The following is a 121,896-nucleotide window of genomic DNA, read 5'->3' as shown; positions in this document are numbered from 1 at the left end:
GAAGAGGTTGTAGAAAAAATGCTTTTAAAAGTAAAAAAAAAAAAAAAAAGCCTCTGATGATTGTGCGGCTCAGCTGGGCATGGGGGGAGAGGGCAGGGTTTTTTGCTACCGGTTCTCCAAATCACCCGCCTCCATCGCTACCGGATTGGGCGATCCGGTCCAAAGCGGGAGCATTTCACCCCTGGTTTAGATGCTTTTGTAATGTCCCCTCTCTTCCTGTAGAGGGCAGATGCAGCCCAACGAGGATGCTGAGACTATTGGCAGGGAAGATAAATTCAGCATTCAACAGTTCTCTTGCCCAAATAGTCTGAATCTTCCTCCTGTCAGATCGGGGAGGGGGGGGCTGGCTGGATCCTCACAAATGAGAGGCCTCCTGTAGCATTTCTGCTTTGAGAAGGTGGGGACAGCACAAGAAACTTTCTTTCCCTCTTCCTGGACCATCCAAGGAACGAAGACATCGAGCAGGTGAATTTGTCTCCCGAGCTTTAAATCTAACCTTTTAAGGTTGTGCCTTGCTTGACTAGCATTTTCATAAAATCCTCCTAACCTAGTTAGACAAAGATCATTTTTATTTATGGGTTTACTAGCTCGCACGGTACTTTATTTTAAGCCACTGTAGCAAAAAATTCTTCTAATAACATTTTTTTCCTCCTTGCTGTCTTTGGGTCAATTTGCTCGCTGCCTCCCAACTATGTGAGTTTGCAAGAAATGGATCTTGAGACCCCTTAAAAATGGACCCCATTTAATTTTCAGTAAAATTAATTTTGTTCTGGCTGTGAGAAACAGACAAGATATTCTGTCTCCTTTTTTCCCCTTTTTTTTTTTTGAGAAAATGTTCTTTGGGAACAAATTCTGGTCTCTCTCCTGGGGGGAAACGCTGCCAGCGTTTGAAACAAGAAAGAAAAATATTGATTTATGCATTTATTTGTTATTTATGCACGTGTCCCACATTTTGTAGAGATTTTGCAAAGCTTGTGCTGTTTTGTAAACACCAGCTAATATGCCCTTGGATGTGGGAGGCGGCCAAGCTCATGATGGGGTTGGCTTCTCTGTGGGTTGTTTGAGCCAAACCCCTGGGGTTTATCCTGTAAATCATGGCTCCTTAACCCTGGATTGGTACATTTCGTGAATACAGCTGATTACATCGCAAAACAATTTTTTTTTTAAAATTTGATTTATATGCCGCCCTTCTCCAGAGACTCAGGGCGGCTTACAATGCGCTAAGCAATAGCCTTCATCCTTTTGTATATTTATACAAAGTCAGCTTATTGCCCCCACAATCCGGGTCCTCATTTTACCTACCTTTGAAAGGATGGAAGGCTGAGTCAACCTTGAGCCTGGTGAGATTCGAACTTACAGTAATTGCAGGCAGCTGGATGTTAAATGCTGCCTTAGTAGGAGGCATTAGCCTCCTACGCCACTCAGGCTCCTTTTAAAACAGATGCTATATTTTCACTGTACAGATATTATATTTCCCCGAAAATAAGTCCCTGTCTTATATTTTTTTGAACCTGGAAATAAGTGTTTGGCCTTATTTTCGGGGAGGTCTTATTTTGGGGCACATGGCGCAAGATGGGGCTCCTCTTGCCATCTTACCTGATTCCCAGCTCTGTCTCCCTAACCCTAACCAGAGGAAATGGCAGGGACCGGCTGCACATGTGATTAAATACTTTTGGGAAGGGCTTATTTTTGGGAAGGGCTTATTTTCGGGAAGGGGCTACTTTTTGGGAGGGCTTACTTTAACACATGCGCTCAAAAGCCCGATTAGGCTTATTATCAGGGAATGTCTTATTTTAGGGGAAACAGGGTAGTCCTCGACTTACAACCCCAGTTAGCAGCCAAATTTCCATTGCTAAGCAAAGCAGTTCAGTGAATCGTGCCTGATTCTTCGACCTTTTTGCCATGGCTGTTAAGTGAATTGCACAATCCTTAAACGAATCTGGCTTCCCACGTTGCCTATGTTTGTCAGAAGCCAAGTGGAAAGGTCGCAAAAGGTCATCACATGACCCATGATGCTAAGGCAAAGGTAACAGTTCCCCTCGCACATATATACCTGTTGGCTCCCGTTAGATGGCTGTATTTAAGCTTGGTAAGGTAAAAGTTCCCCTTGCACATATGTGCTAGTTGTTCCCGACTCTAGGGGGCGGTGCTCATCTCCGTTTTAAAGCCGAAGAGCCAGTGCTGTCCGAAGACGTCTCTGTGGTCATGTGGCCAGCATGACTCAACGCCAAAGGCGCACGGAACGCTGTTCCCTTCCCACCAAAGGTGGACCCTATTTTTCTACTTGCATTGTTTACGTGCTTTCAAACTGCTAGGTTGGCAGAAGCTGGGACAAGTAATGGGAGCTCACCCCGTTACACGGCGCTGGGATTGGAACCGCTGAACTGCCGACCTTTTCAATCGACAAACACTAGCATCTTAGCCACTGAGATGGGTTATATGTCCCTTATGTATTTATGTATCATAAATAATGCCAATTTCCAAAACACCTGAATTTTGGGGATGCTGTGATGGTTTTAAGTGTGAGTACCTGTTGTAAGTCACTTTTTCCAGTGCTTGAACAGTTGCTAGACAAAAGATGGTGAGTTAAGGACTACCTGCAGTATAGTGGTGACAAGAGGCAGAGGAACATTCTGATGAGCTTGGAAGCCTGGAAGATCTCCAGATGTTCCATGAGAGTCTATTTCTTTTCCCCTGGCTCTGTTCCTCGGCTCCAATCAGTTTATTTAAGCTGATTGGCTGATTTGTGGGTGGTACCAGACTAGAATAGTATCTACCACACCCACGTTAGCCAACTTTGGCTTTTTTTTTTTTTTTAACCGTAAAGGTTCCTGACAGTTGAATATGGTTCCCATCCTTCTCCTGCAATCCTCTCATTTTAAAAAGAAGAAGTTTGGAAGAAGCACGATAGAAACGGTTGCCAGGTGTCCACTATTTGAGCAGATAGTCCACTTTTTTCACATTATGTTCACTATTTTTTTTCACAAAATAGTGGTCATTTTTTTTTATTCAAAAGCTTTATGATGAAATGGTACGTAATCTAAAGCTGTACAGTCTAAGAGAATAAGGATAGGAGAATTGCGTTTTGTCTTTTTTTTCATAAGTTAGAATGAGACAAAGATCGAATGCTCATTGCAATAATCACATTTTATACAACAGCACAAAAAATGCATTAAAGCAGTTATCTTTTGATATCGAAAATGTAGTGCTGAAGGTTTTTGCCGAATTTTCGAATTCTGCGAAGAAACGAGAAGAGTTGAAATCATTTTTTGAGTTTTGCGAGTCAGAATTCCATGAAGTTTTGCGCCATGTTCCAACATGTTGGTTAAGTTTGTTTAAAGCGGTCGAAAGACTTCTTTTAAACTGGATACCTCTAAAATCGTATTTTATTTCTCTTGGATCTGATGAGTGCCATAAGGTTATCTGGAACCTTATTTCGGATCAGGAAAATGAACTCGCAAAGGACGATGAACCAACAATTTCAGAATTGTATTTATATTTCACTCACTTCTTCATGTCAATAATGCAAGACACCCTACTGAAGCTGGAAAGCAAGAAAATTCTTGCATGTGATCTTCACATTATCATGTGTAAGCTGCGTGATTCTTTGCAAAAAAAATACAATGAGTAGTTTTTTGGAATGAAAGTTTTATTTGCCTTACGTAAAAAACATTTGCCTGAGAATGCCGTGCAAAAGTTCAAGAAAGAAGCCATCAACGTGTATCAAAGAGCCATTGCGTACCTAGAAAAGTGGTATAATTTCACCGATTCAGTATATGAGACGCTAAGTTGTTTCAATCTAATTGATCATAATAATCCTCCAACTTTAGAAGAAATGACGAACATCTGGTTATTATCACCATGGCAAGAAGAACTTCCACCCAACACTCTCTTCAATGAAATTTCTGCCTTAGAAGAAGTTTATGTTCATCTGCAGGGCGATTCATCCCTTGATAAGTGGACGTACTTTTTCAAGAAAGAGCCAGCTCCGAGTTTACTGAAACTGTTCCAGTATTGTGCATCAATTCCGGTATCAAATGCAAACGTTGAACAAATTTTCAGCGTCATGGGAAATTTGTGGACTGACGAACGTAACCGACTGCTTGTACCATCAGTTTGAAGTGAACTTTGTATATTTTTTAATATTTCTCAACGTTGTACTGAAATTAAAGAATTATTCCTTAAACACAAAGAATTGATCAAAGCTGCACAGTCAAATAAAAAATACACACGACAGCAAAGTAAAATGTAATTTAATATTTTACATATTATTATATTTGATGTTTTGAATTTTAAGTAAAGTTTTGAAGTGATTATTTTAATACGTGTTAAAATGTTTGTAAGAAAATATATAATTTAATTGTAAATTTATTTATTTTTTTACTACTTAACCCCCCCCCCCCACCTCCGCTTGTCTGTTATTTTTTGGAAGCAGATCTGGCAACCCTAGAAACAGACCGATACAACTGACCTTTAGTGTTGGAGCTCTTGAGAGGAACATGAATAACTACCCTGTTCCCCCAAAATAAGACATCCCCTGATAATAAGACCAATCGGGCTTTTGAGCACATGGCAAATAAGGCCAAGTGCTTATTTCAGGGTTCAAAAAAATATAAGAAGGGTCTAATTTTTGGGGAAACACAGTATCTATCTATCTATCTATCTATCTATCTATCTATCTATCTATCTATCTATCATCTCCCTATCATCTATCATATATATATGGTCTTTGGTTATTTGGGTTTTCTCCCGTGTAAAATTGGAAGTGTCTTGGCGACGTTTCGATGAAGTCTCATTCGTCATCTTCAGGCTGGTGTTTTCAGCTTCATGCTTCTAGGAGCAAGTCTTACGTGGGAGAAAACCTGAATAACCAAAAACCTACATACAAACACCCACGAAAACCTCAGAAAACATCTATCTATCTATCTATCTATCTATCTATCTATCTATCTATCTATCATCTATCATCTCTCTCTCTCTCTCTCTCTCCTCTCTCCTCTCTCTCTATCATCTCTATCATCTATCTATCTATCTATCTATCTATCTATCTATCTATCTATCTATCATCTATCTATCTATCTATCTATCTATCTATTTCATCTCTCTTCGTCTATCTCTATCATCTATCTATCTATCTATCTATCTATCTATCTATCTATATCATATCTCTCTCTCTCTCTCTCTATCTATCTACCCTGTTTCCCCCAAAATAAGACATCCCCTGATAATAAACCCAATCGGGCTTTTGAGCGCATGGCAATAAGGCCAAGCACTTATTTAAGGGTTGAAAAAATTATAAGACAGTATCTCTCTCTCTCTCTCTCTCTCTCTCTCTCTCTCTCTCTCTCTCTCTCTCTCTCTCTCTCTCTCTCTCATTTCTCTCTCATCTATCATACCTCTCTCTCCTCTCTCCTCTATCATCTCTCTCTTTCTCTCTCTCTATCATCTCTCTATCATCTCTCTTTCATCTCTATCTCTCTTTCATCTATCTATCTATCATCTATCTATCTATCTATCTATCTATCTATCTATCTATCTATCTATCTCATCTATCTATCTATCTATCTATCTATCTATCTATCTATCTATTTATCTATCTATCCTATTTCCCCCAAATAAGACATCCCCTGATAATAAGCCCAACCAGGCTTTTGAGTGCATGTCAATAACGCCAAGCACTTATTTAAGGGTTGAAAAAAATATAAGACAGGGTCTTATTTTCGGGGAAACACGGTAAGAAAACAGTCACATGGATCCTCCTTTCTCCAAAGCACCTGAAGGCAGGACAAGAAGTAACAGCTGGAAACTTATCAAGGAGAGAAGCAACCTAGAACTACGGAGAAATTTCCTGTCAGTGAAATCAGTGGAACAGCTTGGCTTCAGAAGTTGTGGCTGCTTCAATCACTGGAGTTTCTCAAGAAGCAACTGGACAGCTCTTCTTTGTCTGGAATGGTATAGGGCCGTGATGGCAAACCTATGGCATGCGTGCCACAGCTGGCATGCAGAGCCCTCTCTGCGGGCACGCGAGCTGTTGCCCAGCTCATGTCCACTGTGCATGTGTAGAAGGCTTTGTGAGTGCACGCGTAGCGTGCTCCCGTTCCTGAACTGGTAGCGAAGGCGAGTGGATTTCACCACTGCTCTCAAGCCACAGATTTCAAAGCCACCAAGCCTTGGCACAGTAGAACCTCTGAAACCGGAGGAAAGGGAATATCTTTTCCTGTTTGACTTTAGCTCTAATCTAAAGACGTCTAAAAATAGAGCCAAGTCTGGAAGTGTCACAAGTCGGATGGGATATCACTTGTTGAAGTCTGCAGCTGGGAAGAGGGCTTAGAAAAATTCTCACAGCTGAGCTCCAACGAGGAACATCCCTGCCCATCACTCCGCCATGGCTAATTGGATATTAATTGAAAGAATTTCGCTCTATGCGCGGGATAAACAGAGACATTCCAGGCACCCTGTGCCATTTTGCACCGCTAACAAGCACTGGCATACTTAATCGACAGTCTCAGTTTCTCTCTCTCTCTCTCTCTCTCTCCGTCTCTGTTGACGGAAAGCAAGCGTTTTGCATTCTGATGACTTCTGCAGAGTGACAGACCTCAAAGCTCGGCGTTAAGCCTGGGAATCGCCTGGTTAATGGATCTCCTGAAATTCCGCTGGTTCTTTCATGAAGCAAAGCGTTTCCCCCTCCCCAAATTCACTTAAAACAAATCTCTCGGCATTTCCACCTGCTTTATCGCATGCCCCGCAAAATAGAGATTTTGGTGGGGGTGTTTCTTTTCGTGGTTTGGCCACAAACAAAGGGCTTAAAGGATTTCATGACTGTAAATGAAGACACGTGCTTAGCACTTGAGCCTTGAAGATTTACAAGTAATCCTTGACATACGACTGTAATGGAGGCTGCCCATTGCAGTCATTAGTTGCGACGATCGTAAATCAGGTTGTTCATATGACTGATTTGATTTCTCTCTCTCTCTCTCTCTCTCTCTCTCTCTCTCTCTCTCTCTCTCTCTCACACACACACACACACACACACACACACACACACACACATACACACACACACACACAGCCTAGCTAGGTGGCTCAGTGGCTAAGATACATATGGAGCTGAAAGGTGAAAAGGAAGCAGAATGCTCCCTCCCACATGTTGGGGTAGACCAGGTGTCTCGATAGAAAAACACTCAATCTCCCCTGTCTGAAGCTGATGAAGGGAAGAGAACTTGTGGCTCAGAGGTTAATACAACTGCCTAACATGCAGGCAGCCGAAGTTCGAATCCGAGTAAGGGTATGGCTAGCTGATGAGAGCTAAATAGCTTGAAATAGATCTATACTAGACTCCCTTTATTTCTTTATCAGCGGAATATAAATTTGGTATAAAAATGGTTTGTCGTGAGTGCGACTGCTTGAGGGCTCCTGGATTGGAGCTGAAAGGCGAAAGGGAAGCAGAATGCCCCCTCCCACATGTTGGGGTAGACCAGGTGCCTCGATAGAAAAACACTTTGTATGTATATATATGGTCATTAGATGAACATGGTGGTTGTAAGGTGAATTGGCAAATCCGTTGCAAATTGCTGTTTTGTAAGTCGAGGACAGCCTTTATAGGGATTTGCCATCAAATGCAATTTTCCACTCTTTGCAAGGATGTCGAAGAAGGAGGGGCAGCCTCTCGCTGAGTCCTCCAACCCATTTTTGCAGGGTTTCTAAACAGCATAACGAATGTTCAGTGGCAAAATGCTACCCCATCTTTAAAAAAAAGAAAAACCCCAACAAAGATCTGAAATGGTACCTTAAACCTCTGGAAGGCTTAGTCAATCTATTTTCTGTATAGTCTCCCATGCAAACCTAGTGAGGGAGAAACCAGATATTTCTGCCCCATGCTTGTCCAAATGTCACATCTTCAGTCATCTTGGTGCCATTCCTCTCCTGAAAATATAGTGCTCTGGGCTGTTGGTTTGAACTCCGAGCTTGGCCCTTTCGGTTTCAAACGTTTCATCATCATTCGAGGTGACATCATCAGTGCACTCTGAATAGATGGGCAATAAATCTGTGTGTGTACGTGACGGGAAAAGGGAAGGGAGGGGATGGCAAGTATTAAAGAGCAGAGAAGCTCAGAACCAGTTTATACCAGCATCCAAGGCCAGGCATCCTAAGTAAGTATGTGGATTACCCCAAAACATCTCAGCATTCTCAAAACACTTCGGGAAATTCCAATTGGCTGAAGACGAACTGGTCACGGAGAGAAGGTTGGGATGAGAGGAAACCTTTGTGTATCTTTTGAGTATAGGAAACCCAGAGCTCACTTGACTTTACTTTAGTCAACATCCAGTGGTGGGTTGCTCCCGGTTCAGTCCGGTTCTATAGAACCGATAGTAAAATCAGCGGGATGCTCCGCCCACCCACCATGACATCATCATGGGTGATCTGTGCATGTGCAGAAGCTTCACAGAAGCGCATGCTCCCATTGCGAACCGGTAGTAAAGGTAAGTAGAACCCAACCCTGTCAACATCTCTTCGTAAAAGAATCTTTCGCTCCAACCGAATGGAGTCGAGGGTCTTTCTTTCCTAAGGGATTAGATCAGGACAGGCCTGACACTCCAAACAACCGCTTTGGAAATTCAGGTCCCAATTCTGGCTATAAGTCAAGGACTCCCTGTATTTACATGGGTTGCATGTTCCAAAAATGAACACAGGCCCCAACATGAATTCTACGGCCGGGCTTAGGCTGGGGCTGTCAGTCCGACTCAGACTGGGGCTGTTAGCCGAGAGCGTCTTGCAAAACAAGCTGACAGATCTTTGGCACCAGAGCTGCTTGGACAGGCACGCTGTCAAATGAAGATTGGCTGCGCTGTCTTCGGCTGGCAGCCAGCCATAGACCTTATCGTAGGCCCATCGTCTCTCTCCTAGGAAGGATTGATTTAAGGGAGCAGGTGCAAGGCAAGGGAGATGATGAAGGCTGTTAGCCGGGAGAAAAATTGGATGAGGATCCTGGAACTGCAAATAGATTCGCTGTGACAAGAGCAATCCAACAGGCAGAAGGGAAGGGAAGAGTTTTCATTAAGGGTGCTACAGGCAGTCCTCGACTTATGACCACAATTGGAACCAGAATCTCTGTTTGCCAAGCAAGGCGTTTGTTACGTAACTCAGGCTCAATTTTACGACCTTTCTTGTTGGGGTTCTTTAGCGGATTGCTTGCAGTTGTTAAGCGAATCATGAAGTTGTGGATGCTCCAACACTGGAAGTTTTTTAAGAAGAGGTTGGATAACCATTTGTCTGAAGTGGTGTAGGGTTTCCTGCCTAAGCAGGGGGTTGGACTAGAAGACCTCCAAGGTCCCTTCCAACTCTGTGATTCTAAATGAAGTTGCTCAATCTCAGGTTAAAATGAAACCTTGTCAAGAACATTTTACCTTTCCCTGTTGAGCACCTTATTCCTTTCCTGACTGCCCATCCCATCTCTTCTCAAGGTGCCCCACTTGCAAGTCTAATGTATAATATTAAATTAACACAGGTAATTCTCAATTTACAGCCGTTCGTTTAGTGACTATTCAAAGTTGCGGCAGCACAGAAGCAACGTGACAATTTTTCACACTTATGACATTGCAGCATCCCCATGGCATTTATTTATCCCAATCCTGTATTAGAATCAAAATTCAGATGCTTGGCAACGGACTCATATTTATGATAGTTGTATGTCCCGGGGTCATGTGATCCCCTTTTGCGACCTTCGATCAAGCAAAGTCCATGGGGAAAACCAGGTTCACTTAACAACCGTGTTATTAACTTAACAACTGCAGTGATTCACTGAACAACTGTGGCAAGAAAGGTTGTAAAATGGGGCAAAGCTCACACTTTGGGGTGTGTGTTCTGTTAAGATACAGCCTGTTGTGCTTTAAAATGGCTTCTACCGTACTGCCTTAAAATGGCTTCTACTGTACAGCACAGTGGAGTTGCCATGGTAATGGCTTCACAGTACTCCACAAGGGGGCTCCCTCTGTTTACAGGAAAAATCCAACATAAACAATTACGTTTGGTCCGGACATTTTCAACAAGGCTTTGATTATGAGGCACCAGAAAATCAGCCCCGGGATGTTTCTCCATCTCCTTCTAAATCAAGATCAGAAAAAAGCATACCAAATGATCAGGGATCAACTAGCAAAACAACAAGGTGGTATCATTTTACTTGACGCTTCTGGGGGCACAGGGAAAACATTTTTAACTAATTTAATTCTCGCCGAAATCAGAGCTCAGGATGAAGTTGCTCTTCCTGTCTAATACAGGATTGGGATAAATAAATAGCCAGGCAATGCCGGATTATCAGCTAATATTAAATATAATCTAATGTCATGTTTACCCAACAAATTTATTCCATTCATGAAAGCCTATAGTAAGATCTACCACATCTCAAGGTGAAGGAGGTTGGAAACAATATTGGCTGCTTCCTCTTTTGATAGGTGGATTCCACTCTAGATCTTCCCAATCTGTTAAAGATGTCTCAGCGGAACAAAAAAAAGACTTCCAAAAGTAGACATTCTAAGAACAACTCAACAAAGGGCCCAGTTCTCACCGGGGCGAAAATGGATTCGTTGGGTTTCCAAGCGATGGAGAGTAACATTCCTGGGTTGTCCCAAGTTATCCTTCAGAAACTCAACATGAAGAATTACGATGAATATAGGTGAGCTGGATTAGCACACAGATTGAGGGAAATATTGGTGTGAGGAGTTGGGGTTAGGGTTAGACAGAAGGTCTAAAATGGCCAATGTTTGACTTGCTAGTAAACCATCAGCTCCAGTGATGGATCCTTCTGGTTTAACAACTGGTTTGGTGATTGCACACGGTTCGCCCGAACCAGTAGAATCCCAACCCTGATCAGCTCCATTATGTAGACCGGGCCAGGCGGTTCTACAAGAAGGCTAAACTGCATCCAGTTTTGGTCACCACATTATAAAAAAGATGTTGAGACTCTAGAAAAAGTGCAGAGAAGAGCAACCAGGATGATGAGGGGACTGGAGGCCCAAAACATACGATGAACGGTTGCAGGAACTGGGCCTGGCTAGTCTAGTGAAGAGAAGGACCAGGGGAGACAGGATAGCAGTCTTCCAATATTTGAGGGGCTGCCACAGAGAGGAAGGGGTAAAGCTATTTTCCAAAGCACCCGAAGGCCAGACAAGGAATAATGGGTGGGAACTGAACAAGGAGAGATTCAACCTGTAAATAAGGACAGTGAGAGCAATCAACCGATGGAACAGAAGTTGCCTTCGGAAGTTGTGAGAGCTTCATCATTGGAAGCTTTCAAGAAGAGACTGGACTGCCATATGTCAGAAATGGTGTAGGGTCTCCTGCTTGGGTGCGGGGTTGGACTAGATGACCTACAAGATCCCTTCCAATTCTGTTAATCTGGTTATAAAATAATCTTCCAAATCTGATTGTCCTAGTCCTTCTCCTTCTTCTTATACTTCAGTGAATCAGGGCAGTGTTTACGTGATTCACTTCCAATGTGAAGTGAATTGGGAATGGTCTTTTGACTTAGCATAGGATCGTTTCTTCCTCTTCCTTCCAGATCTGCGCTGGAGGGCAAAACCCCCTGCACGGATTTTGGCATCCGATCCTACTTTGAGATGTTTCAGAAAATGGAAGACACGTTCAAATTTTGCGTCGAGTGCAAGAAACTTCCCGATTCGCTACCTGACCCAAGAAGCCTACGGCGTTGCAAAAGGTAAAAATTAAACCTCCCCCTCCTTCAATACCTCAGAAAGGGTTAATTTTTTTTCTTCCTCCAGCAGAATCATTAATTAAATTAATTTATGCAAAATTGCAGCAAGGGCTTTGAAAGAAACAAAGAATGCCAGTTTGGATTTTAGGCATTGCTATCGAGATGCGATAAGGGTGGTACGGTGGCTCAGCGGTTAAGACGCTGGGCTTGTTGGCTGGAAAGCCGGCAGCCCAGGTTCAAGACCCAGGTGTCTTGTGTTGGGGTGAGCTCCCTTCCTTGCCTCAGTGTAGGGGTGAAATCTACTTACCTTACCTACTGGTTCGGAAGTGCACGTGCTATGACCCTCTGCGCATGCGCAAACCCTTGTGTGCATGCACAGAGGGTAAAAAACAGGTTTCTTCCTGGTTAAAACCAGGAAGTAATGACAACCGGGCGGGTGGGTGGAGCCTTGTGCCACCAGCGCTACCAGTTTTCCAAACCACCCGCTGCCAGCGCTACCGGTTAGGCTGAACTGGTCCGAACTGGTAGCATTTCAACCCTGCCTCAGTGTCAGGGTTCCAAGTAATAGATCCATAGCAAGCAAAACTCCGAGGCAGGCAGATTCCTCAAAGAATAGCTTTATTGGAAATATCATATTGGCACATATCTGGTGAAAACCAACTCTGAGGGGCCCCTCGATTTTCATCTACCGTATTTTTCGGAGTATAAGACGCACTGGAGTATAAGATGCACCTATTTTTTTTGGCGAGGAAAAGAAGAAAAAGAAATCTCCCTCTGCCTCTGCCTCTGAGCAATTTTGCCTCGTTGCTGCAAACAGCAAGCACCCTGCTTTACTTTCATTTTCGTTTTCAGCATAGCTTGATTAGCACAAGGGGGAAAAAATATTTGCTCCAGCAATTTATCTCTTTGCAGCAAGCAGAAGAGCCCTGCGCAAAAGAGCTGAGAGCAAATCAGCTGAGAGTCGGGAGGCCGATCCAATCAATTTATGCTAATTAGGCTGTGCTGAAGCTGAAACGAGCTGTTTCTTCTTGCTGTTCACTTGCAAGGAGGTAACTGCTGCGAAGCAGAGGCCAAAGGCTGGGAGCCAGTGGGTGGTGGGGCTACATTCAGTGTATAAGGTGCACCTAAATTTTCATCCCCTTTTAGGGGGGAAAAAGGTGCATACTCTGAAAAACATGGTAATTAACAGTAAAAGTTTTCCCCTCAATCCCAAACAATCAGTCACATGGCCCAATCAAAGCAGTGTCCACTTGTCTGGTGACATCACTCCTTCCTCCGGCCAGGTGTGAGAACGTCCTTGGTGCCTAAGAGAAAGTATTTTATTTTGACTACACAACTCCAGCTATCTCTAATCCCCCCTCCCTATCCCTCAGCTCCAGTGTGGCAGCACTGAAACTCCAAGATGGCTTTGGCCAGGTCAGCTTCAGGGTTGACACACAGCTCCTGCCAACCTTGCAGTTTGAAAGCATGCAAATGTGAATAGATAAATAGGTACCACTTTGGTGGGAAGGAAACAGCGCTCCGTGACGTCATGCAGGTCACATGACCGCGGAAATATCTTCGGACAGCACTGGCTCAATGGCCTTGAAACAGCAACGAGCATTGGAGTAAAATACATAGAGACTCCTTTTACTATCAAGATACTAGTGCAGAAAGGAAGGCATTCAATCCATCTGTGATATGGGTGATATCCTGGTTTTTTTCCAGGACTTTGAGACCACCTACATGGTTCCACCAATTTTTCCCACAACAACCCCTTGAAGTAGGCTGCGTTTGTTTATACTGGACGCCTAAGCTTAATACGCTTAGGGATTAAGGGACGCAGTGGCTCAGTGGCTAAGAGGCTGAGCTTGTCAATCAGAAGGTCGGCAGTTCAGCGGTTTGAAACCCTGGTGCTGCGTAATGGAGTGAGCTCCCGTTATTTGTCCCAGCTTCTACCAACCTAGCAGTTCGAAAGCAGGTAAAAATTGCAAGTAGAAAAATAGGGACCACCTTTGGTGGGAAGGGAACAGCGTTCCGTGCGCCTTTGGCATTTAATCATGCTGGCACATGACCACAGAGACATCTTCGGACAGCTCTGGCTCTTCGGCTTAGAAACGGAGATGAGCACCGCCCCCTAGAGTCGGGAACGACAAGCACGTATGTGCGAGGGGAAGCTTTACCTTACCAAGCTTAAATGCAGCCATCTAACAGGAGCCAACAGGTAACCGCAGCCTTTTCTTTGCAAATTAGGGATAAGGATTAAATTTCAAGAAGGCAAACAACCACATCGAGAGGGTCAACACAAAACAGGTGGTCAGAATAATAAACCATAGCGAAGATAAACACAAGATGCATATTTCAAGCCTCCCGTGTCTATTGCTAAGCAACTGTGTCTTGCTGCTGAAAACAAAGATGTCTGTCAGGTGTCGCTGCTATCTTAAATAAACTTCATTCTCAAACGCAAGGTCTCTAATGAATCTTTTTTTTATTTAAGAATAGAAAGAACGACATCCCTGAACTCTTTGTGCAGCCAAAACTGGCACCTCCTTCCAAACCCCTCCCTTTCCGTTCTTCAACCCCAATGTCTCATTGGCCATCGTGCAGATCCATCTCTTCGTCCCAAGCACTTTCTTTTCACAGGAATTCCCCCCTCCCTCTATCACCCAGGTAACACTATCTACTAAAGAGCAGGAAACTAGGTAAAAGTTCATCTCAGCATTAAAGCAAAGCTTCTCCCTCTCTCATTCATGTCAGCGCTGGAGGAGATCATAATTTGGAACGCTGACATCCTCTTAGAAAAGAAGGAGGAAAGTTGACAGCATCGGTGTGGTCCTTGGCCCAAGATGTGGTTGGAAATAACGCTTTCCTATTCCAGGAACATTGGTCTCAGTTGATTTCCCGGCAATGAGGGAACATGTATTCCAGGGTTGGGTTCTACTTACCTTTACTACTGGTCCGCAACAGGATCGCGCATGCGCAGATCGCTGATGATGAAATCTGGGGTGGTGGGCGGGACCCGCTGCCGGTTTTACTACCGGTTCTTGCGAACCGGTTTGAACCGGGGGCAACCCACCACTGATCTATTCGTAAAGTTTGGTGGCACTTTTCTTTCTGGTTTCCTTTTGTCCCAAGTAGAACTCTTGGGTTTGGAAAATCCATGCAGTCCTCGACTTACAACGTTTCATTTAGTGACCGTTCAAAGTTAAGACGGTGCTGAAAAAAGGACCGTTTCCCACGCCGACATCCGTTGCAGCATCCCCATGGTCATGTGATTAAAATTTCAGGCCGTCATCAACTATTCTGTATTTATGACAATTGTACTGACCTGGTGTCTTGTCATCACCATTTTTAACCTTCCTAGCTGGCTTCCGACAAGCAGAGTCAATGAGGGGAGCCAGATTCACTTAACAACGTCATGATTCAGTTAACAACAGCAGTGATTCGCTTAACAATTGTGGCAAAAAAAGTTGAAAATGGGGCAACAATTGTCTTGCTTAGCAGTGGAAGTCTTGGTTTCCATTGGGATCGTAAGCCAAGGTCTACCTGCACTGTTTTTTAAATCAAAATAGCAGTCAGACTTCAAGTAGCCTGATGGATTCTTTGGAGTGTCCCCCATAATTTGAAGACACTTTTTGACCAGCAAGCAAAAACTCCACTGATACTAGACTTGAATCAGGTGGAGCCCCCATAAAACTCCTCTGAGATGAAAGAAAGTCTTAGAACCATAATTTGAAGACAACTCTTGTCCAGCAAGCAAAAACTCCACAGATACTAGGCGTGAATCGTGTGGAGCAGAGGTGGTATTCAACAGGTTCTGACCAGTCCTGGAGAACCAGTAGCGGAAATTTTGAGTAGTTCGGAGAACCGGTAAATACCACCTCTGACTGGCCCCACCCCCATCTATTCTCTCCCTCCCGAGTCCCAGCTGACCGGGAGGAAATGGGGATTTTGCAGTATTCTTCCCCTGCCGCGTCCACCAAGCCACGCCCACAGAACTGGTAGTAAAAAAAATTTGAATCCCACCACTAATGTGGAGACCCCATAAAACTCCCTTGAGCAGTGGTGAAATTCAATTTTTTTTTACTACCGGTTCTGTGGGCGTGGCTTGGTGGGCGTGGCAGGGGAAGGATACTGCAAAATCTCGATTTCCACCCCACTCCAGGGGAATGATCCTGCAAAATCCCCATTCCCTCCCCACTCCTGGGGGAAGGATATTGCAAAATCTCCATTCCCACCCCACTCTGCCACCCCAGTCTGCCAGCCAGAAGGTGGTATTTGCCGGTTCTCCGAACTACTCAAAATTTCTGCTACTAGTTCTCCAGAACCTGTCAGAACCTGCTGGATTTCACCCCTGCATTTGAGGTTTTTGTTGTGACCTAGGCTCACTTAGTCATTACAGGACACAATTATTCTCAAACAAAACTATTTTATTATAACAGCTGAGAATTACTTCATTCCCAGTTTAGTCCAAATTAATTCCAAAACAAAGTCCTTCAGAAAAAGTCCTTTGGGCTTATCACAAAGCCTGGAGGACTTTATCTTCTTTGGCACCCTGCCAAAGGCCTTTCTTGGCAAAGCCCCACAAAGTTCAGAAACAAGAGACGTAGACTGGAAAACAGATTTAGCAACGTTGCTTTCCTATAAAGAGCCCAAGAGCCTTTGCTGCTCTTTTAAGCCTTATGGGAGGGTCCAATCATCTCCTGGCCTCACTCCCGAGTCGTCCTTTTTGCTTTAGCTGCTCTTGCCTTCTGGCAGCTCTGCGCATGCGTGCACTAGGAACAGGCTCCTCCTGTTCCTCTGCCTCTCTGCTGTCCGACTCTGGAGGCTCCGGAGTCCGCATATCACTCCCAGATGGCCCTGGCCCCATCTCTGTCTCCAACGCAGAGCCCTTGTCCCGTCCTTCCCCTGACTCCAAGACTGGCCCATTGTCCTCCCCAGCCTCCTCACTGTCCAACTCTGTGGGCTGCTGGTGGACCACAACAGTTTCCAGCAAGATTAAGTAGTAGAAAGGCAATGGATAAAGGAGATGGGTGCAATCAAAGAGATTGGCAAGATGTCCTTGGAAGATTGGAAAACCACAATAGCCCGTGTTCATGACTATTTAGGTCACTGGAAGCGAAATAATGCACCTAATTCACAAATCTGGGATTGATAAATTGCTGTCCTTTTCTTTCTAGATGTCAGAATGTCTATTATTGTGGCTCCGATTGTCAGCGGTTGAACTGGCCCAGCCACAAAAAATTCTGCAAGAAACTGAAGCTGGCAGCCCTCGACCGACTTGTAGAATGGCTTGTATTCACAGGTAGCCTGATATTCAGTTGGCTGTTGTCCATCAGAGGAGGTTTAGGACATAGAACAATAGGGATGGATGCCATTAAAGTGGATTGCGCCAATCCAACCAATTGTGGTTTAGTTAAAAAATGATGGTTAGACACACAAGAGACTTAGTGTGTTAGTTGGGAATATTTCAAAGACTATAGAATAATAGGGCTGGGAGGGAGGCCTTGGAGGCCTTCTAGTTCAACCCCATGCTCAAGTAGGAGACCCTATACCCATGATGGTGAACCTATGGCACGTGTGCCATAGATGGCACGTGTAGCCATATCAGCGGTCAACTGATTTTTGGGCCTTCTAGGCCCACCAGAAGTAGGGAAATAGGCTGTTTCCTGCCTCCGAAGGACCTCGGGGGTGGGGGGGGAGGCCCGTTTTTCTCTCTCCCCAGCCTCCAGAGCCTTTCTAGGAGTCTGGGGAGGGCAAAAACAGCCTTCCCCGCTCCCTGAAGGCCCTCCAGAGGCTGAAAACAGCCAACTTTGCAAACGGGACTTCCGGTCCCACCGAAAATTGGCAAATGGGCTGTTTTTGGCCTCCAGAGAGCCTCCCGGGGGGGGGGGAGGCTGTTTCCGCCCTCCCCAGACTCCTAGAAAGGCTCTGGAGGCTGGGGACAGCAAAAAACGGGCCTACCATACCATCACGTGCCAGGAGCGGGGGGAGGTTGGGGGGGGTCCCATGCACATGCACGAGGGTAGGGTGCATAGAATTATGGGTGTGGGCATGCACGCGCGTGACACCCCCCCCCGCTCCTGGCATGCGATAGCAAAAAGGTTAGCCATCACTGCCATTCCGAGCAAATGGCTGTCCAGTCTCTTCTTGAAAACCTCCACACTTGGAATATTGCATTTAGTTCTGGTCACCACAATATAAAAAAGATGTTGAAATCCTAGAATGAGTGTAGAGAAGAGCCACAAAGATGATTAGGGGACTGGAGGCTAAAACATATGAAGAACGGTTGCAGGAACTGGGTATGTCTAGTTTAATTAAAAGAAAGACTAGGCGAGACATGATAGCAGTCTTCCAATATGTCAGAGGCTGCCCCAAAGAAGAGGGAGTCAAGCTATTCTCCAAAGCACCTGAGGGCAGGACAAGAAGCAATGGGTGGAAACTAATCAAGGAGAGAAGCAACTTGAAACTTCTTGACAGTGAGAACAATTAATCAGTGGAATGGTTTAGCCTCAAAAAATGTTCTATTTGAAGGCCTTCTTTATTATTTTATTTATTCAATTTATATTCAATTTATATTAGAAAGGGCAACCAGCAGAATCCTTGGAGATGGGGGGAAGTGAATAATAATAATAATAATAATAATAATAATAATAATAATAATAATAATAATAATAATAATAATAATAATAATAATAATAATAATTTTATTTCTATACCGCCCTTCTCCCGAAGGACTCAGGGCGGTGTAAGCCTATTTAAAAACACAGACAAAACAATGATATAAAATTTAAAATAATTAAATAAATGGCTCAAATTTAAAACCCCAATAAATTTAAATACCCCAATTTAAAACTATTGTATTGATAGTCCGGCCTGGTGGAACAACAGGGTCTTCAATGCGCAGCGAAACACCCGGAGGTCAGATATCTTACGAATTTCTGGGGGCAGTTCATTCCACAGGGCTGGGGCTCCCACAGAGAAGGCCTTCCCCCTGGGCGTCGCCAGCCGACATAACTTGGCTGATGGCACCCTGAGGAGACCCTCTCTGTGGGAACGAACTGGTGAAGTGAAGGTGGTGGCCATAACCTTGTGGTTGAAATTCTAGCCAGGCCTTCACATCACGTGGTTGTAGTCACTTTTTTTAGCCTCCCTATAGATGCTTCGTGCACTGATCTAGAGATTTGGATATTTATGGTCGCAATGACCGTATTAGGAGTCTAAGATTCTTCTAAATCCTCATTGTCTCCCTGTAGGTGACATCCCTTTCCACACAAGTACATGGACAAAAAATATCCAGGAGCTGCAAGGCTGGGAAGACTGGTTCTTGATGCAGGAACATCTGGATGAAAAGCTTAGCGCTATCAAAGCCGGACATTATATGAACATTCTCTGGGCCAATGCGGGCAAACCACAACCTGATGAGGTGGAGCTGATGGAGTCAATCAAGAGGGTGACCACAGATTTTTTCTCCAGGCCGGTCACCATTGGCCTCGGGCTGAGCATGTTCCATCTGGATCCTTATGCCAAGCCCATCACAGTGCATGTGGTTGGAGCGTCTCATGTGGAGACCCTCAACGCTCGGGTGACGGATTACGATGAGCTCTCCCAGATGTTTCCGAAGCATCAAGGCATAGAGGTGGTCATGGTGGGGATGGATGTGGTCGATGGACCCATCATGAGACCTCCGCTGGTGGCCTTTGGACCTCGGCAAAGGGTCTACCTCAGCAGCTACAAGGACCTTTATCACAACTTCTGGGAATCGCAGGTGGAAACTCAGCAAGCGGCGCGACCAGATCTTGTGGTCGCCTTCCATGCAGGTATGAAGGTTTATGGCATTCTTCTTGTGTTCCTGGATTATCTCGCCCCATGAGATTCAATGCAATGTAATGTTGGACTAGAACCAGGGAAGACCAAGAGCTCAGCATAACTAGAGGACAAAATGATGGAAAGAGCTGGTTTAGGCAAGATCTCAGATCAGGTAGAGCCAGTCCTTCTCTGTTTCCAGGGCAGCCCGGTGAGCCAGATCTAAGCATCCTGTGGCCGGATCCAGCCCCCACGCCTTGCGTTTGACACCCATGTTCTAACCCAAATCCAGTTGAGAGATGAAATTAAAATTCACACCGGGCACATATTAATTCCAATAGGATTTGTGTTTATGGAGGGAAATCCAGGTCTGGCAGGGACTTTCTCACCATTCAGAGAGTCCTCGTATGAAATCTGCCTCCGTGCATGTCTGTCCAAAGATGGCACCTGATATTTGCACACCCAAGAAAAAGGAGGTGGGTTCAAGAAACACCGGGTGCTGCTACTCAGATCTGTTCTAAATCCGTCTCTGAGCTACGAACAATGGAATTCCAGAAGTGATTAGCAGTTTATCTGTGTAAGGGAAGAATTCCAACAGATAGAAAGGCTTAAATCACAACGGGTTATAGAACTGTGTTCTCTTGAAAAGGGTTTGTCTATGCCCAGAGCAAAAGGAAAAGGAGAATTTTCACCCGTTTCTGCATTAGGGCGCATTTTTCTGTCCTTGTTGGGATGGTTGGAAACCGTCAGGTTCAAAGGATCAGGACCAGGGGTGAAAGGCTCCCGGTTTGGACCGGATCGCCTGATCTGGTAGCGATGACGGTGGATGGTTCGGAGAACCAGTAGCAAAAATCCCTGTGCCCGCCCCCCATGCCCAGCTGAGCCGCACGATCATCAGAGGCTTTTTTTTTTACTTTTAAAAGCATTTTTTCTACAACCTCTTCTGACGAAAAAATGCTTTTAAAAGTAAAAAAAAAAAAAGCCTCCGATGATCGCATGGCTCAGCTGGGATCGTCAGAGGCTTTTCAAAGCATTTTTTTCTGCAACCTCTTGGCGGAAGAGGTGGTAAAAAAAATGCTTTGAAAAGTCTCTGACGATCCCAGCTGAGTTGCCTGATCGTCAGAGAGACTTTTCAAAGCATTAGAAAAAATGCTTTGAAAAGTTAAAAAAAAAAAAAAAGTTGGCCACGCCCACCCAGTCACATTACCCCCGACCCCACCAAGCCACGCCCACAGAACCGGTAGTAACAAATTTTACATTTCACTCGTGATCAGGACTGTATGTTAAGTTGCAGTTCACAAGATTTATTGCTCAAGATAAATAAGAATCTGGTCAATTAAAATTGAATGCTAACTTGGCGCCAGATAAGGGTCAATGGAATTCAAGAGGGACTATTGGATTTCGACCATTTGGGGTGACATAACGATTCTAGGCTGATGACGTGCTTAACTCCACCCCACCCCGACTTTGCCTACTTTTCTGCAGAAACTGCTCAAACACATGTTTTGATCCTTTCCAGTCTGAAATGCATTGTAAGAGGAGAGCTGGGTTAGTCGATGGCAGTGTTTCTCAACCTTGGCAACTTTAAGATGTGTGGGCTTCAACTCCCATAATTCCACAGCCAGCCATGCCAGACTGCCAAAGTTGAGAAACACTGGTCTGCAGTAACACAGAATCCAGAGGAGTTTATAGGTAGTCCTCAAGTTATGACCATAATGGAACCTTTCCATCATGGTCAGAAGTCACGATGATTGTAAAACGGGTCCATCATGTGACTGATGTGATTTTAGGACCTTTCTTATGGCGGTCATTAAGCGAATGCTGCGGTCATTAAGCAAGTCAATGGTTTGCTGTGAATGTGGTTTTGCTGAAAACAGAGTGGTGCAGTGGTCTAGAGGTGGAGCTCTCACCATCAGGAGGCTGTGAGTTTGATCCTAGGTAGTGGCAGATATTTCTCTCTCTGGGCACAATGAGAATATATCTGCTGCGAACTCCGCATTGGCAACAGGAAGGGCATCCGGCCAGTAAACACTCAGCTCCATTCAGTTGCCCAGACTCCACCCCGATGCAAGGGATTAGCGGGTCATTAAAAGAAGAGGCTGTGGTTTTGCTGAAAACCAGAAATAAATGCCAGTTTTTGGCAAAAAAAAAAAAAAAAAGTAATGTGACTGCAGAATGCTCTAAATGGCCATAAAAGCCACTGTGTTGCCAAGCGCCTTAAGTTCAGGGGGTGGGAAGCAAGGGGCGTCCCGACCATTGGAGCTTCAAATCAAGGTCATAAGTAGCCCCAAGGTAGGTCTGTTGTAACTTCAAAATGGTTGCTAAGCAACCAGTTGTAAGTCAAGGACTACCTGTAGTGGCAGGTTTCTTTTCCAACTAACAAATTTAATAAATTTGTTGTCGCATCCCCACCCTTAATAAACTTTGTTAGTTGGGAAAGCTGCCACCAGATGCCTCCTGATTTCCCCCCCTCCCGAAAAGCATCCTTAAAGAACACAGAACAAAAGGCAAAGATTACGCATGAGAGAGATTGAGAGAAAAGGAAGGAAACTTAATACATCAGACACCAGTTCTTCAACATTCCTGAGCTGGGGCATATATGGGTCATGTCAGCAGTTGTTATTTTGACTGGCAACAGGTTGAAGTTGGAACCAGCTCCACCTAACTTTCTAATGAGAGCCAGTTTGGACTACTGTGTTTCCCCGAAAATAAGATCCTGTCTTATATTTTTTTTTGAACCCCAAAATAAGCACTTGGCCTTATTTTTGGGGAGATCTTATTATTTTGGGATGCATGGAGGAAACCAGAGGAAATGGCAGGGACTGGCTACACATGTGTTTAAATATTTTCGGGGAGGGCTTATTTTCAGGGGGGGCTTATTTTAGCACATGCACTCAAAAGCCCAATTAGGCTTATTATCAGAGGATGTCTTATTTTTGGGGAAACAGGGTAGTACGTAAGACAGCAGGCCAGCAAGTGAGAGACTGTGAGTTCAAGACCCACCTTAGCCATGAAAGGCAGCTGGGTGATTTTGGGCCAATCACCAGGAGACTGGGAGTTCTAGTCCTACCTGACTAGCAGCAGAGTGACTTTGTGCCAATCGACGGGGAATTCTAGTTCTACCTGAGGCACGAATGCTGGCTGGTTGAGCCAATCACTTTCTTTAGTCCAACCCATTTCGCAGCATTGTTGGCGTGGGGTAAACAGGAGGTGTATTGGCGCAATCACAATGTCTGGAAGCAAGTTGTTTCACGGATTGTTCTCACCGTCAGGAAATCTGCCTGCTCCAGGTCCTTGGGAAGGACTCAATGGGTGAACAAAAATGTCAGATCCAATCTAACGCCTGGCTGAATGTGTGAGTAATAATAATAATAGTGTAACCAAGGAATGACTTCACAAGAGTCTACACCAAAGGTTTCTCTCCTTCCTAAACCTCAATGGGAAACGGAAAGCTACCCAGAAGTGGATACCACCTTTTGAGGGAATAAAGCATGCACAGATCGCTGATGATGACATCTGGGGCGGTGGGCGGGGCCTCCCACCGGTTTTACTACCGGTTCTTGCGAACCAGTCCGAACCGGGGGCAACCCACCACTGGAATAAAGGTAAAGGTAAAGGTTCCCCTCGCACATATGTGCCAGTCGTTCCCGACTCTACGGGGTGGTGCTCATCTCTGTTTTAAAGCCGACGAGCCAGCGCTCTCCGAAGACGTCTCTGTGGTCATTTGGCCGGCATGACTCAATGCCAAAGGTGCATGGAACGCTGTTCCCTTCCCACCAAAGGTGGTCCCTATTTTTCTATTTGCATTTTTTTAATGTGCTTTCCAACTGCTTGGTTGGCAGAAGCTGGGACAAGTCACGGGAACTCACCCCGTGACGCGCCGCTAGGGATTCGAACCGCTGAACTGCCCACCTTTCGATCGACAAACTCACTGTCTTAGCCACTGAGCCACCGTGTCCCTTTGAGGGAACACCAGCTCTTAAAGGGCAGGATGCAAGGCTTCATCTGCCAAGCATCAATCACCCAGCCCCGGGGGATAAAATGACCCTTGAACAGCCTGGGAAGCCAGCTACTGAAAGATATATTGGCCACATTCACACATCTTCCAAAGCCTTATTATTGAGCTTGTGTTTGATTTGGGCTTAGTGCAAGAGATGAGCCAAGCCAGTCACAGCTTAGCTATTCGGGGTGAAGCAAGCCATGGTTTAACAGAAGGTACAAACTTAGGCAATATGCTTAACTGGGATTTGCAGCCCTTTGCAGCGAGACCATCCATTAATTGGTCTGAATATTCCCTTTCCAAAGTAGCTAAGCTCACAGATATATTTAACCAGCCACCAGTCTGGAATTTCTCATAAGGTTGTTGTGATGCCTCTGATTTTAGGCACTGACAAGACACCTAGAAGGAGATGCAGCTTGGCAGCAACATTTCCCACGAGGTGGCCTCTGGGCCTTTTGCAAAAAACACGCGAGAGATCCTTAAGTCCCAGCCAATAATGTGAAAGAGGCCACCGGTGCTCTCACCAAGAGGAGCTCCTGATTCCAGAATAGCAATAGCACTTAGACCAGGAGTTGGCAATTTTAAACACTCAAAGAGCCACAAAGGTCCTAACTAGAAGCCCCCTGTTTAATTTTGGAGCTGACTGGAAGTCCGGTTCCCCCACCATAGAGTCTCCTCCTAGCACGGCATCTTTTTTTCCTCTGCAACTGGAAGTTTGGTTCCCCCATCATAGAGTCTCCCCCCAGCATGGCATCCTTTTTCCTCTTCCTGTCCTAACTGAAAGCCCTATCAATTGTGGAGCCGACTGGTGACAGGGAGCCACAACAGAGGGAGGAAAGAGCCACATGCGGCTCCAGAGCCACAGGTTGCTGACCCCTGACTCAGATGTATATACTGCCCCGTCGTGCTTTACAATGCTCTCTGGACGGTTTACAGAGTCAGTCTACTGCCCCCCCCCAACAATAATCTGGGTCCTCATTTTACCGAGCTTGGAAGGATGGAAGGATGAGTCAACCTCAGTCAGGATCAAACTCCAGACTAAGGAGTTCCCCACCATCCAGTCAGAGCTGAAGAAGCTTCTTGGATGAGAAGCAAAACCTCTTCGAAGAAAAACCAGAAAGTCCAGTTGCCTCCTGAGAAAAAAGCACCTTTGGGACAACCATGACCTGGATGACGGAGAATCTCCATAGACATCCAGACTATGGACAGAGTTTATTTATTTATTTATTTATTGGTTCGATTTATATGCCACCCTTCTCCGGAGACTCAGGGCGGCTTACAATGCGTTAAGCAATAGCTTTCATTCTTTTGTATATACCTGCTTAGTAGGGCTTTCGCCCCCCCCCCCCGCGGTGTTCTTTTTTAAACAAAGTCAGCTTATTGCCCCCACAGTCCGGGTCCTCATTTTACCTACCTCGAAAGGATGGAAGGCTGAGTCAACCTTGAGCCTGGTGAGATTCGAACTCGCAGTAATTGCAGGCAGCTGGTGTTACTTAACAGCACTTTAATTAGGCTGCAATGCTGCATTCTAACCAGGGGTGCTATTCAGCAGGTTCTGACAGGTTCTGGAGAACCGGTAGCGGAAATTTTGAGTAGTTTGGAGAACTGGCAAATACTACCTCTGGCTGGCCCCAGAGTTGAGTGGGAATGGAGATTTTACAGTATCCTTCCCCTGCGAAGGCGACCAAGCCACACCACGCTCACTAAGCCACGCCCACAGAACAAAATTTGAATTCCACCCACTGATTCTAACCACGGTGCCACCACGGCTCTTGTATCGAATATTTCAGCAGAATATCTGGTGGACCTCAACTCAACCTGAAGGGAGAAATTTGCCCTCCCCTCCCCCTGGTTTATTGGAAGCCGAGCTCTTTGCCTGCCAGCTGTTTGCTGTCCATCAGCATGGTAGGATTAAGGCCCAAAGGGTCAGGATTAAGAGGGATGCTATAAATCGTTTTACACATGGATGAGGCTAATCAGCTTGCTAACAGAGTAGTCACTAACTACTGAAGGCAGAGGCAGCTGCAAGGTAGTATCAAGCACTTGACGCTCAGGTGGAACTCTGTTGTCTCAAGTAACGGGGACAGCCCTTTTCATACAAATATACAAATTTTTTTTTAATCAGTATAAAGCTGGAAGGGACCTTGGAGACCTTTTAGTCCAGCCCTTTGCTCAAGAAGGAGATCCTATACCATTTCAGACAAGTGACTGTCCAGCCTCTTCTTAAAAGCCTCCAGTGATGGAGCACCCACAGCTTGTGATGGCAAGCTGTTCTACAGTCCACACTGTTCCCCTTAGTTCTAGGTTGCTTGTCTCCTTGTTTAGTTTCCATCCATTGTTTCTTGACCTTGTCTTGTTCCTAGTTGCTTCCAAGCTCTTCAGCCAGACTCCATTCCATGAAGGGTGCTTGGCTGGTTGGTTGGGGATCAGGGGTGAAATGCTCCCGGTTCGGACTGAATCGTCCGATCCGGTAGCGATGGAGGCGGATGGTTCGGAGAACCGGTAGCAAAAATTCCTGCCAATGCCCAGTTGAGCCGCACGATCATCAGAGGCTTTTTAAAATTATTTTTAAAAGCATTTTTTTCTATAACCTCTTCGGCTGAAAAAATGCTTTTAAAAGTAAAAAAAAAAAGCCTCTGATGATTGCGCAACTCAGCTGGGATCGTCAGAGGCTTTTAAAAGCATTTTGAGATTGTAGGAAAAATGCTTTTAAAAGCCTCTGACGATCCCAGCTGAGTTGCCTGATCATCAGAGGCTTTTTTTTCATTTAAAAGCCTCTGCTGATCAGGCAACTAAGCTGGGATCGTCAGAGGCTTTTAAAAACATTTTTTTTACAACCGAGGTTGTAGAAAAAATGGTTTTAAAAGTAAAAAAAGAAAAAAAGTTGGCCACGCCCACCCAGTCACATTAATCCCCCCCATCAAACCACACCCACAGAACTGGTGGTAAGAAATTTTAGAAATTTCACCACTGGTGGGGATGCTGTTACAACTGTTAGTTGCAGAGTTGCTTTTTCAACCTTAGTGCTCTGTAAAGTAGGGATATTTCATCGGTTGTAGGCATCAGGTAGAATTGCCCAAGGATGTCTGATAGAAACCATTATGATGCTCAGGTGCAACCACTGCTTAGGTGATGATATCACAATGCGCATGACATCACTTCTCCTTACAGATGTCCATAGTCAAAGTCCAGACATCTGCAAAGGATTAGATGAGGGGAAGCTGGTCCTGGCAGCTTGACCCAGCTTGCATCACCAATGTGTTGAGTTACAACTCTTGGCATCCTCAGGTACAATGGCTATGCTAATTGAGGATAATCATAATTGCCCAGAATCATGATAGGCAACTATATGAATGAAGGATTGGGTGGAGAGTAGGTGGGCACATCTAGAGATAGGATTCTTATTCTAATCCCTGCCCACCCATTAGGAGCAAAGAAATGGGATAGCTGGCTGGTTATAAGATTGGAAAAGGATGATAGAATTAGAATAACAGAGTTGGAAGGGACCTTGGAGGTATTCTAGTCCAACCCTCTGCTCAAGCAGGAGACCCTGGCCTGTACCATTTCAGACAAATGGCTGCCCAGTCTCTTCTTAAAAACATCCAACGATGGAGTGCCCATAATTTCTGGAGGGAAGCTGTTCCACTGGTTAATTGTCCTCATTGGTAGGAAGTTTCTCCTTCATTCCAGGTTGCTTCTCTTCTTGATTAGTTTCCATCCATGGCTTCTTGTCTTGCCTTCTGGTGCTTTGGAAAATAAGTTGACCCCCCCCCCCCTCTTCTTTATGGCAGCCCCTCAAATATTGAAAGACTAGATGGTGTGACAAAGATGGCTTTATGGGAACACCACACCTCTACAGAACAGAAGCAGGGGAGATGATGATATGTATTTAACTGATGCTGGAACTTGGGGACCTTCATGCTTTGTAGCAGGGGTCTCCAAACTTGGCAACTTTAAGACTTGTGGACTTCAACTCCCAGAATTCCTCAGTTTGGAGACCCCTGCCTTGTAGAGTTGTGTTGTGCCTGTGTGACCCAGGAGGCTTTGGTAGGGTTCACAATGAGTGTGAAGGAAAGTTCCGTTTCCATACTTCAGTGGTTCAAAAACATGAATTTGAACCCAGGGATCCAAGTCAGGCTATATATATATATAAAAAATCAGGAAAACTGATCAGGAATGACTCTCTCCTTTTAAGAAATTCTCTTTTGGAGGGTTGGTTTCTCAGGGATGATGGTGACTCATTCTCTGAGCCTCTCCTTGCTCCATCCGCCCATCGAGAACACCATAAATCATCGCTAAGAGACCCTTTCCCAACCCTTGAAAGACAACCTGTGCAATTTCAGTTCTTTAGTCATTCTGCAGAGTGTCTCGTCTCTCTCTTAAATTCTCTGGCACAGCAAAGTGGTTTCTTTCCAGGAACAAGGTGTACTTTTGATCGTCTCTTTCTGTAACATTCCATTGCCGTGAAGCCCTCCAGGCAACAGGAGGCCTTTCTAAATATACAACTGCCGCATTGCATCCCTCAAACTTCCAGAATGCCAGAGAAGCTTTAGGAAACTGGGCCCAGGTTTCCTATTGTTTGCCTAGCCTAGTGGTGTCTAAACCCAGAGATCAGAACCAGGGGTGAAATGCTACCGGTTCGTTCCGGTTCGAGCAAATCGGTAGTGATAAAAGCTACCGATCGGGTGAACTGGAAATAAAAAAAAGCTACCAGTTTGGGCGAAATTAAAAAAAGCTACCAGTTCAGGTGAACCTTTAGTTAAAAAAAGCTACCAGTTCGGGTGAATTGGTAGTTTAAAAAAGCTACTGGTTCCTCCGAACCGGTATTTCCGATGATCAGCTGTGCCACGCGGTTTAGCTTTGCTAGAAAGCAGGAAACTTATTTATCAATAAGTTGATAAAAGCTTTCATGTCACACAATATTCCTCGATCATGGCAACCTTAAAAGGGATAGACTCCAGCTCCCAGAATTCCCTTACCAGCATGTGTCCAGGCTGTCTGGGGAATTCTGGGAGCTGAAGTCCAAATTGGCTGGAGAATAATTCTGAGAGTTCAACTCCACCCATGTTAAAGTTGACAAGTTTGAAAAACACTGGTCTATTTGAACATTTTCCGACAGAACCAATTCCTCACAGACAATGTGTATCTTAGGAAGAACCATTTTCCTAAAATACGTTTTAGTATTTTAGACGAAAGGCAGACATTTTCTGCATCGATTTAAGGGGATTAGTCGACTGGGTATATTTCTCTTCTGATCAAGCCAGCCTGGGATGATTCGGCTGCTTGACACACTGAGAAAATATGTTGCCTTTATAAGCGTGCCAAGACCTTGTTCTCGCCATGCCACAGAATGTGGTTGCAGGGGATGGGAAGGCAAAGCTGAGCTGATAGAAAGGATAACCTGGTCTCCCCCTGAGGTGTGGAAGTAGAGAAGGAGAGCTTGTCATGCCTTAATTGGACGAGGAAAAGGGAAGAGGTTTTTATAAACATTGTATAAACTGCACTGGGAGGATATTTGGAAGGATCGAAAAAGAAATCCTGAATTTCTTGAGTTGTAGAAGAGTAAGGAAGGAGTAGGTATGTAAAAGAGTAAGGATAAAAATAAAGTAGCAGTAAGGGTAAGGAAGCAAGGAAAAGAGTAAGGAAGGAGTAGGGTTCGTAAAAAGTAAGGTAAGAGAAAATGTAAATAAAAATAAGGACTTAGTAAGCAAGTAAAAGAGTAAGGGTAAGAATGAGAGTAAAAGAATAAGAATAAGCAAGGAGTAAGTGTAGAAAGCTAGCACCCACCCCTCTCCTAGAAGGATGAAATATTTTAGGAAAGGCAGAATATTATACTGTATTTCCCTGGATGAGAAATGGAGAAACATGGTTTTTTTAAGAGGCAGGAAGCAGACTCACTCTTAATAGCCCATAGCAGATGTCAGCACTTAAGAGATAAAGAGATAGATAGCTCTATTCATAAGCAAATTCCCTGCAGCAAGGTCTGAACAAAGGTAGGGTTTGCCCTCAGCCACAATAGGAATTGCCCAACAAGCCCCTTCTTTGCATCAGCCCAAACTTCAACCAAACGTAGCTCAGACAAACTCCCAGGATTTGTACATGGCACCATGGGAGACAGACAACAGCCAATAGAATACATGTTCTCGCACTGGAACAGGAAGCTCAAGTGCAAAGCCCAAGAGAAGGTATAAATACCCCTTACTCTCAGCTCCATGTGGTGAGCTGCACCAGAACTACAAACACGTGCTTCTGTTCATCAATTACTGGACCCTCTTTCCAATCAGACTCCAGCATCCATTTTGTCTACAGTGCCTTTCTCCCACCTTGGAACTGGATATTTCTTCCAACCAGTGCTGGGTTTCAAAATTTTTGAAAAATTGAAAAAAAATTTTTTTACTACCAGTTCTGGGGGTGTGGCTTGGTGGGCATGGCAGGGGAAGGTTACTGCAAAATTCCCATTTCCTCCTGATCAGCTGGGACTTGGGAGGCAGAGAATAGATGGGGGCGGGGCCAGTCAGCATTTTTATTACCGGTTCTCCGAACTACTCAAAATTTCCGCTACCGGTTCTCCAGAACTGGTCAGAACCTGCTGAAACCCACCTCTGCTTCCAACATAAGTAAGTAAAAGAGTGAGGACAACTTTGGTGGAGATAAGTGATAGCCATTATCATAGCGAACAGAGAATAAGTACACAAATCCAGAAACCATAAGCAGAAACTTTTCCTGACCTGGCATCCTTTAGGGGTGTAGGAACTCAGTCCCCATAATTCTGAGCCAGCCTAGCTCATCATCATCATTAAGATGATGGACATCAAGATCAAGGGAGGTACTAATACCACTCTATAAAGCCTTAGTAGGACCACACCTAGAATACTGCATCCGGTTTTGGTTACCACACTATAAAAAAGACGTTGAGACTCTAGAAAGAGTGCAGAGAAGAGCAACCAAGATGATTAGGGGACTGGAGGCTAAAACATACAATGAACGGTTACAGGAATTGGGTATGTCTAGTTTAAAGAACAGAAGGACCAGGGGAGACATGATAGCAGTCTTCCAATATTTGAGGGGCTGCCACAGAGAGGAAGTGGGTTGCCTTCAGAAGTTGTGGGAGCATCATCACTGGAGACTTTCAAGAACAGACTGGAATTCCATCTGTCGGAAACAGTGTAGGGTCTCCTGCTTGGGCAGGGGGTTTGACTAGATGACCTACAACTCTGTTAATCTAAGATCCATCCAGAGAATGGCTTTACAGAAGAAGCCCATGCTTTGTCTCCTCTTATTTTTCAGGGTTCCATGCCTGTCCTGATCTAATGGCAAGTTGGCTTCCCACGTTGCTGCTTCTGCGAGATTACAAGATCCCTTCTTTGTTCACTATGTACAGGTAAAGCTCCCCTTCCAGATTGTGATCGGTGGTGAGCTGCACCACGATTTAACCAGAAGAAACTCAGACCGTGATCCATCGTAGGAGAAATGCGGAACAGCTTCCTGCTTTGCTTAAGCCGCACCTGCAGAATCCATGAGCTTCTGAAGCCAGCGGTTAGAAGAGTGTAGGGTTCATCTAAGAAAAGTGTGTCCAATCTTGTCAACTTTAAGACTTGTGGACTTCAACTCCCAGAAATCTCCATCCCAGTTGGAATTCCTGGCATTGAAGTACACAGGCTGGACATTCCTGAGATGTCTTCCCAGACTGCCATGAAATCTGTGGGGCACAGGGTCTTGGTCTTCATCTGCTCCCTGGTTGTGGTTGTTTGGTCCCACCAGAGGTTCATCCTGGACCTTCTTGCCTGATGATGTTCTGGGTTGTAGGATTGTGGGCAGAGGGACAACAATGACTGTAGAGCAGGGGTGTCAAACTCAATTTCATTGAGGGCCGCATCAGCGTTGTGTTTGACCTTGGGGGGGCAGGGTGGGCATGGCCAGATTGATGTCACTTGTGTCGGGGTCACCTGTGGTGGCCCAAGCGCTCTGCCAGTGAAAACAGGCTCCCGAGGGCTGCCCGCGGCTCTCCCGAGCTCCATTTTCACTGGCAGAGGCACTGTGAGATGGTCCTGCACAGTTTCCGGAGCGTCCCTGTGGGCCAGATCAGAGGTGGGTTCCTGGTGGTTAGGCAGGGTTCAGGCGATCCTCTAGCCAAGGATTGCCGGGTTCAGCAAACCCCCAAAAGCCATCCCTGGCTGGCCATGACCACCCCTCCCCTCCCCCCCCGGAGTCTCCACACAGTCCGTTCATTATTCCAGGTAAGTGCAGGGGCCATGTGGAGGGTCTGGGAGGGCAAAAAACAGGCCTACCGGAGATTTCGGAAGGCCTGTTTCTGACCTCCGGAAAGCCTCCAGAGCTCGGGGGAAGCAGTGGAGGCTCAAGGAAAGCCTCCAGAGCCTGGGGATGGTGAAAACGCCACCCCCTGCCATGGTGCAGGTGGCCGACAAGGCCACGTCCACCATGGCCACGCCCACCCAGCAACGGGGCAGTGAACCTATTGCTAAAGGATCTGAAGCCCACTCCTCGGCCAGATGTAAGCACCTCACAGGCTGGATGCGGCCCGCGGGCCTTGAGTTCTGACACCCCTGTTGTAGAGTAATAACTAATGAAGAAACAACCGATAGTGACCTTGGATTGTGCTATAAGGCCACACCAGAGGTGGGTTTTAGCAGGTTCTGACCAGTTCTGGAGAACCGGTAGTGGAAATTTTGAGTAGTTCCGAGAACCGGTAAATACCACCTCTGACTGGCCCCACCCCCATCCATTCTTTCCCTGAGTCCCAGCTGATCGGGAGGAAATGGGGATTTTGCAGTAACCTTCCCCTGGAGTAGGGAGGAAATGGGGATTTTGCAGTATCTTTCCCCATGCCTACCAAGCCACGTCCACCAAGCCATGCCATGCCCACCAAGCCACACCCACAGAACTGGTAGTAAAAAAATTTGAAACCCACCACTGGGCCACACCCTAATTTCCAGTGTAACTGGAGCAATTTTTGTTTGCCAGGCCGGTAACTAATCCTTCCCTTGTTTCCTTCTTTTAGTGAACAGGAGCTGAAACAGTCCCTCAGGATCTTGATGGAGCTGGAGACCCAGATCATAAGCTGTGGGGCCAACCCCTTCGCCTCCCTCAAACCGGAGCAGGCCCATTCAAACCCTAACAAGCCACCCGTCTACGCCAACTCCCACTACCTCCTGTTCCATGGTCTAGGTGGCCCTTCAGAAGAACATGACTTAGGAGAACTTGAGAGGGAAGAGGAAGAGAGATCTCAGCAAGCTTCGAATTCTAGGACCTAGCTAGCAGTGGTACCTTCATATCTCTCAAGTTTGTCACGCAACAAGCTAAGATCTCAGGAATGCAAGCATCGGGGCGATAGTGAAGGCTGCCTTTTTCTGCTTGCAGCCAAGATCCAAGGCTATTATTAGCAGCTGTCTAGTCTAGTCCTATCAGTCTGTAGACAAAGCACGTTGACTCCCATTATCTTCTGTGCAAAGGTCTCCCAATGTAGTGAATGTGTAAATCAGCTAACTTGGGACCTTCCAGATGTGTTGATGCTAGGATTTCCAAAATTCCCAGGCACAGGCAATGCCAGCTTGGAGTTCTGGGAGCTGTTATATCCAACATAGTTGGAGGACTCCAGATAGTTGGAGAATTTATAGTAATGGACACCCACAACTTCTGGAGGCAAGTTGTTCTTTTGGTTTATTGTCCTCACTGTTAGGAAATTTCACCTTAGTTCTAGGTTGGTTCTCTACTTGATCAGTTTCCATCCATTGCTTCTTGTCTTACCCTCAGGACAGTGGTGAAATGTAAAATTCGTTACTACCGGTTCTGTGGGCATGGCTTGGTGGTGGGGGTAATGTGACTGGGTGGGCGTGGCCAACTTTTTTTTTTCCTTTTAAAACCATTTTTTCTACAACCTCTTTGGCCGAAGAGGTTGTAAAAAATTGCTTTTAAAAGCTTCTGCCATTTTTTCTACAACCTCTTCAGCCGAAAAAATGCTTTTAAAAGTAAAAAAAAAAAAAAAAGCCTCTGATGATTGCACGGCTCAGCTGGGATCGTCAGAGGCTTTTAAAAGCATTTTTTCCCTACAACCTCTTGAGCCGAAGAGGTTGTAGAAAAAAAATGCTTTTAAAAGCCTCTGACGATCCCAGCTGAATTGCCTGATCGGCAGAGGCTTTTTTTTTTTAACTTTTAAAAGTATTTTTTCTGTGGAAGAGATTGTAGAAAAACCTCTTTTAAAAATAATAAAAAAAAGCCTCTGATGATTGCGCGACTCAGCTGGGGATGGGGGGGGCAGGGATGTTTACTACCGGTTCTCCAAACCACCCACCGCCATTGCTACCAGATAGGGTGATCCGGTCCGAACCGGGAGCATTTTACCCCTGCCTCAGGTGCTTTGGAGAATAGGTTGACACCTCACCTTCTTTGTGGTAACCTCTCAAAGTCAACATTTTGGGCCAGGTGTTCTTATCAACCCCCAGAAAGGATTGAATGGCAAACCTGGGCAATGTAAAAAAATAAAATAAAATAAAAAAGCACATCCGAAAATTGTTAATTTTGTTATTCCTGCTCAGAGTCCTCTGCTTCATGGGTGGCCGTATGAATCGACATACAAGATGATCTCATTGAAAAAGGAAACAACAAGGGAGTGGAAAAGGGGAGAGGAATAAAGAGGGGCAGGGAGGAGAGTTGGGAGGTGAGAAGAAAAGAAAAGAAGAACGGATAAAGGAGGGGAAGAAAGAAGGGGGAAAGAGGAGGAGAGAGGGTAAGAAAAGGAGGAAGAAGAGAGGAGAGGGGAAAGAGGAGAGGAAGTAGAAAAGGGAAGGAGAGGAGGAGGAATGAGGAAAGTAGAAAGAAACAAAAGAGGAGAGAGAAGGGAAGAAAAGGAAAGGTTGTATTAAAATAAAGGAAGGAGATGGTAGAAGAGCAGACCCGAACAACTAATCAGCAAGTGAAATTAAAGAATAAAATGAATGAATAATGATGGACAAAAGACTTTACATTTGAATATGTTGATAAAAAATAAAAATAAAAAAACTTTAGGAAAAAAAAAGATATTCTCATTTACTGGATTCCTGTCCGTCTTTGTTTGGGGACGCAATTGCCTGTGGTTTTCTCTCCAAAATGGCTGCATGTCTAAGAAAGAAATGGGCAAAATGTTAAACTAAGCATCTGACTACGTACTCCCACTTTTCGTTTTCTGTGAATGGCTAAAGGACCCGGAGGAGTCGGGCAGCAATTTTGTAAAGTGGATGCTAAAGGTCAATGCTATGCTGGACTCACTCTCTACTTAATGAATTAAATTCCCATTTTATTAAATCCTAATTAAAATGATCCTTAGAAGAATTCCCGGAGAGCATATTTGTGCATGTGCTGGAGCTCACGATCTCTATATTCCTTACCCCCCCCCAAATTAAAAAAAATAACTACATAGCTAGAGAAGATACGTTCTTCTCAATAGCTAGCAGAGGGAGGCAAACAGTTCTACAAACTCCAGAATTAATTAACTAGAATTTTTAACTAGAATTAAAATCTATTATTCAAACAGAAGATAATTCTATTCTATCCTATATTTTACATTCTATTCCTATTCTATTCCATTCTACTCTCTATTCTATTCTATTCTATTCTATTCTATTCTATTCTATTCTATTCTATTCTATTCTATTCTATTCTATTCATTCTATTCTATTCTATTCTATTCTTTACATTCTATTCCTATTCTATTCCATTCCATCCTATCCTATATTTTACATTCTATTCTATTCTATTCTATTCTATTCTATTCTATTCTATTCTATTCTATTCTATATTTTACATTCTATTCCTATTCTATTCCATTCCATTCTACTCTCTATTCTATTCTATTCTATTCTATTCTATTCTATTCATTCTATTCTATTCTATTCTATTCTTTACATTCTATTCCTATTCTATTCCTATTCTATTCCATTCCATCCTATCCTATATTTTACATTCTATTCTATTCTATTCTATTCTATTCTATTCTATTCTATTCTATATTTTACATTCTATTCCTATTCTATTCCATTCCATTCTACTCTCTATTCTATTCTATTCTATTCTATTCTATTCTATTCTATTCTATTCTTTACATTCTATTCCTATTCTATTCCTATTCTATTCCATTCCATCCTATCCTATATTTTACATTCTATTCTATTCTATTCTATTCTATTCTATTCTATTCTATTCTATTCTATTCTATTCTATTCTATATTTTACATTCTATTCCTATTCTATTCCATTCCATTCCATTCCATTCCATTCCAGTCCATTCCAGTCCATTCCAGTCCATTCCAGTCCAGTCCAGTCCATTCCATTCCATTCCATTCCATTCCATTCCATTCCATTCTATTCTATTCTATTCTATTCTATTCTATTCTATATGAAGGGAGAGAGAGACCAGTCAACTGGTTGTTTGCTAATGCCACGTGCCTTCCACAAGTGTGTCAAAACAATTCAGCAATCACATGACAGCTTTCTGTCAGAAGCGGTCTTTATCACCCCAGTGGGGAAAAAAAACCCAAAAGCAAAACCATACAGTACAATTTCCACACAAATCACAAAATATTTACAGGGTTTTCCTACTTCTCTCCTTGCAAGGAGAAAATACAAGTTCATTCTTAGCCACGTCTTACAGAGTAGAGGCTACCAATGGTTGTTAAGAACAGTCTCTGATTCTTCTGGGTTGATATTTGGGGTTCTTCAAAACTTGGAAGTGTAGAGTTTTGAAAGGACTGAACATTTACTCCCCCAAAACTGCAGTTAAGGGGATTGAGATGCGGTTGATGGTGTAGCACAGGGGTCTGCAACCTTAAACATTCAAAGAGCCATTTGGGCCCGTTTCGCACAGAAAAGAAAACACCGGGAGTCACAAAAACCCTTCCCGTGCCTGACTATTGAGCGGCCACAAAACTAGCATATGTAGTTGAATTAAACGTTCTGTTTTCTTCTGAAACTTTCCTTTTCTTGGATTTATCTATGGTTGGCCTACTGGGGGGTTGAAAAGCTCAATAAATCGCATGCCAGCGGGTGTCGCACATTGGCGGTTGTGACGCAAATTTTGAGTGACAGGGAGCCACAGCAGAGGGGTTAAAGAGCCACATGCGGCTCCAGAGCCGCAGGTTGCTGACGCCTGGTGTAGCATCTACCAGAAGGTCAACAGAATAGATACCCACAAAGCCTCCAACAGATGTTACAGCAGATGCAGTCTCCGTATCTATTCCAACTTTGCTTTCTTCCGGGATGGACAATGGAATCCAGAAACGTACATGAGAACTTCAGACACCAAGTTCTTGCTTCTCAATTGTAGATTAATCAACTGTGCCAACTTTTGTCTGAATGTTTTATTGTCCTGCTTGCCCCTAGAATCCTTCCCTATTTTTGTGGTCTAAAGATACAACTTACAGGGGAGAGAAGAAGAAGAGAATGCAAACCCACCAACATAAACATTGAATCAATGCTGAAGCAGAAGAAAAAGGAGGCAGGATTATCCCTGCACAACAGTGCAAATACAAATTGTGCTTGTACAAAGACTAGAAAGGCCAATGGTCCATGGAATTGGGGACAGCAGAGGCCCCATTCCCAGTAAGGGCAGTTAGCGATGGTGGGAAAGTTGGCCGCAAGGCATTATGCTTTGGTCCTATGGATGGACCTCCAGAAGGTACCTTTGCTGTGAAGAGATCCCGAGCCATAGAGAAAAGAGGCCATCAGTTGCCATGGGAATATAAACCTGATGATTCAAATTGCCGAAGACTCGAGAGGATGCTTTTATAGGCCTGTATGGTGTTGGAGAAGTCTCCAAGAGACCCAAGAGAATCCCAAAAATTTAAGACACCTTAGTTGAAGATCTGGCTGTTGGGATTCTCATCCACCTGAGAACTGCTAGTTAGCAAGGAACGACTTGAGTTCAGGCTGCAGAACGATCGGGAGGAATCCTTCCTGCATCGTTTTGGGACTAGACCCAAACGTTTCATGTCCAGTTGCATTTTTCTGCCATCTATGGAAGTTCTTCAGATTGGTTTTTCTGGATTCTCTCTGGAGGTGCTAGGCCACACATGAAAAGAGGCACTTCCCAGGTCTTCTCAAATACCTACCAAGACCCAACTTCCAAAGCAAGGGACAGGATGACACCTGCAGACGTCTGGGCTTTCAACTCCCATCAACTTCAGCCAATGTCAACAAATTGTTCGCTGTAGTCCAAAATATCTGGAGAACCTCGCTTGCCTATTCCTGCTCTGAAATAACCCAGCGATATGGCTAATATCGCTTTGCAATCTCTGCTCGCACAAGAACCAGAAATGTGTCATTATGCAACCCAGATTGGTGAATGGGTTCTAGATCATCATCATCATCGTTCTAGCTATTGTCTGCAGGATGAAGGCCTCTTCTGCACGTTTCCAACCAACATGGTCTTGAGTTATTCTTTGCCGGCTGAGCCTGCAATACTTACTTGGGTTTCAGATGTTTGATTGGCAAATTCTTGACTTGTGACTGTTATTGTCAAATAGCAATAGCACTTAGACTTATAGCACTTAGAGCCCTCTCTAAGCAGTTTTACAGAGTCAGATTATTGCCACCAACAATCTGGGTCCTCATTTTACCAACCTCAGAAGGATGGAAGGCTGAGTCAACCTCGCGTCGGTCAGAATCGAACTCCTGGCAGCGGGCAGAGTCAGCCTGCAATTCTGCAGTCTTACCACTGCACCACCATGACTCTTAATGGTAACATGCAGCTGACCAGCATGCAAAAGGAACGAAACTACGTTTTTGACTGCTTGAAACAGCAGGAAAGCATTTAGCCAAGTGGCTTAACTGTGTACAATTAGCAAAGAAAGGTGAACATGCCTTTCCCCTTGGCTTTGCTTTAAATTGGGGTGGGGGGAGGAGGCAAATCAAAGGTAAATTGTTGGGGCCCACAAAAACGGCCACCCTGAAGAAGTGATGGTTGGGGCTGCCCATCTTCCTTTGATGTCCTCTTTCTCTTTGACAATTTCCTCTTGTCTGGCAAACAATAAAAGGTAAAAGTTCCCCTCGCACATATATGCTAGTTGTTCCCGACTCTAGGGGGCGGTGCTCATCTCCATTTCAAAGCCAAAGAGCCAGCGCTGTCCAAAGACGTCTCCGTGGTCATGTGGCCAGCATGACTCAACGCCAAAGGTGCACGGAACGCTGTTACCTTCCCTATTTTTCTACTTGCATTTTTTTACCTGCTTTCGAACTGCTAGGTTGGCAGAAGCTGGGACAAGGAACGGGAGCTCGCCCAGTTACGCGGCGCTAGTGATTCGAACCGCTGAACTGCTGACATTTTGATTGACAAGCTCAGCGTCTTAGCCACTGAGCCACCGGGTCCCTGTCAAAGGAGGCTAGAAAATGCAATTTAATGAGGTTACAGATCTATTTCTAGGATGGATTTTTTTGGCATGGAATTTATGTTGACCAGTTTTCCATCTGCAACAGAGCCATGCCCAATGCTTTTCCCACACACACACACAGAAGGGGGGGAGACCCCAATTTATGTTGATTGAGCCATGTAGACTAGAAGACCAAGCAATGGTCCAATGGTATTGCCCCCCCCCCAAAAAAAACCCCTTTTGACCCAAGGCAGCAAAGACATGGCCAGGAATGTGATGTTGAAGGACCTGGGAACAGATCAGAAGGCTTAGAGATGCTTCCAAGATCTGGGGGAACCTCCCAAGTTCTCCCAAGGCACCCACACAATTTAACAATGGCTTCCATCAACTGGAGTTCTCTCTCTTGCCAGACACGAGGCCAAGCCTGGAATTAAAGAGCAATTTAGGGGAAAAAAACAAAGACATCAAGGACACCGGATCCTCTTCTGTGGAAATGAATTAAGGAGCTCCTCTGCAAGGTTGGGAAGAGGGACTTGAGATAGTTGTTACTCCAGGTTGGAACGTTCCCGCAGCACTGGCAGCGAGAGCATTTCTGGGGCGGATTTTTTCCGCTGGCGGTCCTTGGGCACATGGAGGAAATCGGGGGCTTCTCCGCTGAGCGGTGTGGAGGGGGCACTGGAGGGGGCGCTCTGAGTGCTGTGGGGCAGGTGGACTTCGCTAATGGAGATGGTGGGTGTCATGACACCCACAATGTCATTGGTGGCCTGCTGGGTCTCCTTCTCGTATAAGCGGACTTCATCCATGGTCATGCCTGTGAGGAGGGAGCACAGAAGAGGAAACAGTGTAAGGACAGATGCACCACTGGAGGCCTAGAAAAGATGACCCAGCTAGGGTCAGCTCCGAAATTGGAGGAGAAACAAAATGGCCCCCGCTCTACCCTCTTCCATGTATACGTATACATCCAAAATAGACTGTGTTGTTTCTCCGTGTCATTTAACATAGGTGGGTATATACATAATTTTGTATTTATTTATTTATTTTGTCATGTTCACATAGTGCATATTGGAGGTGGTATTCTATTCTATTCTATTCTATTCTATTCTATTCTATTCTATTCTACTCTACTCTACTCTACTCTACTCTACTCTACTCTACTCTACTCTAGTCTAGTCTAGTCTAGTCTAGTCTAGTCTAATCTATTCTATTCCTTTTCTCTTCTCTTCCATATTCCGTATTCTGTATTCCGTATTCCACTTCTATTCTATTCTATTCTATTCTATTCTATTCTATTCTATTCTATTCTATTCTATTCTATTCTATTCTATTCTATTCTATTCTATTTTATTCTACTCTACTCTACTCTACTCTACTCTATTCTATTCTATTCTACTCTATTCTACTCCTTTTCTCTTCTCTTCCATATTCCGTATTCCGTATTCCACTTCTAGTCTAGTCTAGTCTAGTCTAGTCTATTCCTATTCAAGACAGACACAGACTTCAGAGGATAATTAGAACTGCAGAAAAAACAATGGCTACCAACCTGCCTTACATTGAGGACCCGTATACTGCACGAGTCAAAAAGAGGACTGTGAAAGTATTTACAGACCCCTCGCATCCTGGACATAAACTGTTTCAACTCCTACCCTCAAAACGACACTAGAGAGCACTGCACACCAGAACAACTAGACACAAGAGCAGTTTTTTCCCGAATGCCATCACTCTGCTAAACAAATCATTCCCTCAACACTGTCAAACTACTCACCAAGTCTGCACTACTATTAATCTTCTCATCGTTCCTATCACCCATCTCCTCCCACTTATGACTGCATGACTGTAACATTGTTGCTGGTATCCTTACGATTTATATTTATAATTATTGTTTCCTGATTGCTTATTTGTACCCTATGACTATCATTAAGTGTTGTACCTTATGATCCTTGACGAATGTATCTTTTATTTTATGTACACTGAGAGCATATGCACCAAAGACAAATTCCTTGTGTGTGCAAACACACTTGGCAAATAAAGAATTCTATTTTATTCTATTCTATGCCATGCCATGCCATGCCAGTCCACTCCTTCTATTCTATTCTATTCTATTCTATTCTATTCTATTCTATTCTATTCTATTCTATTCTATTCTATTCTATTCTATTCTATTCTATTCTATTCTATTCCTATTCCTATTCCTATTCCATTCTATTCCTATTCAACCTTTCAAAAACCAGAAGCGGATCAGATCTATTAGAACCTGGAAGTCAGAAGTGGAGATACAAGAATATAAATCTGGATTTGACTATCAATAGAGTATTTGAATAACACCTCATTAAAATTCTTTTTTCCATCCGTCCTCTGATGTTATTAATGTTGCCAGGAAGCCCTGACATCTAATCAGTTGACAGAGACAAAGCTTAATATTGTTTGAGATCTGTGTTCTCTCAAATTACATACCTATTATGTGGAAACTGATGGCTGGAGGACAGAAATAAATTTTCCACGCCCTTCATATCGTTAAGAGCCTTTGGCATGGGGAAAAAAAAATAAATTTATGGGCCCCGTTGCTCGGCGGATTAAAATTTTGGAATTATAAGTGACTTAAAAGCAAATTGCTCACAAAAGTAAGAGGATGTAGAATTACAATGAGAGGCGATAATCCTCCGTTGAAACTCATTTACTTTCCCTGAAGGGGTTTACGCTGAAAATGCTCATTTTATGTTGCTGCCTTTTCGAAGACAGTTTTGCATTTTATGCTGTAAGCAATCTGCAGAATAACCTTGCTAAGGTTGCTTAATGTAACACATAAAATCTCATGTGTAACCAGGTAGATTAAATATATTTATTCGGCACATGCTGTACAATTACATAATGATTTGAGGAGGAGGAAGCTGTTTGGGGACTGGAGACTAAAACATACGATGGACGGTTGCAGGAACTGGGTATGGCTAGTCTAGTGAAGAGAAGGACCAGGGGAGACAGGATAGCAGTCTTCCAATATCTGAGGGGCTGCCATAGAGAGGAGGGGGGTCAAGCTAGTTTCCAAAGCACCTGAAGGCCAGACAAGGAATAATGGCTGGAAACAGGTTGAATCTGGAAATAAGGAGGAATTTTCCGACAGTGAGAACAATCAACCGATGGAACAGAAGTTGCCTTCAGAAGTTGTGGGAACTTCATCACTGGAGGCTTTCAAGAAGTGACTGGACTGCCATCTGTCAGAAATGGTGTAGGGTCTCTTGCTTGGGTGGAGGGTCGGACTAGATGACCTACAAGGTCCCTTCCAACTCTGTTAATCTGTTTCACCCATCTTGTGCCACCATTCTTTGTAATTTTTAGCAGTGAAAATATGGGAGGCAACTCTTCTCAACAGAAATAATAATGCATCTACAAAAAGGAGATGATGTCTAAAGATGGGCCTGGTGGCTCAGCAGACTGATAGCATTGTGATTAACACCAGCTGTCTGCAATTATTGTAAGTTCGAATCTCACCAGGCTCAAGGTTGACTCAGCCTTCCATCCTTTCTAAGGTAGGTAAATTGAGGACCCGGTTTGTGGGGGCAATAAGCTGACTTTGTATAAATATACAAAAGGATGAAGGCTATTGCTTAATGCATTGTAAGCCGCCCTGAGTCTCCAGAGAAGGGCGGCATATAAATCAAATAAAAAAAAAAAGATATCGAAGTGAAACCTTCAGGTCAAAATCCTGCAACTAGGGATGTGCAAAATAGTTCTTGAACTACCCGTTTCATTCAGGTTTATTGCTTTGAGTCAAAAGATGCATATTTGGACCAAGGAATAAAACATTGGGTGTTTAAGGATAAGGACTCAAAGAAGGTTGTTCCAGAAATATGTGTTTTGGGGGAAGGGGAGGGGAGAGGGGGCAAATGAAAGCAAGCCAAGGACATTTGCTTTGTTGCTTTAGATAGTGGAATGGGTGGCATATAAATTTAATTATAAAGCTAGGAAGCAGGAGACAGGGAGTTCTAGTTCTGCCTTAGCGCTAAAAGCCAGCTGGGTGACTTTGGGCAAATCACCAGGAGATGGTGAGTTCTAGTTTCGCCTTAGCCATGAAAATCAGCTGGGTAACTTTGGGCTAAATCACCAGGAGACTTTTTTTTTTTTTTATTTGATTTATATGCCGCCCTTCTCCGGAGACTCAGGGCGGCTTACAGTGCGTTAAGCAATAGCCTTCATACTTTTGTATATTTATACAAAGTCAGCTTATTGCCCCCACAAACTGGGTCCTCAATTTACCTACCTTAGAAAGGATGGAACTTTAAGTTCTAGTCCCGCCTTAGGCATGAAAATCAGCTGGGTGACTTTGGGCTAAATCACCAGGAGACTTTAAGTTCTAGTCCCGCCTTAGGCATGAAAATCAGCTGGGTAACTTTGGGCTAAATCACCAGGAGACTTTAAGTTCTAGTCCCGCCTTAGGCATGAAAATCAGCTGGGTGACTTTGGGCCAATCACCAGGAGATTGTGAGTTCTAATCCTGCCTTACAGGGGTGAAATTCAGCTGGATCTATCCAGATTACATGATCCGGTAGCGCCAGCGGGAGGCTCCGCCCACCCACCCGGATGTCATCACATCCCGTTTTTGACCCTCTGCGCATGCGCAGAAGGCTCTGCACAGGCATGGAGGAGGTGCGCACGCTCATTTTTGCAAGCTGGTAGGGAAAGGTAAGTGAATTTCACCCCTGCCGCCTTAGCCATGAAAATCAGCCGGGTGACTTTGGGCCAATCTCTTTCTCTCTCTCTCTCTTTCTGACCAACCCACCTTACAGAGTTGTTGTTGTGGAGAAAATAGGAGGAAGAAGGTGTGTCGGATATGTTTGTCACCTTGTGTTATTTGTAACATAGTAAAGGAATACAAATAAAAATAAACAAACATTGGCAGAGGCCAAATGAACTGGGGAGGAAGAGGATGACACCCACTAACCATGCCGTACTCACCCCTTAAAATTACTCTTCTGATCCCTGCGAGTTTTGTTTCAGCTGAAATCAAGAATAACAATGTTCTAGGTCCGTGATGGCGAACCTGTGGCATGTGTGCCACAGGTGGCACGTGGAGCCATATCCATGGGCACGCGATCTGAACTTCAGGTCCTACCAGAAGTTGCTAAACGGGCTGTTTCAGGCCTCTGGAGGGCCTCCAGGCGGGGGGAGGCCATTTTCGCACTCCCCAAGCTCCTAGAAAGTCTCTGGAGCCTGGGGAGGGCAAAAAAACAGACCCACTGTGCCATCATATGCAAAAAGTGGGGGAAGGGGGGTCACACGTGCATGCGTGGGGGCAGGGCACATAGAATTATGGCTGCGGGCACGCACGCGCGCAACCCTTCTCGGGCTCCCCTCGCTTTTGGCACACGATGGCAAAAAGGTTAGCCATCACTGTTCTAGGTTTTGTTTTGGGTAAACCAGAGCCCATCCATCTCTTTGTTTGGGGTATCAAAAAAAAACCAAAAAAAACCAACAACATTTACCATGCCTTGAGTAGCACTTCTTAACCCAAACAACAGTTTCTCCCGTTCAACCAAAGAGTTTGAGAAGGTTAGCAAGTCACCTGAATGTAGAGTGCAGAGAAGAGCAACAAAGATGATTAGGGAGCTGAAGGCTAAAACATACGAAGAAAGAAAATTTGCAAGAATTGGGTATGTTTAGTCTAGTGCAGGGGTCTGCAACCTTAAACACTCAAAGAGCCATTTTGACCCATTTTCCACAGAAAAGAAAACACCGGGAGCCACAAAACCTGGGTGGGCATGGCCAACTCGATGTCACTTCCACCAGTCACATGATTCCCTAGCCACGCCTACCTATCCGGTCATTAGGGCAGATAACTGGTTGTTTAAAAACACTGGGAACCACAAAACCCTTTTGACATCTCTCTCTTCCCCCTCCCTCCCTCCCCTTCTCTCTGTATCTCTCTGTCTCTACCCTGGCCACTTCTCCATCCCCTGCCGTTGCCCTTACCTTCTCAGGTCAGGCAAGGAGTGACTGGGAGGGGAGGGCAAGGCCAGCCAGTGGTGGGATCACCTGACAGAGAGCCACAGCAGAGAGTCCAAAGAGCCACATGCGGCTCTGGAGCCACAGGTTGCTGACACCCGGTCTAGTGAAAAGAAGAACTGGGGCGACATGATAGCAGCCTTCCAATACTTGAGGGGCTATCACAGAGAAGAGGGACTCAAGCTATTCTCCAAAGCACCTGAGGGCAGGACAAGAAGCAATGGGTGGAAACTAATCAAGGACAGAAGCAACTTAGAACTAAGGAGAAATTTCCTGACAGTGAGAACAGTTAATCAGTGGAACAACTTGCCTCCAGAAGTCATGAATAATCCAACATTGGACGTTTTTAAGATGTTGGATAACCATTTTTCTAAAGTGGTGGAGGGTTTCCTGCCTAAGCAGAGGGTTGGACTAGAAGACCTCCAAGCTCCCTTCCAACTCTGCTATTCTGAGAATCAGAATAATGAGCATTCAGGAATGAAGTATTTCTGTATTATAGAAATTGAGAAGATGATGGGTCTGTACTGAGGAGGTACAGTTTACCTTCAGAAATTGTGAGTGCTCCAAACCTGGAAGCTTTTAAGGAGGGACTGAACAACCATTTGTCAAAAATGGTAGGGGGGTCTCCTGCTTGAGTAGGAGATTGGACTAGACGACCTCCAAGGTCCCTTCCAACTTTTGTTATTCCATATTCTGGATCTGCTTGGCCTTTTCCCACTTCGATGAAGTATGATTTATGAAGCCAGCCAATATGAAGGCTGGGTTAATGATTTTTCCTCGGCCTGATCGTGCTGTTTTATCTTGGGAGAAGCGACGTATGAATCGGGCCTGGGAGTTATTCCAGATCTATCCACTCCAAGGCTTCAAAACTTAATCCAAGCTTTCTCCTGCGTGACGAAACTCCACCAACCACCATGAAGTGTCAACTTGAAGCAAACTGAGGAGAAAAAAAATCTGTTGAGAAGGGAGAACCATCTGGAGCTTCAGTGGCTCGTTAGACCTCTGAGAAGACTCTGTTTCATTCTTTCAAAAAGTTGGGACACCTGCTGCTTGGCAACCCTCCCACTCGCCTTATTGCTTCTTATTAAGGGGGTGGGGGTGGAGGGAGGAGGATCACAACTCCCCAAAAGTCAAAGATTTCTTGGAGGTGCATCTGTGGACATTTATGGAGAGAAAAACCCACCGTTGTTTTAAAGCTATGTGTGTCTTCTATTACTGGTTGTACAATTGGGCGTTTGGAAATGCCTGGGTGTGTGAAAAAGAAAATTGCATAAGCATTTATGGCTGTCTACCGCTTACAACTTCAATAGGAACCAGAATTTCCGTCGCTAAGAAAGGCGGGGTTGTTAAGCCAGTTGTGCCCAGTTTTACAACCTTTGAGCTATGGTTGTTAAGTGAATCTTGAGGTCTTTAGGCGAATCTGGCTGCCTTGGTTGTTGGAAGATGGCTGGTAAAGTTGCAAATGGTGATTATTTTGATCCCAGGATGCTACGACTGTTTTTTTTAATAATAATAATAATAATAATAATAATAATAATAATAATAATAATAATAATAATAATTATTATTATTATTATTATTATTATTATTATTATTATTATTATTATTTATTGGTTAATCTTTAGTGAGATTCACAGCCTTTGAGGCTGGTTAATAGCTCAGCAGCTCGAGTCCTAACCAAGGACCTAGGAACTGTTAAGGTATCATCGGAGGATGTAAGCTGTTCCGAGTAAGGTGGTTTTTTGTAGAGTCAAAATGTTCAAGTCCGGCAAATTTAGGATTTCTAAATAGCGGGGTAGCCCTTTGGGTATTGCTCCAAGGGCTCCAATTACAATCGGGACAACACACGATTTCTTTTTCCACAGTCGCTCAACTTCAATTTGTAAGTCCCGGTACTTTGTGATTTTTTCTTGCTGCTTATCTTCAATTCGTGCATCACCAGGTATTGCAATGTCAATGAACCATACTTTTTTCTTTTCAACTATTGTTATGTCAGGTGTGTTGTGGACCAAGTGCCTGTCAGTCTGAATCCTAAAGTCCCACAAGATCTTGAGTTTCTCATTCTCTAAAACTTTCTCAACCTGATATTCCCAGTGGTTTTTGCTGTACTCAAATCCAAACTTCTGGCACAATTTCCAGTGAATGATTTTAGCAACACGGTCATGGCGTTGTAGGTAGTCAGTTTGTGAAATTTTGCTGCACCTACTGATCAGGTGGTCGACTGTCTCATCTTTCTCATTGCAGAGAAATGCAATTAATTTGATTTATATGCCGCCCTTCTCCGGAGACTCAGGGCGGCTTACAATTTGCTAAGCAGTAGCCTTCATTCTTTTGTATATTTATACAAAGTCAGCTTATTGTCCCCATAAACTGGGTCCTCAATTTACCCACCTTAGAAAGGATGGAAGGCTGAGTCAACCTTGAGCCTTGGCGAGATTCGAACCTGCAGTAATTGCAGGCATCTGGTCTTAATAACCAGCTTAATAACAGGGTGTCTTAGACCACTGTACTACCAAGGCTCTATATTCATCCTGCGCAACTGTGGGCCTCCCCAACTTCAACTTGGCCAAACCAGCTGAGAAAGACACCAGATCTTCCTCCCATCACTGCTACCAGCATTCTTGATGAAAAAGAGACGCTGTTTCATTGGGAACTTTATATGTATTCCGACAAACGTTAACTTCGGTATAAAATTTGGATTCATTCGGATGCAATAAACAGCACACCCAGTCTGCCTTTCCTTCTCATGATGGTATTCCTGTGTGTATTCTCCCCCCAAGGATAGGAGCTAAAGATTTATCGTGGACCAAAGACAGCTAAACTCCAGGAATGGTTATAGGAATTGAGGTTGTCTCATCTAGTGAAAAGAAGAACTAGAGGTGACATGATAGCAGTGTTCCAATAATTAACAGAATGAGAGAGTTGGAAGAAGAAGGGATCAACCTATTTTCCAAAGCACCAGAAAGCAATGGATGGAAATTAACCAAGAAGAGAAGCAAGCTAAAAATGAGGAGAAACTTCCTAAGTGAGGACAATTAACCAGCTTGCCCTTCAGAAGTTTAAGTTTAAGTTTAATGCGATTTATATGCCGCCCTATCTTCAATGGACTCAGGGAGGCTCACAACAATAAAATGCACAATTGCACATTAAAACAATATGAAATTAAAAGTCCACAGTTTAAAATCAATTTAAAACTATTAAGAAACCCCTCCCCCCCATCAGTCCAGGCTACGAAACAATCAGGTCTTCAAATCACAGTGGAACGAGCGAAGGTCAGGAGCCATCCAGAGCTGCAAAGGAAGTTGGTTCCAAAGGGTGGGTGCACCCACAGAGAAAGCTCTCCCTCTGGGGGTCGCCAGGCGACATTGTCTGGCCGACGTCACCCTGAGGAGGCCCTCTCTGTGGGAACGCACCGGGCGATTGGAGATTGTTGCTGGCTGCAGGGGGTCCGACAAGTATCCCGGACCTAGGCCATGAAGGGCTTTATAGGTGATAACCAGCACCTTGAACCTCACCCGAAGGGCAACCAGTAGCCAATGCAGGTTGCACAGGAGGGGTGTAACATGGGAGTGTCGGGACACTCCCATCACAATCCGCGTGGCCACATTCTGCACCAATTGAAGCCTTCGAGTGGTTTTCAAGGGCAGCCCTAGGTAGAGAGTGTTGCAGTAGTCAAGACGGGAGGTGACCAGCGCATGAGTAACGGTGCGTAGGGCATCTTGGTCCAAGTAAGGGCGCAGCTGATGCACAAGGCGGACCTGGGCAAATGCCTCCCTGGTCACGGTCGCTACGTGATCTTCCAGAGACAACCGTGAATCCAGAAGGACACCCAAGTTGCGGGCCCTATCCACAGGAGGTAACACCTCACCCCCGATGGTCAATGATGGAAGATCTCGATCGGACCAAGATGCCGGTACCCACAGCCACGCGGTCTTGGTGGGGTTGAGTTGGAGCCTGATGCAGCTGATGCACAAGGCGGACCTGGGCAAATGCCTCCCTGGTCACGGTCGCTACGTGATCTTCCAGAGACAACCGTGAATCCAGAAGGACACCCAAGTTGCGGGCCCTATCCACAGGAGGTAACACCTCACCCCCGATGGTCAATGATGGAAGATCTCGATCGGACCAAGATGCCGGTACCCACAGCCACGCGGTCTTGGTGGGGTTGAGTTGGAGCCTGTTCCTCCCCATCCAGGTCCGTACCGCTTCCACGCACGAAGTGGTGGGTGCTCCAACATTGCAGGTTTTTAAGAAGAGACTGGACAGCCATATGTCTGAAATGGTATAGGACAGTGATGGCTAACCTTTTACGTCACCGCGTGCCAGTCTGCGTGCCGGAAATGGCACGCAAACCCATCCCGCCTGGACCGCACGGCCTCGCGCATGGGAGTGCTGAAACCCGGAAGAGCAGCGTTCCATCACGCGTGCACGAGCCGGCACCCAAATTTCAGATTTCCGACACAGATGTGCATCCGACAAACAGCTGGCCATTGCACATGCGGACGATGTAAGCCCAGAAGTTCAGGTGCCGGCTCATGCATGCACGATGGAATGTTGACGTTCCAGGTTTTGGCGATCCCATGAGCACGAAGGCCAGCTGATCAGTGCATGTGTGTGCACAGGAACACGGAAGAGGAGCCAGTGAGGACGTGCATCCCTCAAGGGATGGTTCTGTTTGCTGCTTCCCACACACGTTCCATAGGTTCGCCAGCATGGGTATAGGGTCTCCTGCTTGAGCAAGAGGCTGGACTAGAAGACTTCCAAGATCCCTTCCAACTCTGTTATTCTGTTAAATTATCTTTTAAGTGCAGCGATGTAAACGTATTTATATATAAATATATTTTGATGCTAGGCAATAGATATCTAGTTCAAACCGAGACTCTCTCTTCTCCATCCCATCCCCATTAAATAAATAGAAGCTCTCAGGGGAAATGTCTTTTTTTCAAATAGCCTTTGCAACCTGCCAAATTAATACGGTGTACTTTAATTGAAAAGGGGATGATCTAAGCATTCATCAAGTAATGTATTAACTCAAGTGCTTTCGGAAAGTGGAACGCCAGAATGAGCTCACTGAAAGACTGACTCCGAGTCGGCCTGTTCTCCATTCAAGGGCCATTTTAAATGTGAATCACTGGTCCTGTATCAAACTCCCCCTCATTTTAACATTGAACCTACTTTCCTGGAAATGCTCTTGTTTTCAATATATATATATATGTATATAGTCATGCTGGCCACATGACCACGGAGACGTCCTCAGACAGCGCTGGCTCTTCGGCTTTGAAACAGAGATGAGCACCGACCCCTAGAGTCAGGAACAACTAAAAGTAAAGGTTCCCCTCGCACATATGTGCTAGTCGTTCCTGACTCTAGGGGGCGGTGCTCATCTTCGTTTCAAAGCCAAAGAGCCAGCGCTGTCCGAAGACGTCTCCGTGGTCATGTGGTCGGCATGACTAAACTCCAAAGACGCATGGAACACCGTTACCTTCCCACCAAAGGTGGTCCCTATTTTTCTACTTGCATTTTTTACCTGCTTTCGAACTGCTAGATTGGCAGAAGCTGGGATAAGGAACAGGAGCTCACCCCGTTACGCGGCGCTAGGGATTTGAACCTCTGAACTCAGACCTTTCAATTGACAAGCTCAGCACCTTAGCCACTGAGCACATCATCTAAACCAGGAGGTAAAATGGATAAGAATTGAAGCGCTTAAAGAGGACAAGAGATGACGGATGAATGGCCTCTTAAACATTAAGGTAGCTTGTTGTGAGCCGATAGATGCAGAAATAAAATTAGAGAGGGGAAATAATAGAACGTACATTTTTATAGAATAAACAAAAATACCGTATTTTTCAGAGTATAAAATGCACCGGACTATAAGACGCACCTACTTTTTTGGGTGAGGAAAAGAAGAAAAAGAAATCTCCCTCTGCCTCTCAGCAATTTTGCCTCGTTGCAGCAAACAGCAAATAGCCTGCTTTACTTTCATTTTCGTTTTCAGCATAGCTTGATTAGCACAACGGAAAAAAAAAATCTGCTCCGGCAATTTACCTCTTTGCAGCAAGCAGCAGAGCCTTGCGCAGAACAGTTGAGAGCAAATCAACTGAGAGTCAGGTGGCCGATCCAATCAACTTCTGCTAATTATCCTCTGCTGAAGCTGAAAGGAGCTGTTTTTTCTTGCTGCTTGCTGCAAGGAGGTAAATTGCTGGGAGGCAGAAGCCAAAGGGTGGGGACCAGTGGATGGGTGGGGCTACATTCGGTGTATAAAATGCACTTAAATTTTCACCCCCTTTTAGGAGGGAAAAAGGGGCGTCTTATACTCGGAAAAATACAGTAATAGATAGAAAAATTAGAGGTTTACAGGCGGTCTGCTAGGCATTTTTTGGTTGTTGTTTAAATAATATTATGAGGATTACCTGAGTTTGATAAATGTGATAAAGATTACCAATATTGTTATTGTAATATGAATAGAATAAATAAAAATAATAGATAGAAAGATTAGAAGTTTGTAGATGCTAGGCATTTCTTTTCATGTTTGTTTATACAATAGAATGAAGATTACTCAAATTTGATAAATACGATAGAGATCATTAATATGGTTACTGTGAATTGGATTAATATGATACCCAGAACCAACTCTGTTCACCCACAATATGGATGTATATTCCTTGTGTGTCCAATCACACTTGGCCGATAAAAATTCTATTCTATTCTGTTCTGTTCTGTTCTGTTCTGTTCTGTTCTGTTCTGTTCTGTTCTGTTCTGTTCTGTTCTGTTCTATTCTATTCTATTCTATTTTTTAAAAAAAATAATAAAAAATATATTAAAAATAAATAAATAAACCAGGAGTTTGAGAATTAACCAGTGGAACGGTTTGTCTTCAGAAGTTGTGGGTGCTCATTGCTGGAGGCTGTTAAGAAGACATTAGACATCCATTTGTCTGGAACGGTAGAGGGTCTCCTGCTCGCGCAGGGAGCTGGACTAGATGAACTCCAAGGTCCCTTCCAACTCTGCTATTCTATGTTTACCCTTCCTTAGAGCCTCCTTCTCTCTTTCCTCCTATCGGCAGGGCTTCTTGGGAGAAACAGCAAATAAATATGAAAAGGATTTGATAGACGTATTTGATGGGAATGCCTTACTACCAGCTTGATCCCAAGAACATGGTTTAGAAATAAACCCAGTTTCTGTGCTTTCCTTTGATCTCCTGCCACCAGAGGGCAGCCAAGCCAAGCCCACACGTGTCCGTTACCCCTAGACAAAATTCAAAATTCCTTATGAAATCCCATAATGTAAGGACAGTCCAGGGAATGCTGGAAATTTTAAAAGATGGTGTGGTGTGGCAGCTATGGGACCTTCCCGGGTGGCGTCTTACAACGAGTCTAGGATTCGGTTGTAGAAGGTGGCGTGCTGAGGAACCACAAGAGCCAGGAAGTAGTGGGAACATCGTGATATGAGAGACCTCCTAGCACAGGGGTGTCAAACTCGATTTCATTGAGGGCCGCATGAGGATTGTGTTTGAACTCGAGGGAGCGGGGGCAGGGCTGGATGGAGTGGGCGTGGCCAGGGGCATGGCCATCTTGAGGTCACTCATCGAGGCCCCATTTTCAGCCGCGACGGCCTCCTGCAGCCGTCTGTCAGCTAAAACGGAGCCCAGGGAGCTATGTGCAAGAGAAGGAACATGTAAATCAGGGGTGTCATACTCAAGGCCCGTGAGAGGCAAGATCCAGTCGACGGGCTGCTTATATCTGTCTCACGGGCCCACCTTAGAAACAGCGGACCAGCCTGCAGTGCCTCTGCCACCAAAAACAGAGCCCAGGCAGGCCCGTGGCCTCCCCAAGCTCCGTTTTTGCTTCCAGAGGGCTGCAGAAGGCCATCACGGCCGAAAACGGGGCCTGGGAAGGCTACACGTGGCCCACCCAAACTCTGTTTTCGCTGGCAGAGGCACCGCGGGCTGGTCCTTCGCTGTTTCCAGGGCGGTCCCGTGGATCAGTTCTAAGCACCCTGCAGGCCGGATTTGGCCCGTGGGCCTTGGGTTTGACACCCCTATCCTAGCATGTCAAATAACGGATTTGGGAATGACAGAAAAACTCAAGAAAATAACAGACTTGAGAGGGAAGGTTAATGTCAACTCGCAAAGCATCCCTGGCCTGCTCTCGAGTTGCCATAGGCCAGGTGGGGATGGGAAACTGGCAAAACGGCACGGCAGTCAAAGACAGATGCACATTCCAGACTCATCTCTCTCAAGGCTATATCCCAGGGTTACTCACAGCAGCCGGAGGGGAGTGACCTCTACAACCCTGTGAAATTGCTCCATTGGCAAATGTGATTGATGACACATCCTCAGGGGAGGGGGGGGGGGAAACAGGGTCAGAGCCGGGGCATGAATTAAGTGAGGTCAGAGTTGGCTTCACTTGGCAGATGCTGACATGAAGCTTCTAATAAATAACTGGATTTCTTTTGAAGCTTGGCTCGAGGCTCATGATTTAATTAGGGCATCCATCAGAACCCTGACAGCTAGCCTGTTAGGAAAGAAAAAGAGGAAACTTTGTTCCAAACAAATGTGGTGAGGGGGCCTAATCGTTTTTCTGCAATCTGCTTGCCCTCAGGAGTCCAACAACTTCCAAAGAAATTGAGGAAGGACATTCATTATTCAGCTCCGAGGAACAGGTTGAGGCACAGCTACGATCTCAAGAAGCTCAGAGCGATGAAAAATGTTTTGAATGAATCACAAGTTTATGCCATGAACCCAAAACCACAAGCAGGTTTCCCGCTGAAACATCCTGCAAGACTCGGTAGCTCCAATTTGTTCCAGCAGACGAATCCCACGCTTATTAACTTTTTTTCCTCCCAACCTTAATTGTGATCTTTGGTTGAATCCCATTGGGTTTTTAATGGAAAAGTACTGATGCCTTGCTTGCTCTTTAAGCACGATTGTAAGCCTGCTTAGAACTCTTTAAAATCCAAAGAAAGGAAAGCTCTAAATATTTCAGATAGGGATACAGTGGCTCAGTGGCTAAGATGCTGAGCTTGTCGATCGAAAGGTCGGCAGTTCAGCGGTTCGAATCCCTAGCGCTGTGTAACGGGATGAGCTCCCGGGACTTGTCCCAGCTTCTGCCAACCTAGCAGTTTGAAAGCACATAAAAAAATGCAAGTAGAAAAATAAGGACCGCCTTTGGTGGGAAGGGAACAGCGTTCCGTGCGCCTTTGGCGTTGAGTCATGCCGGCCACATGACCACAGAGATGCCTTCGGACAGAGCTGGCTCTTCGGCTTTGAAACAGAGATGAGCACTGCCCTCTAGAGCCGGGAATGACTAGCATGTATGTATGAGGGGAACCTTTACTTAAATATTTCAGGAGCAAATGAGCTGTGCCGGAGATTCTTCTGAATGCTTGAAATAGATTTCCTTGGCATCATTTATTTATTTATGTATTTATTAAATTTATAGGCCGCCCATCTCACAATTAAAAAGCAACTCTATGCTTTGCTACGGGGAGGGGCAAGAAACACCGGCTATGCCAATGTCATACTCAGAACCTGACTAAGGTGGCTCAGTGGCTAAGACACTGACCTTGTCGATCAGAAAGGTCGGCAATTTGGTGGTTCGAATCCCTAGTACAGGTCTCCTGTGTGAGCAGGGGGTTGGGCTAGATGACCTCCAAGGTCCCTTTCAACTCTGTTACTGTTCCATTTCAAAGTGTTGATCAATGGCTTTCAGCCATCTCATTGCATACGCAGAAATGGGGAATCTAATGCATAACTAGTGACCCACAATTTCTGCCATGGATTAATGGGACAATGAACAAAAATGAAACAAACTCACATTCTGGATTATGCATCAAGAAACAGAGGATGATCAATGGGTTGTATTGAAGAATAGAGTAGAGTAGAGTAGAGTAGAGTAGAGTAGAGTAGAGTAGAGTAGAGTAGAATAGAATAGAATAGAATAGAATAGAATAGAATAGAATAGAATAGAATAGAATAGAATAGAATAGAATAGAACAGGGATGAGATGGGATGGGTTGGGATGGGATAAGATGCAGAGTAGAGTAGAGTAGAGTAGAGTAGAGTAGAGTAGAGTAGAGTAGAGTAGAGTAGAGTAGAGTAGAGTAGAATAGAATAGAATAGGGGATGAGATGGAATGGGTTGGGATGGGATAATATGCAGAATAGAGTAGAGTAGAGTAGAGTAGAGTAGAGTAGAGTAGAGTAGAGTAGAATAGAATAGAATAGAATAGAATAGAATAGAATAGAATAGAATAGAATAGAATAGAATAGAATAGTAACTTTATTGTCACTTTGAATGTACACTAATCGGCATACATTAAAGTGAAATTTCACTGCATAAAGATCTCAAAGGGTCACCACCTCCAATATACACTGCATAATATAACAGAATAAATACAGATAATAAATACAGATAATAAATACAGATAAAGACAGAGTCTAGTTCGGTTGCATACCAGTACATGGTAAGAAAAACGAATCTTGAGAGTTTACCAGACGGATGGCCTAGGGAACAAAGCTGTTACAGAATCCGGTAGTCCTGCTAGAAATACTTCAAAAACTCCTCCCAGAAGGGAGCAACAGAAACAGGCCGTGAAGTGGGTGTGGGCGGTCTTAATGAATGCGACACTACATAAGATTCTTGACGAATGTATCTTTTTCTTTTTATGTACACTGAGAGCGTATGTCCTGTCCTGTCCTGTCCTGTCCTGTCCTGTCCTGTCCTGTCCTGTCCTGTCCTGTCCTGTCCTGTCCTGTCCTGTCCTATTCTATTCTATTCTATTCTATTCTATTCTATTCTATTCTATTCTATTCTATTCTATTCTATTCTATTCTTCTCTTCTCTTCTCTTCTCTTCTCTTCTCTTCTCTTCTCTTCTCTTCTCTTCTCTTCTCTTCTCTTCTCTTCTCTTCTCTTCTCTTCTCTTCTCTTCTCCTCTCCTCTCCTCTCCTCTCCTCTCCTCTCCTCTCCTCTCCTCTTCTCTTCTCTTCTCTTCTCTTCTCTTCTCTTCTCTTCTCTTCTCTTCTCCTCTCCTCTCCTCTCCTCTCCTCTCCTCTCCTCTTCTATCCTATCCTATCCTATCCTATCCTATCCTATCCTATCCTATCCTATCCTATCCTATCCTATCCTATCCTATCCTATTCTATTCTATTCTATTCTATTCTATTCTATTCTATTCTATTCTATTCTATTCTATTCTATTCTTCTCTTCTCTTCTCTTCTCTTCTCTTCTCTTCTCCTATTCTATTCTATTCTATTCTATTCTATTCTATTCTATTCTATTCTATTCTATTCTATTCTATTCTTCTATCCTATCCTATCCTATCCTATCCTATCCTATCCTATCCTATCCTATCCTATCCTATCCTATCCTATCCTATCCTTCTATTCTATTCTATTCTATTCTATTCTATTCTATTCTATTCTATTCTATTCTATTCTATTCTATTCTATTCTATTCTATTCTATTCTATTCTAAACTCAGCAAAGGTTGATGGTCGAATGATGAGGCTCTAAGGCAAACCAGTTGGTCATGGAGAAATTGAGGAAAGGCCCCGTTCCCATTGAAAAGGATGATCAAAGCAACTGTCCACATGGGCTTTCGCCCCTTCCTCCCTCCCTCCCTCCTCCAACATGGACCCCTTCAAGGTCTTACATACCAGACCACTCGTCCACCCAGGCGAAGGCTTGGCGATGCCCGATGAGTAAAATATCTCGAATGACCTGGAACCCAAAATCCTGTTACTGGCATTGCAAGGATTGTCCAAGCAAATTCCACACAGCAATTCCCCCCCCCCAATTGTCAATAAGTCTGAGCAGAAATTTTGCTGCAGCTGTCAAAAAAAAAACCCCAACACAGTCGTCAGGCTGCATCAACAGAAGGATAGTATCAAGGTCACGTGAATTGTTCATACCGCTTTATACTGCTTTGGTGAGACCAGCCTTGGAATACTGCCTCCAGTTTTGATCAACAAACACATGACACCCCCCCCCCCCCCAAAAAAAGTCAGAGCTCAAAGCAGTGGTGAAATGTAAAATTCGTTACTACCGGTTCTGTGGGCGTGGCTTGGTGGAGGGGGGAGTCATGTGACTGGGTGGGCGTGGCCAACTTTTTTTTTTTTAACTTTTAAAAGCATTTTTTCTACAACCTCTTTGGCTGAAGAGGTTGTTGAAAAAAATGCTTTTAAAAGCCTCTGACGAGCCCAGCTGAGTTGCCTGATCGTCAGAGGCTTTTAAAAGCATTTTTTCAACAAATCAAACTGCCCCCCTGTGGGGCGTGGGCCCAGTGGTGGGATTCAAGTAATTTAACAACCGGTTCTCTGCCCTAATGATTTCTTCCAACAACCAGTTTGCCAAACTGCTCAGAAAGTTGACAACTAGTTCTCCCGAAGTGGTGCGAACCGGCTGAATCCCACCACTGCGTGGGCCCCATGTTGGGACTTCCTTCACACCCTCCCTTCCTCTCATTATATTCTCCTTCCTTCCTTCCTTCCTTCCTTCCTTCCTTCCTTCCTTCCTTCCTTCCCCCCCGAGCTCCATTTTCGCTAGCAGAGGGCTGCAGAAGGCTGTTGCAGCTGAAAATGGAGCCCTGCGGTGCCTCTGCCAGCAAAAACGGAGCTCGGGAGGGCCGCACCGCAAGCCGGTCCTTTGCTGTCTCCAGGGTGGCCCCATGGGCCAGATCTAAGCACCCCGTGGGCTGGATCTAGCCTTGAGTTTGACATCCCTGGCTTATGTGGTATGTCCCAGCTAAAAGGGAGTGAACTGCCGATAATCTTTTCTGCCGTCCTCACCACTCTCTGCACCGCCTTCCTGTCCGAAGCAGTAAGGCTTTCAAACCAGACTCTGATGCAATATGACAAGATGCTCTCGATCGTCCCTGTATAGAAAGTGGTAAGGACAGGGGAAGGAAGTTGTACTTTTCTCATGCGATGCAGAAAATACAGGTACTGCTGTACCCGCTTTAAGAAGAGACTGGACACCCGTTTGTCTGAAGGGGGTTGGACTAGAAGACCTCCAAGGTCCCTTCCACTGCACTGCTTCCGCCATTGAAGCCAACAGGGAGATGATTAACTGGCTGAGGAATTCTGAACAATGAAGACTACAAGTCTAAAAATTTGCCCAGTTTGGACACCCCCGATTTATAGCATTCCTAGATTCCCTACCGTGCCTGTTCCTTGATTTGGTCTACCTCCCAGGGCTGACAGCATGTGCTAACCCTTTTCGGATTTTCTGTCAAGGTTGCCTGATGCTATTTGTGGCACTATGGCACAGTTTCCTTACTTGGCTTTGAGGGCGGGAGGCATATGGTGTTTTCCTCCCAAAATATGAAGCCATCCAAAGCCCTCTTCTAAACTGCGGCATTAAATCCAACATTTTCTACCTTGTTTTTGCTGCGTGAGTGAGATGGGCATTTGCAGCCGTCTGGATCAGTGGTGGGTTGCTCCCGGTTCTGTCCGGTTCTATAGAACCGGTAGTAAAATCGGACACCCGGACATCATAAATGACAATCTGCGCATGTGCACAAGCGTGTGTGTGCCTGTGAAGCGTGCGCACAAACGCCCCCGTTACGAACCAGTAGTAAATGCAATTAGCACCCACCCCTGGTCTGGATGTCACAAAACCACAACTCTGAACATCCCTCACCTCCAGCCAAGCGGGCCAAGGCTCTGAGAGTTGTAATCCAGCAACATTCAGGGCAGTGGTGAAATCTAAAATTTGTTACTACTGGTTCTGTGGGCGTGGCTTGGTGGGGTGGGCGGGTAATGTGACTGGGTGGGCGTGGCCAATTTTTTTCTTTTTAAAAAATGCTTTTTTTTCTTTTAAAAGCCTCTGACGATCCCAGCTGAGTTGCCTGATCGGCAGAGGCTTTTTTTCTTTTAAATGCCTCTGAAGATCCAAGCTGAGTTGCCTGATTGGCAGAGGCTTTTTTTTCTTTTAAATGCCTCTGACGATCCAAGCTGAGTTGCCTGATCGGCAGAGGCTTTTTTAAAAAGATGCTTTAAAAGCCTTTGAGAAAATGCACTAAAAGCCTTTGAGGATCCCAGCTGAGCCACGCGATCATCAGAGGCTTATTTTTTTACTTTTAAAAGCATTTTTTTTGGCCAAAGAAGTTGTAGAAAAGATGTTTTTAAAAGTAAAAAAAAAAACCCTCTGATGATTGTGCGGCTCAGCTGGGAATGGGGGGTGGGGCAGGGATTTTTGCTACCGGTTCTCTGAACCACCCGCCTCCATCGCTACCGGATCAGGCGATCTGGTTCAAACATTTCACCCCTGATTCAGGGAGTTGCCCATTGCCATTCTTGGCTGCAGAACCAAATATGACCACTTTATGGAGGAAGACTGAGGGAAGCCTCCAACCCAAATACAGGCTGAGTTTAAAATGGACAGCCAGAGACCATTGTTCTATAGTGTTTTTCCTGTAAAACAAACAGACAAACTCTAGGATCATTCTCTCAGAAGATAACATCCTATTAATAAAATCTCCAAACAGAACTACCGTATTTTTCGGAGTATAAGACGCACCGGACTATAAGACGCACCTATCTTTTTTGGTGAGGAAAACAAACAAACAAAAAAAAAGAAACCTGCCTCTGCCTCTGAGCAATTTTGTCTCCTTGCAGCAAACAGCAAACAGCCTACTTTACTTTCATTTTCGTTTTCAGCATAGCTTGATTAGCACAAGGGGAAAAAAAAATCTGCTCCCGCAATTTACCTCTTTGCAGCAAGCAGCAGAGCTCTGCGCAAAACAGCTGAGAGCAAGACAGCTAAGAGTCAGGAGGTCGATCCAATCAACTTGTGCTAATTAGGCTGTGCTGAAGCTGAAAGGAGCTGTTTTTTCTTACTGTTTGCTGCAAGGAGGTAAACTGCTGGGAGGCAGAGGCCAAAGGGTGGGGGCCAGTGGGTGGGCGGGGCTACATTCGGTGTATAAGACGCACCTAAATTTTCACCCCCTTTTAGGGGGGAAAAGGGGCGCCTTATACTCCGAAAAATATGGTAGTTGCTTTGTGTGCCAAGAACAATATTTGTGTGCAGAGAAGAGCAACCAAAATGATAAAGACCTTGAGGCTAAAGCATATGATGAACAGTTGAGGGAGCTAGGTATGCCTAGCCTATTGGATTAACTGTCTTCCAGTATTTGAGGGGCTGCCACAGAGAGGAGAGGGTCAAGCTGTTTTCCAAAGCACCCGAAGGCCAGACAAGGAATAATGGATGGAAACTGAACAAGGAGAGATTCAACCTGGGAATAAGGAGAAACTTTCTGACAGTGAGAACAATCAACCCATGGAACAGAAGTTGGATTCAGAAGTTGTGGGAGCTTCATCACTGGAGGCTTTCAAGAAGAGACTGGACTGCCATCTGTCAGAAATGGTGAAGGGTCTCCTGCTTGGGCGGGGGGTTGGACTGGATGACCTACAAGGTCCCTTCCAACTCTGTTAATCTGTTAAAACTGCCACAAAGAAGAGAGGGTCAACCTATTCTCCAAAGCACCTGAGGGCAGGACAAGAAGTAATGGGTGGAAGATCATTAAAGAGAGATCCAACCTAGAACTAAGGAGAAATTTCCTGACAGTTAAGAATCAGTGGAATGGCTTTGCCTCCGGAAGTGGTGGGTGCCCCATCATTGGAAATTTTCAAGAGACTGGACAACCATTTGAATGGGATGGTATAGGGCTCCTGCCTTGAGCAAGGGGATGGAGTAGAAGACCTCTGAGGTCTTTTGCAGATAATTCAGCCCCCCAAGTACCTGAATTTTGATCATGTGACTGTGGGGATGCTGCAATGATCCTAAGTGTGAGGACTAGTCATACATTCCCTTTTTTCAGTCGTGTCCGACCCATCGTGACCCCATGGACAACGTTCCTCCAGGCCTTCCTGTCCTCTACCATCCCCTGTAGTCCATTTAAGCTCATGCCGACTGCTTCAGTGACTCCATCCAGCCACCTCCTTCTCTGCCGTCCCCTTCTTCTTTTGCCCTCAATCGTTCCCAGCATTAGGTTCTTCTCCAGGGAGTCCTTCCTTCTCATTAGGTGGCCAAAGTATCTGAGTTTCCTCTTCAGGATCTGGCCTTCTAAAGAGCAGTCAGGGTTGATCTCCTCTAGGACCGACCGGTTTGATGGCCTTGAAGTCCAAGGGACTCGCAAGAGTCTTCTCCAGCACCAGAGTCCAAAGGCCTCCATTCGTTGGCGCTCAGCCTTCCTTATGGTCCAACTTTCACAGCGAAAACCGAGTTTTTTCAGTACTGTTGTAATTCTGAATGGTCATTAAACACATGGTTGCAAGTTGAGGATTATCTATACTACATGCTATACTACATTGTTTGAGCAGGGAGTTGGACTACAAGACCTTGAAAGTCCCTTCCAACTTGGTTATTCTGTTTTTCCATCAACAGGGAGGATCTAAGGAGCTATCCAAGGTACTGAAAGGGCAGCCCTATCCCGCATCAAACATGGCCATCAAGGCACTAGGCATCTCTTACCCATCTCAATTCATAATCAGGAAAGCCATTGTCCCAACCACACCCATATAGCCTCTCTCAGAGAAGCCAATAAGGATTCTTGAATTCTGGGATAGTTCCTCCCACTTCACTGCAGAAGTGGTTCTCAACCACAGAAGATACTGTACAATCATAGGGCTGGAAGAGATCTCGAAGGTCTTCTGGTCCAACCTTCTGCTCAAGGTAGGAGACCTTCTACCATCCCAGTCACATAGTCTATTTTTGAAAACCTCTAGCAACGGAGCACCCACAACTCCAGGAGGCAAGTAATGGTACCCACTATCAGGAAGTTTCTCCTTACTTTTAGATAGGATCTCTGTTTAACAAGCTTCCACCCATTACTTCTTGTCCTGCTTTGGAGAGTAAGTCTTTTCTCTGTGACAGTCACTCAAGTATTGGAAGACAGTTGTGTTTCCCCAATTCATTTCTTTGATAGATTGAACATACCTAGTTCCTTTAATCCAGTGTTTCTCAATCTTGGCCGCTGGACGATGTGTGGACTTCAACTCCCAGAATTCCCCAGCCAATCCACACATCGTCCAGTGGCCAAGGTTGAGAAACACTGCTTTAATTGTTCATCCTATGATTTAGACTCCAGACCCCCTAACCATCTTTGTTGTTCTTCTCTGCATTCTTCCTTTTTTTTCACCAAAGTTTTTTATTTTTATTTCTCATAAAACATATATAAATGTACAATCTCTTTAACCATTCTTATCACACATATTCTCTTTTGGTTTCCCTATTGGTTCATTCTTCATCCTAAAACTTTAAAATACATTCGGAGTTGCTCTTCTACCATTCCGTACTTCCCTTCTTCCACAACAACCCTTCCTCTCCTTCTCCCCTCTTACCTTCCCTCCCTTCTTCTATTCTTTTCAACTTTCCTCCTCTCCTTCCCCTTCCTTTCCCCCATTCCTCCCCTCTTCCTCTCTTTCTAACCCTCTCTCCTACTCTTATTTCCCCTTCCTTTTTTCCTCTCCTTTTTCCTTTCTTCTCTCTCTCTCTCTCTTTTCCTCCCTTTTCCTCTCTCCTTCCTACTTGTCCCGCTACTCCTCTCTCCCTTCCCTCTCCGTTGTTGTGTCCATTTTCAATTCAATATTTTATCAAGATGGTATTCGAGCAACCCCAATCTTATATTTACCCACATTTTCCTTTCAATTTCCCTTCTATTTTGCTGGTTAGACATATATCATTGTTAACATGAGTCCTACGGAGATAGGGCGGCATACAAATTATATTAAATAAATAAAAAATAAATAAACATACATTTATATAGTCCATCTTTTTTCATTTTTTTCTCTGCATTCTTTCTAGGGTCTCAATATCTTTTTGGTTTCATGGTGACCAGAACTGGATGCAATATTCCAAGTGTGACCTCACAAACATGGTATAAAGCGGTACCATCACTTCCCATGAACTTGATGTTCTCCCTCTGTTGGTGTACAGTAGTGGCCAAAATTGTGGAAACCTTTTTGGAAAAGTGCATTTTTGAGGTTTGATGGCTAATAACACCACTTTTGGGGGGAGTTTCAAGATAATCATATTCCACTGCTGGAATGGCCTGGGAATAGCCCAGACCTTAACCCAATTGAAAATCTATGGAGCCGACTAAAGAAACTTGTTAGTCAGAAGCGACCCAGCAATAAAACCCACTTAATAGAAGTAATCTTTCAATCTTGGTTTCACATCACTGCAGAATTAAAAGACTTGGTTCACTTCATGGGAAGATGTTGTCATTCATGCTAAAGGTTACCCAACTACGTATTAACTGACATGGTGATCATTTTTGTATATCTTGTTTTTTCTATGGTGATCATTTTTGTATATCTCATTTTTTCTACGTGTTTCACTTTCCTTCTTTATACTGTAACTGCTATTCTAATAGCAAATCCTTCCTAAAAGTTATTGCATTACATTCGTGCTTAAATTATCTTTCCATTGATATATAATTTTAAGGTACTACTACTCCAAAAAAAGTTGTGTTATCAGCTAGTTTTAGAAAATACACTTTTCCCAAAAGGTTTCCTCAATTTTGGCCACTACTGTAAGCCCAAGTTGGCATTGGCTTTACTGGCAACTGCAGCTTATTCATCTCCAGCCATCAGCTTTCCCTGCAGGTCCCTTGGTAGACAAAAATACAATCTCACCTTATGGACAAATTGTTCTACCCGTGTTTGCAGTCCCCAGACTTCAAATTTGACCGTCACCAGTTTGTAAGAGCACATGATGGGCTGTGTATGTTCCCGCCAGCCTTCCTGTAGTGGCCCGCGACCAGTCTTAGCTGAGCAGAAGGACCGGAGATCCTATATAGCCAATAGGAAAAAAATATATAGAATTTTGATCACATGACAAGGGGATGCTGTAACAGTCGTAAGTGTGAAAAATGGTCATAAGTGTTCTGCCCCAGCTACGGACCCCAAAGAACGCAGCACACACAAAGTTTGTACAAACCTTAGTTTACTAAATTAAAACAGTCTTTTTCAAACAAAGGCTGTTAATTAACATTCTTAACAGCCTACAAGAATCCAAAGAATAAATAATCGTAATCTTACTATGGTTGGCAGAAAGTCCAGAAGCAATTTGCAGGAAACTGATAAGGGAACTAAGATCAGGACGCAAAGGAGAGTGAACAAAGTTGTTCCCTGCAAATTGCCTCAGTCATCGCCCTTCCTTAAATAGGCTAAGGGAGTGGCCAATTAGCCCCAAGCCTTACTCTCGAGGAGACCTTCTCCTGAGGAGCCACTCCTGCCTTTTGGCAGCTCTGCGCGCCCGTGAATCAACTATACACACTTTTGTTGGCAGGGTGATGCCTCTGCTTTTTCGTATGCTGTCTAGATTTGCCATAGCTTTCCCCCCCAGGAGCAAGCGTCTTTTAATTTCTTGGCTGCAGTCGACATCTGCGGTGATCTTGGAGCCCAGGAAAATAAAATCTGTCACTACTTCCATTTCTTCCCCATCTATTTGCCAGGAATTGAGAGGGCCGGATGCCATGATCTTAGACTTTTCTCCAAAGAGAAAACTTTGCCTCTTGATCTCCAGGAGACTCTACCCACCAAGCACCTAAGAGCAGCATTGTTGCAACCCCAACAATGGTGGGGGAACAGGACTTCTGGCTGGCTCCAGAATTTAACGGGGGGCTTCCAGTTAGGACCTTTGTAGCTCTTTGAGTGTTTTAAGGTTGCCGACCCCTGCACCAAACCATTTACAGGAATGAGCAGTTGGATTGGAGAAGCCAAAGCCACCCACCAACCATGGATAGTTACCCTCTCCAACAGGTTATTACCTCTAAACTGCTGTAGTAGCGGTCTGGGATTTCATCAAAAGCAATGTCCAAGAACATCACATCATGGTTTCCCAACATTTTTTCCTTGAGAAATATCTGTGAGAGCAAAGGGAAAAAACATTGGACCTGTCAACTTGTCAGTGAGAGAAAACACAAATTCTCAGCTAACAAGGGATGGTAAGCTCAAGCAGGGCTGGCTAGGCTACGATGCCTACTTTCCTTGCTTGGCTTGTCATGAAGTTTCTATCCATCATCTTGCCTTCAGGTGATTCTCCAAAGCACCTGAAGGCCAGGTAAGAAGCAATGGATGGATACTAATCAAGGAAAGAACCAAGCTAGAACGAAGGAGAAATTTCCTGACAGTGAGAACAATTAATCAGTGGAACAGCTTGCCTTCAGAAGTTATGGGTGCTCCGTCACTGGAGGTTTTCAAGAAGGGATTAGATAACCATTTGTCCGGAATGGAAGAGGGTTTCCTATTTAAGAGGTTAGACTAGAAGACCTCCAAGGTTCCTGCCAACTGTATTATTCTGTTGCATACTGCACGGTGGCGCAGTAGCTAGAGTGCAGTACTGCAGGCTACCTCTGCCGACTGCCGGATGCCTGCAGTTTGGCAGTTCAAATCTCACCAGGCTCAAGGTGGACTCAGCCTTCCATTCTTCTTCCATTCAAGCTTCTTCTTAAGTACATTGGCTACAGAGGTAGCCAATCAGAATACAGTATGATGCAATACAGCATTACAGTCTTAAAGCTATACAATACATTTTGACTGCAAACATGCATTGATGGTTTATATATATTGCCAACCCAACCAGTTAGGCAATAGCCATTTCCTAACAAGGAGCCAGATTGTTGGGGGCAAGAGGCTGATTCTGTAAACTGCTTACAGAGGGCTGGAAAGCACTGTAAAGCGGTATATAAGTCTAAATGCTATTGCCCTTCCTTCCTTCCTTCCTTCCTTCCTTCTTTCCTTCCTTCCTTCCTTCCTTCCTTCCATCCATGGTGCACAGTGGTTAGAATGCAGTATTGCAGGCTAACTCTGCAGACTGCCAGCAGTTCGATCCTGACCGGCTCAAGGTTGACTCAACCTTCCAGCCTCCCGAGGTGGGTAAAATGAGGACCCAGATTGTTGGGGGCAATAGGCTGACTCTGTCAACCGCTTAGAGAAGGCTGTAAAAGCACTGTGAAGCGGTATATAAGTCTAAGTACTATTGCTACTGCTATTGACACCCTCAAGTTCCTCTGAATCATAAGGTCTCTTCAGATGCTCTGCTCCCTTGCCCGAGTCCCTGATGGCAACAGTGATGAATCCCAGCTCGCCTTGACTCTTCTCATCTCATCAGCAAGGCTCAATGGCACCTTGGCAAGTGACACTCAACTGTTCCTCAGGGTCTCTTCCCATAAACAAGCCCAGATGCAACTTCCTTTCCAGGGTGGGATGATAATTTAATGCAATGTTTCTCAACCTTGGCAATTTGGAAGATGTTTGGAAATCAACTCCAGGATTCCCCAGCCAGGGGTGAGATTCCCCTGGTGGGGATTGTCCAAGCTGACATTTAGTCATCGATTCGAAGCATGGGTAACTCCCACCATGTCTGTCTATGGAGATTCTCAGTCATCCAGGTCATGGTATGTCCCACAGGCGCTTTTTTCAAGAGGCAACTGGATTTCTTGGATGAAGAAGCTTGAAGAAGCTTCTTGGGTGAGAAGTGAAACGTCTTCAAAGAAAAACCAGAAAGTCCAGTTGCCTCTTGAAATAAAGCTCCTTTGGGACCCCACCATGCCTACATTTAGGCCTGAAAATAGCTAGACAGGATGAAATGGGGCGCTGTTTCTAATTCTGTATAGGTCGCACTTACGTTGGTGCTATTTCCGCAATTATCTTCATACTTGGTCTCTATGTAGATAGAAAATTTGGGCAGAAACGAGCACTGTAAAAGGAAAGAGAAATGGAGAATGTGAGTAGACCCAGAAGATGAATGAAAGGGCGGTGCTGGAAAAAAGCAGGCCCAGTGGCTAAGACGTTGAGCTTGTCATTCGAAAGGTCAGCAGTTCAGCGGTTCGAATCCCTAGTGCCGCGTAACGGGGTGAACTCCAATTCCTTATCCCAGCTTCTGCCAACCTAGCAGTTCGAAAGCACGTACAAAATGCAAGTAGAAAAACAGAGACCACTTTTGGTGGGAAGGTTACAGCGTTCCGTGCGCCTTTGGCACTGAGTCATGCTGGCCACATGACCACGGAGACGTCTTTAGACAGAGCTGGCTCTTCGGCTTTGAAACGGAGATGAACACCGCCTCCTACAGTTGGGAACGACTAGCACATATGTGCAGGAAAAACCTTTACACACCCACATAAATATATATATATATATATATATATGAATCGTCCTAAAGATGCGAGTTCCAGGTATAGTTATAGAAGAAGCAATAGACATCACGATCTCTGGAACGTTTAAAAGTTTAAAAAAAATTATTTTAAAACTTGTGCTAAGCTTTCGTCAGATTTTATACTTTGACGAAGTCGGTAGGGGCCGACGAAAGCTTAGCACAAGTTTTAAAATAATTTTTTTTTAAACTTTTACATTTATCTCCTGGTAATTGGGCCAAAACCACCCAGATGGCTTCCATGTCAAAGGCAAGTCTAGAATTCCCCATCTCCTAGTGATTGGCCCAAAGTTACCCAGCTGGCTTTCATGGCTAAGGTGAGATTAGAACTCCCAGTCTCCCACTTTCCCACCCGCTGCCTTAACCACTAAACCAAATTGTCTGTCATCTGCTACATCCACATAAGGTGCTATTGACACTTTCCTGCCCATAAAGCTACCAACATTCCACCAAGAAACAAAAGGGAAGTGATGTGGTTTAAACGTTTATTTATTTCACATAGTTGACGATAAATAGCACCTGCAAAAATAAAATCCCATTCTGCCCCTTTTATAACTTTGACAAATCGTCTGCAAATCTTCAAGTATTAAAATTGAAGCCATGAGGGTTAGAAACTCAGATCTTCCTTCGTTCTCAGGAAATGGACCTCTGCAGAAGCCTTCCAGACGCTCCCTTTTTTTTTTGCAAAGACTAATCTGCAACTTAGACAAACGAAGAGCCAACAACAGCCTAATCAAGGAACCACTAAGAGCACACCCACCAACACTGACAGGGCAACCACTGGTATCTCAATAGAGAGAAAACCCCCTTTCCCTCCTGGCACTGCTGATGTTACCTAGTTGGGTTATGAAACGTCTGAAAGTGTTCTGACCTAGGCTTCCCAAGAACATGAAGCAGACTCCTCCTCCCGACAAAAATCCCTTTTTATTAAGTGACTGTGAATTCCTCTCATTCACACCCAGCAAAGTCAAGGGAGAATTTACAGTCACAGACCTTATCTGCCTTGGAGAGCTGCCAGGCTGATATCTTCAAAACCTGGCAAGGAGTCTCGGAGAGTCACAAACCAATTAGGTGAACTAATTGTCTCCTGCAAACTCCACTCCACTTTCGCTCCTCTTTTATTCCCTCTGGGAGGGGCCATTCACCATCCACCTGTGGCCTTACTTCCAAGTCGACCCTTATTCTTCAGCTGTTCCCTTCGTCTGGCAACTCTGCACATGCACACACTGGGAACAGGCTCCAGCTGTTTGTCTGCCTCACTGATGTTCTGACTCTGAAGGCAGCTGACAACTGTCAGACGGCCCTGGCTCCCTCTCTGCCTCCGATGCAGAGCCCTCATCAGAGCCTTCCCCAGACTCCAGGACTGGCCCATGTTCCTCCCCAACCTCCTCACTGTTTGAATCTGCTGCCAACTCTGCTGGCTGCTGGCGGGCCACAACAGCAAGAAAATAACCAATCTCAGAGAGCACTAAGGACTTCACTGAATGCCTTGAAGTTACTCATGGTGTTCTTGAGTTCTCTCTTCTATTCTGCTAGAGAAGTAACCAAAAGTAGGAAGGCATCTTGGTACTTACTGTGTATTCTGCATCCGTTGTGAGACAATTCGAGGTATCCCAAGGTAGCAAAGGGGAGACAGAGAAAGAGACAAGGCTAAGGTTGGAGAGAAGGAAGAATTATCCATTACACATTTTCTGGGCAACTGAAGTCACCTCACGTTGTAACCTGGCGGTAGCCGTGATGGTGTTTGAGTAAACTTCAAAGCTGTAAGAGCAATCAGATGGTTCTTGTGTCCAAATTTAGCAGGAAAAGCCAATTGCTGCTAAATAAAAGACAAAGGGAGTAGCTTGCCATATATCAGGGGTCTCCAACCTTGGCAATTTTAAGACTTGTGGACCACCTGTAATAGTTCTATCTCTATTGTAAGGTTGTAAGACTGAAAGTATTTCCCCCCGTTTTCCTTTCGCTCTCCAGAAAACCAGGAAGGATCCCTTCTAAAATAGACCTGATTAACCCTTTTTCCTTTTTGTGGGCTGAGATACCTTTTTAACACGCCAGTTATCCAGTTTGCGGCTTTCTCTCCTGTCTGCCAAGGTCATTCTCACACACCATTAGGATTTCCTCCTTACCTGTGATGGTATACGGGTAATAGTTCCAAGCTTTCTCAGTGATATAGAAGATTCGTGGTGTTACTGCCCGAGCCCAGCTAGGCAATTTGCTGCAGAAGAACAGAGGAGAAGGCTAAATGGAAATCAAATCCCAAATTCAAGTCTATGTCCAATTCTCCAAATTATTAAGATACAGTAGCGGCCAAAATTGTGGAAACCTTTTGGGAAAAGTGCATTTTTGAGGTTTGATGGCTAATAACACCACTTTTTTTTTTATGGTATGTCTTTTATTTTTAAAATGATAAAAAATGCATGGCTGTCTAAACCCAACAGACAGTTTGCATATTGAATGATAATCAGTGTTTCTCTATTTGGAAAAGGGGTAACTTTTAACTGGGCAATTAGCTTTTAAGGTTACAGCATTTATCTAAGATGAAGATGACCTTGACTTTAACATGAAACCCACATCTCAGGAGAAAAGCTAAAAAATACATAATCAGACACAAAAATCATGTGCAACGTTCAGCTTCTCCATGTGATCAGTCTCAGCTAAAAGTCATGTTGGAAGTTCCGCTCTCCAACTAAATGTTTGAGTGGCATACTTTTCTTTCTTTCTTTTTTTGAAAAAAGTTTTATTTTAGATTAAAAAAATAAAATATAATCCTATTCCACTGCTGGAATGGCTTGGGAATAGCCCAGACCTTAACCCAATTGAAAATCTATGGAGCCGACTAAAGAAACTTGTTAGTCAGAAGCGACCCAGCAATAAAACCCAGTTAATATAAGCCATCATTCAATCTTGGTTTCACATTGTAACAGCTGCAGAACTAAAAGACCTGGTTCACTCCATGGGAAGACTTTTTAAATAAAAAAGTAAAATGTGCAAGGAATTAAGCTGCTGAGGCTGGACCCAATGCTCTCCACACTGGAGAGAACCATTAGGTTAGCAGAGATCAGATGCCTTCAAAGCCATCAAGAGACAAATCTGTCGGATTGGGGAGAGGAAAATGCCTAAAAATTAAACTCTAAAGCAGGAAATTGGGGGGATAATCTTCTGTGGGTCTACGGATTCATTTGTGCCTGCAGTAGAGATTAAACTACCGTCAAGGATCCTGAGGAACTTAGAAACAGTTCAAAGAAGAACAAACTCTATGTTGAAGGATGTATGGATTAAGACCGACGAAGGACGATTAATGTTGCTGGAGATGTTTCCTCTAAAGAAGAAAGAGCTAAGGGCAGACATGACAGTCGAATTTCAATGCCTGAAGGCAGGAGTGGGATTGAAAAATTTCAGCAACCAGTTCGCTGCCCAGTTGCTGGGTGGGCGTGGCCATGGGGGTGTGGCCTACTCAGCCTCCTGCAACACGGCAAAAGGGGGGCATTTTTGCCCTCCCCAGGCTCTGGAGGCTTTCCTGGAGCCTCCAGGAGGGCAAAAACAGCCTCCCTGGGCTCCAGAGGACCTCTGGAGACCGGAAATGGGTCTGTTTTCAAACTTCCGGTACTTCCGGTAGGCCCATTTTTCGCCCTCCCAGAGCCTCCGTGTGCACCCTGCACTTATCTGGCATCCAAAATGGGCTGCGTGGAGACTCATGGGAGGAGAGGAGCAGGGTGGACTGGATCAGTCAGTCCTTGGAACAATCGGTTCAGTGAACCAGATTAAAATTAACATCCGGTTTTCCCGAACCGGTCTAAACTGGCTGAATCCCACCTCTGCATGAAGGAATGTCACAGGGAAAAAGGTACGGATTGATTCTCCACAAGGCCTGAGAATAAGACAAGAACCAGTGGGTGGAAATTTTACAGAGAAAGACCCAAACTGGGAATAGGAAGAAATGTCATGGTGATGAGAAAGTCAGAAGCAATGGAACAGCCTCTCTCCTGTATTCATAGGGGCTCTGTCACTGGAGGTCTTCAAGCAAAGGATGGGCAGCAATTTATGTGGAAAGATCTGAGAAGGTTGGAGGAGAAGACCTTCATGGTCCTTCCAATCCGATGGTCCTAATCCATGACCGTGATCTTCTACCAGGTGAGCCAGTTCATGCAGAAGAGGACAAAGAGTCTCAACAATCAAAGTCTGCAGACAAGTCAAGTCAAGAAGATGGAGAAAATGTTGACAAACAATGTAAATTAGACCAGCAGACACCAACTGTGAGAAAATTTTGGTGCTCCGCAAAAAAATTATTTGCATTTTTTTATATTGCACTAAATCAGGGGTCCTCAAACTCCGGCCCCTGGTTTGGATATGTGCAATGAACATGTGTGTTGCTGCAGAGAGTCTCCCCTTTCGGGGTCTTTTTGTTGGGTTGGAGGGGGGCAGATATTCTGACTTGGGGTCTGCTTCAGCCTCCTGGTGAGGGGCTTTGGGCAAAGGCTGGAGGGAAGAGCCGCTGGTGGCAAAGAGCCACAGGGCCTCGTTCCAGTGGGACTGCATCATGGCCTGGAACTGGCTGACCATCTCAGCCCGCTGAGCCTCCAGACGTGGCCTTGCACTCCCGCAGGTCTTCCCTCTACTTGGAAAGCCTATGCTCCTAGTCCTCAGTGAGGTGCTTCTGCTGAGCCTCCTTCTCAGTCAGATCCAGTTTGAACTGAGCAGCTGTTTTGCCAATTCTTTCTCATGGTGAGCTGCTTAGCTCCAGGAACTACTTCCTGTTGGGGCCCTAAGGAGCCCAGGTAGGCAGGCGAGGAGTGGCTGGGAGGGGAGGGGCGAGTAGAGGCCGGTGAGATGCCCCTTGACGTGAGTCACAACAAGTTGGCCACACCCACCCAGTCACATGACCACCTAGCCACCCCCCACCCAGCCAGTCATTAGGAGATCATATTAGTGCTCCGCGGGATTTAAAATTATGAATTTAGCGGTCCCTGAGGTCCGAAAGGTTGGTGACCCCTGAATTAGACTACCAACTCAGTTTTATTCCACTTTTATTTTTGCAACTCCTGGAGGAGCAAATGTCCTGAATGAGAGCAGCCCAGATTTTCCTATTTCTCCCCTCCCGAATCCCAGAAGTATAAAATAGATGAGTGAAGCCTCTGATATTACAGTTCATTCTCACAGTTGGCTAGAAGAAACCTATCAGCAAAACTCTCACTGTTCGAAATAGAACAGATGAACAGAAGCAAGCTGTTCTGCTCGAAAGAGTGGGTGCTGCCACCTGGGTTAAGAAAGCAATGTTATGCAAGAAGGTTGGAGGATCTTCATTTTCATACACAGGACTGGTTTCTGAACCACAGCAATTGATGCCATTCTTGGATAATTCATTTCCACACCCTTCAATAAATACTATATATCTGTGATGGAGAACCTATGGCAGCGATGGCTAACCTTTTTGCCATCGTGTGCCAAAAGCGGGGGGAGTGCGGGGGGGGGGTCGCACATGCGCGTGCCTACACCCATAATTCTATGTGCGTCGCCCCCGTGCATGTGTGTGCGTCCCCTCCGCGCTTCCCCCGCTTTTGGCACGCGATGACACGGTCGGCCCAGTAGGCCCGTTTTTCGCCCTCTCTAGGCCCCAGAGCCTTTCTAGGAGCCTGGGGAGGGCAAAAACGGCCTTCCCCACCCCCACCCCCTCCGGAGGCCTTCCAGAGGCCAGAAATGGCCTGTTTGCTGACTTCCAGTGGGCCCAGAAGACCCGAAAGCTGAGCTCGCATGCCCACTAATATGGCTTCGCGTGCCACCTGTGGCACACGCGCCATAGGTTCGCCATCATGGACCTATGGCATGCGTGCCAGAGGTGGCACGCAGAGCCCGCTCTGTGGGCACGAGTGCTGTCACCAGCTGCTTTTCTGGTTTCTGCCATGTTTTCGCGGGCGCCAGAGCAGCGGAAAACGGCCAAAAAAAATGGCCAAAAACCAGGCTGTTTTCCAGGCTGTTTTCTACCCAAAAAACGACTTGAAAAATATCCTGAAAACGGCCCAAAAAAATGGCCAAAAGTGGCCAAAAAACAGGCATGCGGGCACCAGCCAGCTGATCTTCGGGTTTCTGGTGCTCCGGTGTGCGTGAAGACTAGCTGGCCGGCGCACATGCGGATGCCGAAAACCCAAAGACCAGCTGGCTGGCGTGTGCATGCCTGGTTTTTGGCCATTTTTGGCCGTTTTTAGGGCCATTTTCAGGGTTAGAGTTAGGGTCAGGCCAGCCAAATGGTCTCCGGGTTTCCGGCACTCCAGGGTGCGTCCACGCATGCACATGCGCTAGTGGTGGGTTTCAAACATTTTTACTACCAATTCTCTGGGTATGGCTTGGTGGGCATGGCATGGCTTGGTAGGCGTGACTTGGTGGACATAGCAGGGGAAGGATACTGTAAAATCTCCATTCCCACCCCACTCCAGGGGAAGGTTACTGCAAAATCCCCATTTCCTCCCGATCAGCTGGAACTCGGGAGGCAGAGAATAGATGGGGGCGGGGCCAGTCAGAATTTTACTACTGGTTCTCCGAACTACTCAAAATTTCCGCTACCGGTTCTCCAGAACTGGTCAGAACCTGCTGAAACCCACCTCTGGCATGCACGCATGTTCCGGTTTGGGCACTTGGTGCTGAAAAGGTTCACCATCATTGCTATATATAGTTTGTGACCCTCATCTAAGTGGTTCGTTCCTGCATATGGGCATATTGGACATCTCATCAGCTTAAGACACTTATTTTAGGGAATGTCTCTTCCCTCTTTCAAAAAAGAAGGAAAAATAAAAGCTCCATTCATTGATTGTGTGCCATCAAGTCAATGTAGACTCTTAGCAACCCCTATAGATAGAATTTCTCTAGGAAAATCTCTCCCCAAACTTAGTCTTCCTACATTGAAGGTCTTCCAAATCATTGCCACGGTAACCGAGTCTATCCACCTTCCTGCTGGTTTCCTCTTTCCTTCACATCTCCACATTAATGCCTGCATAATGTCCAGAGAATGACAATTTGGTGATTTGTGCCTTGGGTAAGAACTCTGGGTTGAGTTGTGCAATGGGCTATTTGTTGGTTTTCTTGGTTGCCCATGGTCTTCTCCATCAAAGCATCAATGCTCTTCTTGTCCTGCTTCTTTAAAGTCCAACTTTCACTTCCTGAGAACCAGTCTGGCCTAGTGGTTAAGGCACCAGGCTAGAAACTGGGAGAGACTGTGAGTTCTAGTCCAATCTAGGGGTGAGTAGAGGGGCGAGTAGAGGCTGGCGAGGCACCCCTTGACATGAGTGACATTGAGTTGGCCACACCCACCCAGTCATATGACCACCTAACCATGCCCACCCAGCTGGTCATTAGGCAGATCATATTAGTGCTCCATGGGATTTAAAATTATGAATTTAGTGGTCCCTGAGGTCCGAAAGGTTGGTGACCCCTGGACTTCCAAAACAACACCAAGTGAAAATGGCTGAAGTTCTCCTCTGTCGGCTGCCACATCGAAGCTCTCCGTTTCAGAAAGGTTCTGCTTTGCCGCGGTGTCACCTGCCAGCTGGAATTTGCAGGCAGAAATGATCTCCTTTTCCTATTGCTCAATGATTCCTGTTCGGTTTTGTCCTCTATAAATAGAATTCCCTTAGGAGAAGAGTCGTGAGAACACAGTCTAAAAATAGAACCTGTTCCCCACATGGACAGCTCTAGCGATGGCCAACTGGTTTTGATCGGCATTGCAAATTGACAGATGCACGCTGGTGGGGTGTGAGCGAGTAACCAGAAGCTTATATTCCAGGGTCATCAAGCAATCCAGCCCAAAAATTGGAAAGCCGAGTTTTAAGCCAGCTGGGAAAGAAACGCTTGGGGGGCTTCAGCTCAAATGCAATTGCAAGGTAAAATCTGCTTATATCAGTGTAAACTGGGAGGAAAGGACAAAGGTAAACTGACAGAGACTGACAGGCTAATCCTAAATTCAATTGCAGGTTGGAGAGCCTGCATTTAAATGGATTTAGCCCAAGTGACCCTTGCAGGCATCGTGCATTGGGAACCGGGAGGGAGGTAATACGAGATGACAGGGGTGGCTATTGAAAAAGAGGATGAGGATAAATCAAAATTTTATCAGAGGGATGCCCAGCTTGGTCCAAGATTGGCTGCAGAGCCCTGCTTCCTATGAATGACACGGATGTAGGGTCACCTAAGGATAACAATCAGAGCCCTGTGTTACAAGATGCCTCAAAGGGGGTGAGGGAGCAGTGGTGATGATCCCTTCAGGCAATAGCTATGGTCAATGGGTTAAGGTTCCTCCTCCCCATTCAGGCAATGCACTTTACTTCATTCATGGGCAGGGCTCGGCTTTGTTTAGGAGCAGGAACAAGGAAGGAACCACAAAGCATCAGGATCTCTAGAAGACGCAGCGTGGAAGGAGGTTAAGGAGAAGATCTTCCGCTCATTTCTTAAGAACAACAAAGCCTCAGGACTTCTAGAAGACGCAACATGGAAGGAGGTCAAGGAGAAGACCTTCTGCTCATTTCTTAAGAACAACAAAGCCTCAGGACTTCTAGAAGACGCAACATGGAAGGAAGTTAAGGAGAAGATCTTCCACTCATCTCCTAAGAACAACAAAGCCTCAGGACTACTAGAAGATGCAATATGGAAGGAAGTTAAGGGGAAGATCTTCCGCTCATTTCCTAAGAACAAAGAAGTATGAGGACTTCTAGAAGACGCAACATGGAAGGAGGTTAAGGAGAAGATCTTCCACTCATTTCCTAAGAACAACAAAGCCTCAGGACTTCTAGAAGACACAACATGGAAGGAGGTTCAGATCTGTTCATTTTCTAAGAACATCAAAGATTCAAGATGTCTAAAAGACAGAACATGGAAGGAAGTTAAAGGGAAGACTCTACGCTCACTTTCTAAGAACAACAAAGCATCAAGACACAACATGATAGAAGGTTAAGGAGAAGACCTTCCATTCATTTTCCAAGAACAACCATGCATCAGGACTTCTAGAAGATCTACAGTAATACAGAAGGAGGTTAAAGAGAAGATTGACCCTTCACTCATTGCCCCGTTCATTGCTGAAAGAGTGAGCTGCAGAAGGAACTGTCAATCAGCCGCTGTGAGCCCAAACTTCTCCAACTTGATATCCTGCAGTTGTGTGAACAAGGATACTATCAGGGGTGGGCTGAACATTTTTTTAGCAAGGGGTTCTCTGCCCGGTTGCTGGGTGGGCATGGCCGTGGTGGGTGTGGTCTAGTCGGCCTCCTGCACCACGGAGGGGAGGGGGCATTTTTGCCCTCCCCGGGCTCCAGAGGCTTTCTTTGAGCCTCCAGGAGGGCGAAAACAGCCTCCCCAGGCTCCAGAGGCCCTCTGGAAGCCGGAAACGGGCCTGCTTCCCAAACTTGCGGAAGGCCTGTTTTTCGCCCTCCCCAAGCGTCCGTGCACACCCTACACTTACCTGCATCCAAAATGGGCCGTGTGGGGAGTCCTGGGAAGGGCGGGGTGGGCGGGGCAGGGCCAGCCAGGAGTGGGATTTGGGGGTTCTCTGAACTGCACAGAATCTTAGCTAGAGGTTCTCCTGAACCCTTGTGAACCCCCAGCAGCCCACCCCTGGATACTATCAAGTTAACTGCAGGATGATGGGAGCTATGAGTTCCCAACACTTCAGTATGGCGCCTGAGCTTGAAAAGGTAATAGCAGCACTTACGTATCAGAATCGGGAGCTGATAAAAGAAGCTACCCAGAGATAGGATAACTTTTCTCTGAAGCTCCTGAGGAAAGCTCAAAAAATCCCCTTTCTCCCACAGTGGTTGTCAGATACAGGCTCACTCATAACGACAAGTGGTCCCCACTGTGGAGTTAGTGGGGCTTTTCGGCAGTGGTGAAATCTAAAATTTGTTACTACCAGTTCTGTGGGTGTGGCTTGGTGGTGGTGGTGGGGTAATGTGGGCATGGCCATTTTTAAAAAAAACTTTAAAACCTCTTTGGCGAAGAGGTTGTAGAAAAAATGTTTTTAAAAGAAAAAAAGCCTCTGCCGATCAGGCAACTCAGCTGGGATCATCAGAGGCTTTTAAAAGTATTTTTTCTACAGCCTCTGAAGAGGTTGTAGAAAAAATGTTTTTAAAAGCCTTTGAGGATCCCAGCTGAGCCGCGCGATTATCAGAGGCTTTTTTTTTTTACTTTTAAAAGCATTTTTTCAGCCAAAGAGGTTGTAGAAAAAATGCTTTTAATTTTTTTTTTTTAAAAAAAGCATCTGATTATCGCGTGGCTCAGCTGGGCATGGGGGGGGGCAGGGATTTTTGCTACCATTTCTCCGAACCACCCGCCTCCATCGCTACCGGATTGGGCGATCCAGTCCGAACCGGGAGCATTTCACCCCTGCTTTTCGGTCTGATCTAAAAGTAGCCCCCTCCCCAGATCAAAGGAAGCAGGCTGGCCTTGACCCAGCCAATGATGTCAACATCATTGAGTCAATTAACTCAAACAACCTTTCTGGATAGTAAAACATTATTGATCTAGGCAGGGCCTGCAGCCAGAAACAGAGAGAGAGGCTGGAAACTGAGCAGTTGAAAGTATAAATGAGGGCCCAGAAGGAATCATTTTTCTTCCCTTATCTGCGATTTAGTGCTTTCAAGGATGACAGCCCAACTCCTTAAAAAGATTCAACCAAGGCTGGCTAATGGGAGAGGAAGAGCAGATAGCTACGGCCATATCCTATCAGTAAATCAAAGAGACTTGGCTGCGTCTAGAGTGCTCTCTAAGGTAACAACAAAGGGTCAAAAGAGGAAACTGAACAATTGAGACTCTAGAACAGGAGTAGGCAACCTGTGGCTCTAGAGCTGAATGTGGCTCTTTGGGCCTTCTGCTGTGGCTCCCTGTCAGGTGATCCCACCACTGGCTGGCCCCGCCCCTCGCCCTCCCCTCCCAGTCACACTTCGCCTGGCCTGAGAAGGTAAGGGCGACGGCAGGGGATGGAGAAGCGGCTAGGGCAGAGACAGAGATATACAGAGAGAGGGGGAGACAGAGAGAGACAGAGAGAGATACAGAGAGAGAGGGAGAGAAGGAGGGGAGAGACAGATGTTGTGGCTCCCAGTGTTTTTAATAACAGTGGTGGGTTTCAAATAATTTAACAACCGGTTCTCTGCCCTAATGACCAGCTGGTAGGCATGGCTTGGTAGTCATGTGACCATGTGGGCGTGGCTAACTCAACATCACTCACATTGATGTGCTTTGCTTTAGCTGTTACAATGTAATAAGGGTTAACCAGCGAGGCAGTTTCTGTAAGCAGGGCAATAAAGATTAGGCTAGAAACACCACCAGAATGTTTCCTTCCTGCCTTCCTTACAGGATTAGCCCTGTAAAGTGAAAAAAAACAAACAAACTAAGATTTCTTCCAACAACCGGTTCTCTGAACTGCTTAGAAAGTTAACAACTGGTTCTCCCAAATAGGTGCAAACCGGCTGAATCCCACCTCTGGGTAAAAGATAACAAATAGCTCATAACGGGCAGAAGGAGACATGTATGTATTTTGAGCATATTCCCTGTCCAACTGTTACAACTGAAGAACAGAAGGTGTTTGGCATCCTTCAAAAGATTGGCCTCATTCCTTCGAATTAAATTCAAACGAAACAAATTTACATTTTTATTTGGGGTGGGGGGGGGGAAAGAGGTCGAAATTTTAAGAGAGCATCAATTCTTTTGAAATTTCAAAAAAGTTAAGAGCCTTGATAGTACAGTGGTCTAAGCACCCTGTTATGAACACAGCTGTCTGCAATTACTGCTGGTTCGAATCTCTCCAAGGCTCAAGGTCGACTCAGCCTTCCATCCTTTCTAAGGTAGGTGAAATGAGGACCCAGTTTGTGGGGGCAATAAGCTGACTTTGTATAAATATACAAAAGTATGAAGGCTATTGCTTAACGCACTGTAAGCTGCCCTGAGTCTCCGGAGAAGGGCGGCATATAAATCAAATTTTATATATATATATATATATATATATATATATATATATATATATATATATATCACATTTATACCTATGAATTAAAAGAAATATATATAGAACACACCTCCACCCAATCAGAACACACCTCCACCCAATCAGAACACAGCCAAGTTCCCACCCAATCAGCTCACACCTCCACTAGCAGTTAAAAGGAAGAGACAGCTGCGATCTCACATTGCTCCTGGAAGCACGAAGCCGAGAACACCAGCCTGAAGATGACGAATGAGACTTCGTCGAAACGTCGCCAAGACACTTCCAATTTTACGTGGGAGAAGACCCGAATAACCAAAGACCTACATATATATATATATATATATATATATATATATATATATATATATATATGTATGTATAGTTATGCCAAGTCATCATGGTCTTTGAAAGATTTGCCAGTCAGAGAAGATTTGGGGAAAAATGTAAGGCCGACGTGCAAAGGCTATCGTGAGATGGCCCTCAGGACATCATGAAGCTGCAAGAGCCTGGAATAAGGTTTGATCTGAGGAGAAAAATATAGAAGGAACAGCTAAGGATGCCACTAATGAATGTTCAGCTGTGTAGTAAATGTGCATTCATTTCAGGGTGCATTAAGAATAACAGAATTGGAAGGTCTTCTAGTGCAACCTGCTACTTAAGCAGGAGCCCCTACTCCATTCCAGACAAGTGGCTGTCCAGTCTCTTCTTCAAAGCCCCTAGTGATAGAGCACCCATAACCTCTGAAGGCAAGTCGTTCCACTGATTTATTATCCTCACTGTCAGGAAATTTCTCCTTAGTTCTAGGTTGATTCTCTCTTTGACCAGTTTCCATCCTTTGCTTCTTGTCCTGCCTTCAGGTGCTTTGGAGAATAGGTTGACCTTCTTAGAAAGGATCCTTTCTAAGAAGATTTCCTTTCAAAGAAGGATATAGAGAAAGGGAAGATATTTAGAGGGGTCCATAAAACAAGGTCTACTAGGAAAAGTTGAAGAAACTGAATATGTTTTCCCCAGAGAAGGAAGACTTGAGAGATTAAAAACGAGTTTTTCTAACCCCAGAAATATCATCATCTAGAAGAAGGAAGATGTAGCTTAAGATAGGAAGGAATCAACCTCACATATTCGAATCTAGGAGAACATCTTGCAACAGTAGAAGAAACATATGTTCTTGAAAGTAAGGGAAATGTGCCCAATTACTTTTTTTTTTTTTTGCTTTAATTTATATGCCGCCTTTCTCCGGAGACTCAGGACGGCTTACAATGTGTTAAGCAATAGCCTTCATACTTTTGTATATTTATACAAAGTCAGTTTATTGCCACCACAATCTGGGTCCTCATTTCACCTACCTTTGAAAGGATGGAAGGCTGAGTCAATCTTGAGCCTGGTGAGATTTGAACTTGCAGTAATTGCAAGCAGCAGGTGTTAATAACAGTGCTTTAGTCCACTGTACTACAGGCTCTTAGATGGAGAGGTGAGTTCTTCCACCAGAAAGTAGACCAATATCATTTAGGGATGATTCTAATTTCCTGCACCAGAGAGATGATTGGGCCAGATGGAATACAGAAGCTGCTTATTGTCCAGATTCTATATATAGTGATGCAAGTTTTCTAGGTTCCTAGCAAGAGAACTTTCCTAGGAGATGCTGAGGAAAATAGAACCACGGACTTTCCCCCCACCCCAGTGACTAACATGAGTCACTGAAAAGATGATGATAAGGCAGCATGTCAATGTGATTCTGGGTCTTATCAGGATGTCATCTTCTGTTCTGACTTAGGGCTCCCTTAAAAAGCAGGAAGCAGGAATTGGTCTCCGGCAAAACCTCTTTTATTTACATGACTGTGAATTATTTCCATTCACAGTCAGCAAGGTTTGTCCAAACAGTTTTTCAAAGGAATATTTCTCAACCCACCTTATCTTGCTTGGCAAGCTGCCATGTAACTTGTTTCCAAATGCAGTACAAGGCAAAACTTGGCACAGAGTCTCTTAGAGGCACAAACAGAACTTTTCACTCTTGAAACTAACTACCGATTTAATTGTTTCCTGCAAAAGCCCCCTCCCTGTTCGCTCCTTTTTTGTTTCCTATGGGAGGGGCCAATCACCTCCAAGGTGTGGCTTTACTCCCAAGTCTTGGTAGTACTGTGGTCTAAAGCACCCTGTTATTAAGACCAGCTACCTGCAATTACTGCAGGTTCGAATCTCGCCAGGTTCAAGGTTGACTCAGCCTTCCATCCTTTCTAAGGTAGGTAAATTGAGGACCCAGTTGTGGGGGCAATAAGCTGACTTTGTATAAATGTACAAAAGGATGAAGGCTATTGCTTAGCGCATTGTAAGCCGCCCTGAGTCTCTGGAGAAGAGCGGCATATAAATCAAATAAAAAAAAAAAGTCGACCCTACTTTCTGAGTTGTTCTTGTCTTCTGGCAGCTCTGCGCATGTGCACACTGGGAATGGGCTCCAGCTGTTCCTCTGCCTCACTGCTGTCTACCTCCCTCTCTGCCTCTGATGCAGAGCCCTCGTCCGAGCTTTCCCCAGCCCTAGGACTGGCCCAAATTCCTCCCCAACCTCTTCATTGTCTGACTCTGCTGCCAGCTCCGCCACAACATCTTCCCATCTCCAGAATCAACAGTTCCTTCATGGTGGTGGGAATGGTAGAAGAAAAATTTCAGCCTTCTAGTTAGTCAGCATAAAACATTCAGTCCTTAGTTTACCCTGGATATCATTTCAGGTTTCTTCTTGATTAAGCATGGATGTTTTTTGGTATTGCTCGAGCCGAAACAAATCCACGTTTACCCTTCTTAGAAAAGCAACTTGCTGTTCTTCTCTTGTGGGTACATATGATGATATCACATCCATGCCCACTGGGCAAAATCAAAAGGAAATATCAGTGGGAGGTAATAGATTTGAAACGATGGCATTCAGCCAAACCACCGTGCTGTGTTCCCCGAAATGCAAGGAGCAGAATGAATTGACATCAAAGGTAAGGAAAGAGCTGGATTATAAAACGAAGCTTCTCCTCTGTTATTAAAAGACTTGGGCAGCCTCAAATGTGGGGCTCTGCCAACAGGATCCAGACCCTTTCGTCTCTGCTAAGGGGCAGAGAAAAACAGCCCCTGAATACCCATCACGTGGTGTGGCTAGGTCAGGGGTAGGCAACCTTAAACACTCAAAGAGCCACAAGGGTCCCAACGGGAAGCCCCCTGTTCGATTCTGGAGCTGACCGGAAGTCCGGTTCCCCCACCATAGAGTCTCTTCCTAGCATGGTGTCCTTTTTCTTCTACCTGTCCAAACCGAAAGCCCTATCAACTGTGGAGCCGACTGGCGACACGGAGCCACAGCAGAGGGATGAAAGAGCCACATGCGGCTCCAGAGCCACGGGTTGCTGACCCCTGGGCTGGGAAAATAACAGGAGGAATTTTAGACATAGCCAACCAAATAGATACTGTAGGATAGGAGATTATCAGTAGCTTATTTCATAGACAACAGCTCAGTCCATGCATGAGCATTCCCAGCAGGAAGAGATTCTAAGCACTGTGAAATATTTTGCCTTAATGAATTCACTGTTAGAAGGGGCTAGAAGTTCTGTGGTTGTTAGGCTCATTCCAAGAATGACACAGAACAAGAGACACAAGAGACAGAATCTTGCCAGACTAAACCCATAATACTCTCACCCTAATAGAGATTTTCTTGGAGTTTCTAAGGTAAAGGTAAAGGTTCCCCTCGCACATATGTGCTAGTTGTTCCCAACTCTAGGGGGCGGTGCTCATCTCGTTTCTAAGACGAAGAGCCAACGCTGTCTGATGACAATTCCGTGGTCATGTGGCCGGCATGACTCAAGGCCAAAGGCGCACGGAACGCTGTTCCCTTCCCACCAAAGGTGGTCCCTATTTTTCTACTTGCATTTTTTACGTGCTTTCGAACTACTAGGTTGGCAGAAGCTGGGACAAGTAATGGGAGATCACCCTGTTACGGGGCACTAGGGATTCGAACCGCTGAACTGGCGACCTTTCTGATTGATAAGCTTAGCATCTTAGCCACCGCATCCCTATGTGCATCTCCCAAAACAATTTGCCCATTCTGCAAAATGGGAAGATTTGGACCAAAAGCAGCTGATGCGTGAAAGCTGCAAAGCAGAGGGATGGTAGAAAGGGAAGCAGAAATGGATGGTTGGTGGAATATTTTATTAGGCTGGGTTCCTGCAGAACCCAGCCTGGAGCAATTGTCAGATTTCATGACAGGTTAATTGGAAAGCAGAGAACAAATGGGTATTGGAGAGAAGCAAAACAGCACGATGGAGGTGGGGAAGAAGAATGATGCTGAGGAGCAGGGATTAGGTCTTGGGAGAAAGTTCTGTATAACATGAATTCAGGTGCAATCCCAGGGCTGCTTATTGGCACATTCTCACAATAACTATTATTATTTTTGCAAATGATAATAGCCTTTCCAAAGTTCAACATCCCACCATTTTTAAGGGTGAAATACAAGAGCATTAACTTGAAGGAGGGCTTAGTGAGGTGGGCAGCAATTGGCTACAGGAAAAGAAATAGGGAAGGGAAGGAGAAGGAGAAGGAGAAAGGGGGGAGAGGAAGAAGGGAGTGAAAAGGAAAAGGGAAGGAGGAGAGGAGGAAGAAAAGATAAAAGGAAGGGAAAGGGAAGAGAAAGGAAGGGAAGGAGGAAGAGGGAAAGGAGGAAGGGAGTGAAAGGGAAAAGGAAGGAGGAGAGGAAGAAGGAAAGAGAAAAGAAAGAGAAAGGGAAGAGAAAGGAAGGGAAGGAGGAAGAGGGAAAGGAGGAAGGGGGTGAAAGGGAAAAGGAAGGAGGAGAGGAAGAAGGAAAGAGAAAAGAAAGAGAAAGGGAAGAGAAAGGAAGGGAAGGAGGAAGAGGGAAAGGAGGAAGAGAGTGAAAGGGAAAAGGAAGGAGGAGACAAAGAAGGAAAGAAAAAAGAAAGGGAAAGGGGAGAAAAGGGAAGGAGGAAGAGAAGGGAAGGAGGAAGAGAAAAAGGAGGGAGGGAGTGAAAGGGAAAAAGAAAGGGAAGGAGGAGGGGAAAGGGAAAGAGGAAAGGAAAGGGAGAAGAGAAAGAGAAAAAGGAAAGAGAAGGAGGAACAAAAAGGGGAAGGGGAAGATGAAGGGGAATAAGGACAGAAGGGATCTAATATAATGGAAAGGAAATAAAGAAAATGACAGGGCAAAGAAAAATCTTGCCCATCAACATCATACAGTGACTCCTCCTTAACTCATTGCTTTCCCTACATCAAAACAAGGTGTTGCGTTGCTCTGTAAAACAAAATACACTTAGTACACCTTCTTCTTCCCCTCCCAGGAATACATTCGATTAGATTAACAGAGTTGGAAGGGACCTCGTAGGTCATCTAGTCCAACCCCCCCCCAAGCAGGATTTCTACACCATTTCTGACCAATGGCAGTCCAGTCTCTTCTTGAAAGCCTCCAGTGTTGAATTAAGAAGCTCCTGACCTGCCTCGCAGGGCTATTGCAAGGAACGGCACGATGCCCCTTTTAGCGAAGTTGCCCACAAGAGCGAGAAAAAGGGAAGCGGGAAACCAGCCCTCGAAATGTCGCTGATGCTTCCTCACCTGGACAGGTGGACTCGCTTCTCGGTGAACTGGCCCGGGCCATGGACGGGGTCTTCGTGAGGTTCGTTTTTCACCACTTCCACCCCTTCTCCTCGGTCGCTCTCCTGATGGCTGTGCTTACTGATGGTGTAAAGCTGCCCGACTCGATACTGTTGAGGAAAGAAGACCAAGAGGAGATCCGTCTGAAAGGGGGTTTGTGCAAAGGGGAAGGGAGAGGGAGAGGAGAATAGAAAGACCCCCTTCCCGGGATACAGACTTACGACCAAAGCGGAGCCCTAAATGTCTGTCACTAAGCGAGACAGTTGTTAAGTGAGTCTTGCCCCATTTTATGACCTTTCTTGCCCCCATTATTAAGCGAATCACTGCGCTTGTTAAGTTAGCAACGCGGTTGTTAAGTGAATCGGGCTTCCGCATTGGCTTTGCTTGTCTGAAGGTCGCCAAAGGGGGGGGTCACATGACCTCAGGACCCCACAGTCGTCATAGATCTGAGTCAGTTGCCAAACATCTGAATTTTGTTGCACAGGGGTGCTGCAACAGTCATAAGTGTGAAAACAGGTCACAAGTCACTTTTTTCCCCCCCAGCACTGTTATAATTTTGGATGGCCACTAAATGAACTGTTGTAAATTGAGGTCGACCTGTATTCTCATTGCGATGAAAAATAATGAACCATTTACCTGGCTTTTATCAGCTCAGTGTCGTAAAAATATCCCAATAAAGAGGAACACAGACAAACCGCAAGCAATAAATCTGACTTTTAAGATTCAGAGGTTTATTTCGTGAGCAATTTGATGTTATGAACAGCCATCATAACACAACTTATATCCGTGATGGCGAACCTATAGCACGCTTGCCACAGGTGGCACGCGTAGCCATATCGGTGGGCATGCAAGTTCATCTCCGGCGTACGTGCGCGCACCTGTCAGCTGATTTTTGGGCCTTCTGGGCCCACCAGAAGTAGGGAAACAGGCTGTTTCCTGCCTCTGGAGAGCCTTCGGGTGGTGGTGGGGAAGGTCCATTTTTCGTTCTCCCCAGCCTCCAGAGCCTTTCTAGGAGTCTGGGGAGGGTGAAAACAGCCTTCCCCACCCCCACCCCCGCGGAGGCTCTCTGGAGGCTGGAAATGGCTCATTTGCCAACTTCCAGTGGGACTGGAAGGCCCATTTTTTGCTCTACCCAGCCTCCAGAGCCTTTCTAGGAGTCTAGGGAGGGCGAAAACGGCCTTCCCCCCTCCCACCGGAGGCCCTCCGGAGGCTGAAAAAGGCCCGTTTGCCAATGTCTGTCTGTTTTCGGCCTCCAGAGGGCCTCCGGGGAGGTAGGGAAGGCCGTTTTCGCTCTCCCCAGACTCTTAGAAAGGCTCTGGAGGCTGGGGAGATCAAAAAATGGGCCTACCATGCCAATGTGTGCCAGGACGAGGGGAACGGGGGGTCACCCACGCATGCACGGGGGCAGGGCACATAGAATTATGGGTGTGGGCACACGCGCGCGCGACCCTCCCTGCTCCTGGCACGCAATGGCAAAAAGGTTAGCCATCACTGACTTATATCAATAACCGATTGCAATGAGGTCCGGAGACAATAGCTACTCTAACAGCAAGGAGTAGCTATGGCCAGTGGCCCTGAACTCATCCCAGCACATTCTTTTTATATACTTTTCTGCACGCATTTCACAACTTGCTTCCTTGTCCTTTCTTACCGACGGACAGTCTCCAGATATGCCCGTGTACATCTCAAACCTCTATCCATCAGTACTTTCAGTTCCTTATTTCTCGCAGTTTCAGCCTTCTGATTCCAAATAGACTTCAAAACTACGCGCTCTGCAAAAATCACATTTCACAGCAACAGCTCAGCAGGATTACAAATCGTTCTGATGATCCACTTTGAAAGCTTTCTATCTAAAACTTTGGTTTGTGTAGCTTCTTAGGGCCTGCTATCCTTCTGAGACCTATGGGCTCTGGTAATTCAATAGGCTATTTGTCCGTTTCTCACACCAGACAGGAAAACATCATAATCAGACAAGCTAATTCTACAGGTACGACCACAATTGAACCCCCAAATTTCTGCTGCTAAGTGAGACATTTTTTAAGTGAGTCTTGTCCTGTATGATGACCTTTCTTGTCACTGTTATTAAGTGAATTGCTGCGGTTGTTTAAGTTAGTAGCTGTTGTGGTCCGCCAGCAGTCTGCGGAGCTGGCAGCGGAGTCGGACAGCGATGAGGCTGAGGAAGAACCTGGGCCAGTCCTGGAGGCTGGGGAAGGCCCGGATGAGGGCTCTGCGTCGGAGGCAGAGATGGGGCCATCGGGGAGTGAGGTGCGGACTCCAGAGCCTCCAGAGACTGATAGGAGTGAGGCAGAGGAACAGGAGGAGCCTGTTCCTAATGCATGCATGAGAAGAGCTGCCAGAAGGCAAGAGCAGCTCAAGCCAAGAGGACAACTCGGGAGTAGAGCCAAGAGATGATTGGCCCCTCCCATAAGGCTTAAAACAGACCAGCAACGGCGTTTGGGCTTTGCCAGAAAACAATGTTGGTAGCTTCGTCTTCTTCTTAGTCTACGTCTTGTGTTTATTTTTGTATCTGTGACTTCTGAACATTTGCCAAGAAAGGCCTTTGGCAGTTTGCCTAATTGGACCAAGGTTTGCGATAGGACTGAGGAATTTGTGTTGGGAGGAATTTGCTTTAATTTAGTTGAACGACGCTGGGAATGAAGTAATTCTCAGCTGTTCGAATAAAGTTGGTTTGTTTTTTCACTGACTGATTTTCCTACTACTTACTTGGGCCTGGGTCACAATAGTAGAATGGCTGCTAAGTGTAATCTGATTTAGAATATGAATAATAGAATTGGAAGGGACTTGGAGGTCTTCTAGTCCAACCCCCTGAACATTTTATAACATTCTGAACCAAAGGTTATCCAGTCTCTATAGAAAATGGGAAAACTATGGGATTGGTCTCTCTCTCTCTCTCTCTCTCTCTCTGTTTATTTAAGGACAATCAATGTTATGATTGGAAAAAGAGGGGAGCATCTACATTTCAAAACAATTTCCCTTAGTGGTAAAATGGAGACATTTTATCTTAGCTGTGCGTAGTGAAATACACATACGCACACACAAGTAGCCGTTGAAAACATTTCTATAAAACTCCAGGGCAAGGATTTGGTTTCCCCCACTCTCCATAACAGCGTTATAATTATCGCAATTTTAAAGCGAATAAAAACGATATTTACTCTCTCTCTTCCACTTCGGAGGCAAGGAGTACAAGAAAAACTATTTCGGAATTCAAAAGAAGGCAGTGAGTATGTGTATATGTACTGTATATGAATATGTATAATTGTATATGTATATGTGTAATTGTATATGTATAATTGTATAATTAATTATATGTATATATATATGTATAATTGTATATGTATATGTACTGTATATGTATAATTGTATAAATAATTGTATTTCCGGGACGCGGTGGTTCAGTGGTTAAGATGCTGAGCTTGTAGATCAAAAAGGTTGGCAGTTCAGCAGTTTGAATCCCTAGGGGTGAGCTCCCATTATTTGTCCCAGCTTCTGCCTAGTAGTTCGAAAGCACGTAAAAAATGCAAGTAGAAAAATAGGGACCACATTTGGTGGGAAGGGAACAGCGTTCCGTGATCACGGAGACGTCTTCGGACAGCGCTGGCTCTTCGGCTTTGAAACAGAGATGAGCACCACTCCGTAGAGTTGGGAACAACTAGCACATATGTGCGAGGGGAACCTTTACCTTTACCTTAGAAACTCCAAGAAAATCTCTATTAGGGTGAGAGTATTATGGGTTTAGTCTGGCAAGATCCTGTCTCTTGTGTCTCTTGTTCTGTGTCATTCTTGGAATGAGCCTAACAACCACAGAACTTCTAGCCCCTTCTATCAGTGAGTTCATTAAGGCAAAATATTTCACTTCACCGTGAGGTGAAGTGCACCATTGGAAGAGTTGAAAAACCAGGTTAGGGACTGAGGTTTCCATCCATTACTTCATGTAAGTTTGTATAAGTTTCTTTCCATCTTTCCTGCTTCATAGTGTCCAGAGAGTTGGGTTTTTTCATAATGTGTCCAAAGTGAGATAATTTGAGCCTGGTCCTTTGTGCCTCTAGTGAGAAATCTTGGTTGATTTGATTGGATCATCCATTGGTTTGCTCTCTTGGTGGTCCATGTCTTCTCACGTTGGAGAAGACCTGCTTCTTCAAAGTTCAACTGTTGCTCCATAGAGTATCTCCTCTTCTTCAAAGTTCAACTGTTGCTCCATAGTGTATCTCCTCTTCTTCAAAGTTCAACTGTTGCTCCATAGTGTATCTCCTCTTGTTCAAAGTCCCATTGTTGCTTCCATAGAGTATCTCCTCTTCTTCAAAGGTCAACTGTTGCTTCTTCAAAGTGCCACTGTTGCTTCCATAGTGTATCTCCTCTTCTTCAAAGTTCAACTGTTGCTCCATAGTGTATCTCCTCTTCTTCAAAGTCCAACTGTTGCTTCTTCAAAGTGCCACTGTTGCTTCCATAGAGTATCTCCTCTTCTTCAAAGTTCAACTGTTGCTCCATAGTGTATCTCCTCTTCTTCAAAGTTCAACTGTTGCTTCCATAGAGTATCTCCTCTTCTTCAAAGTGCCACTGTTGCTTCCATAGAGTATCACAGGGAAAAATCACTGTTTTTAGGTGTCTCTTCTTGGTAGGTATAGACCAGGGCTGTCTTAACCCATGGGCCTGATGGGCACTTGCCCTTGGGCCCCACAAGCATAGGGGCCCCATACTAATCTGTGTATATTAACCCTTCAATGCACCTTGTATCATATAAATAAATACAGCAACTTATTTATTACATTTTACTGCGTTTTTTAAAATAATACTAACATGCATATATGTTTAATTTTATCGACCATTTACATTTTTATTCCTGTGAGTAGTTGTCGTAGGGGTACCCCACTACACTGCTTTGGCCGGAGCCCATAATGCTGTTAAGATGGCCCTGGTTAGGGGTGGGCTTCATAAATTTTAGCAAGGGGTTCTCTGCCCGGTTGCTGGGTGGGCGTGGCTATGGTGGGCGTGGCCTAGTTGGCCTCCTGCACCATGACAGGGGGGGGGTGTTTTCACCCTCCCTGGGCTCTGGAGGCTTTCTTCCAGCCTCTGGGAGGGCAAAAACAGCCTCCCCAGGCTCCAGAGGCCCTCTGGAGGCTAGAAACGGGCCCGTTTCCGGCCTTTCCGAACTTCCAGTAGGCCCGTTTTTCGTCCTTCCTGAACCTCTGTGCATTTACTTGCATCCAAAACAGGCCACGTGGGGACTCCTGAGAATGATGGGGCAGGGTGGGCGAGACGGGGCGAACCAAGAGTGGGATTTGGGGGGTTCTTCAAACTGCACAGAATCTTAGCTAGAGGTTCTCCTGAACCCTTACGAATCCCCAGCAGCCCATCCCTGGCCCTGGTATAGACATGTGGAGCTTCTTCCTGAAGGCAAGGCCCATTTTTTGTGCAAAGAGAGACTTTTCCTCCGAAGCTCTCCTGCAAAGGAGAATTGTTTCTCCGGAGTAAACTCCATCAACACTGGAAAGCCATCCGCTGCCTTGCCGCAAGCCATGTGCCTGTTTTGCCGAGCTCCGACCAACAGCGGCAGCTGTGTTGAAATGAGCTACTTTTAGCCTGGCACACAGCAAAGAGGAGCTGAATGACTAAACATGCTGCCTGCCTCTCAAGCCCACGTGAGCCCCTCCAGCTATGGGGGGGGGGGGGAAGGTTGGCTCAAGATGTGCTTTGGCTCTAGAAGCTGCTTGCTTGTGGTGTGGTCCAAAGTTTGAAAGATGTAGAGGAGAAGCAGGAAATCCACGAGGCTGTACTGAAGTCTACTCAGCTCTCGTGATGAATTCGAGCTCCAGTTAAAGAACCATTTCCAAGGCAGACATCTTGGTTAACCAGTCATTTAGGAATTAAGGCTTGGGGCAGTGGTGGAATTCAATTTTTTTACTACCGGTTCTGTGGGTGTGGCTTGGTGGGTATAGTGTGGCTTGGTGGGCGTGGCAGGGGAAGGATACTGCAAAATCTCCATTCCCTCCCCACTCCAGGGGAAGGATATTGCAAAATCTCCATTCCCTCCCCACTCCTGGGGGAAGGATACTGCAAAATCCCCATTCCCACCCCACTCCAGGGGAAGCTCTTGACAGACTTGGACATTGGGCGCTATCTAACAAAATGAAATTCAATGGTGAAAAAAGCAAGGTTCTACATTTAGGCAAGAAAAACAAAATGCACAGGTACAGTATATGTGGTACCTTGCTCAATAGTAGTAACTGTGAGAGGGATCTTGAAGTCCTAGTGGACAACCATTTAGATATGAGCCAGCCGTGTGCAGCAGCTGCCAAAAAAGCCAACACAGTTCTAGGCTGCATCAACAGAGGGATAGAATCAAGATCCCATGAAGTGTTAATACCACTTTATCAGGCCTTGGTAAGGCCACACTTGGAATCCTGCATCCACTATTGGTTGCCATGATGTCAAAAAGATGTGGAGACTCTAGAAAGAGTGCAGAGAAGAGCAACGAAGAGGATTACGGGACTGGAGGCTAAAACGTATGAAGAACGGTTGCAGGAACTGGGTATGTCTAGTTTAATGAAAAGAAGGACTAGGGGAGACATGATAGCAGTGTTCCAATATCTCAGGGGCTGCCACAAAGAAGAGGGAGTCAAGCTATTCTCCATCATAAATTGTGATCATGTGACTACCGTACAACATGCTGCAAACAGCCTTAATGTCAGGTTTCAGTGTCGTCTCAAATAAATTGCATTTCCAAACAAATAGTCTTTGATGAAATCTTTCATTTATTAAGCACGACAATCTGTCCCCGACTCCGTCGTAGCCAACACTGACTTCCTGACCCCAAACCTTCCCTTTCCTTTCCCCAATTCTCTGCGTCTCATTGGCCATCTTCCAAATCACTCTCCCCATATCTACTACTTCAGCTCCCAGGAATGTCCCCCCTCCCATCCCATCTCCTAGGGGATATTATCTTCAGAGAAAATAAGTAGGTGAAATGTCAAGCGTCCTCTTGCCAGCTGCCCCCTCTTCTCCTCCTTATGTCAGCACTGGAACGAATGTAGTTTGGAGTGCTGACACTTAAATGCGGGTTGGTTGCCCAGCACCCAAAATGCAGTAATGTGACAATGGTGGGATGGGGATAATGGTGATAAAGTAGTCCTTGACTTATGACCGGTTGTTTAGTGACCATTCAAAATTACAACAGTCTCCCCAAAAGGTAGTTACAACTCAATTCCGAAGTTATGAGAACTTCGGAATTGAGTTGTAAGTACGTTTTGGGGAGGCTGTCGTAACTTTGAATGGTCACTAAACAACTGGTCATAAGAAGGACTACTTTATCATCATCATCTTTTAATGATCCCTTGCGGGATGGAGTCTGGGCAACTGAATGGAGCTAGCAGAGCGTTTACTGGCCAGATGCCCTTCCTGTCGCCAATGCAGAGTTTTGTTCAGCAGATATATGCTCATTTTGCCTAGAGAGAAATACAAGGACTACTTTATCCTTTCAGCAAATCATTGCAAGGAAGAAGAACAAGCACTCCAAAGATCAGGTCGGGAAGCAAAAACCAACAATGAAACAAGCACCATTCCTTTTTAAGGAAACACACTCCGGAAAACTAGACGAGGCTGAAGGGCGTTCGATGCTGCTACGATTCTGGCACATTCAGTATCTGTGAAAATCCTGCTTTGTGTTTTGCCAAAACCAGGCAATCTTTACCCGAAGTTCACCGAGAAAAATAGACATTCTACTGGGCTCATCTTCTCCCTTAAAAAGCGAGCCTCGTTTAAATCCCAAAACGTGGCTTTTTGTGCTCGGTAAATAATGTGGGAGCGAGGAAAAGGGGGCAGGCAGGGACAATACTCCCGTGGAGTCATTATTTGATTGTTCTCCTGATGGCTCTTGTCATCCTGCTAATTACCGAAGACGTATTATCTGCACTTCAGTGGAACTGTCAAGCTTGCTTTGAAACAAAACAAAAAAAAAACCACTCCGATGGCGCCAGGTTAATCAGCAGCCTTCATCGTCTAGAGAAAGCTGGGGGTACAATGTGCTGACAACGATCACGGGCATCTGAAGAGGTTCAAGTGATGACAGGCACACCCCACAGCAAGTGACAGCAGTTGTGTCAGGTGTCCTGACACAATCTGCCAGTTGGGGGTGATGTCAACATGTAGCGCTGGTCATTTTGACCGCCGGATGCTTGGTCTGGATGCCTCTGTCAACCCTGAGGTGAACCTGGCTGAGGCCATCTTGGGGGCTTCAGAGTTGCCACAAAGCAGAAGAAGGGGCAGGGAGCAGTGGTGGGTTGCTCCCGGTTCTGTCCGGTTCGTTAGAACCGGTAGTAAAAACAGCGGGAGGCTCTGCCCACCCGCCCGGATGTCATAATTGACAATCTGCATATGCGCAGAAGCGCACCCGCGCACGCGCTCCCATTGCGAATCGGTAGTAAAGGTAAGTAGAACCCACCCCTGGCAGGGAGGGGGCAGGGAGAAATAGCTAGATGGGGTTTTGTAGCCAAAACAATATCCTTTTCCTGTGGGAACCAAGGACATTCCACTGGCCAGAGGAGGAGCGAAGTAACCAAGCAACCAAGCCAGCACCTTGATTGGACAGAATGATCTGTGACTTGGGGGAAAAGGGAAAACTTTTGCTTTTTAATTAGGGGAAAGCCACGGGAACTTTCAGAGTCGGCTTTCACCAGTTGTGCCAATATGATGTATCCAATAAATTGTTCTTTAAGGAACTTGCCTGCCTCAGTGGTTCTGCTTTTTATGGGCACATTACAGAGGTGGGTTTCAGCAGGTTCTGACCAGTTCTGGAGAACCGATAGTGGAAATTTTGAGTAGAACTGGTAAACATCACTTCTGACTGGTCCCGCCCCCCCTTTCTATTCTCTGCCTCCCAAATCCCAGCTGATCAGGAGGAAATGGGGATTTTTCAGTATCCTTCCCCTGCCACGCCCACCAAGCCATACCTACAGAACCGGTAGTAAAAAATTTTGAAACCCACCACTGATGCATTACTTGGAACGCTGACATCCTGTGGTGAGAACCCTCGACGTCTGCCAACACCCTGCCCTGTTCAATAGCCCAATTTCTGTTTTGCCTCCTCCACTTACTCCAACCTACAAACGTCATTTTTCAAATAATTCTAGCAAAAGTAGCATTTCATCAACCATTAGAATGGACTTTCCACCGAGCAGCTCATTTAGCCGTGGAGATGTGGAGACTCTAGAAAGAGTGCAGAGAAGAGCAACGAAGACGATTAGGGGGCTAGAGGCTAAAACACATGAAGAAAGGTTGCAGGAACTGGGTATGTTTAGTCTCATGAAAGGAAGGACTAGGGGTGACAAGATAGCAGTGTTCTGATATTTCAGGGGCTGCCACAAAGAAGAGGGGGTCAACCTGTTCTCCAAAGCACCTGAATGCAAGAGGAGAAGCAATGAATGGAAACTAATCAAAGAGAGATCCATCTAGAACAGTGATGGCTAATGTCTTCCGGACCGAGTGCCCAAAGTGCACCCCCACCCCCAAATGCAATGCGCGTGGGGGCCCCGTGCATGCGCCCCACCCCTGCCAGGGGTGAATTCCTACTGGTTCATTCCGGTTTGGGCGAACCAGTAGTGATAAAAACTACCAGTTCGGGCGAACAGATAGTTAAAAAAAAAAGCTACCGGTTCGTCTGAACTGGTATTTCCGATGATCAGCTGTGCCGCACGGTTTATATTTGCTAGAAAGCAGGAAATCCTGCTTTCTAATGAAGCTAAATCGCACGACACACGTTTTCCCCCCTTGCTGTTCTACTGATCTAGTGAAGCGTTCTTTTTCCACGTGAAGCGCGTGTTTTGCATGTACTGTGCATGCGTGTGGAGCGTGCTTTTGGCATGCACCGTGCATGCACGCACACAGCATGCTTTTGGCATGCACTGCGCATACGCGGGGAGTGAACTGGTGGTGATCCGCAGAGGATTTCACCCTGACCCCCACGCATGCATGCATGGCCCCCCGCATGCGCCCCGACCCCCGTGCATGCTCATGCGCCCTGCCCCCCCACATGCCCCCTGCACATGCGTGGCAGAGACCCTGGCTGCAGGGAGGTGCACACATATGCACAGTGGAGCTGAACTGGGGTGACGGCTTGCGTGCCCACAGAAAGGAAGCTGCGTGAAATCTCTGGCACATGTGCCAGAGGTTAGCCATCACAGATCTAGAACTAAAGAAAAATTTTCTGAAGGTACGCTGTTCCATTGGTTAATTGTTCCCACTGTCAGGAAGTTTCTCCTTAGTTCTAAGGTTGCTTCTCTCTTTGATTAGTTTCCACCCATTGCTTCTTGTCTTGCCTTCAGGTGCTTTGGAGAAGAGCTTGACTTCTTTGTGGCAGCCCCTCAAATATCAGAACACTGCTATCTTGTCACCCCTAGTCCAGTGGTGAAATGTAAAATTTGTTACTACCGGTTTTGTGGGCGTGGCTTGGGGGGGTAATGTGAGTGGGTGGGCATGGCCTACTTTTTTTTTTTAACTTTTAAAAGCATTTTTTCTACAACCTCTTCGGCTGAAGAGGTTGTAGAAAAATGCTTTTAAAAGGCTCTGATGATCCCAGCTGAGCCGCGTGATCATCAGAGGCTTTTTTTTAAAACTTTTAAAAGCATTTTTTTTAAAAAAAATTGATTTATATGCTGCCATTCTCCGGATACTCGGGGCGGCTTACAATGCCTTAAGCAATAGCCTTCATACTTTTGTATATTTATACAAAGTCAGCTTATTGCCCCCACAAACTGGGTCCTCAATTTACCTACCTTAGAAAGGATGGAAGGCTGAGTCAACCTTGAGCCTGGCGAGATTCGAACTTACAGTAATTGCAGACAGCTGGATGTTAATTACAATACATTAGTCTGCTGAGCTATCCAGGCTTTGTTGAAAAAATGCTTTTAAAAGTTTTAAAAAAAAGCCTCTGATGATCGCGCGGCTCAGCTGGGCATGGGAGGGGGCAGGGATATCTGCTACCGGTTCTCCGAACCACCCACCACCATCGCTACCGGATTGGGCGATCCGGTCCGAACTGGGAGCATTTCACCCCTGCCCTAGTCCTTCCTTTCATTAAACCAGACATACCCTATTCCTGCAACTCTTCTTCATATATTTTAGCCTCTAGTCCCCTAATCCTCTTGGTTGCTCTTCTCTGCCACTCTTTCCAGAGTCTTAGCATCTTTTGTATATCATGGCAACATAATCTGGATTCAATGGTATTCTAAGTGTGATCTTAACAAGGCATTATAAAGAGGTAATTACACTTCAGGTGATCTTGATTTTATCCTTAAATCCCTCAGAACTTTCCAAAGATAATATAAAGCAATCTTATCCTGCAAGAGCTGATGAAGGAAACTGAACTTCTGGCCTTCTGTACTGAAAAATTCACAATCTTTCTCTAAAGTGCAAATGTGTCACCATCTCTTTTTTTCCCCCCCTGCTAGTAACACCAGGACTGCTACTCCTGGGGAGCCCCTCCCAGCATAATTTAACTTAAACGTTGAGTCAGGAAGCTGAAGACAAAAGAAAAATGTGTCAGGAATCAAAAAAAGTCACGTTGTATGAAGCAGCTGCTGTTGGGAGTCTAGGCCGGTACAGTAAAACTGCAGCAGCACTGTATTATAGATAGATAGTCCTCAAATTACAACCATTTTTTAGTGACCAAAGTTACAACAGCACTGGAACAAGTGAATTAGCATTGCAGCATCCTCTCAATCACCTGATCAAAATTTGGCTAAGACGCTGAGCTTGTCAATCGAAAGGTCGGCAGTTCAGAGGTTCAAATCCCTAGCGCCGCATTAACAGAGTGAGCTCCCGTGACTTGTCCTAGCTTCTGCCAACCTAGCAGTTCGAAAGCATGTAAAAAATGCAAATAGAAAAATAGGGACCACCTTTGGTGGGAAGGTAACAGTGTTCCGTGGGCCTTTGGAGTTGAGTCATGGCGGCCACATGACCACGGAGACGTCTTCAGACAGCGCTGGCTCTTCGGCTTTGAAACGGAGATGAGCACCACCCCCTAGGTGGTCCCTATTTTTCTACTTGCATTTTTTACGTGCTTTCGAACTGCTACGTTGGCAGAAGCTGGGACAAGTAACGGGAACTCACCCCCATTACACAGCGCTAGGGATTTGAACCGCTGAACTGCCAACCTTTCTCAGCTAGCCACTGAGCCACTACATTCCTACAAAGAAGATTGGATCAACCTATTTTCCAAAGCATCAGAAAGCAAGAGAAGAAACAATGGATGGAAACTAACCAAGGAGAGAAGCAACCTAGAACTAAGGAGAAATTTCCTGACAGTGAGTACAATTAACAAGTGGAGTTGCCTTCAGATTATTGAAGGAGTTGCCTTCAGATGTTGTGGGTGCTCCATCACTGGAGGTTTTCAAGAAGAGATTGGACAGCCACTGGTCTGGAATGGCATCTAATCTCCTGCTTAAGCACCACTAAATTCATAATTTTAAATCCCGCGGACCACTACCAGTAATATGATCTGCCTAATGACTGGGTGGGTGGGCATGGCTAGGTGGTCATGTGACTGGGTGAGTGTGGCTAACTCCTCGCCTTCCCGCCTGGGCTCCTTAGGACCTCAACAGGAAGCAGTTGCTGGAGCTAAGCAGCCACCACGAGAAAGAGTTGGCAAAACAGCTCAGTTCAAATTGGTTCTGGCCGAGAAGGAAGCTCAGCAGAAGCACCTCACTGAGGACTAGGAGCATAGGCTTTCCAAACAGAGGGAAGACCTGCGGGAGTGCAAGGCCAGGTACCGACACCTGGAGGCTCAGTGGGCTGAGATGTTCAGCCAGTTCCAGGCCATGATGCTGTCCCACTGGAACGAGGCCCTCCGGCTCTTCGCCACCAGCGGCCCTTCCCTCCAGCCTTCGCCCAAAGCCCCACACCAGGAGGCTGAAGCAGACCCCGAGTCAGAATTTCTGCCCCCCTCCGACCCTCACAAAAAGACCCCAAAGGGGGGAGACTCTCTGCAGCAACACAAACGTTCATTGCACGTATCTGTCCCAGGGGCCGTAGTTTGAGGACCCCTGATTTAGTGCAATATAAAAAATGTAAATCATTTTTCTGCAGAGCACCAAAATTTTCTCGTGGACCACCAGTTGGTGACTGCTGGACTAGAAGACCTCCAAGGTCCTTTTTCCAACTCTGTTTTTCTGTTAAATACATTATCAGGTTAAACATATTTCCGATGCCCTGTGGGGCCTGAATGATCACAGGTGTCTAGGCGGGCAAGCGTCAAAGTCTGTCATGCACATGCAAATCATACGAACCTGCTGCTAATTATATCAGAACACAATGTGCCCAGGGGCCACTGTTTTCCACAAAAGACTCCACGTTGTTAAGTACAAGCTGTCCAACACTCCTGCGACACATTCGTCTTTTGGGGAACCACAGGGGAACGGAGGACTTGCCTATTATTAAGGCTTGTTTCCTAATAAGAGCCGCACAGCTCACTAACATTTGCATCTACTTATTTATTTTTTTTTGCAGAAAAAAAACCCTTGGAATTTCAACCTTGGAAAAACGAAAGAATAACAAGAGTAAGAAGGGACCTTGGAGGTCTTCTGGTCCAGGGGTCACCAACCTTTCGGACCTCAGGGACCACTAAATCCATAATTTTAAATCCCGTGGACCACTAATATGATCTGCCTAATGGCTGGCGGGGTGGGCGTGGCTAGGTGGTCATGTGACTGGGTGGGCATGGCCAACTCAATGTCACTCACATTAAGGGGCGCCTTACTGGCCTCTACTCATCCCTCCTAGTGGTGGGTTTCAAAACTTTTTACTACTGATTCTGTGGGTGTGGCTTAGTCGGCGTAGCTTGTTGGGCGTGGCAGGGGAAGGTTACTGTAAAATCCCCATTTCCTCCTGATCAGCTAGGACTTGGGAGGCAGAAAATAAATGGGGGTGGGGCAGTCAGAATTTTTACTACTGGTTCTCCGAACTACTCAAAATTTCCGCTACCAGTTCTCCAGAACTGGTCAGAACCTGCTGAAACCCACCTCTGGTCCCTCCCCTCCCAGCCACTCCTCACCTGCCCGCCCAGGCTCCTTAGGGCCCCAACAGGAAGCAGTTGTCGGAGGTAAGCAGCCATCATTAGAAAGAGTTGACAAAACAACTACTCAGTTCAGATTGGATCTGACCGAGAAGAGGCTCAGCAGAAGCATCTCACTGAGGACTACCAGCACAGGCTTTCCAAGCAGAGGGAAGATCTGTGGGAGTGCAAGGCCAGATACCGGTGCCTGGAGGCTCAGCGGGCTGAGATGGTCAGCCAGTTCCAGGCCATGATGCAGTCCCACTGGAACGAGGCCCTCCGGCTCTTCGCCACCAGCGGTGCTTCCCTCCAGCCTTCACCCAAAGCCCCACACCAGGAGGCTGAAGCAGACCCAGAGTCGGAATTTCTGTCCCCCTCCGACCCACACAAAAAGACCCCGAAGGGGGAGATTCTCTGCAGCAACACAAACGTTCATTGCATGTATCCAGCCCAGAGGGCAATTCTCTCCTTGCGGGCTGAGGAATTCTGGGAGATGGAGTCCATAGATCTTCCAGTTTTCCAAGATTGAGCAACATTGTTCTGTAGTCTCCAATCTCTAGCAACACTTGTAGTCTACCTCCAAACCAGTGGTGGTATTCAGCCGGTTCAGATCGGTTCAAGCGAACCGATCGTGCCCGGGCGCTATGCCGTCCTATTTAGCTACGTTTTTGAGGCTGGGCGCATGTGCAGAAGATGTGCGCGAGGGGCGAACCGGTGGTAAAAATATGTGGAACCCACCTCTGTGTTCTGACCTAGGCTCCCTTAACAAGCAGGAGGAAGGAATTACTGGCAAAACCTCTTTTATTTACACGACTGTGAATTACTTCCATTCACAGTCAGCAAGGTTTGTTCAAACAGTTTTTCAAAGGAATATTTATCAACACAGACCTTATCTCGTTTGGCAAGCTGCCACGTAACTTGTTTCCAACCATAGCACAAGGCAAAACTTAGCACAGAGTCTCTCAGAGTCACGGAATGAACGAATTGTTTCCTGCAAAAGCTCACTCCCTGTTTGCTCCTCTTTTGTTTCCTATGGGAGGGGCCAATCACCTCCAAGGTGTGGCTTTCCTCCCAAGTCGACCCTGCTTTCTGAATTGTTCTTGTCTTCTGGCAGCTCTGCGCATGTGCACACTGGGAACTGGCTCCAGCTGTTCCTCTGCCTCACTGCTGTCTACCTCCCTCTCTGCCTCCGACGCAGAGCCCTCGTCCGAGCTTTTCCCAGCCCCCAGGCCTGGCCCATGTTCCTCCCCAACCTCCTCACTGTCTGAATCTGCTGCCCACAACACTCTGCTCCAAACCTTTGACCCCCCCCCCCACAAACTCGTCGAGCCCATAAGTATCCTGCAACAAGCTAGCAGGGAAGGTCCCAGTTGGGTGAAGACTCCAAGATAGTTTGGCTAAATAAAAAACCTTCCCTTTCTTCCCCACAATTTCAGGAGCTCAACTTTACCTCTTCAGTGGTGAGAGGCATACAAATCCGGTATTCCTTCACCAGCATTGCTGCTCGTAGGTTCGGGATGTCTTTTTCTCTTCGGATGGAAACAGGGACTCGTCACCAATGCAGCGGCCCACCGAAGTTCCTCAAGGAAAGCATCATGCTGTAGGGAAACAGGAATTCCCCACCAGAGGTTGGGGGCAGAGAAGAAGACTTTTAGAACAACTCAAGGACAAAACTCTGGTGCACATCTGGCAAGCTCAAAGCTACAACTGGCCAAGTCTCCAAGTAGCTTTCTTCTCCCTATTGCTCCAACAATGGCTGGGCTCATACACAATGTCATGATCAGTTGCCAGGGAAGCCCTTGTGAGGTCACCACCAGCCTCCTCACCTCTCAAGTCAAGGGACGAGTAGCAGTTGGACCAAAGAGGCATAGAGAAGACCATCCCAACCTTTGCCCTTTCTCAGTTTTAACAGATAAAGAGATGAGTTGGAAGGATGGACCTTGTAGGTCATCTAGTCCAACTCTTCACCCAAGCAGGAGACCCTACACCATTTCTGACAGATTGCAGTCCAATTTCTTCTTGAAAGCTTCCAAGTGATGAAGTTCCCACAACTTCTGAAGGCAACTTCTGTTCCATTGGTTGATTGTTCTCACTGTCAGAAAATTCCTCCTTTCCAAGTTGAATCTCTCCTTGTTCAGTTTCCATCCATTATTCCTTGTCTGGCTTTCAGGGGCTTTGGAGAATAGCCTGACCCCCTCCTCCTCTCTGTGGCAGCCCTTCAAATATTGGAAGACTGCTATCATGTCTCCCCTGGTCCTTCTCTTCACTAGACTAGCCATGCCCAGTTCCTGCAACCGTTCATTGTATGTTTTAGCCCCTCCAGTCCCCTAATCATCCTGGTTGCTCTCAGTACTGGAATTCAATTTTTTTTACTACCGGTTCTGTGGGCGTGGCTTGGGGGGCATGGTGTGGCTTGGGGTGTGTGGCTTGGTGGGCATGGCAGGGGAAGGATACTGCAAATTCTCCATTTCCACCCCACTCCAGGGGAAGGATACTGCAAAATCCCCATTCCCTCCTCATTCCTGGGGGAAGGATATTGCAAAAATCTCCATTCCCACCCCTCTCTGGGACCAGCCAGAGGTGGTATTTGCCGGTTCTCCAAACTACTCAAAATTCCGTTACTGGTTCTCCAGAACCTGTCAGAACCTGCTGAATTTCACCCCTGGTTGCTCGAAGAAGAGGAGGAACCAAGGGTGACATTTAGCAGGTTCTGACAGGTTCTTCTTCTTCTTCTTCTTCTTCTTCTTCTTCTTCTTCTTCTTCTTCTTCTTCTTCTTCTTCTTCTTCTTCTTCTTCTTCTTCTTCTTCTTCTTCTTCTTCCTCTTCCTCTTCCTCTTCCTCTTCTTCTTCTTCTTCTTCTTCTTCTTCTTCTTTCTTTCTTTCTTTTGCAGAAGAGTGGATTCTCTGCCAGGTATATTTCTTTTTTTGCACTGTTTTCTAAAGCTCCTTCTCTTCCTTTGCTCAATCCACCATGTTCCTCCAGAGCTCAACATAAAAGTGTGAGGGAGTTCATGAGGAAAGCAGAAATGAAATGTTGTGGAGGTCTGCTAGGCTAAGACTGCAGGCTTAGTGACAAATTCCAAGTTACAGGTTGAAACTTACTAGGTCTCTGGAAAGCTGCAGGAGAGAAGCTGGTGTTCCCAGATCACTTCCCAATGCCAGGATTCCGGCTATTTTCTCAATAAAGGGAAGCAAATCTCGGTTTGTGCCTCGGTCTGGATTACAGACCATCCCTACCAACATGAGATGGAGAATCTTCTGGAACAGAGGACTCCACCTTCGAGGTAAGCTTGAATTCTGCTGCCTGTTTCTCAGCGTAAATTAAGACACCTCCATGTGTGATGATTCATTTAATGGAATTATATTTCCAAGGTTCTTTTCTTTTTTTGAAAAAGGGAGACGGGAGGGGGGAAAACTGGCTGGTAACAAAGCACAGCCTCCATCTTCTATCTAATTTTTCAGCCTAGGCTATAAAACGGAGGAAGGTGGTAGAAACTCAGAACGTTGTTTTGGAGGGCCTGGAGAAATATCCAAGGGCCTTGAGTGGTTTATAAACATAATAAAGGCAGGGAAAGGGAGGCAGGCAGGCAGGCAGGCAGGCAGGAAGGAAGGAAGGAAGGAGGAAGGAAGATGATGGAAAGAAGATGAAAGTAAGATGAAGAAAGGGAGTGAGGGAGGAAGGAAGATGAAGGAAAGAAAGAATGAATGAATAAAGGAAGGAAGGAAGGAAGATGAAGGAAAGAAGGAAGGAAGATGAAGAAAGGAAGATGAAGAGAGGGAGGGAGGGAGGAAGATGAAGGAAAGAAAGAATGAATGAATAAAGGAAGGAAGATGAAGGAAAGAAAGAATGAATGAATAAAGGAAGGAAGATGAAGAAAGGAAGATGAAGAAAGGAAGGGAGGGAGGGAGGGACGAAGGAAGATGAAGGAAAGAAAGTATGAATGAATAAAGGAAGGAAGGAAGATGAAGGAAAGAAGGAAGGAAAATGAAGAAAGGAAGATGAAGAAATGGAGGGAGGGAGGGAGGAAAGAAGATGAAGGAAAGAAAGAAAGAAGGAAGGAAGGAAGGAAGGAAGGAAGGAAGGAAGGAAGGAAGGAAGGAAGATGAAGGAAAGGAGGAAGATGAAGGGAGGAAGGAAGAATGATGAAGGAAAGAAAGAAGGAAGGAAGGAAGGAAGGGAAGGGAAGAAAGAATCAGGGAAGAAAGAAAAAGAGAAGAAAGAAGCAAGCAAGCAAGCATACAAGGACATAAGGAACTGATGTTCCAAGTAAGCTGTCATTTTGTCCCAAAGAGCTACAGCAAAGCAGGAGGAGAAGCAGAGGTAGGTTTCAGCAGGTTCTGACCAGTTCTGGAGAACCGGTAGTGGAAATTTTGAGTAGTTTGGAGAACCGGTAAATACCACCTCTGGCTGGCCCCACCCCCATCTATTCTCTGCCTCCTGAGTCCCAGCTGATCAGAAGGAAATGGGGATTTTGCAGTAACCTTCCCCTGGAGTGGGGTGGGAATGGGGATTTTGAAGTATCCTTCCCCTGCCACGCCCACCACCACGCCCACCAAGCCATGCCATGCCATACCCGCTAAGCCATACCCACAGAACCGATAGTAAAAAAATTTGAATCCCACCACTGAGGAGAAGGGTTCAAATTGTTCTTTGGTCTGAGCCACAGAATGCCATTCCACAGTTCCCTTCCACAGATGCATTGAACCAGCATTTCTCAAACTTAGCCACATTTTAACAATTCAAATCCTAGCTTGCTGGCTTGGGAAATCCCTCAAGTCAATGTCCACTCACCTTAAAGCAGAGGTCAGCAACCTCTGGCTCTGGAGCCACATGTGGCTCTTTCACCCCTCCACTGCAGCTCCCTGTCACTCAAAATATGCGTCACAACAAAATATGGTCACAATATGTGTACCAATGTGTGACACCCACCGGCACACGATTTATTGAGTTTTTCAACCCCTGATAGGCCAACCATGGATAAATCCAAGAAAAGAAAAGTTTCAGAAGAAAACAGCATTTAATTCAATTACATATGCTAGTTTTGTGGCTGCTCAAGAAATAGTCAGGCACGGGAAGGATTTTGTGGCTCCCGGTGTTTTCCTTTCTGTGGGAAACGGGTCCAAATGACTCTTGGAGTGCTTAAGGTTGCAGACCCCTGCCTTAAAGCATCTACATTTGAGAAGCACCGCACCTCTTGAATGCAGATCTACTTTCAGGTTATCCCTATTCGCAACTGAGATTTGTTCACACCTGCACAGGTAACATACTGTACCTCAAACGCAGCTTCCATGTGTCAAAGCATTGCTCCTTCATCCCTTCTTTTTCTTTCTGCTCTCTTCTCCCTCCAAGGAGCAAAGGGCAGGCTCAACCATTCCCTGGCTGCTCACCTGCCCTGGTTTTCTGATTGGCGAGATAAATTAGGCTGAGCACACCTGGCCCAAAGTGACCCTGCTGGATTTTGTAGCCAAGCGACCATCTCGCTTGGATTGCCTGGTGTCAGATCAGCATCAGGGCAGCAGAGTGCATCGCCTCTCGATCAGCTATTATCAAGAGCCGCGGTGATGCAGGTGGTTAGAGTGAAGTACGGCAGGCTACTTCTGCTGACTGACTGCAGTTTGGCAGTTCGAATCCCACCAGGCTCAAGGTTGACTCAGCCTTCCATCCTTCTTAGGTGGGTCAAATGAGGAGCCAGATTGTTGGGGGCAAGAGGCTGACTCTGTAAACCGCTTAGAGAGGGCTGTAAAGCACTGTAAGGGGTATATAAGTCTAAGAGCTAGTGCTTTTGTCCTTCCTTCCTTCCTTCCTTCTTTCCTTCCTTCCTTCCTTCCTTCCCTCCCTCCCTCCCTTCCATGGTGTGCAGTGGTTAGAATGCAGTATTGCAGGCTAACTCTGCCAACTGCCAAGAGTTCGATCCTGACCAGCTCAAGATTGACTCAGCCTTCCAGCCTTCCGAGGTGGATAAAATGAGGACCCAGATTGTTGGGGGGAAATAGACTGACTCTAAACCGCTTAGAGAGGTCTGTAAAGCACTATGAAGCAGTATATAAGTCTAAGCGCTATTTCTATTGCTATCAATGAGACTGAGAGCTTTCTTGCTATGACCAGAACTTTTGGTGAATTATGCTGTTCACCTACCATCCATCAAGGCCTCTAATTTAGTTCAACCTCTTTTGGGATATTCTTTTGGGAACCTTGTGAAAGAAACCTTATTGACATATTTGCACATACACTGAAAGCTTCTGCCTAGCAGGAGACAAATTCCTTGTGTATTTAATCACTCTTGGCCAATAAAGGTTTGTATTTGTATTGTATTTGTGTTCTGTTCTTCTCTAATTCTACTCTACTCTAATTCTATTCTAATTCTATTCTTATTCTTGTTGTGACCTAGGCTTCCTGAGTCATTAAAACACACGAGTAGTCCCAAAAACCTCTTTTATTGCAACAGCTGTGAATTACGTTCATTCACAGCTGAGTCCCAATTAGTTGCATAACAAGTCCTTTGGAAGAAGTCCTTCGAGATAATCACCAACCTTTATCTCCCTTGACACTCTGCCTAAGACCTACTTGGCAAAGCCACACGGAGTCCAGAATCAAACAGAGATGGGAACAGAATTAACAATGTTGCTTTCCTGCAAAGAGCCCATGTGCCTTTGGTCCTCTTTTAAGCCTTATGGGAGGGGCCAATCATCTCCAAACCTTACTCCCAAGTCGTCCCTTTCGTTTTAACTGTTCTTGCCTTCTGGCAGCTCTGCGCATGCACGCACTAGGAACAGGCTCCTCCTGTTCCTCTGCCTCCTGATATCTGACTCTGGAGGCTCTGGAGTCCGTGCATAACTCCCAGATGGCCCTGGCCTCATGTCTGTCTCTGACGCAGAGCCCTCTTCTGAGCCTTCCCCATTCTCCAGGACTGGCCCATGTTCCTCCCCAGCCTCCTCACTGTCTGACTCCGCTGCCAGCTCCTCAGGCTGCTGGCGGACCACAACAATTCTACTCTACTCTATACCAGTTAATTAAACATGCACCAGTTTTGCAAATATAAGCTATAAACGTGAGCCTCTCCATGGGCATTCCTTTGGCAGAACTTTCTGTGCCCAGAGAGCAGTTTGTTGAAATTAAGTTGTAATTCTCACATCACGCAGAGCCCGGTTTCCATTCATCCTCTCGAGCTTTCTGCTAATCACCCTGCAAGGTAGGCCAATTGCAAGAGCGAATTTGCCCCAATTAAGCTTAATTGAGCTGCAAAACAGCCTCCAAACATTTTGTGCAGCTCATTGCAACAATCACATCATATTCCACCAAATATTACCTTCATTTAGCACAATGTTTCCCAACCTTGACAACTTTCTGGGAGTTCAACTTCCAGAATCCATCCATCCATCCTTCCTTCCTTCCTTCCTTCCTTCCTTCCTTCCTTCCTTCCTTCCTTCCTTCCTTCCTTCCTTCCCTTTTCATTCCCATCTTCCTTCCCTCCCTCCCTCCTCCCTCCTCTCCTTCCCTGCTTCCCATTCCCATTCCTTTCCCTTCTTTTTTCTTTCTTTTTTTTTCCTTCCTTCCTTCTTTCTTTTTTTCTTTCTTTCTCTTTCTTTCTCTCTCTCTCTTTCCTTCTTTCTTTCTTCTTTCTTTCTTTCTTTCTTTCTTTCTTTCTTTCTTTCTCTTTCTTTCTTTCTCTCTCTCTTTCTTCCTTCCTTCCTTCCATTCTTTCCTACTTTCTTTCAAATCAATTAATGTATCTCTTTTCATGTACATCTACCCTGTTTTATTTTATGCACTCATTCTAAATGCTCTATCTCCGCGTTTCTCAACCTTGGCAACTTTAAGACTTGTTGACTCCAACTCTCAGAATTCTGGGAACTGATGTCCACACACCCTTAAAAGTGTCACCCAGTGTTTGAGAAACACCACAGTGTAAAGAAACTCTTATTGAGTAATGCTTTGTGGAAAACTCACCTCTCAGAAGCAACACCAGCTTCTGCTCTGAGACCTCCTTCCTTTTCTGCAGGAATAAATCTGCCCCGTGGGATTCGCTTGCATGCTTTTTACATTCTCCACGGCAGTGTAACTTCTTTGAAAAGCCACTGCAGTGTACACTGCTTACGTAGTGTGTAAATAACACAGCCCAGCCTGCTCACCCTGGGGCAAATAGGAGTTTTCCCACCCACTTCATTTTCCAAGCACACAGACAGGTAGCAAACCACGTGCATATTCGGTCTCAACCATTTCTTTATAATACAGGCTGCTAAGCCACACAAGTCAATAGCCTTCCAGCGATGATAAGAAGGCACTCCTTAATGTTTAACAATTAGCTGCCTGAGTTAAAACTACAGCCAAGAGGAATTTGGCTGAACATCACAGCTGGAAGAAGATCTTGTTTTGGAAAAACTTTCAAGGATCTGAAGCAGATTAACAAGAGTTGCCACCAGCAAGATGCAAACCCCAGCAGGAGCTCAACGGGTTGTTTAAAAAAAAAAAAAGAGAGAAAGAGAGAGAGAGAGAGAGAGAGAGAGAGAGAGAGAGAGAGAGAGAGAGAGATGTCAACCTCCTTTATCAACCCAACTAAAATGGAATATAATTTGTTTGGGTTGCCCCCTAAGCGTGGCGTGTGAAGTAATCACGCAGCCGTGTTTACCGAATAAATCATCAATCAGAGCTTGCAGGGAAAGACAACAAGCTGGAAAATTATTCTTTGCAATTGACACAGGGTGGGAGATGGGGGTGGTTGGGGTGTTGGAAGCCACAGTGCAGGTCTTCCTCGATTTACGACCGCAACGGAGCCCAAAATTTCTGTTGCTAAGCGAGACAGTGGTTGAGTGAGCTTTGTCCTATTGGATGACCTTCCTTGCCGCTGTTATTAAGTGCATCACTGCAGTTAAGTTAGTAAGACAGTTGGCTTCCCTGTTGACTTTGCTTGTCAGAAAGTCGCAAAAGAGGAACCGCAGGACACAGCAACAGTCGTAAGTACGTGACAGTTGCAAAGCGTTTGAATTTTTTTTTTTTAATATCTTTATTAAATATTTACAGTAAAATTAACACACAATAATGATTGGAAAGCAATATAAGGAGTGAAATATAGAAACACATAAACACAAGACTAAAACGAAACAACAAACATGACTAACCGAGAGTTAAGCTCACTCTCCAATTAATATTAACTAATATCATCCTAGCCAAACATTTCAATGCAATCAAGTTCTTTTAACTATCTACAAAACAATTGGCCTGTTTTTATCAAAATTATAAAGAATTATATAGCCTAGTAAATATCTAGTTAATCTAATTAGACGATCTTATCACCCTTCTCCTAGGTTTAACCTTCTTTTGAGCTAGACAAAGCATCTGTCCCAACTTCTTTTATATACTGAATCTTTCTTGTCTTTTAAGATATACGTTAGCCTGTCCATCTCAGCACATCGGAGAATCTTGTTTATTATCAGATGGTCAGGGGGCGTATCTGCATCTTTCCACAGTTGAGCAAATGCCATTCTTGCCGCTGTTGAGACATGGACAAATATATACCAATCCTTCTTGTCAATGTAGTCCGGTCTTATTCCGAGTAAGTAGAGGTCTGGGTGAAGGGGAAAGCTCAGACCTGTTATTTCCAGCAGCCACTGCTGTATTTTCCCCCAATAGCGTCTAGCTGATGGACAAATCCACTACTGCGTTTGAATTTTGATCATGTGATCATAGGGATGCTGAAAAGTGGTCGTAAGTCATTTTTTTCAGTGCCACTGTAACGTTCATTAGACGAATGGGAGCAAGTTGAGGATCACCAGCAGATGGAGCAAAAATGCCATGTGGGAAGGGTCAGATGGAAAACATGGAATAATAATAGGTTTGAAAGGGACCTTAGAGGTCTTCTAGTCCAACCCCCTGCCCAGGGCAGCAGATCCTATCTATTCCAGACAAATGGCTGTCCAATCTCCTCTTAAAATTTCCAGTGACGGAAGTCTGTAGAGATTCTCAGTCATCCATGTCATGGTCATAGACTGAGAATCTCTACAGACTTTGAGCTATACAATTTGGGGATGAACATCCTTGGAATGGTGTGGGAGTAGGAATGGATTTACGGAGAGAAAAAACTGCAGGAACCAGGAAAATCACTCAGGTGACCCTGAGGACACAGATAAACCTCCAAGTGACCTCAACGACCCTCTAAAAGGATGCAAATGACCAGCTCTCTGCAAGGAATATCAATCCTTCCATTCCCCACCATCCTGTCAGAGCTGAAGAAGCTTCTTGAATGAGAAGAGAAACGTCTTCAAAAGAAAAAACAAGAAAGTCCAGTTGCCTCCTGAAAAAAGCACCTTTGGGACAACCAGGACCTGAATGACTGAGAATCTCTACAGACTTTGAGCTATTCAATTTGGGGATGAATACCCTTGGAATGGTGTGGGAGTAGGAATGGATTTCTAGAGGGAAAAAAATTGCAGACTACAGGAACCATTTGCACCACTCAGGTGACCCTGAGGACACAGATAAACCTCCAAGTGCTTCAACTGTCAGGTTTTGATGTCGTCTCAAATAAATTGCATTTCCAAACAAATAGTCTTTGATGAAATCTTTCATTTATTAAGCACGACAATCTGTCCCCGATTATGTTGTAGCCAACACTGACTTCCTGACCGCAAACCTTCCCTTTCCGTTCACCAATTCTCTGCGTCTCATTGGCCATCTTCCAAATCACTCTCCCCATATCTACTACTTCAGCTCCCAGGAATGTCCCCCCCCTCCCATCCCATCTCCTAGGGGATATTATCTTCAGGGAAAATAAGTAGGTGAAAAGTCAAGTGTCCTCTTGCCAGCTGCCCCCTCTTCTCCTCCTGATGTCAGCACTGGAACGAATGTAGTTTGAAGTGCTGACATCAACGTCCCTCTAAAAGGATGCAAATGACCAGCTGTCTGCAAGGAATATCAATCCTTCCATTCCCCACCATCCTGTCAGAGCTGAAGAAGCTTCTTGGATGAGAAGAGAAACGTCTTCAAAAGAAGAAACAAGAAAGTCCAGTTGCCTCCTGAAAAAAGCACCTTTGGGACAACCATGACCTGGATGACTTGAGAATCTCCATAGTCATTTTAGCTACTAGAAGGTTGCTCCACTACCACCAGCTTTGGAGCATGAACACAAAGCCCTCTGTGCATGCTCCAACACGGCTCTTTGAGACTGCTTCCTAAAGTGCTCTGAACGTGTGCCCAAAATTCAAAGATGCAGCACTATAATTAGAAAAAAAAATAGTCCGATGGTTCCTTTCCTTGGTTCTTTTAAGAAAGGGAGGAAAATGAAATATTATTTTCTGGAAAAGTCATGGGGGGGGGACAGCATTACTTTTCAGTTTCTTGAATCGAGGAGGGTCTTGGAACACGGGGAGCAAACTCCAAGTCTCTGGGAGTTGTGGGGGGGGGGGGTTCCGTCCTTCGGCTGGGCAACCTTAAAAGCTTAGTCAGATAATAATATCTTCCATTAGTGACTCTTTTGTGTTTTTCCACTTCTTGTTCACATCTGTTTCCAGCTCATAAAAATCCACAAAAAAGCAAAACATCAGGTGATAGGTAACACACACACACACACACACACACACAACGTATCTCTGTCTGCATATCTATATCTATCTATCTATCATCTACCTATCTATCTTCCATCTCTATTTATCTATCATCTATCATCTATCATCAATCAATCAATCTATCCATACATACATACATACATCCACCCACCCACCCATCATCTATTATCTATCAATCTATCTATCAATCTATCTATCATCTATCTATCTATCTATCTATCTATCTATCTATCTATCTATCCATCCATCCATCCATCCACCCACCCACCCAACTATCTACCCATCTATCTATCTATCTATCCATCCATCCATCATCTATCTATCATCTATCTATCTATCTATCTATCTATCTATCTATCTATCTATTTGTCTGTCTATCTATCCATCTATCCACCCACCCACCCATCTATCATCTATCATCTATCATCTATCTACCCATCCACCCACCCATCTATCAATCTATCAATCTATCAATCTATCAATCTATCAATCTATCAATCTATCAATCTATCATCTATCCATCCATCCACCCACCCACCCATCTATCATCTATCTATCTATCTATCTATCTATCTATCTATCTATCTATCCATCCATCCATCCACCCACCCACCCACCCAACTATCTACCCATCTATCTATCTATCCATCCATCCATCCATCATCTATCTATCTATCATCTATCTATCTATCTATCTATCTATCTATCTAATCTATTTGTCTGTCTATCTATCCATCTATCCACCCACCCACCCATCTATCATCTATCATCTATCTACCCATCCACCCACCCATCTATCAATCTATCAATCTATCAATCAATCTATCTATCTATCATCTATCCATCCATCCACCCACCCACCCATCTATCATCTATCTATCTATCTATCTATCTATCTATCTATCTATCTATCTATCTATCTATCCATCCATCCATCCATCCATCCACCCACCCATCCATCCATCAGTTATCACCTATCATCTATCTATCTATCTACCTACCTACCCACCCACCCACCACCCACCCACCCAACTATCTACCCACCTATCTATCTATCTATCTATCTATCTATCTATCTATCCATCCATCCACCCACCATCTATCATCTATCTATCTATCCATCCACCCACCTACCCATCTATCATCTATCAATCTATCAATCTTATCTATCTATCTATCTATCTATCTATCTATCTATCTATCTATCTATCTATCTCTATCATCTATTGAATTTCCTAAAGCTTGTAAAATATTGAAAGTGAATGTGAAAGTATCTATGTTAGGAATATATATATATATATATATATATATATATATATATATATATATATAATATATATATATATATATATTCTTGAAGTCTCTATTTTTTAAACTTCCTCTTCACATTAATACTTTCACATTCCTTTCAATAATATTTTACACCCTTTACAAGAATTACTCAAGCATTATACACGAAGGAAAAGAACACATTTTCAAACCCACGTGCAAACACAAAACTACGTTAAAACTTTCTTTGAATTACATATTTTGGATTGATAAAAATCTATCCTAACTCCAATTCAATCATTCAATTTACCAGTAAGTCATTCCCACCAGTTTATCCTCATGGAATGAAGTCTTCCCCTCCCCCTCTAGAATGTCTATCAAATAGCTTCAAATTTTCATGCTGACCTCCAGGGAAAATTGGGTTATTCATTCTCCTGGGAAGAAGGGGTGGGAATTTGAAAGTGACCTGGACAACTTCAATTCAAGGCCCACATAAGCAAGGATGCTGCCTGGATTGTATGGGGTTCTAAAGCTGGCCTGTGCTGGTTAGCGATACGAGGTAGAAATTCGATGAAGAAAGATTATTGCTAGGTATGACTTAAATATAAAGATGGTTCATAATTACAAATATGCCAATATAATTAATAGAATTATAACTAAGGTAACACAAAGAGAAATTTAGCCAGAACTATACTGTTAACATTATTACTATTGTTATCAGTATATGTGTTAATATTTTTTTTTTTTTTTAAATTTGATTTATATGCCGCCCTTCTCCGGAGACTCAGGGCGGCTTACAATGTGCTCAGCAATAGCCTTCATACTTTTGTATATTTTATACAAAGTCAGCTTATTGCCCCCACAAACTGGGTCCTCATTTAACCTACCTTAGAAAGGATGGAAGGCTGAGTCAACCTTGAGCCTTGGAGAGATTCGAACCAGCAGTAAATTGCAGGCAGCTGTGTTAATAACAGGGTGCTTTAAACCACTGTAGTACCAAGGCTCTTGGTACTACAATATTTACCAATATTTCTTTTTGTTCTCTCTTTGTTTTTCTTTTGTAAATGATATACGCTGACAACACACTGTATTCAAAATGTTTATGAATAATTAAAAAAAAAATAACAAAAAAAGAGAGAATATTCTACCTGTCCTGAATGGCAAATAATACTAATACTAATACTAATACTAATACTAATACTAATACTAATACTAATACTAATACTAATACTAATACTAATACTAATACTAATACTAATACTAATATGACTTTCCTGTATCCAAAAAATCATGGGAACATAAAGTGGAAAAAGTTATAGAAAATGAGAAGATGAAAATCTTGTGGGACTTTCGAATACAGACGGATCGTCACTTGGAACACAACACGCCAGATATCACAGTTGTTGAAAACTGAAATGTACAATTTATCGACATCACGGTACCAGGAGATGCCAGAGTCGAAGAAAAAGAACTGGAAAAAAATCATGAAATATCGCGACCTGGCCATCGAAACTACACGGCTATGGATGAAACATGTAACAGTGAAACCCATTGTCATCGGGGCACTTGATACCATGTCCAAGAATTTTATAAAATACATCAAGAAATTGCAGCTTCCTGCAATAACAGCAGCGGAACTGCAAAAAACTGTGCTACTTGGAATATCATACATCTTAAGAAGGTACTTGGTTGATACCTAAGATGCTGGCAGCAACCCGTATCAATCATTAGCACCAGTCAATGGTATTTGTGATGCATTTTTGAATGTTCAGTTGACTGAGTTTCATATTTAATGAATAAAGATAACAATAAGAAGAAGAATAAGAAGATCAATCAATCAATCAATCAATCAATCAATCAATCAATCAATCAATCTGGCCTATGCATCACACTGAGTTGTCTAAGGAAGGATTGTGGAACCCATCCCTAATACAGCAGGCATATATACTTTACCAGGGCAATGACAATATCTAGATTCAGACAAGAAGTTACGCCAGCACCAAACTATCAAAGCCACAGACAACCAGAGAAGGATTTTTGCCCAATCAGATTTGTCATGTGCTGAAAGGGAGATAGGGACCTGGGCAGGAATTTTTGAACCTAGGCAGTGGAAGAGGGTAGAGGTGGGAGAAATATTTAGATTGAACAGCCAAGAAGCAGAGGCAGACAGAGATAAAGATCCAAGAGAGGAATATGGGAGGCAAGCCAAAAAAAGCATAGCAACTAAGTATTGAAGCGGGCAAGAGATGTTGGATAGATGATTTCTCTTTTTTATTGTCCTGATTTGCTTTTCCCCTTTTCTCTCTCTTTTCTTTCTTTCTTTCTTTTTTTTTTTTTTGGGTAGGTGACATGACTAGAAGTTAGGTAGGATAGAAAGAATTTTTTTTTTAAATAAAGGGTGACATGATTAAAAATTAGAATAAGAGATAGAAATAAGAGAAGGGGGAATATTAGTGTAAACACTTTTATTTAATAAAATAAAAGCAATAAGAGGAAACATGGAATAACTGAATAATGACAGATTGCAACGTCATATAAATGTGTATCACTATTAAAAATATATAAGTTGATTGAATGTAATAACTACGATTCATTCTACTAGTTTTATTTGTATTAGAATGTATGACTCCCAGGTGCCACACTGTTCACGCATTGATATGTTTGTAAATAAATAAATAAAAAACTTGTTAAAAAAAAAAGACTTGTCATGTGCAAAACTCGCTTGCTTTTCTAGATAAATGACTGGCAGGACATTTTTATGTCTCCCGGGAGGCTAAACCTATTATGAGTTACCAGCTGTATTTGCATAACACTGACCTGTAGTTAACAGGAGACAGGGTTTTCTCAATCCTTTCCATTGTCTCCCTTTGCACAACAGGGTGGGAAAGCTTTATGTAATGTGTGAGCATAACCCACAGAGTCAAAAGTAACCCCGGGAGAGGGGATGAGTGGAGTGGCTTTGCAGAATGCCAGATAAGTCTCAAAGAGCAAGATCAGCTAGGAGAAGAGGGGGAGGAGGGGGAGGAAGAGAGGAGAGAGACAAAAGGCAGATCTATTCAACTTCTCCAGTGCTCTGCAAGGTTTAAAGTCGCAAAGGACCAGTTCAGCTCTTCTATTCTGCGCGGAATCCATTCCCCTGGCAGTGAGGGGTCAGAATAGTCAAACCAACGCGCCCCCCCCCAACTCAAGCTGGGTTCACCGAGTAGTACAGCACCAGGCATTTCGTGCAGTTGCTTGTTCAGAAAAATCCGGCTAAACCATGCGACTGAGAAACAGAAGCACTTGGTGCATGCTCAGAGGCACCACTCCTTCCCACAACCCAAAGGGGAAAATCCTAGTCCTTTGGCAAATCACAAGGGTCAGCCCAGTGGTAAAATCCAATTTTTTTTAACTACCGGTTCTGTGGGTGTGGCTTGGTGGGCGTGGCAAGGGAAGGATATTGCAAAATCCCCATTCCCTCCCCACTCCTGGACGAAGGATATTGTAAAACCTCCATTCCCTCCCCATTCCTGGGGGAAGGATATTGCAAAATCACCATTCCCTCCCCACTCCTGGAGGAAGGATATTGCAAAATCCCCATTCCCTCCCCACTCTGGGGGAAGGATATTGCAAAATCACCATTCCCTCCCCACTCTGGGGCCAGCCAGAGGTGGCATTTGCCAGTTCTCCAAACTACTCAAAATTTCCGCTACCGGTTCTCCAGAACCTGTCAGAACCTGCTGGATTTCACCCCTGGGTCAGCCCCATTTCAAACCAAATCAGTTTCGATCCCACAGAGATGGGTGCCTGCTCCTTTAAAAAAAAACAAAACCTCTAATAGACTCATTCCCACATGCTAAAATCTCAGTGCAACCATCAAGGCAGAGTAACTTTTACTGGAGCGACAATACTGCCAACAACGGCAGGCAGGGAATGATTTGAGCTCAGCAGGCTCAGCTGATTCAAAAGCCAACGGTGCGCACCTGTCTAGATGAGTCCCAACGCAATCCCTCTAAATCCCAGCCATGCTGAATAGCAATAGCACTTAGACTTATATTCCGCTTCACAGTGCTTTCCCGCCCTCTCTAAGCAGTTTACAAAGTCAGCCTCTTGCCCCCAAGAATCTGGGTCCTCATTTGATCCACCTTGGAAGGACGGAAGGCTGATTCAACCCGGTCAGGATTGAACTGCTGGCAATCGGCAGAGTTAGCCTTCAATACTGCATTCTAACCACTGGGAAGGAAGGAAGGAAGGAAGGAAGGAAGGAAGGAAGGAAGGAAGGAAGGAAGGAAGGAAGGAGGGAGGGAGGGAGGGAGGGAGGGAGGGAGGGAGGGAGGGAGGAAGGCCAATAGCAATAGCACTTAGACAAACCGCTTACCCCTCTCTAAGCAGTTTACAGAGTCAGCCTCTTGCCCCCAACAATCTGGGTCCTCATTTTACCCACCTCAGAAGGATGGAAGGCTGAGTCAACCTTGAGCCTGGTGAGATTCGAACCGCCAAATTGCAGGCAGCCGGCAGTCAGCAGAAGTAGCTTGCAGTCCTGCACTCTAACTACTGTGCCACCGTGGCACAGAATAGGGAACCGTAGGAACACCCCCCCCCCCCATATCAAGACTTCTGGAACACCTCAAGGCATCAATCCTGACTAGGTGGCTCAGGATCCTGACTAAGATGGCTCAGTGGCTAAGACACTGAGCTTGTCGATCAGAAAGTTCGGCAGTTCGGGCGGTTCGAATCCCTAGTACAGGTCTCCTGCGTGAGCAGGGGGTTGGACTAGATGACCTCCAAGGTCCCTGCCAACTCTGTTACTGTTACAGTTGGCTTAGGGGAGAAGGCGTGTATTCACCGGATTTTCCCCCTTGTAGCACACGCAGGACTGGAAACTTGAAAGGAATTTGGAGAGGTGAGGGATGAGGGGAGTAAGAGCCCTTGGTGGCCTCGCCCACGCAGGACAAAGCAGCTTCCAAATCTCCGGAAGACTCAAAGAGGAGAGAATGTTGCCCACTTCGCTCCCTTTCACGTGTGAACGGGAACCTCAGCTCCTATATCTGCGTGGACCGCCGCGATCTCGGGTTGTTGCTTCGCCTTTCCTTGCCTAACCAGTCCGGTGCTTACCTGGCAGCGAAGAAAGGCGCCAGGTGGCCTCCAAAGGTGAGCCCGCCGCCGAAGCAGAGTCTTCGGGGCGGCCCGTGATGGGGAGAAGGCTGAGCGAAGAAGCTAGCGCGAGCTCCGAGCCTGGCGTGGGTGAGGGGGGGGGGGGGCGCTGCCGGAGAACCGCGGGCGGGGAGGCGCTTGAAAGGAGGAGCCGGCAGGGAGGGGCACCGGGGCAGTTCCTCCTCCTCCTCTTCTTCCTCCTCTTCCTCCTCTTCTTCTTCCTCCTCCTTCTTTTCTTCTTCCTTCTCTTCCCCTTCCTCCTCCTCCTCTTCTTCCTTCTCTTCCCCTTCCTCCTCCTCCTCTTCTTCTCCTTCCTCCTCTTCCTCCTCCTCCTCTTCTTCCTTCTCTTCCCCTTCCTCCTCCTCCTCTTCTTGTTCCACCTCCTACTTTTCTACTTTCTTCTCTTCCCCTTCCTCCTCCTCCTCCTCTTCTTCTTCCTCTTCCTCTTCCTTCTCCTCCTACTTTTCTTCTTCCTCCTCTTTCCTCCTCCTCCTCTTCTTCCTTCTCTTCCCCTTCCTCCTCCTCCTCTTCTTCCTTCTCTTCCCCTTCCTCCTCCTCCTCTTCTTCTCCTTCCTCCTCTTCCTCCTCCTCCTCTTCTTCCTTCTCTTCCCCTTCCTCCTCCTCCTCTTCTTGTTCCACCTCCTACTTTTCTACTTCCTTCTCTTCCCCTTCCTCCTCCTCCTCTTCTTCTTCTTCCTCTTCCTCTTCCTTCTCCTCCTACTTTTCTTCTTCCTCCTCTTTCCTCCCCCTCCTCTTCTTCTTCCTTCTCTTTCCCTTCCTCCTCTTCTTCCTTCTCTTTCCCTTCCTCCTCCTCCTCCTCCTCCTCCCTCCTTCAACTTTTCTTCTTCCTTCTCTTCCCCTTCCTCCTCCTCCTCCTACTTTTCTTCTTCCTCCTCTTTCCTCCTCCTCCTCTTCTTCCTTCTCTTCCCCTTCCTTCTCCTCTTCTTCCTCCTCCTCCTCTTCCTCCTCCTCCTCCTTTTCTTCTTCCTCTTCCTCCTCCTCCTTTTCTTCCTCCTCCTCCTCTTCCTCCTCTTCCTCCTCCTCCTTGTGGTTTTTCTTCCTCTCCGATTCCTAACCCTTTCTGCCCTGGCAGAAGCGGTGCGCGCCTTCCGGGCTGAGCTCCCCCCACCCACTCCCCACCAGGGAAAAAAACGCTCCAAGTTTCCCCAAAGGAGCCCTTTCCCCTCTCCGGGGTCCCGCTCACTTAGTCAATCCTTCCTGAGCTGATAAGGAGCAACTGCACGCTTCCCCCCCCCCGCCATTCCCCTTTCCCACCTCTTGTTGCAAGAAATGGGGTGGATTCTCACGACGCACGCGAAACACCGGACTGACAACGGGCTAAGAGCTGCGGTCGACGCGCCCCAGTGGCCGGAGCCTCCTGAGTCCCCGCAAACCTTGACGGAGGAGTTTAATAAGGCGCTGAAACTCCGCCAGCTAGGATACTCGAGGAAACCACAGTTAACCCTAGAGAAGCGTGTCGTGGGAATGCAACACCTCTCTTCCCACGAACTGCCCGGTAGATCCTCTCTTCCTCCCCTCCCCTGCCCATCTAAATCTTTGCCCCTTCTTTCAGAGGGAGTTTTTCTTGGTGCATGCCCCCCCCGGTCCCCTCTTTCCTGCACGGGATAATGGGCAATGTAGTCCAGCACACCAGGAGGGCACCAGGTGGAAAACCGCCTCCACCGCTCCTCCCCCCCACCCGCTCTCCTGGATTTCCTAGGCACAGCCGACGCCCTCCTTCCCGGCTCTCCTCACCTTCCAATCGGCTTCTCTTAAGAACCTCTCCGGCGGCCGGTCCCTTTGGGCTAGCGCCGCCGCGCAAGCGAAGGCGAAGCTATGCCGGGCGAGGCTGAAACGGGGGTGGGGGGGAGGGCTTCTTCCCCCCCCTCCCCGCGTTCCGTCCCCCCCCCTCCCGCTCTCAGAGGCTGGCATTGCCGGCGACCCCTAGGGGAGAGACTCCGCCGGCGCACCTCTCCCGCCTGGCCCCCTTCCTGGAAGGGGGGGCGCCTGGGAAGCATGGAGCGCCCCTTCCCAAAAAGAAATGAAAATGAAAAGAAGGACCAGGGGAGACCTGATAGCAGTCTTCCAATATCTCAGGGGCTGCCCCAAAGAAGAGGGAGTCAAGCTATTCTCCAAAGCACCTGAAGGCAGGACAAGAAGCAATGGGTGGAAACTCATCAAGGAGAGAAGCAACTTAGAACTAAGGAGAAATTTCCCGACAGTTAGAAAGATTGATCAGTGGAACAACTTGCTTCCAGAAGTTCTGAGTTCTCCAACACTGGAAGTCTTTAAGAAGATGTTGGATAACCATTTGTCTGAGTAGAGTAGAGTAGAGTAGAGTAGAGTAGAGTAGAGTAGAGTAGAGTAGAGTAGAGTAGAGTAGAATAGAATAGAATAGAATAGAATAGAATAGAATAGAATAGAATAGAATAGAATAGAATAGAATAGAATAGAATAGAATAGAATAATAGAATTAGAATAGAAATAGGGTAGGGTAGGGTAGGGTAGGGTAGGGTAGAGTAGAATGGAATGGAATGGAATGGAATGGAATGGAATGGAATGGAATGGAATGGAATGGAATGGAATGGAATTCTTTATTGGCCAAGTGTGATTGGACACACAAGGAATTTGTCTTGGGGCATACGCTCTCAGTGTACATAAAAGAAAAGATACATTCGTCAAGAATCATAAGGTACAACGTTTAATGATAGTCATAGGGAAACAGTCAATATAAATCGTAAGGATACCAGCAACAAGGTTACAGTCATACAGTCATAAGTGGAAGGAGATGGGTGATAGGAACGATGAGAAGATTAATAGCAATGCAGACTTAGTAACTAGTTTGACAGGGGTGTAGGGTTTCCTGCCTAAGCAGAGGGTTGGACTAGAAGACCTCCAAGGTCCCTTCCAACTCTGTTATTCTATTCTATTCTGTTCTGTTCTGTTCTGTTCTGTTCTGTTCTGTTCTGTTCTGTTCTATTCTATTCTATTCTATTCTATTCTATTCTATTCTATTCTATCCTATCCTATCCTATCCTATTCTTAATTCTATTCTATTCTATCCTATCCCTTATTCTATTCTATCCCTTATTCTATCCTATTCTATTCTATTCTATTCTATTCTATTCTATTCTATTCTATTCTATTCTATTCTATTCTATCCTATCCTATCCTATCCTATCCTATCCTATCCTATCCTATCCTATCCTATCCTTTTCTGTTCTATTCTATCCTATCCTATCCTATCCTATCCTATCCTATCCTATCCTATCCTATTCTAAATACGAGGGCCATCGCAGCCAATATGCGTCTAGGATCGGGCCCTTCTGGCTGAGTGTCCTGCCCAGACCAAGTTTGCTTCTAGTGCTTCTCTTTCCTTGGGTTGACCCGGGTTGCTCTGCCAAATGGTTTGGGAGATGCGCTTCAGGGTGAAGAGAATAGAGAAGAGCCTGGGCCAGATACAGCTTCTCTAAAAACACAACCATTGGAATGGGCAATCGTGGACTCATGATCAGGATTAGGGATGACATGATAGCTGCCTTCCAGTTACTTGAGGGGCTCCCATAGAGAAGAGGGGGTGAATCTATTCTCCAAAGCCCCTGAAGGCAGGACAAGAAGCAACGGAGGGAAACTACTCAAGGAGAGAAGCAACCTGGAACTAAGGAGAAATTTCCTGACAGTGAGAACAATCAAATGACTGGCCTCCAGAAGTTCAAATGCTCCATCACTGGAAGTTTTTAAGAAGAGATGGACAGCCACTGAGAGGCATATGCTTGGGCACGGGGTTAGACTAGATGACCTTCAAGGTCCCATCCAGCTCTGTTCTGATCGAAACCTATCCTCCAAGCCACCTGAAGGCAGAACAAAAAGCAATGGGTGGAAACTAATCAAGGAGAGAAGCAACCTAGAACCAAAGAGGAATTTCCTGACAGTCAGAACAATTGATTTGTGGAACGACTTGCCTCCAGAAATTGAGAATTCTCCAACGCTGGAAGCTTTTTAAGATGAGATTAGACAACCATTTGCCTGAAATGGTATAGCGTTTCCTGCCTGAGCAGCGGGTTGGGCTGGAAGAACTCCAACGTCCCTTCCAACCAGGGGTGAAATGCTTTCGGTTCAGTCCGGTTCGCCCAAACCGGTAGTAAAAAATGTTTTAAAAAGTTTTTTAAAAAAAAGGCTCTGATGATCACAGCTGTGCCGCGCGATCATCGGAGTCTTTTTAAAAAACCTTTTTAAAGCATTTTTTTTACTATCTATTCACCTGAGCTGGTAGTAAAAAAAATGCTTTTAAAAGGTAAAAAAAGGCTCTGATGATCACAGCTGTGGCGCGCGATCATTGAAGTCTTTTTTTTTTTACAGGGGTGGGGGTTCATTTTTGCTAGGCAAAAAACAGGGGTGGGGGGTGGGGGGCGGGGACTGTGTTTGAAAGAGAGAGAGAGAATGAGAGAGAAAGAAAAAGAAAGGAAGGAAGGAAGGAAGAGAGAAAGAAAGAAAGAGAGAAAGAGAGAGAGAAAAAAGAGAGAGAAAGAGAAAGAAAGAAAAAGAAAGAAAGAAAGAAAGAAAGAAAGAAAGAAAGAAAGAAAGAAAGAAAGAAAGAAAGAAAAGAGGGAGGGAGGGAGGGAAGGAAGGAAAAAGGAGAGGAAGGAAGGACTACAAATCTGGCACTAGACACAACTTCAAAGGATAATCCAGGGCTGGAAGGGACCTGGAGGTCATCTAGTCCAACCCTGCTCCAGCAGGACATTCTTAGTGAGTTTCTGTCTTTTGATCCCCAGTCACATGGTTACATAGCCAGGCCCACCCAGTCACATGACCCACCCACCAAGCCACGCCCACAGAACCAGTAGGAAAGAAATTTAGATTTCACCACTGCTTCCAACTCCGTTATTCTATGGTGAATGAAACATTCCAGACTAACCATTTAACCCCTGGTGCGTCTAACCATCATTTTTTAAACTAAATCACAGTCGGATGGATTGGCACAATCCGCTAAAACGGGATTATCTGCTCCAGGCTGCAAATGTCAGATTTTTGTCAGCCAGTGTTGTGACCCAGGCCCGCGTAGTTAATATTAAATGCAAAACAGTTCCAAAAAACAAACAGATTTTAATAAAACAGCTGAGAATTAACTCGTTCTCAGCGTATTCCAAATTAAATGAAAGCAAAGTCCTCAAAACACCATTCTTCAATTTATCTCTGACTTTGGGATAATTAGGCAAACTGCCAAAGGCTTTTCTTGGCAACAGTTCAGGAACAGAAGACACTGACAAGAAAGAAATGCATCCAAACATGAAGCAAATCTCTCAA

The 121,896-nt window shown here is 45.2% G+C and overlaps 2 protein-coding genes across 2 annotated transcripts; one reads left to right on the top strand and one right to left on the bottom strand.

Moving 5' to 3' along the window:
* Positions 1-294: 294 nt before the first annotated feature.
* MSS51 (MSS51 mitochondrial translational activator) lies at positions 295-33,225 on the top strand. The gene is made up of 7 exons (XM_070954888.1): positions 295-465; positions 10,449-10,669; positions 11,555-11,710; positions 16,867-16,991; positions 18,943-19,506; positions 30,780-30,873; positions 32,512-33,225. Exons 2-7 carry the CDS (start codon positions 10,485-10,487, stop codon positions 32,762-32,764), a joined length of 1,377 nt encoding a protein of 458 aa, XP_070810989.1. The 5' UTR covers positions 295-465; positions 10,449-10,484; the 3' UTR covers positions 32,765-33,225.
* Positions 33,226-35,981: 2,756 nt separating this feature from the next.
* LOC139325392 (cytoplasmic phosphatidylinositol transfer protein 1-like) lies at positions 35,982-100,150 on the bottom strand. The gene is made up of 8 exons (XM_070955237.1): positions 100,079-100,150; positions 84,531-84,679; positions 68,575-68,650; positions 66,476-66,547; positions 64,617-64,712; positions 63,481-63,636; positions 56,500-56,563; positions 35,982-39,659 (listed from the first exon to the last, which is right to left on the bottom strand). The coding sequence occupies exons 1-8, from the start codon at positions 100,124-100,126 to the stop codon at positions 39,394-39,396; spliced, it is 927 nt and encodes a 308-aa protein (XP_070811338.1). The 5' UTR covers positions 100,127-100,150; the 3' UTR covers positions 35,982-39,393.
* Positions 100,151-121,896: the final 21,746 nt, after the last annotated feature.

The sequence above is a fragment of the Pituophis catenifer genome, unplaced genomic scaffold (assembly GCF_029215685.1).
Source record: "Pituophis catenifer annectens isolate HBS135680 unplaced genomic scaffold, rPitCat1.0.hap2 SCAF_16, whole genome shotgun sequence".
NCBI lineage: Eukaryota > Metazoa > Chordata > Lepidosauria > Squamata > Colubridae > Pituophis > Pituophis catenifer.
Note: the sequence above shows the minus strand (reverse complement) of the source record. Positions and strands in the feature narration are given on the sequence as shown.

Coding starts and splice junctions, on each gene's coding strand:
- MSS51 (XM_070954888.1), top strand. CDS start 10,485: ATGTCTCAGCGGAACAAAAAAAAGACTTCCAAAAGTAGACATTCTAAG. Junction 16,992..18,942: donor AGAATGGCTTGTATTCACAG/GTAGCCTGATAT, acceptor GTCTCCCTGTAG/GTGACATCCCTTTCCACACA. Junction 30,874..32,511: donor TCTTTGTTCACTATGTACAG/GTAAAGCTCCCC, acceptor TCCTTCTTTTAG/TGAACAGGAGCTGAAACAGT.
- LOC139325392 (XM_070955237.1), bottom strand. CDS start 100,126: ATGCTGGTGAAGGAATACCGGATTTGTATGCCTCTCACCACTGAAGAG. Junction 66,548..68,574: donor CAACGGATGCAGAATACACA/GTAAGTACCAAG, acceptor TTCCTTTTACAG/TGCTCGTTTCTGCCCAAATT. Junction 56,564..63,480: donor TAGAACAATTTGTCCATAAG/GTGAGATTGTAT, acceptor TTTGGGTTCCAG/GTCATTCGAGATATTTTACT.